At 35.6% G+C, this 144,179-nt stretch overlaps 1 long non-coding RNA gene across 1 annotated transcript; it reads right to left on the bottom strand.

Moving 5' to 3' along the window:
- Positions 1–64,063: 64,063 nt before the first annotated feature.
- On the bottom strand, positions 64,064–118,201 carry LOC144380941 (uncharacterized). The gene is made up of 3 exons (XR_013445295.1): positions 118,129–118,201; positions 108,445–108,552; positions 64,064–64,173 (listed from the first exon to the last, which is right to left on the bottom strand). It is a non-coding gene; the product is annotated as an uncharacterized LOC144380941 (long non-coding RNA).
- Between the last annotated feature and the right edge of the window lie 25,978 nt (positions 118,202–144,179).

The following is a 144,179-nucleotide window of genomic DNA, read 5'->3' as shown; positions in this document are numbered from 1 at the left end:
TTTTGCACAAAAAGGAATTAAACTCTTGGGGCGCCTGGGTGGCTCAGTCATTGAGTGTCTGCCTTGGGCTCAGGTCATGATCTCAGGGTCCTGGGATCAAGCCCCACATCAGGCTCCCTGCTCAGTGGGAAGCCGGCTTCTCCCTCTCCCACTCGCCCTGCTTGTGTTCCCTCTCTTGCTGTGTCTCTCTCTGTCAAATAAATAAATAAAATATTTTTAAAAAAAGAAATTAAACTCATATTTATCAACTATTTTGGTAATACATCCTGAATGAAATGACTCTCTAAGGAACCAATTGTTTCACACCTTGTGCAAATTACCTCTTTTCTGTTTTCTATTATTTTTAATATTTATGAGCAAACTAGTCTCCATATTTAAGGGATTTATAGAGGAAAACATTGTCCTCAATTATTCAGATTTATCTCCATTCTTCAACCTCAAAATAACACACATGATCGTGCCTTGTGGAATAATTTTGAAATTTTATTCAGAGCTTTTAATTATTTTTTTGCAGAATGAGTTCATTTTAACATCATAAATTTCAATTTTTAAATGTCCATAATTTAGACTTTTCTTTGGTCCAAAGTATGAATATTACTATTTTGAGAAAAGAATCAAATATTTGGAAAACACAATTCTATCCAAGTGTGTAATGTGAGATTAGTCAGTCTCAAACATTAAAAATGTAAAATAAAAAGACCCATACAAAGCATTTTATGTTTTTTTAAGTTTTATTTGAATTCCAGTTAACATACAATGTAATAATAGTTTCTGACGTACAATTCAGTGATTCAGCACTTCCATACAACAGCTAGCACTCATCACAAGTGCACCCCTTAATCCCCATCATTTATCTCACCCATCCCTCCCACCCACCTCCCTCTGGTAACAATCAATTTGTTCTCTACACTTAAGAGTTTGTTTCTTGTTTTGCTTCTCTCGCTCTTTTTTCTTTCCCTTTGCTCATTTGTTTTGTTTCTTAAATTCCACATGTGAGTGAAATTATATGGTATTTTAGTCTTTCTCTGACTTATTTCGCTTAGCATGATATTTTCTAGCTCGATCCACGTCATTGCAAATGGCAAGATTTCATTCTTTTTGATGGCTCAATAATATTCCTACACACACACACACACACACACACACACACACACACACACACACACCACTCTTCTTTATCCATTCATTAGTCGATGGACATCTGGGCTCTTTCCATAATTTGGCTATTATAGATAAATCTACTATAAACATAGGAGTGTATGTATGTCTTCCAATTAGTATCTTTGTATTCTTTGGATAGATACCTAGTGGTGCCAATTGCTGGATCATAGGGTAGTTCTATTTTTATCTCTTTGAGGAACCTCCATACTGTTTTCCAGAGTGGCTGCACCAGTTTACATTCCCTCCAAAGTGCAAAAGAGTTCCCCTTTCTCCACATCCACGTCAATACCTGCCGTTTCTTGTGTTGTTGATTTTATCCATTTTGACAGGTGTGAGGTGAGGGCTCATTGCAGTTTTGATTAGCATTCACATGATGACGAGTGATGTTGAGCATCTTTTCATGTGTCTGTTGACCGTCTGTATGTCTTCTTTGGAAAAATGTCTATTCATGTCTTCTGCCCATTTCTTAATTGGATTATTTGGTTTTGGGTATTAAGTTTTTTTAAGTTCTTTATGGATTTTAGATACTAATCCTTTAACAGATATGTCAGTTGCAAATATCATCTCCCATTCCATTTTAGTTTTGTTGATTATTTCCTTCCCTGTGCAGAAGCTTTTTTATTTTGATGAAGTCCTATTCATTTATTTTTGCTTCTTTTTCCACTTACCTCAGAAGACATATCTAGTAAGAAGTTGCTACATCTGATGTCAAGGAGGTTACTGCTTGTGTCCTCCTCTAGGATTTTGATGGTTTCCTGTATCACATTTAGGCCTTTAATTCATTTTGAACTTAACGTTTGTGTATTGTGCAAGAAAATGGTCTGGTTTCATTCTTTAGCATGTTGCTATACAGTTTTCCCAACACCATTTGTTGAAGAAACTGTCTTTTTCCCACTGGATATTCTTTCCTGCTTTATTGATGATTAGTTGACCATATAGTTGTGAGTTCATTTCTGGATTTTTTAATATGTTCTATTGATCTATGTGTCTATTTTTGTGCCAGTACCATACTGTTTTGATGACTACAACTTTGTAATATAACTCAAAGTTCAGAATTGTGATGCCTCCAGCTTTGCTTTTCTTTTTCAGAATTGCTTTGGCTATCTGGGGTCTTTTGTGGTTCCATACAAATTTTAGGATTGTTTGTTCTAGCTCTGTGAAAAATGCTGCTGGTATTTTGATAAGGACTGCATTAAATGTGTAGATTGCTTTGGGCAGCATAGACATTTTAACAATATTTGTTCTTCTGGGGCACCTGGGTGGCTCAGTCATTAAGCGTCTGCCTTCGGCGTGGGTCGTGATCCCAGGGTCCTGGGATCGAGCCCCACATCGGGCTCCCTGCTCCGCGGGAAGCTTGCTTCTCCCTCTCCCACTCCCCCTGCTTGTGTTCCCTCTCTCGCTGTGTCTCTCTCTGTCAAATAAATAAATAAAATCTTAAAAAAAAAAACAAAACAATATTTGTTCTTCCAATCCATAAGCATGGAATGTTTTTTCTATTTCTTGGTGTCATCTTCAATTTCTTTCTTCAGTGTTTTATAATTTTCAGAGTATAGATCTTTTACCTCTTTGTTAACCAGAGCATTTTAAAGAGAGCTTGAAACATATCAGGAAAATCTGAAGAAAAATGAAATTAAGACTTTTATGTTGGTCGTAACTAAGATTAAAATATTTAATTCTTAATGTGAAAAATAATTGTACTTTCTGATGGTAGGATTAAGTGTTTGGGGTGCAATTTAATATTTAAGGAAGTAGAAATAAAAAGATACAAATTTTAACTCAATAGAAACTTTTTCTCATGAATTGTTGAAGTATCAATGTTAAAACAGTGAGTAATTAAGAGCCCTTTGAAGTATCTCTTTGCCCTTAATACATATTGACTTACGGTGGTGAGCTATTAGATAAGATCCATGTGAGGGCCTCAAGAACATTTGAAAAGGGGGGTGGGGAAGAAAACACCAGAAAGGAAAACAATTATTAAAATTACCCAAAGGTTTTCAGTATAAACAAAATATATTATTTTTGACAATTCCTAAGAATGAATATTCTAGTAAATTTTGGTTTGTTTTTACAGTATTGTTGTTGGTCATGATTTTGAGTCTGGAACAATATCATGGGACAATTACAATGTAAATATCATAAATATCTTAATTAATAACAAGTTCCTGACACTGCTACTCTGTTGCTCAATGTATAATCCATGTAGGATTGATTGGAATATTTTTCACAGTTATGTCCAATCAGATGAAATTAATTCAATTCAGATTTCTGGAGATATTTTTAGTTTCCTACCACTTAGATTTAAAAATACAGGGTCTCAACTTTGACGCTTATTTACCCATATTTTTTTTCTTTTTAATTATAGATAGGATCCATTATATGTTTATGAAAAATAATAATGCTTGCTCAAAAATAATCACTATCAAATGGAATAGACTATTAAAATTGCAATTAAAATAACTGTCCAGCTGCATACAGCAGAAAACCTGGAGTACAAATGTTGCAGTCTGAGGACCTTAGTGTTCTATACTTTATATGATTACACATGTTTCAAATCAGGCCTGAGAAATTTCATAATGAAATAAAAAAATTTAATGTCCTTTTCTTTTTCTTTTTTTTTTTAAGTTTTTTTATTTATTTATTTATTCATTTGAGACACAGAGATACAGAGAGAGAGAGGGAGAGAGCATGAGCAGGGAGAGAGGCAGAGGGAGAGGGAGAAGCAGGCTCCCCGCTGAGAAGGAAGCCTGATGCTGGGCTTGATCCCAGGACACTGGGATCATGACCTGAGCCGAAGGCAGATGCTTAACCATCTGAGCCACCCAGGTGCCCCTAATGTCCTTTTCTTATCTCAGTAATTTCAAAAAGAGGAGCAGGATATCCTATTGTACTTTGTTTTTTCTGTGCTCTTAAATGCCTTTAGTTACCTTATGAATATGTACTTTGCACTAAATAGTATTTAAATAATATTTGCTTTTATCAATTTAATGTAAGTGAATCAATGGCACTAAAGATCTTTTAGGAATTTAAAGATTTTTAAAATATTATTTTGACTGTAAAACAAATTGATTTTACATGATCTCCTTAAAGAAACCTAAAATTTTAGGGAATAGAGTGTTCTTTGGTAATTCATTTTTAAAAACCTAATTGTTATTGATTTTAGTGTAATTTAAGTAATAACATTAATTTTTCTCTTTCTACTACAAATGATTTTGAATTAATATTATTTGTCAATTTCTATACATATTTTACATAAATCTCATAACACACACACGCACACACTCAAACATGACAGAAAAACTCATGATCAACTGACTGAAATCATTGCATACAATTTTCACCTTCACCTAAGAATTCTACTTTTCATTTTAGGAACAAAGCAAAGTGAGTGGTCCCTAAGTTTTCTATCTTCCAAATGAACGATCTGAATGCTTTAATTTTTTATTATTTTATTTATTTTTAATTTCAGAGCTTTTGAGCTAACATTTGAGCTCCGATATATATTTTGGTTCCAAGCCTTCGGCTTCCAGCTAAGCCAAATCTATTTTATGCTAACGATCTCCAACAGCTGCACTCTGCATTATCTGAGGCTTCTGGGAGGTCTTCCAAGGGAACTCCAAATAGAGCATATTGCAGCGATCTAGTCTGGAGTGCTGAAAGCAATGTCCCACCTGCAGTGATTGCTGTGTCACAGAAAACGTGGTGGCTACACAGTAGTCTAAATTGAGAGAGAGAGAGAGAGAGAGAGAGAGAGAGTGAAGGAGAGGGAGGGAGAGAGGGAGGGAGAGAGACCTATTCTATTGTTTCATCTTATTCATCTTTCAGCTTCCTTCTGTGTATTCCTTGGCTTACTAACGATGATGCAAAGTGGTTGGCCGTCACCTCAACCAACCCGACTCACCAGGGGTCCCATCCCTTTCCATATTCCAGCTCCTGCCTTTTATTGCTTCCTATGATGTGAGCAGTAGCCCATGGAAAGAACTGGAGTCAACTATACAACATCATTACTACTAATGAGCTTAAAAAGCATAGTCCATGAAAATACACTAGTTCTGTAGGAGAAAAAAGAGTGGCGATTTTACCACCCATCATTCAAATGATGAATGAACAGACCGAGCTATTTCAGTGAGACACATGAACAGTTAGAGATGAAGAGGGCTGTTCAGAGACTGCGTCAATGAAATCACCACTCATGGAAAATGACTGCAGTATCGTCCTTTATCGGCATTAATGGTGCTTAAAATGCATTCGGGAGCGTACACGTATGCTTACACTTGTACGGAGATAGGGAAGCATTCCCTCTCCCTCGATATTTTTTTAACCACCAGATAGTTCAAGTGACTTCTGAAGTTCAGCTTCATAACTTTCCTAATAAAAATTGAGAAAGTTTTGTTACAGTTTGACAAACGATTCTTTCTGCAGAAAACCCTTGGAACCATACCATATTTTTACATAGAGATGTGCCAAAATGCTTGAAAATAATTTAGGCAGCTGACAGACTATTTTGCTAGTTTAAGACATGGCCTTTAGCCATTTGCTTCCCCTTCCTCCATTTGAATACCTGAGCCAGGAAATGACTATTACAATGATACGGAATTCCATCCGAAGGGTTATTTAAATAAACAAAACAAAACGGAGAAGAGAAGAGTCATTGTGACTTATTTATTATATACCCCAAAAGGTGCCTAGAAATATTTTCTAGACAATGTAATACTTCCAAAACTGCATGTCTTTAATGAGAACTTTTCAGATGTGAATTGATTTTCTGTATTTTTTTTTTACCAGTTTTAGAGAACTGAGTTTTTTAGAAGCTGAAAGCCAACAGACCAAAATCTATGTGATTTCTATGAGTAAATGACAGTTTATGAAGGAAATAAAGTGGGCAAAATGTTAATACATGCCTAACTTGGCTTACCAGCATTTTCAAAATCAAAGGATGCTCTTTAAGTCACATGCAGATACTCTTTTAACCAGTTTGACAATTCCCAGTATTCATTTCTGCTTATTCTATACATTGCATTTTGAAGGAAATAACCTTTTTGTAAAAAAATACCATTCTTTCTCATTGCTCTTAAGGCAGCTGTGTCATAAGTCAGTCATTTCTAGGTGCATGGCTTATTTCTGAAGTCTCTATTATGTTCCATTGATCACAGTTTTCATATTTGTACCAAAGTCTCACTCTCAATTTGTGTAGTATCCAGTAATTTGCTCTCATTTTGTTTTTGGAAGGATGGAGATAAGCCATGGCCTTTTGTATAAATATAAAAGCATTCCAATTAAGAAAAAAATGATGCTGGGATTACACTGACCCTATGGATCAATTTGGAGAGTGTTGACATCTTTAAATAGAGGGAAACACAATTGAATTTTTATATTTTGAGTTCTGAGAGCCAGCCTTTGATTTCATTAATTTTCTCTTTGTTTTCTTGTTTTTAATTTCATTGATTTCTGTTTTAGTTTTTTTTTTCTATTTTCTTCTTGCTTGAGGATTAAATTCTATTTTCTTCTCTAACTGCTGAATGTGGAAGCTTAGTTTATTGATTATAGACCTTTTTTTCTTTTCTAATATATGCATTTAATCACATCAATTTTCTGCTAAGCCCTGTTTTTACTGCATCCCCTTACATTTTAAAAAGCTATATTTTTGGTATATTTTTGTAAGTTCCAAATATTTTCAGACTCTGTAGCTATCTTTCTGTAATTACATTCTAATTTGATTCCATATGGTCTGAGAGTGTTATGGGTTAACTTGGGTATCTCCTAGAAAAGATGTGTTAAAGATCTCCTCCCCATTATCTCAAAAAATGAGTTGCATGTAATGTTTTTGTACTTATAGCTACCAGAAGCTTTAAATTTCTGTAGCATCTTTGTTTTGTGTCTTCTCTCTTGATTTTGGTATTTCCCTACATATTCCTCCTCAGTGAGAGTTCATTGTTGGTGAAGTAGACAGAGATCTAATCATGTGGATTTGAAACCTGTGTGAAAAATATTAAAAGGAAGGGGAGGCAAAGATTCATGTGATCAGGTTTACATTTCTAAAAGGTTACTGCTTAACTGTTAAAAAAAAAAAAAAAAAAATTCCTCTAGTGTAGATTTACCCTATACAGGGTTTGCAAATGGCCAGCGTTTGCTAGAACAATGTACTGTTTTTTTTAAAGATTTTATTTATTTATTTGAGAGAGAGAGTGAGAGAGAGCACCAGTGGGGAAGGGGAGGGGTGGAGGGAGAGAGAGAAGCAGACTCCCCACTGCGTAGGCACCCTGACGCTGGGCTCAATCCCAGGAGCCCTGGATCATGACCTGAGCTGAAGGCAGATGCTTAACCAACTGAGCCACCCAGGTGCCCCAGAACAATGTATTTTTTAAAACCAAATCCAACTGACTTGCTGTATCTCAAAATATAAACATACAAGGCAAATTTTGGGGAGAAATATACAAGAAAAACATGTGTTGGAGAATAAAAGAAAATGAAAAAAAAAAAAAAAGAGAGGAAACCTTAACATTTAGCAAAAACCGAAGACCTGTGTTTATATGAGGTTGAAAAGGAGCAATATAAACATTTATGACATGTAACAATTCCCGTGGACCCACAATAAATAGGCAAAAATATGACAGAAATTCAAAATACAAACCCGGTCTTGGATTCAATGCAGTAAAAACCATTATTTCTGAAGCCACCAGAAGACAGAATGTCTGAAGGATCAGGAGATTCAAAGCTCCTGGAGCTTTCGAGTTTGGAAGCAACACTAAGGGTTGTGTGAACTCAGAAATCAAGAGAGATTCTCCCATGGGGAGGAATTAGTCACAAATAGTCACAATAACAAAATCCAAAAGGGCCCTTGTAATCCTGCAAAGGATGAAGAAAATTATGATGAATAGGTGAAAGAATGGTATTGTGGGTGACGCATACCATGAACTTGGCTTAGAGAATCTATCATTACAAATACAGAGCATGTAGTTTGCAAATGTGAGAGGAGAGGTTGTCCTTAGGCAGCTCAGTCTTAATTCAACCTTGGGCATCTAGAAAGGCGACGGTATAAATAGACACCAAGTTTTACTTATGTATAATCAGGAGAGTTTTACTGTTGCTGTTGTTGTTGTTATAACTAGGCTGCAGGATTTTGACTCCCAGCTCTTTCATCTTAGAAGGGTGCCTTGGGAAAGTTAATTTCTTTTTTTTTTTGTTGCTGTTTTGTTTTGTTTTGTTTTTTAAGGGGGGGAGTTAATTTCTTAATGTCTCAGTGCATTCATACATATAATATGGGGTAAAATAATACTGAACTCATAAGGTTATCCTGAAGTTTAATTTAGTTAATATCTATAATATAGCTAGAACAATGTTAAGTGTTCAGCAAATACCACCACTACTATAACACAAAAAGCATAAAGAGGCCGAGATGGGCCAATATTTGCTAGCACGAGTGTTTCCACAATTAGGCACTGTCATTGAGAAAAAGTTCCCCAGCTAGGGACTAGAGCATATCTTCCCCAGGCTTTCACAGCATCTAGAAGGGGTCATGTGAGTACAAATGAAGTATATCTCTTGATACCAAGACAGGTAAAAAATGAGTTCTCCCTCTACATCGTCGTATTTCCTTTTTGCTTATGACCCTGAGGTCCCAAGCTACAAGAAATAAGGAAGGAGTTTCGATCCCCAAATCACTTGTGCAAAAAAGTCACCTGTGAATTAGAAGACACCACATTGGACTATAATCCGATGAGAAATAACCCTCTATTACATTAATTCACTAAAATTTTAGGTAGGTTACAGCAATTAGTTATCCTATTTAGCTGAAAAAAAAGCTCTCTTATTTATTTTATAAAGGACTCTTGCCTAAGGAATTTTAACAGCATAAGTGAAGGGGAAAAAAAAAAAAAAAAAAAACAGATTGACCTGCCTCCTCACAAAGTTAAAACAAAGTGCTACACTCCTGCTCCTTCTATTAATCTATTTCCTTTCCTTGAATAATATTTTTTATAAGCTCTCGTGAAAGTCGAGAAAAGCAATGTGGGTCTGGGTTATAACATGTGTAACATTTCAGGGTTGCTGCTTTATCTTGTGGAATGATATTGATTAAGGGCATTGTTGCCTCGGTTTTAAGCTACTGTGGTGGTTCTGGGATTTGTTCTTTCTAAATGTTATGACTCTAAGGCTTGTCTGTGGAATTGTTTTTTATCCTATCAACAGTCTAATAATTTGGGGAAAAATATGACACATGAGATATTTGAGTTGGAATATTTGAGACTGCAAAGGAATGAATGAAATTCATCAGGTCCAGGGCAGAATTAGAAATGGAGGAATAGACGTTTTTTTCTTTTTCTTTTTTTTTTTCCTTTTTGTAACTTCAATATATCTGCAACCAAGGAGAGTTTTCATTCTTTTTTTGGCTTCGTTTTTCTTTAGGAAAAAGAGAATGTTTTCATTATCAAAATTTTTAATTTCCTCCGGAGACTTTATTTTCCCTCAAGAAATGAAATCTTGAAGAAAAGCAGGGTCCCATATTGCTGGTACTTCAAAATTTGGAGCATTTTCCATTTCTAGAATTGCATTGTTCTCACTAAACTCTTCTCTATTTCTGGCTACAGATATAGGTAGACATCAGAGGTAAGCCAAACTTTATTTGGAAGACAGAATGGAATTGGGAAGGGGAGTTGTTTCATTGTGTATTGCTTTATAATAAATTACTCTAAACATAGCAACTTAAAAATATTTATATATATATATATATATATATATATATATATATATATATATGAATGTATATTATATGTTCATATAATCGTTAAGGGTCAGGAATTCTGGAGCGATTCATTTGGAAGTTGTGGTTTTGGTCTCTCCTCAGACCTGTCTCCAAAGTGGCACGCAGACCATCAGGAAAGGGTGTGAATTCCAGCAGCCAGGGATGATTGGAGGCACTCTCAAAGGCTGGCTGCTATTATCCGCCATCTGACCCCAAATGCTTTATCACCTTCCCACACACAAAGCACACTCACCTATTCACAAAGTGTCCAGAAGTTCCATGTCTCATGACCACAGGAGCTCAGAATCTAGAATCTCATCATCTAAATCAGGTCCGAGTGTGAGGCAAGTTTCCTTTGTAATCTACCTCAAGTATAACTTCTCAAGTATAGCTCCTGTTGATCTGTGGGTAAATAAAAAGCAAAGAAGGTTAATACATAGAAAATAAAGTGAATAGAGAGGTCCCTGGGTGGCTCAGTAGGTTAAGCGTCTACTTAGGCTCAGGTCATGATCTACTTAGGCTCAGGTCATGATCCCAGGGTCCTGGATGGAGACTCGTGTCTGGCTCCCTGCTCAGCGGGGAGTCTGCTTCTCCCTCTCTGCCCCCCACCCCTTTGCTCGTGTTCTCTTACACTTTCTCAAGCTGAGAAAAGCATAAGATAACTGCTATAAATGTTCTTATTCAAAACGGAGGAAAACAAGAGGCACACAGGGACCACTAGTTATTTTAGAGAAATGATCTTCTTTCTCCTAATGCATTTATTTCATCACTATTTACAAAATACACTTTCTGGCTCTAAAACGATAAAAACATATGGAGGATTTTTGCAAAGTATTTAATGTTCTTTGTGTGAAAAATTCTTAAACTCCAGTAACAATGTCTTCTTTATTTAATCATTAATCATTTAACTAGATATTTCTTCTAAAAGTTAGATAATGGGAGTGGTCAATAGAAAAATAAAACAGTATTCTTCTGTTGCTTCTTTTTTTAAAACTTATGTGCATGTAAACAATTTTAACTGTTGTTTTATATTAATATTAGGTTGGGACAAATTTTTATATGAAAAATAATAATCAAAGAGTCTCATTGCTTCTATCAAAGCTGAGTTAACCTCTAAAAAAGTCTAAATTTGCTGAAAATTTAGATTGATTTTACTGTTCCTGGCTGATGGAGACTTATTTAACAATGGCATTGAATGATTAATTGCATATACTGCATGTATTTTTTAAAAACCTGAATTGAGTACAACCCTGGGTATTTTTCTGGTGATTTCTTCTTTGAATCTCATGCCTCTGAAAAGTCTGAAAAAATAAAGTATTCTCCTCTTTCTTTTTTGTAATCTCAAAGATATTTACTTTATATGGAACTTGCCCTTTAAAAATTAATTATATTAACATATATTTTTTCATGTTATGTTCTTGTTCGACGTGTAATTTTTTTGAAAAGTTATCCATACCCAGCACTTTCAAATCACATTATTTTATCCCTTTGAATGTGCACAATGAATTATGAACATAAGAGTATTTGTGCTCGTAAAGGGGAATAAATTAAGTACTCAACTGCATACCAGAGAGGTGCATATTTCCTTTGAATTTAGCTAGACTTGGGCAGGTGGGTAAGAGACTAATGTTTTGCTCTTAGTGTGCCATTTATCAACCGCCACAGTGGCTCAAAGCAATTTTGTTCTCTCTTCATGTCCCGGGGGGCCCAATATAGATTTTCTTTTGCCAGCTGGAATGAGTCTGAAAACTCTCCCTGACGCTTGGTCTTGATCAGCTGCTGTTCTTCATTGACTGAGCAAGTAATCATTTTACTGCCACTAAGATGGAGAGGTGACCTATCCTAAGAGTGACCCTGTAATTCATTTGTTCTTTGTGTTTCACTATGCTGTCCTGTTGAAGGAAAACAGAAGCTGCCTGGGTTAAATAATGAGACATCTGGGTCACTGGCCACAACTTCAAATAAAATCCACAGTTTGTGGGTGGGGATAAAATATGTATGGGGCTTCTCTTCAGTAGAATTCTGTGGAAGACCACACAGACACACAGACACACACACACACACACACACACACACACGCACCCCTTCATCTCAGAATTCGTCTTAGAATTCTTGTGTATACTTTATCTTCACCCCCAAACTGTGGATTTCATTTGAAAGTATGGCCAGTGATCCACACATCTCATTATTTAACCCAGGTCATTTCTGATTTCCTTCAACAACACAGCTTGATGTAAAACAAGGAGCAAATTATTACAGTGTCACTCTTAGGGTAGGTTGCCTCTGCACTTTAGTAGAGTGTGTGTGTGTGTGTGTGTGTGGTCTTCAGAATCCTGCTTAGAAGTCTCATATACATTTAGTGGTTAGCATTAAGGTATAAAATTGTATGTATGTTTATTGTTTTCTTGCTTATTTGTTTTTTATGCCATTTATTACTGCTTCTTAAAAGTAGGAATACATCCACTTAGTTACTTGATTGGCATAAGTTCCTACTGGTAAACTATTACCACTACTTTACATGCTCATATCTTCTACTAGCATTACCAAACACATCTTTAGGACCTGTTTTGTGTACATCAACATGTTAGATAATGGGAATGCAAAGATGAATAAAACCCATGCTTATTTGAAAAAAAATCTGAATTACCCTATAAACAACATCGAAAGCACAGATGTGCTGAGCAATAGGAAGAAATCAAGGCAATTATATGTTTTGGTAATCACACTACATTTTTAAACTAAAATAATTTATTTCAGAATTTAAAAGACCAGTATTTAAAGCTTCACTCCTGTAAAGACATCTCTATTTAATATTTTCTGTATCTCTCAGCTCTCTCTCTTTCTCTCTCTCACTATATACATAATCTCTTTTAGTTATATATCACCACATAGCAAACCAACCCACAACTTGATGGCAAACAACAGGAACCATTTTAACATACACATTCTGAGAGGATTTCAAAAAGGAAATAACAGGGATGACTTGTCTGGGTTCCATGATGTCTGGGACTTCAACTAGTAAAATATAAACATGTAGGGCAGGAAAAGTTGAGGCTGGTAATCCATTTCAATCTTGGCTTCCCCCACTCATATATCAGGCTCCTGGGTTCAGCTCATCTGGGTCTATATAACCCTGGAGCACCTAAAGGTAGCCTGGCTGGGAGCTTTGGGCTGTTATAACAGGACAACATTATTCTGTGAAGGAGCCAATTGAGAAGGATGGTCCTAAGGGGGAGCATTTCGTGAGACTGAGTCAGCAACTGCACGGGCTTTCGTGACCTAGCTTCAGAAGACACACAGCATCACCTACCAGGGTATTTCATTAATGGAGAACTCAGAAGCCTTCACTCTTAGTGGGACGAATATTAAATTATTTGGTATTGGATTTAAAACCACACAATGTCTAAATTTGTCAATCTCTTTGCATATGCAAGTGTTTCACTTTATTTATTTGTTTATTTATTTATATATGTGTGTTTCTAATTTAAGTGATATATTCATAACAGGCTCCAAGGTAGGTAATATATTGCCAGTGAATGAAGCAAAGGAGAAAACTATATTAACCAAACCAACAAAACATTTTTAAAAGCGTGTTGGAAAACTGTAATGATTTAAAACATGTTTAACTTTGAGTGACATCGATGAGTTCTAGACAATTCTATGCTAATATTTTAGCTCATTGAAGTCTTCACTTACAATTTAGAAAAATGAAGTTTACAATTTTGAATATGTCATAAATGGTATAGCGAGATAAATTCTCAATCTCCTTGTCTGGATCTGATAAGGAATTTCCCAACATCTGTCTCTTTTCTGTGGGGATAAGTCACAATAGATTTACTCCATTATCAACTATATTTGGAATCAAATGTTCTTACCTTCCTAGACTGCTGTCCCTTTTCATTGTGAAAAATCACTGTGCCTATTAGAACAGTAAAAATTGATTTGGAGAACATAGAGGCTGAAAATGACAGAGGAAACTGACCACACTGGAGAAAAAATAAGTTTTTATCTGTTTACAGTAATAGCAGGGCAGAGGTAGTGGTTGCCGGCATCAGTTCGGATTCAACAAGATCAGGGCACTGTGGGTCTCTGGGCTTCTTAATTTTCTCTGATTTCAAAATATGCTTACTTCTCTGCAAGTATCTTGCCCTCATGGGAAAGTCAAGGGCAGGATGCAGGAGCCAATGCACTGTGGACCCCTGCTTTATATTCCTTTCTTTTTAGGGGAAGCTACTCTTTCTTAAATCCAGTTCTTCTGTGTTTATATTGAGTAGAAGTGGGTCACTCTATCACGTCAGTGGACAAAATTCAGGCAAGGCAGTGTTTGGCTTTTCTGGCTTCTGCAATGGGAGATACGTAAGGGACAATAGGTTTGGGGTAGAGGAAATGTGAGAGTCTGTATCATACTGTGGTGCAGTAGGCAGGACAATGCACTTCCCCATAATTTTTCCACATCCTGATACCCAAAACCTGTGAATATGTTATTTTATATGGCAAACAAAAACAACAACACACTTTATAGATGTGATTAAGGATTTTCAAGCAGAAGATTGCCTGGATTATCTGGGTAAATCCAGTGTAAAATCCAGTGTAATCATGTGGCTCCTTATAAGTGAAAAAGTCAGGCAAAAAAAGCAATGTCAGAGGGATGTGATATGAAACAGACTTGACCGGCCATGGTTGGTTTTGAAGGTTGAGGAAGGGGCCAGGCACCAAAGAATGCAGATGGTCTATGGCAAATGGAAAAGGCAAGGGAATGGCTTTTCTCCTAGAGCCTCCAGAAGGAATGCAGCACCGTCTACACCTACACTGCCTACACCCGCCTACCCCTCGACCCAGCAAAACTCTTTTTGGACTTCTGACTTTTAGCATGGTAAAATAATCAGTTTGTGTTGTCTTAAGCCACTATATTTGTGATAATTTGTTATAGCAGCAATGGGAAACTAATGCAGTAATTCTATAAGAAAGAGAATAGATTGATCCTCTGTTTCACAAACTTCATTTATTTTATAACACATTTTATGCCTTAATTTATTAAAATCTCTTTTTGAAGATCTTTTCTGTAGAATATATATTTTCATAAAGTTGGCTATGATAAATAGTTATGATCTGGAAATAAAATACTATCAATGCATAAATATTCACTTTGGTTCAAGCTTCAAATTTCTCACAAAAGAATAATTTACCAAAACAGTAGTTCAACCTTTTCTAGAACTGGGATAAATCATGAGTAAATGAATAAGATATATAAATAAGTATATGTAATCTTAAAATTTCTAGTATAATCAGTGGAGCAATGTGGTACCATTTTGGCGTAAAGGTGATGTTATTACTCCAACACCACTTATTACATGTTTTGAATTACTTTTAGTGATGACATGTAGTGGGGATTGCTATGTAGTGATTTACTAATCTGGCATGTTTAGAACTAGCTCAGAAATAGGCAAAGAAATCAGTTCAAATATTAGTTTTATTATGACAAAACTGGATTGCAGGGAATGGCCTACATATGAAGCCAGGATGTTCTTCTTTGTCCTACCTCAATATTAAATTTGTTTACTTAGTCACAGACAGAAAGGTAGAAATCACAGACTTCCTAAGTCACCAAATGGTGGTGAGCAAACCTTAAGCCTCCTCCTTGTGAACAGTCAAATCCCAGAGATGGAACAGGAGAATCTCAGCCAAGGGTGCTTGGTTCCTTCTTCCCAGTGCAGAAATAATTAATGCTTATAAAGAGGTTGGAATCTCAGAAGGTTCCTCGTAAAAACAAGGAATAAGAGAAATGAAGTATATGCTATCAGTGTGCAATATACAGAACAGTGCATGTTACTTTATGTACAACAAACATTTGTAGGGGCACCTACGTGGTTCAGTCAGTTAAGCATCTGCCTTTGGTTCAGGTCATGGGATCAAGTCCCGAGTCCCAAGCCTCGAGCCCTGCTTAGCAAGGAGCATCCTTCTCCCTCTGCCCGTCCCCCCCACCTACCCCACTCATGCTTGCTCTCTCTTTCATACTCTCTCTCTCAAATAAATATATAAAATCTTTTAAAAAATCTGTAAAGCCAAATGAGGGTATTATTAATTTACAACAAATTATCTCTGGAAGTTGTGGATTTTCTTCTTTTGGTGGTTAATAAAAATAGAAATACTTATTATACCCTGGGATTGGTAGAATGATTCGATTGCACTATCAACCTAAAGTTTGAAAATATCATAATCTCTGTAGTTGACTTGGAGTAACAAGGATGATACATTGAAAGATTAGCACTTAGTATCAAATCATATTGTAAAAACTATACTAGATGAAGGCGATTACGGAAAAAAAAAGAAAAGGAAAAAAATATATGTGGGACTAAGAAAGATCTTTACCAGAATAAAGGCCAAAAGCAAATCTAAAGATAAATCACCATTTATTATGGCATTAAATGTTGGTGCTTAACAGGTTAACTGGGAACACTATTTAAAGAAACATATAAGTAGACTCTACCTCTCACTACTTTACATATCAAATGTTTTATTTTGTTGTTCTGCTTATTAGAAGCTGCCAGTACTTCATCTACATCTTTGAATATGTCACAAATATCTGAGGGAAGAAAAGCACTGGTGAGTCTGAATTTCATTTTAAAGACCCCTTTGGGACGTAAATTCTAGGAATGCATTAGACGTCTTTGTCATTGCCAAAATTTGTCAGCCTGTGAATCTGGATATTACCCTTTTCATATACTGCTCGTGTGTACTGTGGTTAAGTTGCCATAATTTTTTTAAAAGCATGCAAAAATCAATATGAAGAAAGAATCAGTGCTCCAGGAGGTAATATTTATTACAGTTTTTCTTTGTTGGTTAGTTTGCAATGTTCTCTACTGTGTCTTTCTTGCCTAGTTGATTGTTAAAAAAACAAAACAAAAAAATACTTAGCATATAATAGATATCGCTGTAGTTCATTAAGACTTAATGAGACTATTGACAGACCTCAGGCTGCACTAAATTTAAAGAAATACACTCATAACTATAGTATGGAAGAAAAACAAAATTAAAATCCTTCAAAATATTTTACCAAATTTAACTCCAAATCAGCCTGCACTAAGGGTCTTAATAGGCATTCAGAATCATTCCAGATTTTTTTCACATGGATCTACAATTTTATGGTAACTGCCAGCTATCATATTTCACTTCATTTTTCTACTTAAAATTCTAAAAGTAATAAAATAATAACAAAACATACTTACGCAGTGTAAAATCCAAAGTTTGATTAGACTGTCTAGGATAATTAAATTTTTCTTTGTAAACATGAACTACAAATCATCCATTAATTTGAACCTGCTTAAGCACCTCAGATATTAAAATAAATAAATATATATCAACTATTATAGGGGTATAGGTGAAGTGATAAAAGAAGAAAAATGGGTGAGTGTGTTTTCTCACTTTACTGCCTCCAAATACTATATGGGAAATTTCACATAAGGTAGATAGGCCACTTGTTTCTATATTGACATTGTATTTTATTTTTATAGAAAGTGGTATTATTTATTTTACTTGAAAAAAGCTGCAAAGGCACACACACACACACATATTTATATAACGTGAACAATTAGAGAATATTATGGTCTGGTGACATCTGGTTTCATCAGTCATTTTGTAAACATGATGCAAAATATGTTGAGATAGAATGAAGCTGTATTATTTATCTGTGTTTTTCCTTGCAGTTAAAAATACACAATAAAAACAGTACTGCTTGATTGCTGATGTCTCTCCTCAATTAGCATAGAAGCAAATTGATTTTTTTTTTTTTTTTTTTTGCTTGAGGGGGCAAAACAACAGAGTTGTTTTCTTCTTCCTGCTGTATTTCTATCAAACACATTTTTACTGTGAACTATGTTTGAATCTTTGGCAAGTTGTTTTCATTCTTGTAAGTCAGAAATAATTTTCAATTGCAGCTCTGTATGCTCCCTTAAGGAAATATATTAGCCACCACATGGTGGTTTAAGCACACAGTTAGCCGTTTTCTCACTCTTTCCATGTTGTACAACCAGGTGGGTGGTCCTTAAATACTCAAGTAGTCATTTCAAGGACACTGAACACACACGAGTTTGGTTCTTTTACTGGGGCTAAAGATGCATTATTTTCAGGCATGTTTGGCATTAGATGAAATGGTTTGAAAACAGTCTGAAAGTTCTAGCTCTTCGAAGAGTCACTCTCCACGAAATGGCAAAGTCTGATAAATAATAACCCGCTTGGAAGAAAGTATGCTGCTAAAATAAACATTCCCATCACCCAAGAGGAGCAGCAGGACAATAATGAAGATTTTCTTTCTTCTTAATTCTGTTGGAAACTGAATAATGGAAAAGGATAAAAAGACATAAATGTACTTTGATATAAAAATGAAGCCTGGCTACCTTGTAATGGCAAGTGGTGCACTTCAATCTGATTATTCTTGCAATAGAACAAAGTTACTGGGGAAATGATTGCATTTTTGTAATAGGCCACATTGCTGATTAATTAGAGTGCAAAAGAGAAGACAGGTTGTATCTATTATGTCCAGATCTTATATTAATGCTTAAATAACTTGTCCACAATTATATGGACAATAATATTGTGTAAAAACCTCTCTCTCCATTTTTAGGTTACTCTGTCCTCAGCCCCCAGGGCCCCCAACCCATGCAGCCCAGCGAAGTGCTAATTCAAGCTATGTGTGGAATCTGCATCTATTCAACAAAAACTAGCTGCCCTTGGAAAAATTCTGCTATTAAGAAAAATAAAAATTGGTCTGTGTGTTCATGTGTACAATTCTTCTCAAAGGTGATTTATTCCTCTTTTACGTATATAATAGCATTTAGTATTTATGCTACATATGAACAAGATATGACAGCAATGAGTCTAATCTTATTTGTTCATCTCACAAAATTATTACATAGTATCCGGTCCAAAAGGAAACTGATTTATTTAGATTAAGGATGTGCAACAGAATTAATTACAAGTTACAATACTAGCACAAGAAAAAGAATAAAGCAACCCATCTCCTCGAAAGTAACTATCGCAATTACAAAATCATTCAGAAAATAGAAAAAAGTTTTAGCTTTTTTTTTTTTTTTTGCTAAGTTTATATTTGTTGTCCATAATGGTGACATTACTTTTGCCTCCAAGAATGTTCCAGTAATTACTTATTTTTTACATATTTACAAGTAGTTTTTATTATTGTGTGATTATTAATTTAACAGAGTTTACATCCGTATATCACTTAATATGTTGGTATTGATACATTGCAAAACAAATTGAGAATATTATAATTTTAATTTTCAACCCGAATTGTATAAATTTAAAACTAAAAACTATGAAATTAGTCAAAGGGCTTCCTTGTTGATTAAATAAATTAGATAATTTTCTGTCATTTGGTATGTTGAGATGCCAGGCTGTAATACAACACAATTTTTAAAAATATTTAAATATTGCCAGAACGTCATGATATAATTAATATACCTTCTGTTTCTCTTTCCTACTATTATTAACCAACAATGTTTTTTTTTTTTTTACTGTCATTTGCCTTAATTTATTTATCTATGAAATGGGAATATTAAATATAACGACTTCATAAGATTGCCAGCCATATTGAATTTGTAATTTATCCTCTATTAATATATTTTTCATATAGTAAGGATTTAATTAATGTTAATATTAGTGTTGGTATCAATATAAATCTGGTTATGCTTATCTAGCACTTGACAAATAAGTCAAGTATCACATAGCCACGGAAGAAGTTTCAGGAGCTCAACGGAGTGTCTTCTCAATTTATAATTGGCCATGCAGGATTTTATATGCTTTACAATCTTATCCTGTGACTATAGCAGGTCAGAAACATGCTCCTTCTGAGCCATCTCTCCAAGTGCATTCCATATACAACCACATGCAGCGTAATTTTTCATACATTTTATCTCTCCCATATTATTTTTATAAAATGTGATTTCTGTGAGAGCTCAAATCTGAGAATGTGCATTAAGATTTCTGTTGTGAGCCCTACACAGAATCCAGGGCTTAGCTACTTTCCGAAACTTCTGACAGTTTTTGCTTTTAATGTTCATTATTTAATACCTGGATAACTTAACTTACAAGGAGTAAACGCAGAAACATAAATGACAGCTCAAAATCACAGAACAAACACACCTTTGTAACTACTGCCCACATCAAAACCTTATTATTGGGATCTCAGAAATGAACCTTTATTTTCCTTCCAAACCTCTACTTCTCTTCCCACCCCAATGACAATGGGGTGCCTGGGTGGCTCAGTCCTTAAGCGTCAGCTCCCGTCATGAGCCCGGGGTCCTGGGATCCAGCCTGGAGTCTGGCTCCTTGCTCAGCAGGGAGTCTGCTTCTCTCTCGGCCTGCGACTCCTCCTGATTGTGCTCTCTTTCTTTCTCTCTTTCTCGGGGAAATAAACAAATCTTAAAAAAAAATAAAAAGGAAACAACTGTGCTGACCTTCAAAAATCCTACATGAGTTCTTCAACTTTTAGAACCATCCATCAGTGAACTCACACATTGCTTAGTGTCTACTTTCTTTCACTTCATTTTATGTGTGTGAAAGTCATTCATGCTGTTCTGAGTAGCAATAGTGAGTCCCTTTTCACTGCTGCATGCAATTTTACTTTATACATCGATCACATTCATTTCATTTGATGGAAATATTGTTATTCCAGTTTTGACAATTATGAATGATTATGGTATGGACATTAATATGTATATCCTTTGTAAAATACACATATATACATGTATATGTCACTTATCTTTTGGGAATATATCTAAGATGAAATTATTTTATCACTGGATATGCATTTGTTGAACTTCAGTAGGCAATTTCAAATATTTTTCTAAAGCAGTTTTGAATTTGCATTTCTAACAACAGTTCATCCTTTTCAAACTGATAGTGGCTTCCTTCTTCTTCTTCTTCTTCTTCTTCTTCTTCTTCTTCTTCTTCTTCTTCTTCTCCTTCTTCTTCTCCTTCTTCTTCTCCTTCTCCTCCTTCTTCTTCCTCTTCTTCCTCTTCCCCTTCCCCACCTTCTCCTTCTAATCCTACTTTGTGGTAGTATTTAGATATTTTATACTTAATTTGCTTTTCTTTTATCCGTTGGTTATGTACCTGTTCACAAATTCATTGGGTATGTGGACATCTTTTGAGAAATACTTATCAAAATATTTTGCTATTTCTTCTATTATTTGTCCAGATTTTTCTTATTGATATGTAGGAGGTCTTTATATAGTCCAGATAAGAACTTTTTATCAGTTTTATTTATTTAAAGTACATTCTCCTCTGTGACAGCAGAAGTTGATTTTACTGGCTAATATTTTGCTGAAGATATGACTTTATATTCAAAGCTACTTTAATACAAAGTATAAGTATGGAAATGATTTGAATCTGGACTTCGGAGCCAGTAAGGTTCATCTAGTTCTACTATACTTTTTCCCAAATGTGTAATCTTTTGGATTCCCTACAGAAAATCAGGGGTACTTACCAAAGTCTCTCCAACCTGACAGATCCAAGAGTACAAACACTGGGGGAGAGTAAGATAGGAGAATAAGGAGAAGCTGATAACACATTTATTATTTAACTAAGAGTAGGCTATCCTTATTGGGGGAGATAGTGTATTCGATGACAAAACAGCCTTCCTGAGATGTGGGGGAAAGGAGGATATGAGGGTGATGGAGTCAGAAATCATTTCGAGTCAAATTTTGAGATCTTTCCAACCTTCAACAATATCAGATGTTTGTATTTCTTTATTACCCTTCACTATCAGCCCATTCTTCAGGGGCATTTATGATAAAGATACACCATAGTGAGGCTGAAAGTGATCCAGAGAGCCAAAGTCATAAGACAGATAAATTTAAAGAACCAGAGGATTGGCTGGAATCAGCTGGGTGAATAGGAAAAAAAAAAAAAAAAAGGAAAAAAAAACACTGCAACCTGGAACAGTACTCATATTGGAAAGGTACCACTGAAAGTCCCAAGAGGACGTCAAAGACTGCCAAAGTGGGAGAGCATAATTCCTCACGTAATGTGTCATCTTTCACTCCAAGGCAGCTGGCCAGCTTTTGGCAGGAGTCACAAGGCTGGCATGCAGTCATGGCCTCTGCCTCAGAATCCTAGTCTTTGCTGATTGATGTGTTGCCATGTCCTTTATGAAGATGATCTAGTCAGCAACAGTAATAATCTGGGTGGTGCAGACTCCAAGAGCAACTTGATTCTCATCAGTTTCATTGGAAAATGACCCTGTTCGTGGGCATCTACATAAGTGACATGGACAGTCCAATCAGAAGCAATGATCTGTTTCCAGTTTGCAGCTCCGAAGAGGGGAAGGTTTAATTGGCCAGTCTGTAGTTTTTCAAATTTCGGAGTAGCAGGTAGTCATGGTGATACACAAGCATGTGTCAAACCGTAACTAGGTTTGCCACATGGAGGGCTGACCTGGGCTAGGAGAACAACTTAAGTTGTGCTGACTGGGCGGCGTACCCAAATCAATTTTTGGTTCTGTATAGTTGGGTTTGAGGTTAAATCGTGGTAACAGTCCCATAGATAACCTAGGGTCTCAGCTAAGCTAAACCACCAGTGAACCAGGCCCGGCCATTTAAGGGAACCTCTGTGAATCAAGGGCTCTACTGAGCCGGTGGTTTTGATCCTTGTAGTGAAGTGGAGGTAAAAATTTCTCCCAAGGGGATAGCTGTTTCTTTTTCATGTAAATGAAATAGGCAGTGAGGGCAGACCTAACTTTTTTTTTTTTTTAATGGGCAGTAGAGTGAATGGCGGCTGTGTCCAATAGGTGGCAGTGTTGCACTGGGAAATGGCTCTCAGTACTCCAACAGCCATTAAGAATTTAAAGAAACCTAATTCCTATCTCTGTTTCTTGGATAAGTTGTGCTCCTCTCTGACCTCTGGGGCGGGAACAGGTAGAAGGTGGTGGTGGGGAGCAAGGGTGATATTTCACGAGCGCCTCTGTAAGTGGCAGTCCCTCAATAGGAGAATCTGCTCTAATACTGATGTCGTGGGAGGTGCAAACACCTATCACATCAACACTAGTGGTATATTCAGCAGGGGACATTAGAACAGCGATATACAATTTGCTCCAGGTTTCCACCCACACAGTTGCTTCAGCTTTTCCTCTCTACTGTGCCCTTCAACTAATTCCTCTCAGTTGAATTCCAGTGTGCCCTTCCTTCATACAACCTGCTTGGATGATGACTTTTTGTACCTGTACCCTACAGAGCTTTATCAATTTCCATCCCTTCTCCTAAAGTCCACTAGCATTCCTGGGTGGGTGTGCATGGCCTTCTGTCTCTTCGAGGAAAGAGGAGAGCTTGTCCACGCCCCAGTCAGCTTTCTCCCGTAAGCAACTGCGATTGGGTTAGGGAGGCGTGGAGGAATTAAAGGATATAAAAATAGATTGGGGCTTCATGAAAATAGGCATGGCACTTTTTTTCCAGTTTTTATTTGCCTGTACACTGCTTACATCTTAACCAAATAACGTTCTAAAGTTTCTGATCCACTCAAAGCTCTGTATTGAATAATAGCTTTCCATATTTATTCCCGTTTGGAGACTCCTTGGGTCAGAAGCCACAGTCATATCGCCTTTTGCTTTGGGCCCTTGAGCTTGCTCACCTAGTTTCATGATAATGTGCTTTTTTCTGTCTCCTCAGAGAAGAGTAAACAAAACCAAAGACACCATCTGGGCAGCACATTTCAACCATACTTCTCAATGCTCAGCTTCCCTACACGAATTTAATGCTTATTGATTAAGAGATATGACAATGGAGCCCCCATCCCCTATATATGCCTTTCCTTTAGGTGACGGTGTTCACTAGAGGATCCCAGAAAGTTGTTCTCTTCCTGAAAGCCATTCTTCTACCAGCATCTCATCTTCATTGACAAATGAAACATCTGAGATCTTACCTATTTTCAAGCTAACAATTTAGCCTAAAACAGCTTCATGGATGCTGTCATGAGAAACAAAACTTTAAGTCAGAGGCAAAGGCATTTATTACTTATGGCACAGCAAGCATCATGAACATTGACATATTTGGCTCGGTTTCCCTTGCCCCCAGAGACCCATGGTAGAGATACAGATAGACCCATATCTGCATTAAATGAGAGAAACCCAGAGTTTAAACCATCTGAATACTTTCTAAAGGGAAGTAAACATGCCTAAGCTTTACTCTAGGGAGAGATGTAAACTTTATGATACTGGACAGTTAAACACACCTGCCCTTTGTTCTGAAGGGAGAGGTTATCTGTCTGCCAAAGCTGATTGCTCCATGAACATTCTTGAAAAGGCAGTTTAGAACAAAGTTCAGACAGTGCCTAGGCTTGTAAGACGTGCAGAAGTATAAGATATTAATAGAGAATTCTCTCCCAAAGACAGATATATAGAAGTAGATAATAAAGGGAAAAAATACTCCTGTCCAACATACTCTTTTTCTGTTATTAAAAAGTGTTAGTTAAGAGTAGTACTACATATCTTAAAATACTATGTCAATTTCTTATCTTTTACGATGCCTATATTGCTGTTTCAATGTTATGGTTGATTCAATCCATATTTTTATAAAGGTAAGAATTTGTTAATTCTAGGCATTCTCATCTATTTTTACTTGTATCAAAAAATATATATGTGGGGGTGTATATATATTTTTTCTAAGATATTTTAAATGTGATTACATATTTATATATATAGACAAAAATGTAAGTACTTGTTGAAACATATAATTCAGAATATGTTTGAGTTACATGCTCATTGTTCTATAGACTTGCATGAAATTTCATTTTATAAAATACAGAAAGTTATTAATGATATAAATAAATACAATTCATTTAAATTGTAAAAACAATAGGGGCGCCTGGGTGGCTCAGTCGTTGGGCATCTGCCTTCGGCTCAGGTCATGATCCCAGGGTCCTGGGATCGAGCCCCGCATAGGGCTCCCTGCTTGGTGGGAGGCCTGCTTCTCCCTCTGCCACTCCCCCTGCTTGTGTTCCCTCTCTCGCTGTGTCTCTCTCTTCAAATAAATAAATAAAATCTTTAAAAAAATAAAAAATAAAAAAAATAAATTGTAAAAACAATAAATGTAGACTTAAAAATATGTTGTATAACTATGTGTTTTCTCTATGAGAAATTTGACATACACAAACGTTAAAATTGTTATGCTAGGTACATGACAAAAATAGCAGTTTTAAGTGTGTGTCGACATCTCCGTTTGGAAAATCATGTTCTGAAACACATAAAAATAGGCTCACTATTAAAGAAGACAATTTGCCAATCATAAATGCAATGTTTGGCATAGATTGAAATATAATATCGGGCTACCATTTGCCTACACTGTACTTCTCCCCTTCAGAAGTTGTATCGCTAGTGTAGCTCAGAGAAGGGTCTTTTGACCACTTTAACCATCTAGCACAGGATATTCTTATTTGCCATTTCAACATTTTAATGTATAAAGAAGGCTTATTCATCAAACTCTTTTTCCCTTAATTGTAAATATGCTGTACAGTTTTTAGGGAAATGAAAAGGCAAGGTTTATAAATGAATGAGTCAGTTTGTGTAATAAAATAACAATTTCACAATAAAGTAAATATTATAGAGATCGTCAACTGAATGAGATAGAGAAGTAACTATGCTCACTCCCCATTAGTGTCACACCTGCTTAGAGATTAAATTGCACTATTTTATGCTACATTAAAAATGGCATTTTTCTAGAGTGATATTTTACATTTCTGATAGGCAGTTGTGAATGCCTTGGTGCACTCAGCAACATTCTGTTTTCTGCAGTGAGCATTTCTATTAGTGACAATTCACCCATCAGTTTATTTCAGAAAAAAGGCAATGTCAGCCGGGACAAATGTATATACATCCTCTTTTTTCTAAACCAGAGCAATAAGAAATTTTAACATTGTTAATAACTTCTAAATTCAGGCAGATGGAACTTCAGTTTAAGGCTTCGTCTGAATGCCATCTCCTACAAACATTAATACTGAATAAAAATTTGTATTTTGAAGAAAGAACACAATTTACTATCTTATAATTTAAATTAGATTTTTTTTTAAAAACTGAGGTTACTGACATCTTCTGTTATGTGTGTGTTTTATTTCTGCTAGAAAGCTTTTGATCCAGTGTGTCTATTATGTGGTAATTTTTCCTTCCCTATATTATTTATAATTGAATATTTATTAGTGTTTGATTTACATTCTTGGAATTATAACTACCCAGTGGTTTAATGACACTATGTTTAAATCAGATTTCTAGTGTAAGTAATTTATTTAAACATCATATTTTTTTATGTAGAAATCACACTTATTGTTATTTTGGGAAAAACAGTCCCTGTGCACTCACTAAAATGCTCTTGGAAAACATGATTGTTACTGATCCACACAGTTCTTAGTTCATGCTGTCTTCCATAGATGTTTTGCTAATAAATATAGGAGTATATACATTTTTATTAGAATTCTAAATTTTGATAGAAACTGCCATTTTAGGGGTGCCTGGGTGGTTCAGTTGTTAAGTATCTGCCTTTGGCTCAGGTAATGATCCAGGGTCCTGGGATCGAGCCCCGCATCGGGCTCCCTGCTCAGTAGGAGGCCTGCTTCTCCCTCTTCCACTCCCCCTGCTTGTGTTTCCTCTCTCGCTGCGTCTTTCTCTGTCAAATAAATAAATAAAGTCTTAAAAAAAAAAAAAGAAAGAAACTGCCATTTTAAAGGACACATCTATTTTAAGTGTTTTCATATAATTTGGAAAAACAAATTAAATTATGGGTTATAATTTTTAGAATGACCTATCTATAGAAAAGGAGGAAGGAAGAGGAATAAAATAAAGAGAACATGGATCCAAATCAGTACAAAGAAGCCCTTTAGAATTCTCAGGAAGACCCTCACTTTTTTTTCCTTAATCAGCATTTTTTCATGAACCCATTAAAATATTTAGAAAATTATTCATTCATTTAGTAAAACCATTCTATTGGTTAGCAGAGATTCAATTTCTGCCCTAGTTGGGGAACATATTTGAAGTATAATTTTCAAGCCTTCCCATTCTTTTTTTAAGTACCAACAGTGTGGTAATTTTTGAAGCAATATGTCCAGGGAGTTAAATTATTTCAATGAGAAAATAATGCTACAAAAGCAAAGTGATTTTATTTAAGAAAATCTGCTACTAACAAAGACAAACAAATTACATTAATATGTACCAAGACATGTAGTACACTGCTACTAGCAAGTTAAATGAAGAAACCAAGTGTCTCAGTAAGACCAATTCCTTTTTGGAATCTTGAATACACACTACTCAGCTTTTCCTTGGCTATTTTAAAAGACATATTTAGGAAGTATGTCTACTGAAATGATCATTTAGCTTTGAAAAATACCAAATCAACTCTTTTATTTGATGAAAAACTCCTGATTTAAAAGACTCAGTCTATTAACTATCTTAATCTTCAATAAGGAATGAAACATGTAACTCTAATAATTTCAAAGTTCTAGGTTCCATTGATGAACTGGTCTCACATACAAAACTGCTTATAGTATAAGCATTCAAGCATCCGACAATCATTTCCTTTCTCTATTGTTGCCCTACCTGCTCACCATAATACTTAAATTTTACTAATTAAAACAAAATAAAACTAAACTAAACAAAGTCTGGCTAGGAAAGTCTTCATAGAATTTGAATACATGTAATTGTGAAGACAGGTCTCAGAAATTCAAGTGAACTCAACTATCCATTGTTATAAGTCATGTCTGGCAGTATTTATGCTAATAAGTGATCATATATTAAACATGAATCGAAGGCTAAGGGACTTATATAAAAATTATAGTATTCTCTAGGACTCTGTAAAGATAAAAATAATCTTGGTTTAAAAATAAAAAAAAAAAAAGATCCAGGATGGCTGGATGTCTAGGTTCTCTTTGCAATTGGTATCAGTTTAGAAATAGGAAATCAAGCAAATATATATTCACCCTCAGTACATGGCAATCTTTAGATGTCAAGACCCTGTTTTAGGGATTATTGGCAGAAGAAATGTTGCATAATACAACAGCAATTTCTGTCCATTCTATTTCTAAAATGTGTTTCTAATTTATTTTTCTAATACACCCACTACAATTAACATGAACCAGGCTCCAATTATCGTTCATTAGACTGATCTTAACAAATTCACTGTTTAGACTCTTGTCTTCTCCCATCCCTTCTGACAGAGCAGTCAGAGGGATTGCTGTAAAATGTGAAAATGACCCTGTCATAGCCTCCAATTAAAATTCTCCACTGAGTTCTAATTAAATATAAAATAATACTGAAAATCTTTACCATTTTGTCCATATGCTGCAAGAATAAAAGTTAACCTAAAGAAATGATCATATAAATGGGTTAATTTTAGGGAGATATAAAATCATTTTTATATCACTCCGTTTAGGTTAAGCCATGATGAAGTAACAATGGAGGCAAAATTCTCAGTGATTTATAGCCACACATTTTAGTTTCTCACTGACATCATGTGTTCATTGTAAGTTGAATCCAGGTCTTTTTTTATGATGAGATCCAACTTTAGATATTCTCATCTATACATGTCATGGTAGTGCATGCGAATGGTATTAAACTCCAATAGAACCTCTTGAATACTAATATATAATAAAATAATATTTCTTAGGTATGCACTTACCTTTAGATTACCCCATTTGGAGTGTTCTAAACTAATTCTCTTTGTTTTACTCAGAAATCCACAAGCTAAAAATCTTTCTAAGTATGATTATTATGCCCCATGAAAGTAAGAGTAGGGACAATCTTATCTCCATGTACATTCAGTGCATAACCTAGTGCTTTATTAGTACTGGGTTCTCTATAAATATTTCTTGAATGAATAATCTTATTTAAGTTAATCTAAATATGACTTTAAGATTTTGGTGTAGGGCAGACCAGATAAGCAGTACATCTTACTATAAGCAAGTTTAATTCACTCATTAATTGTAATACTTTACTTTCTTGCATAGGTTGGGAAAATCTGCTGTGTGTCTCTTTAACATGTGGGAGAGTCAACCAATTACAAAATTTAGTTGGCTATTCCTAATGGTAATGTCTTCAGAAGAGGTCTCCTAATATTTTGTGGACATGTATACTATTAGAAAAAGAAGCACATTTACCTCTAATATATTCATATATTTTTTTCTGTAAGTTATATGCATGGGATAATGATCCAATAAATGATGTAAAATTTAAATTTCACAAAATATAATCTAAAGTGATGAAATAATAAACATATAAATTAGTGTCCTGATAGTTTCTCCCAACTGGAACCACTGTCCTATAGCATCAGGGGATACTGGGGGAAGTTGGGAACCCTATGTCCAAGAACATGAAAAAGAGAGTGAACCTTGTTGGTTGGGGTCACATCGAGAAGCCCAATTTAGAACATTTTATATTATTCTCTTCAAATGCACAATATATTATCTAATGAGAACAAATGAGATCCAGATCTAAGATTAGATTTGTGAAGTATTTTAACAGTATCACTTTTGTCTCCTTCAATCTTCTTCCTTAGTGTATGATGCATGTCATACAGATATTCATTCAAAAAGGTGAAAATGTGGGCGCCTGGGTGGCTCAGTTGGTTAAGCGACTGCCTTCAGCTCAGGTCATGATCCTGGAGTCCCGGGATCGAGTCCCGCATCAGGCTCCCTGCTGAACAGGGAGCCTGCTTCTCCCTCTGACCCTCCCCCCTCTCATGCTCTCTCTATCTCATTCTCTCTCTCAAATAAATAAATAAAATCTTTAAAAAAAAAAAAAAAAAGGTGAAAATGTTAATGTTTCCGTAAGTTTTTCAGTGAGCTACAAAGATGTCCTCTGATGACTGAATGAAATGACACAGAAAAACCCTGAGTCAGTGTTAATATGTGTTCTCATTAGAATGCATGGATCTCTTTTCCACTACAGATTTTGTTTCTGCCTATACACACGGGATATACATTTTTTTTTTTTTTTAATGCACTCTGTAGGGTATTTTCTTGTGGAAAATTTTTGAGAGATCAGATTCTGTTGAATCACTGTGTGGAAAAGTGTTATTTGTTTTGCTCATACTGGACTTTGTCCAGGAACTAATACTTCCCTTATTTTCATACTGAAGACACATAAAATCGTTACATTGGATTTTCACCTACAAAGTGCTGTGATGGCTATATTATCATTTATATAGAAAAGATGATCTTTACAGATGACTACACATTATTTTTACATTTTTTATTCTTCCAACACCCAGGAAAAGTACATGATGTAAACTCAGAGTCTAGAAGAATATCAAGTTGTGTATTCTATAAGATCCTAAATTCCCATTGAAATATAGATATGTAGTGCCTACATAAATATTCAATCATTAGAGGAATGCATTTTGGCAATAAATCTTAGAATTTGTTGAAAATTTCATATCAACAAGTATTTTGAAGAACAAACAGGGAAAGGTGAACTAGGACTGCTCTCAGGGAAGTGATTGTTGGGAAATCAGTGGATTTTGCATCATACAAGCCCTGCTTACTTCATGAAGGGGGATAGGACTGGTGGGGTTTGAAATAAAAAGAGTTAGACAAATAAAGATAAGACTATTGGCAACATGAAGTTGATATTAGCTGATTAATATTAGCTGATAATCCAAGAATATTTTTCCGTTGAATTGAGAAATATTTATCCAAAGCTTACTGTGTCCCAAGCAATTTGGATACAGAATAAATGAAATAGGATACTTTCTTCAAGGGATTTACATTATAATGCTAGGTACAGAAAACTTAACTAGTGATTTTCCGAGAGTGGAATAAGTGCTGTTAGAGATGCATATTCAGAATGCTATGAGAAGACATAAGAGAGACCCCCAATAATTTTGGGAAAAGTGGCGTAAAACAGAATCCTGAAAGCCAAGCCAAAGCTAGCTCAAAACAGAGCTGGGAGGAGCATTTTCAGGCAGTGGGAATAAAGTGTAGAAAGGCTGAGGTTCAGGAGAAATTGGACATAAAGTGTAAATGGGAGAGTGGTGAGCAAACCAGGGCAGATCATAGGCAGCAATATATGGATTCTCATTTCTTTGCAGGCAACTGGCAACCTTTGACAAGATGTGTGTTCCATGAAGATTAATCTTGTAGCTTGTGAAGCATAGAGAATGCAGGACAAGGTCCCTGAAGATAGAAGCCTCAGTTTACTACTGATATGTTTCATCAGATTTCTTTCTTCTCTGAAAATTTTGCAGAATTAGGCTTAAGTAAATTTTTATAAGAATAAAGCAAATATATATATCTCACATATCTATGTAACAAAGAAAAAACAAAATAACATCTAGCTCTTAGTCTTTGTTTTTTTGTCTTCACTATTAATATTTAAATATATTCTAGTTTCAGAGCTGCTATATATTTGGAAGGCTTGAAGTTGTTAATCCACTATTCTTTATGTTTTGTAATCTATTTGAAGAATCGACAACACAGGATTCTGACCTAAATTGTTAATTTCATTTACTGACAAATCTAGATTGTTAAACTCTGCAGGGCCAAGGCTAACATAGCTTTCAGAAAATGTCACCCCAAATCTAATTTTCCTATACATCCGCTGGCAGAGCAGTCCGACGCTTAGAGTAGAACAAAGGACTTCTCAAATAGCTGCTCTAAGAAGAGAAAAATTCAGTGAGGCCTGTTAGTAGTAAAGTTAGCATTGTTTATCTAAGGATATTTGTGTTAATTGTGGGATAATGAAAATTAGTAATAATGCAATAATTTAATTTAATTTAATCATTATTGCAATAATTTAATTTAATTTAATCATTAATCGACCACCAGGATACTAGGTGTGGCAAGAAGAGGATACAGATATAATATAGAATAGTTAATTTTTTTCCAGTCCCAAATTTTATTTGTAACTATCAGTATAAATTTATGAATCTTTTTGTGTAATACTTCTCCTATCACTGCCCATGGAAAGGCTTAGAAAAGTGAAAGAGGACTCTTCTATGAAATACTCAGTGTCAAAGATCACTACTAGTGTGCAAATTGTGGTCTCGAAATGCCACTGTAAATAAATAGGAAACACAATAACAGGGCTCCGCATATAAACAATTTATTCTATGTTTGGGGCAGAATTTGAACAAAGTGAGTCTGGACTATTTTGATTACCAGTTAGCACAGAAATTATAATAGCTATTAGGGACTTACCAAGAAAACTAAGGAGAAAATGAAGCAGTATTCGCTGGAAAAAGATGTAATATCTGAGCATCAAAATTTTTTTTACATGAATTAAACCCCAGGTTTGTAAGGTGAAAGTTCTCATTATATAAGTCTTGTTTTATAGTAAAAGAAGAGGAATGATGTAATTAGTCTAAGATCATTTTGTAATAGAGATAACTAATGAACTAATGGATCTAGCCATTGAGGATCAGCTAATATCACAAGAGGAGGTACAATGAGTGTCATGCGACTTCTGTTAAAAGAAAACAATATCATCTATGAAGTAGTCTGTCAAAAAACCACATATGAATAAGATTGAGTCTCTAGTCAAAGCTATCAATTTATAGATAAAAAGAGTGAACAGAGAAACATGTTAAACTATATTCTGAAATGTAATTTGCAAAATGGATTGAAGGAAATTCTATCTGGTTTTCTCAACAAGCATATTTAGGGAAAATACAAGCAGAGAATGGCAGTCTTGCTGAGTTGAGAATATATGAGTTTTAATGTTGATGTAGCTAAATGTGAGGGCTACAGCATTGGAGAAAAACAAGCTACACAGAGAATGAGACCCAGATATTTGCTGAAGACTGGGCAGGGCTGAAAAATACTTTTTTTATAAAGATTTATTTATTTATTGGGGGCGGGGGCAGAGGGAAAAGGAGAGAATCTCAAGCAGACTCCCTGCTGAGCACAGAGCTCTTTTACACAGGGTTTTAACTCAAGACACTGAGATCATGACCTGAGCTGAAATCAAGGGTCAGATGCTTAACCAACTGTGCCACCCAGGCACCCCTGAAAAATATTGTAACCAGCACAATTCAGATAAGACCCCTGAAGAGTCATATCTTATCATTTGAGCTAAACTAGTTTTAGAGGGAAAAACGTTAGTTTAGACTTACCCTAATAAAATTTAAATACAATCCTTGAAAAAATTAGGCTCATTCACAATTATCTTAATTGCTTGCCAAATCTTTAATAATTTAAAGAAAAAGAAGCAAAATTCAAACTCTCAACAATATAGCATCTGTATTTTCAGCATCCAATAGAACATTACAGGACATGCAAAGAAAACATGTGATCCATAATTGTGAGAAAACTTATGAATAGGAAAGAACAATAGCACAAAGAATAAAAAAGAAAAAGTGAAAGTATTCTTGAAAGTTTCTTACAATGAATATGGAGTGTTAAAATATAATTTGTAGGAAGACTGTGATAAGTTAAAAATACATACCATAAACCCTAAGTTAAAAAGGACCCAGAAGTATATAACATAAACCAATATAAGAGATTCAAATGGTGGAATTAATTTCTAAAAAGGCAAAAAAAGATAAAAGAGAACAAAGATAAACTTGAGTACATTTAAAATAAATATCAAGATGGTAGGCCTATCCCATGTGTATCAATAATTGCATTACATATAAATGACTTTATATTTAAAAGCTAAAAAAAGACAAAAGTTGTCAGAATGTTATCTACAGGAAACTTAATCTACAAAGTAAAAGGATGGAAAGAAATACACAATAAGATATCTAATTATAAGAAAACTTGACTATCTAACTTAATATAAGAAAAAGTAAATATCAGGGCCCTTGGGTGGTGCAGTCGGTGAGCATCCATCTCTTGGTTTTGGCTCGGGTCATGATCTCAGGGTCCTGAGATCAAGCCTGCATCCAGTGCCAGCTAGTCTCCAGCGCTCAGCATGGAGTCGGCTTGGGTTTCTCTATCCCTCTCCCTCTACCCCCCCCAAATAAATAAATAAATATTTTAAAAAAGAGAGAAAGAGAGAGAAAGTAAACATCTGGAGAAGGAATAGTACCAGATATTAGTTAGAAGTTTTTATTATTAAAACAGGATGAACTCAGCAAGAAGATATAAAAATCCTAAAGCTTTGTATACCTATTACTAGAGCTTTAAAATGCACAAAACATAAACTGAACCTGCTGAAAAAGAAATAGACAAAAGTAAAAAATCTATAGTTTTGGTTAGAGATTTCCACAGGCCTCTCCTAGTTATGACTAGAACAAACATAGAGAAGATAAATATGAATATAGAAAATACATGCCACAGTATCATTCAACTTGACCTGACTGACATTCAGAGAATGCTACACCAAATTATAGGAAAGTATACACTGTTTTCAAGTACAGATGTTATCCACATTTATTTGGTTATATTCTGGGTTATAAGGTAAGTCTCAAAATGTTAAAATGAATGAAAGAGTATATGCTTTCTGATGAAAAGGAAATTAAATTAGAAATTAATTAAAATGTTATCTAGAATATAAGCAAATAGTTGGAAATTAAACCAACATAATTATAGACAAGTTATTGATCAAAGGAAAAAATCACAATAGCATTTAGAAAATATTTTAATTAAATAATAATAATAACACAAATAATCAAAATACTTATAATGCAGCTAAAGGAGTGGTAAGGTGAAATTATATAGCATTAAAATGCTAAAAGACTATATGCTCAACATCAATTGTGTAAGCTCTTTCATAAGAAGCTGAATAAAAACAAAGCAAATAAAATCCAGTGTAAGTAAAAGAAAGGAAATAGTAAAGATGAATGATGAAATGTATAAACTAGAGATCAAATAATAGAAAACAATTTTTGAAGAAAAATAAAGTCTTGTTAAAATAATAAAACTGAGGGGCGCCTGGGTGGCTCAGTTGGTTAAGCGACTGCCTTCGGCTCAGGTCATGATCCTGGAGTCCCGGGATCGAGTCCCACATCAGGCTCCCTGCTCAGCAGGGAGTCTGCTTCTCCCTCTGACCCTCCTCCCTCTCATGTTCTCTGTCTCTCATTCTCTCTCTCGCAAATAAATAAAATCTTAAAAAAAAAAAAAATAATAAAACTGATAAACCTATGGGTGGACCAAGCAAAAAAATAATAATAATAATACAAATTGCAAGTATAAGGAATGAACAGTCATAACTATAGGTCTTAAAGACACTGAAAGAAGAAAACCATTATGAGCAAATTTATGTCAACATAATGTACAGATTCCTTGATGTCACAAGTCACCAAAACTGACACAAAAAGAAATAGAAAGTCTGAGTATACCCATATTTATTAGTAATTGGATTTGCATTTAAAACTTTCTTACAAAGAAAGTCTGTGCCCAGATGTCTTCTCTGATGAATTCTATCAAATATTTTAAGAAGCAATAAACATTAATTCTGTACAAATTCTTTCAGAAGAAAAGATTATACAATCCATTCCTGGGATGGCAAACACTACAACAAAAATGAGACAGAAATTTCGTAAAAATACATACATATATATACACATTATTATTTTATTATTATAATAAAATAAAACTGCAATAAAATGAGACATGTTTCATATATACACACATATATATGTGAACATTATTATATGAATGTAACAGTATTAAAATAAAGTGCTAAAAATATATTAATAAATGTATTAAACATGCAAGACATTTATTCAGGAAGACAGCCCGCTAAGAATAAAAGTGAAGGAAAAAGGAGAAAACAGGCAAATTATTAAGGCAGTCTATCATTTATTAAAGAAGAGATGGAAGGGAAATTTGCATAGGAAGAACCTCAGACTACAGTACAGCTTTTACAAAATCTTGGTAAGTTGAGTAGGAATTTCCTGAGCAAGAGTTGTCCATGAAAAGATTTCCACACCAAGTGAGAATATGCCTATGATAGTGCTCATTGATCAGCCTAGAGCAGCCCAGGGTAAGCATGGCCTTTCATTCCACTGAGCTCGCTAAGGCATGTCCTCTTAAAGATTTGAGCAGCATATTTCCATGGCTGCCAAAATAAATAACTGTGGTTTATCCTCAGAAGCTAAAGTTGGTCTAACATTTAAAAATTATATAATGGATTTCATTGTGTTAGCAGAAGAAAGAAGAAAATCCATTTAATTTCCCCAAAATAACCTTTAAAATTTTTAACAAAATCAACCATTCATATTTAAAAAAAAAAAAAAAACACTAATAAATCTAGGGATGGAAGAAAAATTATTTATGCTAGATAAATGGCATCTATCGAAACCTTAGATCTAAAATCGTGCTTAATAGTAAAAAAATAACATTTTTTAAGATTTTATTTATTTACTTGTCGGGGGGGGTGGTGGCACAAGTAGGAAAATGGCAGGCAGAGGGAGAAGCAGTGTCCCTGCCGAGCAAGGAGCCCCACACAGGACTCCATCCCAGGACCCTGGGATGATGACCTGAAAGCCGAAAGCAGATGCTCAACAAACTGAGCCACCCAGCTGTCCCCAAAAATAACATTCTTTATATAAGATCAGGAAGAAGGCAAAGCTTTCTGCCTTCATGACTTTAAATTATTCCACTAAAGTCCTAGAAAGTACAAGAAAGACAGAAGAATGTATATACAATTTAGAAATAAGATACTAAATTTTCTTTGTTAATGAGGACATGAGGTAGGTATAAAATATCATAAAGGATCAAAAAAGATATTAGAATATATCATTTTATTTAATGAGTACATAAGATAATAGATCAATATACCAAATCTATTGTAGTTTGTATAGAATAAACATAAACAAATAGAATACAAAAATCAATGCCATTGACAATACCATCCAGAAATATTAACTATCTAGGGTAAAGTCAACAAAATTTATGCAAATACTGTATAAATAAAACTAAGAAACTTTGCTGGGAGCAATTAAAGATGACCTAAAAACTGTAAATGGAGAGATGTACCATTTTCAAGAATTGCAAGCCTCAATATTGTTACAATGTCAGTTCTTTCCAAATTGATTTACATAGATTCAATGCAATCTCAAGCAAAATCTCAGCAGGATTTTTTATTTCAGAAACTGACACTAATTCTATAATTTAGTATTTAAATATAAATGATATAGAACACCTATTTTTTTAAAAAAAATAAGCAAATTTGGAAGATTTACACTGCCTGATTTTAAGACTTCCTCTTAAACCACACTAAGTAAAGTATTATCCATGTAAGAATAGACATAAAGACCACTGGTGTGAAATACAGAAACTGTAAACATAGGAAAGATAAGAAACATATAAGAAAACATAAGAAAGATCTTCATGAAGAAGAAAATTTAGAAAGAAGAAAATTTAGAAAAAAAAAATGTGACCTTAGGTTAAGCAAAGATTTTCTTGATAAGATGCAAAAGCATTAGACACTCAAAAATGTGATACAATTTATCTAACCTATTACTCATTCTTGTAAGACACCTTTTAAAAATGAAAAGTAAGCCTGAGATGTAGAGAAAATAATTGACATACATTATTAGACAAAGTACTCGGGTACACACTTTATAAGATCTCAACTTCGGGGTGCCTGGGTGGTTCAGTCGTTAAGCGTCTGCCTTCGACTCAGGTCATGATCTCAGGGTCCTGGGATTGAGCCCCGCATCAGGCTCCCTGCTTGGCGGAGAAGCCCTCTCCCTCTACCACTCCCCCTGCTTGTGTTCCCTCTCTTGCTGTGTTTCTGTCAAAAAAATAAATAAAATCTTAAAAAAAAAAAAAAAAAGATCCCTTCAACGTCAAGGTCAACAGTCCAATAAAACATGGGCAAATATTTGAACATGCACTTCCCTAAAGAAGATATATGAATATCTCATAATCACATGAAGAGACTCAACATTAATAGTCATCAGAAAAATGCAAATTAAAGCCACAGTGGAATACCACTCCATGCCATAGAATGGAACAAGACTTGTCAAGTGTTGGTGAGGACGTGAAACAACCTAGTCTCTCATATCTTGCTGGTTGTAGTGTAAAATAGTGTGGAAGTTTCGTATAAACTTTGCCCATATAATGAGGTAATTTCATTTCTAGGTATTTAGCCAAAAGACACTTAAACTAATATACAGAAAATAACTTATACATAAATGTTCATGGTGGTTTTATTTATTAAAAAAATAAAAACCCTCCAAACTGGAAAAATGCAAGTATCTGCCAAGTGAAGGAATAAACATTGAGATGTATAAAAACGAACACTACTTGGTAATGGGAACGAATGAACTGCTAATAAACGTGAAGGCAAAAATGCAATTCAAAAACAGCCTGCTGAATGAAAGAAGCCAGATACAAAAGAACAGCCTCTAAGATTTTATATGAAATTATAGAACAGAAAAAAACTAACTTTTAATTAGAGAAAGCAGAGAAGCTGTTGCCTTAGGCTGAAGAATGAGATGTGAAGGATGTGGATATTGGAAAGAAAACTGTATGGGTTACAGAAATGTTTTATAATAATAAGGAAGATGATAGTTCCAAGGTTATATCTGTTTTTACGCTTCATCAAAGGGTACATCTAAAATTTGTGTATTTTTATGGAAATTATACCTCAATAATGTTAACTATTTTTAATTTTAAAATACAAGGTAATGGAATGATATATATTTTTTTTTTTTGGTGGCACAATCTTGCAAACATAAAATCAGTTTGTTGTGTCATGTTTTGGATATTTGCATATGTTAATGTATTGATTTAAATACGAGTAAAACTTTAAAATACATATATTTTAAAAATCTGTCTCTCAAGTTCATTATGAAGCCCTGACTTCAATGTAAAATTAAGTAGCTAAACCATGTTCTCATCTCATTTCAGTAGTCAATATTCTATTATTGTCACATAGAAAAATAATAGAATTATTTTCAAAGCAATTTGAGGTTACTATGTAAAGACAAAAAGTATTGTAAATACTTATAACAATATTCATGATATACTAACTGGTTAAGAATCTTTTCTTTTAGTTTTCTACTCTACTTCTTAGTTCAGCAACAATGCTTATTCTTCAAATAAAATTATACATACTAAATGACTATATTCTTTATAGATAATATCATCAGGATGAAACAATAAAAATGCCACAAAAGTCCCCAAACTTCTGTAGGTATCATGCTAATTTATTTGAAAAGTAAAGTTTGTTTTGACAAATAATTTATATGCTTTTATTAAAAAAAAAAAAAAAACAGTTGAAACAGGTCGTCTACCAAAAAAGAGATAAAACATCTGCGTTGGCACAGCAAAAGGAACACAAGATTTCATCTCGAGTTCAGTGAAGCTATATGAAAATCTCAATTGAATGTTAAAGAAAATAATGAGAAATGCTTTTAGGCTCAAACAACAGTTAGCAGAAAAACCAACCAAAAACAAACTCCACAATTTTAATGTAGCAGGAATTGGAAAGCCTGACAACAACTAAAAAACTATTTTGCAGTGAGAATAAAAATGTAAAGGTGATTCTGAGGCATCCAATTAAAGTAAAGGCGCAAGAACCATGATTAATGCATTGGAGAAGTCATGACAGCTCTCCTGCTGAATAATTCCAGACTAACAACCCGGAGAGTTTCTTTCCAGATGATGTCTTGATACTAACTTTCTTTGTAAGCTTCCTCTTTTCCTTTCTTTTTCTTCCTCCGTCTGTCTGTCTTTTTCTTTCTTTCTTTCTTTCTTTCTTTCTTTCTTTCTTTCTTTCTTTCTTTCTTTCTTTCTTTTTTCTTTCTTTCTCTTTCTTTTCTTTCTTTCTTTTTCTTTCTATCTTCTTTCTTTCTTTCTTTCTTTCTTTCTTTCTTTCTTTCTTTCTTTCTTTCTTTCTTTCTTTTTCTTCTTTCTTTCTTTCTTCTTTCTTTCTTTCTTCTTTCTTCTTTCTCATGGTTAAAAACACATGAGATCTACCTTATTAACAAATTCTGAGTGCAGTATGAGATTGTTAACTATAAGCACGATGGTGTATAGCAGATCTCTAGAACTTCTTCATCTTGCATAACTAAAATGTATACTCTTTATACAACCACTCCCCATTCCCCCACCCCCCCATAAGCCCTTAGCAACAATCATTCTACTCTTGAGTTTGACTGCTTTAGATAATTCATATACGTGGAATCATGGACTATGTTATTTCCATAATTACAGTATATGTTTATTTAACTTTCTTATTTCACTTAGCAAAATGTCTTCAAATTACATCGATGTTGCAGCATATGACAAGATTTCTTTCTTTTTTATGGCTAAATAATACTTCATTGTGTGTGTATATCACATTTTTTTTATCCAGTCATCCATCAATGTACATTTAGGTTTTTTTATCTTTTAGCTTACCTTGTGTTTTTTATTGCACTTCCCCTGTGATTAGTGACCTAGAGCATCTTTTCATGTTGGTCTTTTTTAATCTTCTTTGGGGCACCTGGGTGGCTCAATAGGTTAAGCGTCTGCCTTCGGCTCAGGTCAAAATCCCAGGGTCCTGGGATCGAGTCCCCCATCAGGCTCCTTACTCATGGGAGCCTGCTTCTCTCTCTGCCTGCTGCTCCCCCCTGCTTGTGTTCTCTCTCTCTCCTTCTCCTGACAAATAAATAAATAAAATCTTTAAAAAAAATTCCAGTAAAAAGTCATCACACACATTACAGTAGCCTGCAATTAATTATCAACAGGAATTTGATAATTTTTAAAACTTTACCTTGTTTTTTGCACTTTTAAACTTTAGATTTTGTAGTAACATATGTTCAATTGCAACTTCTAGACAACTTGTAAGTTAAGCATATTTGAGGAAATGCCTTCCCTGATCAGTAAATTAATACAATATAGCAACTGGAAAGGACTGTACCTTGTAATGATAGCCAATGCCACAAACAGCAAAATATTTAACAGTCAGAACAGATAAGTTTCTTTTTCTGGCCCATACTGTTCAAAAGAGTTTTTTTTGTTTTGTTTTTGTTTGTTTGTTTGTTTTTTATTTATATTTTATTATTAACATATAATGCATTATTTGTTTCAGGGGTACAGGTCTGTGATTCATCAGTCTTACACAATACACAGAGCTTACCATAGCACATACCCTCCCAATGTCCATCACCAAGCCACTCCTGGTTTGTGTCCCACTGGCCTTCTAGTGGTGATTCAGAAATTAAGGATTTTTTCAACCTGGGGCTTTTCCATCTTTAACAGATGACTTGGAAATTCACTATTAAGCTGACAGAAGCAGATATAGTAAAATAATTAATGAGAGAAGGTTTGATGACCAAGATCTGAAAGTTTTGCATGTATATTCTGCTTATTCATAATTGACTATCAGTCAAATGGCTGTATTTCATTTCAAGTATGGAAGATGTATTGCACAATGTGTTATTGAGGAAAATAAAACAGGCTTTGGTGAGCATCTAGCAATTTCTCCCACCGGATTTTTAAGTCCATCTATTCTTTTCTTTCTTTTTGGGGGGGCAGGAGAGAAAGTGAGAATGGGGGGAGGGGCAGAGGGAGAGAGAGGATCTCAAGCAGGCTCCATGCTCAGCACAGAGTCCAACACGGGGCTGGATCCCAGGACCCTGCAATCATGACATTAGCCGAAATCAAGAGTTGGATGCTTAACCGAGTGAGCCACGCAGGTGCCCCTCCATCTATTCTTAAATTAAAAATCATAACTATAAATGAACAAACTTAAATGATTGAAAATAAATTCTAGAATTACAATATCAAAAACAATAGAAGAAAATGCTAAACTACAAAACAGGTATAAAGATTATCTATGATAATAATAATAACAAACAGCAGATTTCTAATCCAGAACAACTAATGTCAAGATCAATAGAATAATATATTCAAAGATAGTAAGGTAAAGAAATGTTTAACAGGAAATCTAAAGATGACTAAACTAACATTCTAAAGTAAAGGCGAGGGATGCCTGGGTGGCTCAGTCGGCTAAGATTCCGATGCTTCGTTTTGGCTCAAGTCATGATCTCAGGGTCTTGAGATCAAGCCCTGTGTCGGGCTCAAAGCTCAGCATGGAGCCTGCTTATCCCGCTCCCTCTGCTCCTACCCCTGCTCGCTCTCGCTCTCTCTCTCTCATAAATAAATAAAAATCTTTTTGAAGTAAATTTAAAAATAAAGGTGAAAGAAAGTTATTTAAGATATATTAACATAAAATATTTTTTAAAAGCTATATTAAAATACAAAAACAAAAACACTTTATGGCTCCAGATCCTATTAGAAAAATATAACTAAACATGTACTTCACCAAAAGGAAAAATGCAAGAAAGAAATGTGAGCAAATAATTTAGTAAAGCTAAATGACATTTAACTGTGGAAATAACTTAATAAGCGATGCATGTATTTTGAGATTATGTTACTGTTATGATTATTCAATTTAAAGAGAAATTACAATAAATAAGTTAATCCAAGCCTAATATGTAAAAGAATTTCCCTTTTATTACTTGATTTTGATACTGCCTCTACTCTCTATTCTCTCTTCCACACACAATTTCTTCCCAGTCAATAAATAATAATTGAGAAAGCTGAGAAATTATAGAAGTATATTCCTTAAGTCATTCATTATGCCATATATTCTATACATACAGTTTGAATATGTTGATTGTGGATTGCATGTGCAAACATATTTGTCATAGTTAAGATTGTAGGTATATTTCTACTCTGGCAATATTACACCAAAGCAGGTGAGAAGTTTGCAAATGAACTTCAACTTACATTTTCCATATGGATAGCTATTCCTCAAATGATTTCTTCAGGCTCTTAAATATATAGTACGTTGGAGGGAAAAAAAAAATAGAAATCTTGACACTTCATGCTGAACGTATGTCAATCATGTATAAAATTCAAGCAAACAAAATCCTTTTTTTGTGATAAAGTAAAATGAAATAATTCTCAGAAATGATTTTGTTAAATGGATGATTCACCTGATGTAGCATTCATCTTTTATCAAAAAAGACCTAAAACTAAATACAATAACTTTGTTTTTTATATCTTAAAATGACAGGTATCTTATGGTCTTTATTAGCCACCACAGACTTGGCTGTTATACATCATTTTGGGAATTTACACTGAAATTATTACAACCCTCACCTGGGGCTCCAAGGCCATATACACATGAAAACAAGGAGAAATCAGGCCATATCTTTAACACTTGGCTGGGAAATCTCCTTAGATAAATATCCTAGTTTATTGTTTACAAGTTCTGCTTTCTGCCCAATAATAGAATCCAATATAACCAAGTTTTCTGCCACATATAGATATATAATAAAGACCTCCTTTCCTCCAATTTCCAACAGCATGTTTTTCATCTTCTTTTGAACTCAGCAGAAGTACCTTTAATTTTTTACCAACATACTCTTCACGGCAATATATATATTCTCTAAGGTAACGGAAGCATTCTTGGGGGCACCTGGGTGGCTAAGTCAGTTAAGCATTTAACTCTTGATTTTGGCTCAGGTCATGATCTCAGGATCCTGAGATTGAGCCCCGCATTGGGCTCTGTGTTCAGCGTGGAGTCTGCTCAAGATTCTCTCTCTCCCTCTCTCTCTGCCCCTTCCACTATTTGTTCTCCCTCTCTCTCCATCTCTCTTTCTCTAAAATAAATAAGTCTTAAAAACAATTCTCTACCAAACTCCTCACAACACATGAGCCCTCACCAATATTGCATTATGCATACTTATTTCTACCAACTGATTCTTCAAGGCAATCTGGGTTCTTTTCTCTCAGTGCCTCAAAGTTCCTCCAGCCTCTACTCATTGCTTAATTCCTAACTCACTGCCATATGTTTAATATCTGCTACCAGAACCTCAGTCTCAGTACCAAAATCTATATCCATTTCTTAGGGCTGTTGTAACAAAATATCACAATCTGGCTGGTTTAAAACAAAAAGAATTTGTTCTCCCATAGTACTGGAGGCTTAAGATCTAAAATCAAAATGTCAGCAGTGCCATGCTCCCTCTGAAGCTTTAGGGAAGAATCTTTGCCTCTCCTGGCTTCTAATGATCCCAGGCATTCCTTGGCCTGTGGCAGCGTAACTTCAATATTTGCCTCCATCTTCAAGTTGTCTACTCTGGTGTCCTTTTGTGTATTTTCCTACTTTCATAAGGATACCAGTCATGGAATTTAGGGCCCATCCTACATCCAGGAAGATTTCATCTCAAGATCCTTAACTAATTACATCTGCAAAGAATCCATTTCCAAGTACAGTAATATTCTGAGGCTGTGGATGGACATGAATTTTCAGGAGGACACTATTCAACATGTTACAAAGTTATAGAAAAGTATTTTAAAGAAACAACCATGAAATTACCTGTTTTAAAATGTCATATTATGTTTAAAATAACATAGTTGATTTTCCATCCTCATTCATGTGGAATTCTCCTGAGCATGACTGGACTTACCCTAAACTATCTTAATTCTGGTCCACATGCAATCTTCTTTTCAGTCTTTTTTCTATGACATTTTCTTTCTTAAAAAATATGTTAACTTCATAACACTAAGTATTAGGATTTGACCCTTCATAGAAAAAGTGCAGAGTCAGAAGTATAGCCAAGAAACACTCTATGTAAGCAAAGCAGGAACTCACCCGCCCAAGTGTTAAACTATGCAACGGAACACAATTTATCCAAAAGTATGTCCCTCATGTTTGTCTGTGCTGTTGCTTCCAGCTGTTGACCTGAAATGAGATGCCTGGAGGTACTTCTTTGGGTTTGAAAACAAAAATATAAATAATTTGTAGCAGCCGTGCATTACCTGTGCACTGCTTGTGATGTGTCCTTCTTTTTTCCTTTAGGTTTGGGAAGTTCAGAAAACAACCCCATCTAATATCCTCAAATCTTGAGTAAAAGGGCAAAACATGTTTCAGATTTCCAATGATAAAAAGAAGCCAAAGGCACCTTAACTTTCTTAGTTGCTTTCAATAAGATGGAACACAAATGAAAAAAAACTGATGGTAATTAAAGTGATTGAATTGTATGCTAGCATGCCTTTTCATGACTATGAGAAATGTTAAAATTTGCAATTAGAATTGCTCTCTATAAGAATATCTTATTATTAAGGGCATTCATGTATTGGATAATTTTCAGCTGTTCTGCTAAGTTTCAATTATATTGACACCCACTTTAATGTGTGATCGATCATAGCCCTAAAACATAAATCTAGATTTTAAAACTTCTCTCTTTCCTAAAATTGCTGAAGTATATGCAAAATTTGCCATCTTTTCATTTGCCAGATTTTTATATTTATTATTAGAAAAAGTTTTTCTATGATAAAAACTACTGAACATCTTATTTCTCATAGACATTTCCAAGTCATTATTCTCTTTAGTATATGTGCTGCCGAAGCGAGCACAGTCATTATTCTCTTTATAGGGTAATTCAGTTTTGTTAATGTTCCACTGGGCAGTAGAAATAATATAGGAAGCTATTATTTTTTCTTTTATATCATATGGGTACTAACCTTCAATTTCCATTCTCATCAAGACTCTTTATTGTCCATTTTAAGCACGTTCTCAAAATGTCCCTAGAAGCCATGCACTTTGAAGCTGTCTAAAATCAAAGCCATATCCTCCATCTCATTGATCTTAGACATATTGTTCTTTTTTTTTTTTTAATGTTTTATTTATTTATTCATGAAAGAGAGAGAGAGAGAGGCAGAGGCAGAGGGAGAAGCAGGCTCCCTGCCTAGCAGGGAGCCCGATGCGGGACTCGATCCCAGGACCCTGGGATCATGACCTGAGCTGAAGGCAGATGCTTAACCATCTGAGCTACCCAGGCGCCCCCAGACATATTGTCCTAGTCTATTCAATTTATTATTATTTATTACAAAATACGGGTTAAACATTGCAACATATTCAAGAAAAATGGAAATGGTAGTTTGATTATCACAGGTGGTCCAATGAAGAAAGATAAATGACTATTATTTTTTTATTTAAAAGAAAAAGAAAAACAACTTCAGATCAATGGTTACCAAAATTAGTTAGCACAAGTATGAAAAAACCAGTCTGTTTGTATACTTTCAAAGTTTCTTGGCACACGATGCTTACTAATTATAGGGGAAAACCATAACTGTAGTTGATAAACCTGTCATACATCAACTTAATTAAGCATACAAAGTTAACATGACCAGCAACGACATCACCTACCTGCTAAATGATGTACCAAAAAAGGCGCTGTGTTACTTCTGTTGTATTCTTATTCAAAAATTCATAACGTAATCAGGAGAAAACATAAGATAAACCCTCATTAAAGAACAGTTTACAAAACACACTTCAAAAGTTTTAACATCATGAAAAGCAAACAAACAATGAGGAACTGTGTTGGAAGATCCTGGATTAGATCCTGAACCAGAAAAAGGAAGTTAGTTGGACAATTAAATTAATTTGAATAATATCAGTAAATTAGTTATTAGTATTATATTAATTTAATTTCTAAGTGTTGATAATTGGTTACATAACCGGTAAAATTTTGAAGAAACTGAATGAAGGATATATGGAAATCCTTTTGTAATCTTTGTGCTCCTTTCTGTACATCTGAATTTATTTCAAAATGTAAAATAATAAGGATTGATGACACAAAAACTAGTGACAGGAATTAGAATATTTGAATACTATCAGAGATACCAGCAAAAACAAATTATAGTACTTTTTTTGTTTTGCTAAACCGTTATTTTAAAATATGATACCAGTTAGTCATCTCCCATAGGAAATTATGGCACCCACAATAAGGTAGTAATAAAGATTAGCCCAGGGGCGCCTAGGTGGCTCAGTTGGTTAAGCGACTGCCTTCGGCTCAGGTCATGATCCTGGAGTCCTGGGATCGAGTCCCGCATCAGGCTTCCTGCTCAGTGGGGAGCCTGCTTCTCCCTCTAACCTTCCTCCTGTCATGTACTCTCTCTCTCTCTCTCTCTCATTCTCGCTCTCTCAAATAAATAAATCTTTAAAAAAAAAAAAAAAAGATTAGCCCAACAATTCAAGATATTTGAATTGTAATTTATAATTCATTTGTAGTTATTAATACATATATTTATACATACATATGTGTATATGCATCTCTCTCCATATATATATATATATATATATATATATATATATATATATATATATATATATATATATGCTTTGGTTCTATTGAATGATTCTGGAACAAGTAAAAGGACATATCTGTTGAAAGCTTTGGAGAAAATCAAGATTCAGTTAGAAAAAGGGAATAAGGGAATAAACGATATGGTGACCAAACCATTGCCACAGGGATGCCAAAAGATCACGGCTATGATTCAAAATAAAAATGAAGAGGATAAACTGGTGTATATGACTCCTCTCAGAGACATAAAAGCAACTTTATCATCAAAATCTTCCCCCCAAAAGACTAACAGAGGTCAGATGAAAATGGCAAGACAGTTTGGTAGTGTGAACAGACATCAAACCGGGGCTGATTCTGAAAGTGATCTGAAAGTTGGAGAACCAGAATCAGCAATGCAGGTAAGCTTACAAAGACCAGTCGTAGCAACAGCACTAGAAAAGGAATAACTGAACTTTGCACAATTTCTAAATAAAGATGTCACATAGGAGGAGAGAGAATGGAAATGCTAAAATACTCCAATACTATGTCCAGATGTTCAGGTCTTTGCTTTAACAAAGGTATCCTCTATGTCTCACGGTCTCTCTATCTCTCTCTCTGTCTCTCTCACTCTCTTTCTCACACACACACATCCACAACCCTTTGCAGTCAAGTAGGTTTATCAGTCTAATAACTGTTTTAAATTACAGATAAAATAAATAAAGGGTGGTAAATTTCAAAGAACCAATTTTATTTCTGGAAGGTATTCACACAAAAAGCAGGAATCAAGTTTTCTCCTGTAAAACAGGGAAATGATTTTTTTTTGTGTAGTTGTGATTGACTCTTCTATTACAGGACCAAGAGATACCCACATTTGTAGGCTGGCTTGCATTTTGCTTAACTTCAAATTAAGAAATCCCACAACAATTTGGCTTTTTATAAATAAATATCTTACAAGAAATTACATTTTTAGTGACTTAGGAAGTCTAAACAAACTCAAAGTCAACCTTAAAATATTGGAAGGTCAGTCTTTCAAACAAGCTAATTTAATTATTTTACTTGAATTACAAAGTGCATAGATTCTTTGAACTACAAAAGCTATTCTGGCCATTTTGCCCTTTTTTTCCTTTCAATTTCTGTTTTATTTTCAAATGTTATTAAATAAATTAACTGGAAATATGCTTGAAAAATTATCTATTCAAGCATATGGGTTTATTTAATAACTGTATGTGCAACTCAAATGTTATCTTTAACTAATTGTAAACTTTCTTTTGATCTGGAGAGATTCACAGCCTACCATCTGACCTAACCAAGGTTTATATATTTTTTTCTCTAAGTTGATGGAGATTTAGCAGTCTAAATTTAAGTTCTATTGCCTGGAGTGAAGTTATAAATCCCTGAACTTAATTTTCTTTTAAAGAAAATATTTCCTCAATAGAGTTGAATTTGTCTATCAAGTCTACTTCTTTTTTTCTTTTTCTTTTTCCTTTGTCCTTGAAATAACTTTTTTTCTCTAAGCGTCTACATAGTTATTGAGTCAAAACAGACCATTGCTATGCAAAACTTTTTGTTGATATAAGTGGAAAAGCAAAAGAAACATGCGATGTTATAATTCATTTTACTATAAGCCGTATAGTCTGTTAGGTATTTTTTAATGAATTGGTTTATACTGTTGTTTTTTTTTAAGATTTTATTTACTTGAGAGAGAGAGAGAGAGCGGGCATGGGAGGGGCAGAGGGAGAGGGAGAAGCAGACTCCCCTCTGAGCAGGGAGCCTGACATAGTGATCCAATCCCAGGACCCTGAGATCCTGACCTGAGCCAAAGGCAGACACTTAACCAACACAATAGATAGCCTAAATGTTAAAACTATAACTTCTTAAAAAGTGCAAAATAATTAAAGTAAAAATATGTGCCTCAGTACTTTTTGCTCCTTAATTTTATGGCCAGGGACATCCACAGATAATAATTTGTTACATAAACCTCTAGATTTTTTCAAATATATATATATATTTCAAATATATATATATATTTCAATTATATATATATAATTTCATCTATAGAAATGTATAACCACACACACACACACACACACACACACACAGGGAGCCTGACATAGTGATCCAATCCCAGGACCCTGAGATCCTGACCTGAGCCAAAGGCAGACCCTTAACCAACACAATAGATAGCCTAAATGTTAAAACTATAACTTCTTAAAAAGTGCAAAATAATTAAAGTAAAAATATGTGCCTCAGTACTTTTTGCTCCTTAATTTTATGGCCAGGGACATCCACAGATAATAATTTGTTACATAAACCTCTAGATTTTTTCAAATATATATATATATTTCAAATATATATATATATTTCAATTATATATATATAATTTCATCTATAGAAATGTATAACCACACACACACACACACACACACACACACATACCTGGAGAATTATAATAGTGTAATCATGCTCTTCAAGTGGTCCTGAAGCTTTTTCTCCACTGAACAGTATAAATGGTTATATTTCAGATCAATTAACGTATATGCACATAATTCTTTAGTATGTTTCTTATGATAATGACGGATTATTCTACATTTTACTCAACCATTATACTTTTAATGTTCATTTTAGTTTTTTCCAAGTGTTTACAACTGTAAACAAAATCTAATGTATTCTAGATGTATTTAAATTTGGAGTAAAATATGTTTGCTAGGTGAAAGAATATCTGCTTCCTTAATATTAACTGATACTGTCAGTTTCTATTCCAAAACATTTGCATACTCTTCCCCCAGTCAGGTGTATAAAAGTGGCTGTTTATCATCAATGTCTTCAAAATATAGAAGTTATCTGACTTTATAATGTTCATTGATCCAATAGAGTGATGTTGTGTGATTTGTCTTCATTTATGCTTCGCTATGGAGAATTTGAGGATCTTTGTTATAAATTTATTTGCCACATGTCTTTCTTCTTTCATAAATTGATTTCTTCATAACCACTCTTTGGACCTTTCTTACTAATTTGTATTAGCTCTTTATATATTCAGGTTCATTAATTTTGTCTTCAAAGTTATTGTCAGTATTTTCTTTCAGACCCTACTATTTTAATTTTGAAAAATGGTTTTCATTTTATAATACTTTATTTAAAAAGCTCTTTTTTTAATGTTTTTTAGTTTCAAGTTTTTATTTAAATTCTAGTTAGTTAACATATAGTGTCATATTAGCTTCAGGAGTAGAATTTAGTGATTCATTACTTACATATAACATCCAGTGCTCATCACAACAAGTGCCCTCCTTAACACCCGTCACTCTTTTAACTCGTCTCTCCACCCACCGCCGCTCCAGCATAAATGTTTTATATTACCAAACTGTCAATTTTATTGCCAACTATCTTAATCAAATCACACAAACGAGAATATTCTTTTGTTTTGGAAAACAACTTTGGAAGGTAGCCTTACTCTTTATTTTAAAATGAAATCTCTTTCTTACAAAAAGCCAATGGAGAAAGATGGGAGGGCACAAAAAGGCCAAAATATGGCCATACGCACAGGAACATTTGGTTAGAGGCAACGAGCTGTACCTTCAAAATTCCTCCACATACACGATCATGTAATATACGCTCATTCTCTTACCTAGCAAACATATTTTAAAATATGTATTCTATACAAATAACCTAAGTTAAATAATTCTGGAATGCATCAAAATTTTATCACTATAAACACCTAGAGAAACCAAAATGGGTATAAATCTTACAGATTTTTTATAAAATAAATATGAAAATTTACAAGTCAAATTGAAAGGCAATCAATGTCCACATCTTCCACCTGAGCAATTTAATAAACCAAGGAAGGCTTATAAGAACCCTTTTCCTAGGCTGGGAATTTTTGTGGGGTGTTATTTCCTGATAATATTTTAACATTAATCATTTTAACACTGTTAGTTTTACTGGTCTGTTTGTTCAGCACCATTTCCTTTATCTCATGTTTTATCTTGGATTCAGGTTTCACAAGTTTTATTTTATTTTGCTGGAGTACATCCTATAATCATTTTTTCAGAGATTTATATTTGGTAAATTTGAATTCTTATTTCTCTCTCTTTTCCAGTCATATTTTTATTCACATATTATAGTTATCCTTATTACATGAGATGTTCAACTCATTACCCTAAAAGTGGTAGGCAGAATGAGCCTCCTTATCTTCAGTTAACCTATAACTAAAGCATAGCAAATGGATTATTAGATATATAACATAAACCTAATGGCTGAGTTGAATAGAAATGAAGTCAGTTTTATTACATCATAGTTAAAAGTGGAAAAGTTTTCTATTAGATCTAAATCCAAAAGTCGATTTTGAAAATATAGTTTCATATGAAACACACACCGTATTCATCATATAGAAGACATCAGTTGGATGGGACACAGCAGAAGTGTCCCAGTATGAGGACTCCTGTCAAAGATAAAGGAAAGCCACTAATGTTTTTAGCACATTGTGCATTGACCCAATATCTATCATTGGAAGAATAATGGGTGAAAGAATTACATAGAGGCAGAGGCATTTTTCTAGGCCAATTGGGAAGTGACAGTGATTTAGTGGAATCTTCTTCTTGACTGTGAAATTTCAAAGAAACTTCACCTTGGGACTTTTCCAGCTCTAAGGAAATAATGTGTATGGAGAGAGTGGTACTGGCTGTCAGTTAACTTCATCCATGCCAACTGAGGCATTTTTCAGATATATACTGGGAGAAGATTCTGTAGGTGGCTGTTTACTGTTCAGTTATAAACATTTCATTACGCATTCTCCAGGGCTGCGCCCACGAAGACTCTCACAAAAGAAATCACACCCGACTTCATCCCTTTCCTTTCTATCTCTCCTCATATGAATTCTCTCCATCTGCTGCTCTCAGGTTGTCACTCTTGTATTTTAGCATAACTTGGCTTTATGTAAAATTATTGGTTCTTACTCTTATTTCTGAGAACATTCTGTCAGTCAGCCTATTTGCTGGTGGGTTTCATTTGTTTGTTTTGTTTTGTTTTAATTTTTGATCCTGGCAATCTTTTCTACTGTGTTTAATTAGCTACCTTTCTTACAACCTGTTACACTTTTATGTTCTTTGGTATCCTTGTCAAAGATATTGCTTATTAAAGACAATAACACAATTGCGGTTTCCTTTAATCTTAGTCTTGTTTGATATTGAAGGGAAAATTACTGCTTCTCTTTGAAGGTGATTGCTTTCTTCCTAATTCACGACTTTATATTTATCATTGAGATAGAGATTGCTTGACTTAGTCTCTGTTTTGTGTTTACAGAAGTAGAGGTATGCTCTTTTGCCATGAGGAACATGATCATGACTGATTGTCCCTTTGGTACAGGTGTATCATGTTTTCCTGTTTGTTTCCAGCCACTCAGAGCCCAGGCTCCTTCTTAATCTCAAGATTCATATTGGTTTCTCAAAAATAGGGCAAATATGATCTAGATTCTGATGTTCTAGCAATGAAAATAGTATCTAAAATAAGGCCAAATAAACTAGATGCTCCATATTTAATGGCCCAGATAAATACTGATAGTTGCCTCAGGGCAACTGTTCTGATCATATATCCACTATTAAACAAGTTGTGCAATTTGGACCTCAGCATTCCTTTTTATCTTTCCTCAGCTGTGTATGATTTATAGAGTGGTTTCCTCCATAGATTGGACTGCATTGTTTTCTATTGCTGTATAACAGATTGCCATACACTTAGCCACTTAAAAACCATCCATTTATTATCTCACAATTTTATTGTTCAGAAGTCTGAGTAGGTCTGACTGGATACTTAGCTTTGGATCTCACAAGGCTAAAATCAGTGTTCTTTCTGGAGGCTCTGGGGAAGAATCCCCTTCCAAACTCATGCAGGCAGTTGGCAGAGTGTAATTCTGTGAGGTTTAGGACTGAACTCCCATGTGCTCTTTGGAATCATTTATGGTCATTCTCAGCTTCAAGAGATCACCTATATTTTTTGAATCATGACCTCTTCATCTTCAAAACCTGTAATGGTACCTTGAATCTTTTGTATGCTTCAAATCTCTTAGACTCTGTCTTCTGCCACCAGAAGAAGAAAGGTCACTGCTTTTAAGGCTTTGAGCTATTGCAATGGACCCACCCAGGATAATCTTTTTATTTTATGGTCAGCTGCATCATATAGCACAATAACACAATTATAGGGGTGACATCTCATCATTCACAGGTTCTGGAGATTAGGATGGGACATCTTTGAGTGGGCAATTTAGAAATTCAATCTACTGTACTAACCTACGATGCTTTCTCACTTCCAAAAATTCTTCCTAATATTGGTTCACCAACAGAAGCTATTCCTCTTTTTTGGCATTGATACTGATACATTTAATTAGAAGTGGATGAGAAGGGCTGGTAATAGTTTGCAGTTAAATAAGAGAAGGGCTTATTGCCAAGATTTAACAAGGGAACTCTAATTTTTAGCCAAGGAGATGCCAGCAAAGCAAAATGTGCTCAACCTGCCACAGGGACACAAAAGTAAATTATTTCTTTGGACATTCAAATGTGAAATATAATTTGGTATCCTTTATATCATATGCTTGGTAATGAAGGGAAAAAGAAAATTATTCTACTGACTAAAGAAGAGACACCAATCACCAAAACTTTAAAATTCATAGAAATCTAATATATTTATTATCAATATTGGAAAATTGAATATTTTTAATCATTAAATAACTTTCTAATGGGGATGATCTTTGTCTATTTTTCTATTGGTCATTGTCATGATGTTTGGTTATAACCGTCCATAACTTCAAGAAAAATTTACAAATAATTAAAACAATGCGCACATGCACACAGAGGACAATGTAGTTTATGTTTCCTATCATTCTGTGATTTCCTCTATTCTTTCTACAAGCTATTTTAAGCAATAATTTTCCGAATATTGCACCTTCTCTGCTATGATTCTGATAGGCTAATTTAGGAATTGCATCTAAAGTTGCATAATTCCACTTTAAGCTCACTGTCTTTATTTTCTTTAAAAAATAAATATAATCAAGCTAAGTGGATGATAGATTTTTAAAAATGCCAAAAGTAAATCTACTTTATTGAAAATTTACTCAAAGCCACATAGATGACAAGTAATTGAAGCCATATTTGATAAGCTATTTGAATTCTTGCCACCTTAGTATAATAAGAATATTATGAAAATTGAGAAAGCCCAGGAAATAGCAATCTTTTTGAAAATATTATCTCTTCAAAATGTGGAAGAAATTGCATTTATAGTTCTAGTGATAGCAAATTATGTGAATACCTCGGTGAACGTGGCAAAAGGGCAAGAAAGATAGTCAATAAAAGTTTGTGAATATAAGTTTGAACGAATAAACAGGATATTATAAAAATTTAAATTCAAGACTTAAGAAAATTGTCTTATACTTTGATGTACACAGGGCTCTTTGTGGATGCTGCTTTAAAATGTGGCAAAAGGAAATTCACTCTTCAGAGATTCTGATTCATATACCCTAGAATGAGAGCTGAGCCACTTGATTATAATATTATATATCTCAAAATACCCTAGAAAAAGAACTTCAAAAACCATTTTTTGTTAAACACCAACCTAAGACATTTAAAGAAAACATCTATATATTTAATACTGCTTAAATGAAAACAAAATTAATATAACATTTCCAAATCCTCACTGGTAAAACTGAAAATCTGCTAATTATCATATTATTGACCCAAATAAGTATAATTTTAATGCTGTTTGTAGTAATATAAATAAGTGTAGGGATTTATTATAAAATTATTTTTATTATGAAAATAAAAGAAATGAACTAGTTAAATTTTAAATTCTTAAAAATAGGAGTTGGAGAAAATGGATGGTGAGATCTTTTTTTTTAAGATTTTATTTATTTATTATTTATTTGTTTATTTATTTATTTATTTATTCATTCTTAGAATGAGAGAGAGGGAGAGCTGGGGGAGGGGCAGAGGTAGAGAGAGAATCTCAAGCAGACTCAGTACTGAGCACACAGCCCAACCGGGGCTTGATCTCCTGACCCTGAAATCATGACTTGAGCTGAAATCAAGAGTCCGACACTTCATCCACTGAGTCATCCAGGTTCCCCTGGATGGTAAGTTTTATACACAAATTATAAAATGCCTATTAAAGAAATAAGTTTAGTTGATAGAGGATAGAGGATATAGAAACCTTGTGGGGGGGAAGAGAGATAGAGACAGAGAGGATGAGGGAGGGAGAGAAAGAGAGAGAGAGAGAATTGCAAAAATTACAAAGCACACAGAGAAAGACATACATTTCTAGAGAACTAGGAGCTACTAACTACTCGGTGGCAAGAATGAAACGAAGATAAAATCCTCAGACATTCACCACAGCTGCAAACATCAGTTGGGGGATTCCTGCTTAATAATGCATTTTAAGACTTCTTATAGTTTTTATTATAAAATTATTGAAAAAGTGGTTGTTGTTGCTAGTAGTGACAGTGACTGTGGGTGTGATGGTATTATATTATCCTTTTGAACAAAGTGTCTGAAGAAAAATACATTAAGCTATATTTCACCCATTTCTCTCATTTCATTAATATATTGAGAATTATACTTTTCTAAACAAGATCCCATCCTCATCGCTGGTCTTTTCCTGCCACATATAATCTATATGTGCATTCTAATATATATATATATATATATATATATTTAGAGAGGGAGAGAGAATGAGTGGGGGGCAGAAGAAGAGGGAGAAAGAGAATCTTTTTTTTTTAAAGATTTTATTTATTTTTTACTTGAAAGAGAGAATGAGAGAGAGAGAGAATGAGTGGGGGGAGGAGCAGAAGGAGAAGCAGGCTCCCCACTGAGCAGGAAGCCCAATGTGGGGACTTGATCCTAGAATCCCAGGATCATGAGCTGAGCCAAAGGCAGATGATTAACTGACTGAGCCACCCAGGCATCCTGGAGGAGAGAGAGAATCATAAGCAAGCTCCATTCCCAGCAAGGAGAATGTAGAACATCAGTTTTAAAGTTTTATGTTCCAAAAATTTTATCCTTTCTTTTAATCAATTAAAAAATAGCAACAAAACTCCAAGTGCATAGATGTACTACAGCATTCCATTAAATCACAAATATTTTTTAAATTTTTTAATAGAGGACGTGTCAATTTTATTATTCTATATTGTTAGTCTTCTTATGAGGATTTTTAGAAAAATTTTTTTTAATTCAGGGAAATTATATCTATATCATAGTACGCTACAATTTTCTCCAGATGTCCCTTTAAGCTATGAAAAGTATAATGAGATAGTTCACTTTAAGAAAGTCTCTATCTCTCTAATTTTGGATATTATATTTATTATTTTATGTGTTTGGATCACCTGTTCAGACCTTCAGTGTTTTATCTGAAATCCAGGAAATCAAATGTAGTTGATATTTCTGTATAGAGTTTTCTGTAAGTTAAGGAAAGGAAAATGATATAGAAGAGTGTGGTTTCTACAGATGTCTATCCAGATGAAAAACATATTGAGTTAGAAGCCCAGGATTCTTCTATTCATTCCTTCAACAAATATTTAATGAGCACTTATTATGAATCATATATTCAACTAAAACTTAAAAATAATGTAATTTATACAAATTTATACATATACTACATACACATGTATACATTTATTCAGAGTTTGTCTTGAATAAGCATATATTAATGGGCAAGGAAGACAATAAAACAGCTGTGATATGTGGTGCATGGTTTAAATAGAGGATAAAATGTTATGCTGCTTGAATATATTGCAATGTAGTATCTAGACAGTGGAATCACGGGTATGATTCCTTAAGAAAATGACAATGAATAATTTGAGTTTGCCTGGTAGGGTAGATTAGATGATTGCCCCAGGTCTTCACTCCCTTCTTATAATAAAATTCTACATCATTTGCCATATGATTTTAAAGTGCCTCAAGGAGAGAATGCAAACCTTAAAGCCATACCACATTGATGAGGGCCTGGCCAGATGATCAGCGTGGCCAATAATAGGATGTTCAGAGACATGGCATGAACTTCTGCTTAAAATGTGCTTTTGTAGTTCTAATTTTGTGCTTCAGTTTTGCTCTTATCTTTCTACCATCTGCCTTGAAAAGAGCATAACTCAGGATGCTGAGAGTCCCAGAATAAGTGACTTGTGGGGCACACCTAAACCAAATTATGTACCCATAAGTGAGAACTATAAATGCTTGTCGTTGTATGCCATTGAGATTTGAATTTGCTGTGAAGCATTATTATCGCAGAAATCTAAAAAATATATGTCAACCATAGCATCAATATTAGAGAAAATTCTGTAATAAACAATATGAGGAAAAAGTTGAACATTGTAAAGGGTAGAGGATGAAAAAAATCCGGATAATAAAGTCTCAAGGCCTATCATGAGATATAATGAATATAATTGTTATTATTTACTGAATGCTTGCCGTTTGCCAAAATAGTTTAAAGTGCTTTAATATATAGCTAAGCATGATCTATTTTGATTAGTGTTTTCATTATGTATCATTTTTCCACACTATTTAACGTATCTTAGATTTATATGGAAGTCGTAATAGTTATAGGCAGCATAAAACTGCTTTCTCTTTAAATCCACTATGACAACCTTTTTCTTTTAGTTGGCAGTTTAATTCATTTATAATTACTCTAATTATTGATATATTTGTGTTTGAATATACTGTTTTATTGTATGCTTTATTATTTTTCCTCTCCTATTTTTTTGGATGTACTATTTTTTTTTTTATTTTTCCATTTTCCTTTTGGATAACTTGTTAGTTATTAACTGTTTTAGTTACTTTGCTTTATTTATCTAAAATGTATAAGATATAACCTTGAATCATTAAAGGTAAAATACAATCAACTTGTTTCCACATTGCAGACAATGCAAATATATTAGAATTCTTAGAACACTTTGTTTCAAATATTTCCCCATACCTTTTGCTTTCTTGTGTGTATGTACTTTAATTAATGTGTACTTTAATTAATTTAATAAATATATGAATATAATATATTCACATATATATATATATACACATAACATATATATATATGAACAATGTGGGGGTTAGGGGCACCAACTCCAGTGCAATCGAAAGAAAATCTGCATATAACTTTTAACTGCCAAAAAACTTTACTGATAGCCTACTGTTGACCAGAAGCCTTACCAATAACCCAAACAGTCAAGTGACATATTTTTTATGTTATATGTATTATATACTGTATTCTTACAATAAAGTAAGCTTGAGAAAAGAAAATACTAAGAAAATCAAAAGGAGGAGAAAATACATTTACAGTACTGTACTGTAATTATTGAAAGAAAATCTGCATACAAGTGGACCCACACAGTTCAAATCTGTGTTTTACTTACATGTGTGTGTATATATATATATATATGTGTGTGTGTGTGTGTGTGTGTGTGTGTATTTAATAGAATATATACATAAATATATATAAAGCTCCATAAAACATGAATATTTCTTGTTAATGTTTTGATCCACCCTCTTATCTGCTCAGCACATCACTCATCATGCCTTCCTCTATCCCCGTGGTTCTGTCTGTCATTGTTTTCCAATGCCAGAACATCTTCCTGCAGCATTTCCTTTAATCAGAGCCTTATACAGCTGACTTCTTCCAGTTTTTCTTTCTGAGATTTTACTTTGTCTTCATTTATGAATGATATTTTCACAGGGTATTGAATTCTAGGTCGGCATTTCAAAGATGTCCCTCCATTGTCTGCTGCTTCTATTGTTTCTTTTGGGGAGTCTTTGAAGGCAATTGCCTTTTTACTGGCTTCTTTTATTTTATTTTCTGGCTGCCTTTATAATTTGTCTTTGTCTTTGTTTCTGGCAGTTTTACTATGATGTTTTGGTTTCTGGTTTGTTTTTGTTTTGTTTTGTTTTGTTTTGTTTCTCCCTTTTGGTTTGCTCTTAGTTATTTTCTTGTTGCATGCCTGATTATTTTTGCCTAAGACCCAGAAATTATGTATGGAACATTGCATGACAATTTAAAACTCTAATTGTGTTTTCCTCCAAAAACATTTGTTGAGAGAATCAAACAGCTGCAGTTACCTGAACGGAGACTGACATGACCTGAGGTTGGCTTCGATTACTCTGAGTCCCAATTTACTTGCTGTTTATCCAATCTAACTTATATCACTTTAGGGTCCCAACTGAAATTTTGGTGTGTAATCCAGGACCCTTCTCTCAAGTTGGCCTTGAATTCCAGTTTATGTTCTTTCATCCATCCTGTGCAACTGTCCAAAACTCTGGTGAGTTGCTCAGTCTGTCCACGTCAGGTGACTTCAGCTTCTCAGATTCCCATCCTCCTTAGAGTGAATCCTTGAATGGCAAAGTAGAGTCAAGAAGGTGCCTCCCCATCTTGGGCTCCCCTTCCCTCCAGAAGAGTTGACCTGTAAGACCTCAGGGAAATGAACTTCAAAATGGGGTGGGTTGAACAGTATATGCTATTTTTCAGTTGTTTCTATGTAGAAGTCTGTCCATGGCTCATTTCCCTTTAGCTTTGGCCATGCAAAACAACAAATTCAAAATGTATAAAATCATAAAATAGAGCTCACATAATGATAGACACATGTTTCTATATTTTGGTGAGATGTGCATTACATAGGATTGTGGAAGAGACATTCTTTTCTGTTATAAAATTAAATACAGAATAAAGTATAGGACTTATGGTGTGCTTTTAACATAAGCTACACTTAAAATTCTGGAATATATAATAGAAATTAAATGAATGGTTGTTGGAATAATGCAATTTGAACTGAAACCATACCAGATCCATACCTGGACAATCTAATTTCACAATCATTTGTTTCCAGACTAGCTCTAACACTGAACAAATTGCTTTGTGACAAATGTATAGGTTAAGTGTATACTTGGCACAAAGTAAAGGCTTAGTAACTTTGTTAATGTAATTAATTCATGTTTGTTGGCTAAATACAGCCTCTCCTATTGCAAGCTCCTTGTGTCTTAGTCTCATGCCTTATTCTCAGTGTAAGGATTTAAGCTTAATTTCCACTTTATAGTTTTGCCTATAGAAAGTGCTTACTTAGTAAGTGTTAATTAAAGGAATTTGAGGATAATTTAAGTGAAAATAATAAGACTTGTGTTTTAGAGTGTGTTGTATTAGGAGGCTTTGGATTTAAGTAACAAAAAATATGGTTTCCTGAAAATAAAATATTAGAATGACAGAGAATAAGAAAACTTTCAAAAATACAAATTTTATTATACCTCCTTTCAGGAAGGACATATAAACTGTGTGAGAAAGGAATTAGTTTCTTTTAGGTACTGGGGTCAGAGTGACTCATCTTCAACTGCCTCTCACGCATGTTCAGCTCGACTCAGGATTCCCAGGAGAGAGGGACAGAATCTGATCAGACCTCGCTGAGTCACGTGGCCTGTCAATAATATCTTATGTATTGCACTGAAACTCAGTAATAGGTTATTGCAGAGGAAGTATATCTGAATATATATAACCATCGTCTTAGTCAATTCTGGCTGTTACAACAAAATGCCATAGATTAGGTGACTTACAAAGATCAGAAAGTTATTTCTCACAATTTTAGAGACTCGAAGTCCAAAATCATGGTGCCAGCTTTGTCACTTTCTGATGAGAACGCTCTCCTGGGTTGCCGACTTCTCACTGTGTCCTCACACAGGGGAAAGGGCGAGGAAGCTTCCTGGGGTCTCTTTTAAAAGGGCACTGATTCCATTCACGAGGGCTCCATTATCATGATGTAATTACCTCCCAAAGGTAAGCATGCTTATTCCATTAGGCATGTTCAGGGACACTATCTCCATAATTTTATTCTGTTTAAATTCAAACTATTTTTCTGTAAGATAATGAGTTTTATTCCAAGATAAGAGTAGCCTTAAGCCATATATGATGAAGTCACATGGAGTGTCTTTTTTAATATATGTGCCATGGAAACCTGTCTGGTAATTAATAGAATTGATAAACAAAATTAGATCTTAATATTCTGGGGAGTATCGAAAACATAGTCAATCAGTTCTAGAGGTGATAGAGTGTCACTGGAATCCTGAAATCATAATTGATCAGATATGTAACCACTGGAATAGTACTTAATTTTCTTAGGCCTTATTTTCCTCATTTATAAAATGCTACCAGTAATAAAACCTACACCAGAGAACTGTACAAAGAATTGAATGCGATAATATTTTTAGGCTGAATGTTTGGTATATAGTAAGGACATATTAAGTTACTATATCTAAGTTAAATATTTAACTCAATATTTAATTTAATTGTCATATCATTCAAATTAATTAATTTTTAATATACTTAAATTAGCATTTATTACTATTATAGTTGACTTCCTAGTACTGATGGTTGATCTGGTCACTGAGTGAGGCCATTGAACTCTTCTCTAATGGGAGTTGTGGCCAACCAAATACACTTTACATTATAAATACCATGTTCACACATTAGCATAGCACTATGTAGATTCAGGCAGAGATGAAATTCTGCAGCATAGGTTCATCAAGCTGAAATGTTTGATTCTCTAATACATGTGCACAGAGCTCACATGTGAGATCACATTTTCTAATTCTCTTACTGGACAATGCTATCACATGCTCGTCATCATGAGACACCAAATAGACATTTGTACTTCATGGGGTTTTTAATGGATGTATAGCCCTAACAAAGCAGTGTGGCCCATATTACTGGTAAAACAGGTAAAAACAAATTAACTATTAAATGTCAAAAGCAGTAGCTTCTGTAAGGCAGTAAAAATGCAAAAAGATACCAGCTTTAGGCACAAGACCTCACAACGAAGGTTCTAAATGGCAGTGACTCATTGAATCAGGTGAAGTGTTTGGTACCTGACAACTTTAAGCCGGTGTTAAACCACAGGAAATTGAAACATTAAACTTTCTGGTAGTTACAAGCCATGATGGCCCTAACAAATCACCACAGGATATTTCAAATGACATATAATAGCTCATAATTCGTATACCTGGAAGTAGAAGGAGCTGAGGTTTTTGTTGTTGCTGCTTGTGTTTTAATGGTCTCCATGTTCTCTCATCCGTTTGCACTTGTACATAGAAATGTATGTAGCTACTGCATACTTACCGCATGAGGAGGGAGATTTTGAGAAATTAATTCATTAGAAGCCAAATTTGTTTTGTAATGCAGGTGATCTCAGGTAAAAAATTATGCTTCAGAAGATTTCTGTTTTTATTCTTTCGGTCAGTCCTTATATAAACTCGGTGTCTTCTGAAATCCACACAATAAAAAACAGATTGCATTTCCTAAAACTAGGGGCACAGATCTATAAATAAATGTCTCAGGAGACAATTTTTGTACAATAGTGAGTCATTTTTAAAAAGAAAAAGATGTTCTATTCATCATCTCCCTCTAACACAGAAATGTTCCTCCATCTGAATACTGCATTATTGTTGTTTTAACATTAATAATAATAATATTATTATCAGCATCATATGTAGTAAAGCTTTTTAACCAATGGAACCTGAAATATTTAATAGAAATTATACAGTTTTGTTTTATGTTAATTACAGAAAAGAATGATTTATGTATATAACTCATAATCTAATGTTATAAAATTTCAGTAACTATGATTAGATTCTTATGCAAATCATGCCTGAAACTAAGACACTTTTCAGCTCAAATTATATGTTACACACTTTAAAACTCATTTAAAGTATTTTTCCGGGTGCCTGAGTGGCTTAGTCGTTAAGCATCTGCCTTCAGCTCAGGTCATGATCCTGGGGTCCTGGGATCGAGCTCCACATCGGGCTCCCCGCTCAGCGGGAAGCCTGCTTCTCCCTCTCCCCCTCCCCCTGCTTGTGTTCCCTCTCTCACTGTGTCTCTCTCTGTCAAATAAATAAATAAAATCTTTAAAACAAATAAATAAATGAAGTATTTTTCATCTTTCGTTCTGTTGTTTCTTTCATACAAGGCCTTGGGAATAAAAACTAAAGAGTTATTTATTTATTTATTTATTTATTTATTTATTTATTTATTTATTTATTGCTATGCTTTACTTAGGAGGCTTAGGGGTTTAGAGCCTGATAATTTTGGGTTTTCTGGCACCCATTCTATTTTTTTTCTGGCACTTAATCTGCTATTTAGCAAGAAAGAAATGTAGAAACAAGCTAGTTTCAGAAAGTGCTTTGGGCAAGTGAAAGGAAATAGCAGGGAATGTTTTTTTTTTTCATGATTGAAATTGGTACAAGAGTTCCCATCCAAACAGTACGTATAGGGTGGTGAGAAAATATGTCTTTAATTTTAAGACTATTATTTGCAACATATTCATTTCTTTTAATGAAGATTTTAAGCTATTTCTACTATTCACACATTTAAAACCAAAAGTGTAGTATATATTTTTGTATGACAGAATGAAAAATATTGCCTCACAGTCTTCAATATGTCTTTGAATATTAATTTTAAGGGGGGATATTTTATTTATTTATTTTTTGTTTATTTTTTTTAAATTTTTTAAAGATTTTATTTATTTATTTGACACAGAGAGACAGAGAGCACAAGCAGGTGGAGCAGCAGGCAGGGGGAGAGGGAGAAGCAGGCTCCAGCAGAAGCAGCCTCCCTGAGGAGCAGGGAGCCTGATGCGGGGCTCCATCTCAGGAGCCTGGGATCATGACCCGAGCCAAAGGCAGTTGTTTAACCAACTGAGCCACCCAGGCACCCCTAATGGGGGATATTTTAAATAAATAAGACAAAAAAGAAAACATTCAGGAGCAATGAATTATAATTTTTGTGGAAGAAAATACATTATTTTTAACTGCACAGAGCAAAGTACCAATACTAAAAACAAATAAAAATTTAGAAAGCAGACTGCCCTTATAAATATTTATCAGCACATTTAATGAAATGTTTGTTTAATAAAAAATAAAATAGTTCATGTCAATGAATGTGACATCTTTCAACTTTGCAAATAATTACCTTTCAAAATATCTTAAAGCCAATCAAGGGACTTTTTGCAAAATTCCATTGTCTATTTTCAGTCACTAACAAATATCTTTTCAACCACTTAAAATATTAGCAATGTTTCTTGGATATAAATACTCACATTAAAATAAATAGAGTGATCAATTTTAGTGAAGGGGCCACATTTGAATAATACAAAATTCAGTGCTCATTTTGGCAGCACATATACTAAAATTGAGTAGTTCAAAATTCAGCTCATGAGTATAAGAACCCTTTTGTCATAGGCAATCCGTGTGAAGCACACCTGGGGCAAGCAGCTCTTTAGCGGCCCTGTTGAGAAAACAGAATTTAATCAGCTCGGGTGGTTGTGTCCACCTGGACATTTTGGAAGACCTGTGGAAGAAGAAGGCTGATCACTGGCGAAGAGTGTGTCGGGCAGAGATTTACTTGCAAAGAAAGGTTGAGAAAGGAAGCAAGATGGTCCCAACGAAATAAAACAAATACAATTTTTATTTAATGTAGCAATCACGAGATTGCCAAAAGTCAGCAGGTTTATAAGAATTGCTTATCATGAAAATAGCTTCTGACATTATTATCATATCTGTAACCATGTTCACCTATTTTTAGACATGAACATTAAAGAAATCAGAGTAAAGTTGGTTTATGAAGTCTAACTTAGATGGAAGGTGCCAAGCTGCATTGATTGAAAGACCTATGTAATTAGGCAGGATGGCCTGTGTTCTCTGGTTTCAGGGTGCACATTTGGGTTGGCTGACTGAGACATAGTACACTTAACTCTCCACAAAGGCAGCAAAGGCAGTTTTCTGTTTTGTTTCTCCTCAGCCTCCTTGGCCTTGGGCTCTCTGGGGCCTTCTTTACAGCACAGGGTCATTAGCTCCTTCTTGAACCACAGTGTTCTTTCAGCTTCTATGACAACATCCCCTTCAATTGGCCTCTTACCTTTCTAGCCACTTCTCTTTTGTCTTTCTTGCTTTTCTGTCTCTCCTTGATCCCTCAGTCTTTTTAGCTTCTGTCTTGTTCTGTTTGTATTTTTGCTTTGCAGTTTATAAATTTTTGTTTGTTTTTATGCCTCAATTCTCATATAATGGGCAAACAGTGCACCAGACATCGGCAATGTTCTTTACATAAATGAAATCATACTTATTTTCTCTTTTGTGTCTGGTTCATTTTGTTCAATATCATATTTGGGATATCTGCCTCTGTTGCTACGTGCAGTAATAGATCGTTTGTTTTGATTAATATATAACATTCCATTCGGAGAAAAATAGTCTGTTTTACTGTTGGGCATTTGAGGAACTTGCAATTTTTTGACTACTCTGAATATTACTGTTATGGCAGTCTAAAATATGGCTTATGGCAAACACATGTTTTTACATGTGGATCTGAATCTCCATGTGGAATTTCTGATTCATATATTCTGCTTTAGTAGATCCAGCCAGAGAGCCTTCCAATGTGGTTACACATATACCCTCCCCCAATGTAAGAGAATTTCAGCTTTTCCACCTCCTCCCCAAACTTGGCATTGGCTTTCTTTTTCATTTTGCCACTCTGATGAGTGGGTGATGGTACAGCGTTGCATTTGCAATTTCCCTTTCCCTCATAACTATGTTAAACCTCTTGTCTTTTGCCCGTGTCCATATTGGGTTTTCCACCTTTTTCTCATTCATTTGTTGAAATTCTTTGTATAGTCTGGATATACTTTGTTAGAAACAAAACAGCGTCATTGTCCCTAAGTTATACCTTACCTCTTACTCTTCCATTGTGTCTTTTGATAAGAGAAGTTGTTAACCTTAATACAGTGCAATTGCAACTGATTCTTTTTCTTTTCAGGTTAGCACTTTATTTTCTGCTTAAGAACACTTCACCTACTCCAGGACCATTGTATTTTCCTCCAAATCATCATTGTTTACTTATCATATCCATGTCTAATTCCATCTGGAATTAATTTTTTGTGTATGGTATGAAGTAGTGGCCAAGATTTTTTTGGGGGGGGGGCAGGGGCATATGGATATCTGATTGATTTTTTGCCTTATTTATTGAAAACACCATCATTCCCTTACAGCACTGCATTGTCACTTTTATCATTAATCAGGACTGACATATGAAGTCCTCTTCCTTAGAGCTGGAGTGTGTTGGTTTAAGGACTCACATTTAATTATGTCACAAAGTACAGTCTGAAGGGTAGATTTAATTGAGAAAACACACAAGTAAGGGACATCACCCACAGAACACATAGCATGATAGTAATTGGAGTGGAATGGAGAGGAAAGATGGATGCTATGTATTTAAACCACAATTCCAATCTGATTTAAGAACTCAGCAGAGATGGGACATGAGCAAGAAGTGCAACAAAAAAATTCAGCAGTGAGTAACTTCAAGATTTGTATAGCAAAAGAGGAAAGTTGATTTTAAAATGCTTAATGAGCATGGTAAGTTTTATGTATATTGTGTATAAGTTTCTGGTGAGTAGCATAACTGGGATTGTCCAGGCACAATTTGAAGACACAATGCCCCAAACTCAGATTAGAGATCATTTGCACAGAGATGATTATTGAAGTTTGAGAGTGGAGGAAATTCTGAAATTAAGGAATAAATACAGTAAAACAAGAATATCAATATAACCATTCTTGTATTTATTCTTTCTTCACAAATAATAATTAATACAATCAAGTTTTACTACCACGAGGATGGTTATATATTACCTATTAATCAAAAATCAATTAGGGATGATTTTATTTTCCATTTCATATTTGCCACGTAAACCATTATGCATAGATCAGTATGCATGATTCTAAAAGGGAAGGAATCTATTTAGAATTCTAGCACATCATTTAAATTTCAAATCTAATTCTATCTATTACAAACTTGCCAGTGAAAAACACCACCACCAATAATGACCAAAAAAGTATTTTGCTGGCTATCATTCTTAGAAGAAATTGAACTGAAAATATTTCCATTCCTTGAGTAACTTATAGCTTATGGGATTGATGTATGCATTATTAGAGCAGGCGGCAGTTCTATTAATGTGATTTAAAGAAATCTAAGGAAGTCTCCCTTGAATAAATTAACTCCCAGTTGGATCTTTTTAAATTTCCAGCATTAGTGGTTTTCCCTGTGGTCCTTTTATAGGAGATGTATACAGAGAGTTAGGCATTACATTTCCTCGGAGAGGTAACACATTATCTAGCTAATGAATTAATAGAGAACAATTGGTTGCATTTACCACCACTATCCATATTTGTACATTAGATAGCTGAATTCTGAAGGGAGTACTAAAGTAGAAAACTGGGAAACATAAGCAACAGGAAAAGACAGGAAAGTCAGAGAATTAAAAGGCAGAATTTTTCATCTGGATTTTGAAGTTGTGGCAAGAAAGGTCATGTAAAGAGAAATGAAACTGTGCATGTTCATGTATGTGGAGACACAAACACATGTGCACACATATAAGTTTGTTTATAATCCTTTCGTTGTATTATGTGTGCTGAAATAAAATTTTACTTTCTCAACATATTATAAAATTTATGATATTTTTATTCACCTAAAACTTTGCCGTTTCTTTTTTTTTTTTTAAGATTTTATTTATTTGTCAGAGAGAGAGAGTGAGCACAAGCAGGGGGAGCGACAGAGAGAGAAGCAGGCTCCCCACTGAGCAAGGAGGCTGATGTGGGACTCATGCCAGGACCCTGGAATCATGACCGGAGCTTAAGCGACTGAGCCACCCAGGCGTCCCAAAACCTTGCAGTTTCAATGTATGTATAAGTTAGATACAATTTGCATGTATTTGAAAGTTGTACACTAAATTGTAATCTAAAACATAAATTCCAGGGCATCTGGGTCGCTCAGTCGATTAAGCGTCTGCCTTCAACTCAGGTCCTGATCCTAGGGTCCCGGGATCGAGCGCGGCATGAGGCTCCCTGCCCGTTGGGGAGCTTGCTTCTCCCTCTTCCAGCTGCTCTTCCTGCTTGTACTCTCTTTCTCTCTCTGTCAAATAAATAAATAAAATCTTTTAAAAATAAGTAAATTAATTAATTAATTAATTAATTAATTTTGGTGCTGCTACTTCACCAGCAAGCAATTACATAAATTTCCCTTATACAATTTCTCTTGATTAACTCTATTGTTTTGTTATCTGTTTTTTTCTTTAAATTTAGTGAAGCTTTTCAGCTCTGGTCAAATGTACCTCTTCATAAAAATTCCATACTTCATTTTAAAATAATACTCTCGGGGCGCCTGGGTGGCTCAGTCCATAAACGTCTGCCTTCGGCTCAGGTCGTGATCCCAGAGTCCTGGGATCGAGCCCTGCATAGGGCTCCCTGCTCCCCAGGAAACCTGCTTCTCCCTCTCCCACTCTCCAAACTTGTGTTCCCTCTCTCTCTGTGTTTCTCTCTGTCAAATAAATAAATAAAATCTTAAAAAAAAAAAAATAATAATAATACTCTCTATTCAAAAAAAATGGATAGCAATTAATCATTTAAAGGATTGACACTTCTACTTAAAGGAATATAATGCAAACTTTAAATTTTTTTAAAGATTTTATTTACTTATTTGGCACAGAAAGGGAGAGAGAGAGAGAGAGCAAGAACAAGCAGTGGGAGTGGCAGAAGTAGACTCCCCACTGAGCAGGGAGTTTGACAAGGGACTGGATTCCAGGACCCTGGGATCATGACCTGAGCTGAATGTAGACACTTAAACTACTGAGCCACCCAGGTGCCCGGACAAGCTTTAAAAGTTTACATCTAATATAAAATACCTCATTTTATTTAATGTAAAAGAGATTTTCTCTTCTTTGTAGGTTCCTAGTCAGTTATGCTGAGAAAAGAAAAAAAAAAAAACGAAAACATTTGTCAATACCATATTTTCCTATTGTTCCAATGGCCATTTATTATAACATCTTTTTTTCCTTATTTCTTCTTTCTCTGCTAGAACTTAGATTTTGAAGGACCAGGTTTTGGGTTTGGTTTACTACCCTTCTTTATCTATACTTTCTTCCTATAAGGTCCCATAAACCAAATGGTCTTAAAAGATCTCTGCTGATCACAACCCCCCAGATGTATATGCCTGCTTTTGAATCCCCTCTGATCTATAAATATCTATCACTGCCTATTTGAAATATCTCCTTAGATGCTAAAATTGAAGAGTCCTTAGAGCTCTCTACATTTTTCCACACTTCCACCTTCCACTCTCCTCCCAATCTTCCCCATTAAAGTAATCCGCACTATCATCCTCCAAGGTGCCAGTGCCCCCCTCCCTCCGCCAAATTTCCCTTTTAATGCCCCTAATCCCTTTTTCCTACAATCCCATTAGGCACAGCTCCTGTTGAAAACCTCTCACACGTCAATGTCTCATCATTCCCTCTGCTTTTTCTTTTATCCAAGCCTTCATTGTATCCAATGTACATGATTGTGGTATCTTACTCCCTGTTGCATTTGTTTCACCCTTTTTTATATAGAGGCATGATGCCAGTAAAAAAAAAAAAAAAAAAAAAATGAGATAAATATCAGACAGCAAAGATAATAATATTTGCGGGTAGAAGAATTAATTTTATGCCATGGTGAAATATTTGGATATATTCCTGCCTGTGTTAAATGAGAAGCAAATAATAAATCTTAAACTAAGAAGAACTAGTAGCTTTGGGGTAACATGTGGAAAGTAGAATTTTAGCACCTTTGGAAATTTCAGTTTATATTACAAGGTACAATAAGAAAGGGGGACTCTGAGAAAGAAAAAAAAAGGGAAGAAAGAAGAAAGAAAAAGAAAGAAAGAAGGAAAAGAAAGAAAAAGAGAAAAAGAAGAAAGAAAGGAAGGAAGGGAGAGAGAAAGGAAGGAAGGAAGAAGGAAAGAAGGAAGAGAGAGAGAAAGAAAGAAAGAAAAAGAAAGAAACAAAGAAACAAAGAAAAACAAAGAAACAAAAAAAGAAAGAAAAAAGGGAAGTAGGGAGGACCAGTTTGGAAATAAATATGATGTGAAAGAAGTAGAGTGGTCTAGATATTCAGGATTGGAAAAAAAAAAAAAAAAGACCAATTCTTACCCTCAATCAGTAAAAAATTAAACTGAGAACATCTTTGAGACTTGTGACTAAGTCTTATGACAGGATCCAAAAATCATACCCATTGATAAAACTTCTGAGTGGATTGATTGTTTTCAGTAAATTTTTCTCTCTTTTTCTCTCTCTTTAATATAGCTGATTAAATATAGCCAACTATATCCTTGTGTCAGGTCTAATACAAAAGAAATAATCTGAAAAAAAATGGATATTTGGGACTATGGAACAGACTCTATCAATATTCTACCCATATACCTCTTGCCATTTTACACCCTGGCTCATCTTTCAATTGCCAGCACCTCATTGGAGGCCCTGGAACCCGCCCAAATCCTTGTATGAGTCAGGCCAGATGTGGGAGAATTAACATTTTCTGAGAGCAGCCTACATGCAACAACATATAGTGACTTGTGCACCAATATTCCAACTTCCTTATTTCTCAGGATGAATGACTCTAAAGAGCATGTTGGACACCATTTCTCAGGTTTCTTCAATGGGATTAAGCTCCAATTGTAATTTTCCCCATTAGATAAACTTGTACTTGCTTCTTTCCTTACATATCTCACTTATTGCCCTGTTGGTATTTCCTGGGAACACCACCCTAATAAACTACTTCAATCTTTTCATCAAGGTCTGCTTCTGGGAAATTCCAGACTATGGCAATTGGTATAGGAAATAATCTAAGAGATCTGAATGTCATGATAAAATTATGGAATTTAATCTCTTAGCAGCCAAATAACAACAAAGGACACATTGCTGGTAGTGAGTGAGGTGGCAAATTCTATAGCATTACAATTACTAAATCTCTCCCATGCGGTGGATGTAAGACTAACTTGTGACAAATTGGGTTATGATCCACCCAGGTGGGTATGTACTGGCTTGTGCAACATGTCCAGCAATTTGAGGAAAATGGGAGTAATATGAATAATATGAACCTATTGATTTTTTTTCAAAGATTTTATTTATTTATTTATTTATTTGAGAAAGAGAGTTAGTGCAAGCAGGGGGAGGAGCAGAAGGAAAGGGGCAAGCAGACTCTGTGCTGAGCCCAGAGCCAGATGCGGGCTGGATCCCCCAACCTGAGATCATGACCTAAGCCAAAATCAAGAGTCAGATGCTTAACCGACTGAGCCACCAGGCGCCCTGAACCTATTGATTTTTAATCAAATTCTGGACAATATTGAGACTCTGATATTGGTAGCCTCCTCCACAAAATTTTTATGTTTGTCCTTGATTCTACTAGGAAGTTTAGGATAAAAGCCAGGAAGTAAGGCGACAGTAGACCCAATTCATCCAATCAGCAAGAGATATAATCTGGGATTTGGATTTTAGTCTTCATGTGAGTTTGTCTATTTCTAATTTACCTAGTTTGTAGACTTTGAATCTGCAGGGTTCACCCAGGCATATTACTCTTGGGGAATCGTAAACTTTAACTTTTGATTCCCTAGCCCTGTGTGCCTCCTGAAAGCTCTGTTCAACATCTCAACCACTCAGGTCATTTTGTAAATCAGTAAAGTTGTCCGGAAGAAACAGTAGTTGAATTTATCTTTTACTTTCCATCTTTTGGGACTCTTGCTCCCAGAAGTCATCATTATCTTGGAAGCTCCCTGATGAGTTCGAAGAGCTATTCTGTATATTATATATAATATGTAATTATAAATTATAAATATGCTATAAATATAAGATTTTTCATATTTATACCTTTTTTGTAAATATAATATTTATTTGATGGATATGAATACCTTCATCTATTCCCTTTTTTGCAAGATCAAGCAATTAATACCTAATATTAATCAAATTTCTTTCTTAGCTAGGACATTTCAGGTATTTTAAAAACAAAATGATGAGTTTTATTTTGACTAATACATACACATTTTTTAAAACTTTATTGAACTGTAAAAGTAATGAATGGATATAATATTTACCAAATAGAATATATGGCCTTTTCCTTAAAAGTGTCCTACCTGGTGTTAATACCCATCAAGCTACTGTAACAAAGGTAAATCTAAAAAACAAGGGATGTCTGGAATTACGGGCCTGCAGTTATAGTGCTAAGGTTTATACTTCCGTGCCACTTTGGTTTTGAGCGCATCTCTCCCCCATTCAGCTGAAATATTTTCCTTGTAAGAAGAAAACTACTTTAATGAGCTTATATTTCTTAGATATTACCCCAAACTACACTAATAATTTTTTTTTTTTTTTTTTTTGAAAATGTAGGTTTCCATTTTTTGGCATGGCTCACAACACAATTAAAAAAGTGACTCGGGCTTCGTAAATGACAGACCATCCCAAATTATCTAATTCTATAATTGGCTATGGTGAATTTTCCTTTCTTTACAAAAGTAAAGAAAAAGAAGTAGGACAATTCTGAGATTGTTCTGATGCTTTGTCCTGTCATATGGACAAAATCCCAATTCTTAGGAATTTGTAAGCCTCACAATTGCCTTTCAGAGTTGGCTTTCCTTCAAGAAGCAAATTCTTATATATTCTTAAAAGAGTTTGAGACTAGATATTTTAGGTGAATTGGTTAGGGATCATTAAAAATTAAGTCATAAATAACCAAAATATTTCTGTGCTATTCCCTATTGTGTGAATGCAACCATATTAATCATCTCTTAAATTAGAACATTAAAAAAAATTTTATCTTTTAGCTACTTACATTCATTATTTTATTTTGCCTTGAAGACCTAGTATGAAAAAATCGAGATAGTATCTGCTGAGAAATAAGATTTTTGGGGCACCTGGTTGGCTCAGTCTGTTGAGTGTCCAACTCTTGGTTTCAGTTCAGGTCATGATCTCGGGGTCCTGAGATGGAGCCCTGCATCAGGCTCTGTGTTCAGTACAGAATCTGCTTGATATTCTCTCTCTTCCTCTCCCTATGCCCCTCCCCCCACTCTCTCTCTCAAATCAATGAATAAATCTTTAAAAAAAGAAATAAGATTTTCATAAATTGCTTTTTTTACTATTACTGATTGATAGTTGGAATAAGTATTAGAATTTTAAAATTTTAGGGGCGCCTGGGTGGCTCAGTCGTTAAGCGTCTGCCTTCGGCTCAGGTCACGATCCCAGAGTCCTGGGATCGAGTCCCACATCGGGCTCCCTGCTCCGCGGGAAGCTTGCTTCTCCCTCTGCCGCTCCCTGCCACTCTGCCTGCTTGTGATTCCTCTCTCTCTCTCTCTGTCAAATAAATAAATAAAATCTTTAAAAAAAAAAAAGAATTTTAAAATTTTAATTTGAAATCTTATTATAAATTATTCAAATGGGTTTGATGAAAATACAATTATCTTGTATCTAGTCATACAATCCTTTTCCTTATTGAAATTTCAGAGGTCAATATTAAAGGGAAGTTATGAGGAACACATTTAAATTTCATTGTCTCTATATACTTATAAGATTTATAAAAGATACATATATTTTACTGTTACTTTCTGTTTACACTAATGAAGAGAAACATTAGTGGGAATCCTATGTACTGAGGGGTATAAGCTTTACTGATTCTCAGCTGACATTCTGAGATATAGGAACAGGAAAATTCTCTTAAATAGCTGGATCTTGATAGAAGTACAAAAAATAAATTATATAATGATAACTTTCATTTCTAAAAGCATCCCTTTCATATTTCTAATCTGTGCTATTTGAAGAAGCACCACCTGGTCCTTTACAAAGATTTGTCGTAATTAACTACTAGTTGGAGTACAAATTTTCTAATTTCCTGAGGAGCAATTTGAGAATCTCTATTATTATTAAAAAGTATTCAAATTCAATGTTTAGATATTTAATTTATAGACATAATCAGAAATACTCATAAAACTTTTTGTGTAGCAACATTGTAGGGTTAATAGATAACATCTTGAAAATAAAACAAGGTATAACAAAGATTGATATATCCACAGGATATATATGAGTTTCCTGGGGCTGCTGTAGCAAATTATCACAAACCGTATGGCTTAACATAGCAGAAATTTACTCTCTCACATTTCTGGAGCTCAGAATTCCGAAATCAAGACATTGGCACAAATTGCTCCTCCTCATGGCTCTGAGGGAGAACCTATTCCGGGCCCCCCTCCTAGCTTCTGGGGGAAGCCGCAATCCTTAGCATTCCTTGATTTGTCCATGAGGGACTTCCCCAATCTCAGCTGCAGGCTTCATAATGCCTCCTCTTTCGTGTGTCTCCTTATCTTCTTCTTTCTCCTAGGACATGTGTCTCTGGATTTAGAGCCCACCCAGTAAATCCATGATCATCGCCTCTCAAGATCCTTAACTAAATTATGTCTACAAAGACTCCTTTTCCAACTAATGCCACATTCATAGGACATATATTGGGGGTGGGGGGTGCTATTATTCAATCTTTACAGATACAATACAATACAGCTTTCAAATTTTTTGAGTAATATTAACAATATGGGAACATGTGTACTGTAGAATATTCCACTAAAAATGGACATACCTCGTGGAGTTATTTTGGATACCAGTGTGTGCGTATAATACATTATGCAGTTCCTTATATATAAATTATTGGAAAGCAATACAAAGGAATGGTAGTAATGATAGGTGATCTCAGGGCAGTGGGGATTATAGTTGTATTTTTTTTCCTTTGTATTTTCCTTTGTTTTCCAACGTCCACAGATGACCGTGACTTACTTTTGTAACGATACATTATAAATTAGTGAACAGCTATATATTTTCAGCCTCATTCACTATACTTATTTTATTAATTTTCTTAATTTTAAAAATAAAGCAAACATTTATATGACATAATATGTTTAATTGTAGTCACAATAAACAGAAATTTTCATGTGTCTTGGGACCACTTTGAGATATATTAGTCCCTACAACTTTTTTCAGTTTTCAGGACTCAATATGTAACATTATCCTCCTGTTTGAACTCAATAAAGAAAGAAAGAAACATAAGAGGGAACAAAGGTTGATGAAAATGTAATTTATAATAATGATAAAACTAACTGGATAGAAGGGGCTTAGAAACCCTGTCAAACAGATGTGCTAACAATTTCTCTGTTAAAGTCAACTGTATCACATCTTACAGGTCTCTCCAAGGCAAAGCCTGATCCAGCAAGTTTACATCTTAGAAGAAGAGTAGAACACACCCTGTTAGAAAGTTGACAAGCAACAAAGAGAGAAGCTGGAAACCACCTGCTAGAGAATGCAGTTTTGCTCTAAGCCAGCCTCCCTTACCAGAAAAGTCATCTCTTGCTCTGGGGAGGTCAATGGTGGCGTATGGAAAAGCCGAAGTACAACTCCCACACTTGCCTTTCTTTCTCTTTCCTTTTATTTCCTTTCCATGGAAATATAAAATGTGAGCCGTAAGCATTCTCCCTGCTGTAGGATTGGCAACTCCTGCCCCTGAGGTGAATGTGAGGATCCAGTAAGAGGTTAGTTTGTCTTCCCACCATTCATTACCAACCTCATAAAATTGATGACCGAAATCCACCAAATACACATTTCTGAAATATGCATTGCCTTTCAATAATTTTATGTTTTCTTCATATTCTTCTCTCATTACTCCCATTTGATATTGTCCTTTCCTTTTTGTTACAGCTTTGTCCATTTACTCCACATTATACAAGCCAACTTAATTATTTCCTTTTATTTCCAGATAATTCTCTTTCCATCTTTGTAGTAACATGCAACCAATTAGTATTTGAATTCTAAGTGATGATGGGCGTTTATCCTGATTGGCCAGTACCCACTCGTTGTTAAATGCTTTAAATATCTCTCCTACTTATTTCATTACACATTGTGATATTTTAATAGTTAATTAACTTAATTAGAAGTACCTTAAGCCTGGGCTTTGACTTATATCTATGATGTATCTATGTGTGTGTGGTGTATGTTTATGCTTATTACTGCGCGTAATACGCACATGTTATATAATATAAAATACTTCATAAAATACAAAGTGATACATAATTCTAAGGCATTTAAACTCACCTGAAATTGAGCATTATTATTTTAAAGAAAACAAACTCCAAATGATACATAGGAGTTTAAAACATTCTCAGACCTGGGCTTAAGGGAAAAAAAAAAAAAAATATATATATATATATATATATATATATATATATATATATATAATTTCTTATGTGCTTTCCATAACTAGTTTTCAAATTTATGATAAAATATATTTAGGCTAATGACCTCCAATGGAAGAACCAGAAAACAGATTACTAATCTCTCTCTCTCTCATCCCTCTAGTTTACTTCTAACAAATACCAGGAAATCCATTACAATAGGTAAGCTGATAGAGTTCACTCCTTTTTGTTTGTCCATCTCAACTCACATATGCAAAGGTTTTTGCTGAGTATGTTTAACGGTCTCTGAACTTATTTCCCTTCATATTATGGATTCAAGATCTATTATGCTCCTCATCTCTTTTCCTAGGCCTGTCTCTACTATGTTCTAAGTGAGACAAAAACATCCTCTTCTAAACATCATACATTGTTACCACTTTTACAACTCATGTCATTTAGCAAGAAGATTTATACAGAAAATCCATCTTGCTTTCAGAAATCCTGAGCAAGAAAAGTAGCTAGCAATGGGTACCAGAAGTGATGAATGGAGGCATAGGTAGTGACTGGGGGTCCTTTTACAGACAAGATTTGATATAAGCCAGTTATTTTAATTTAAATAGACATGTCACAAAGCATTCCCCAAGATGTGACCCACTGGCTCCCCACATCATAATTACCTGGAATGATTGTTAAACATGCAGATTCCTGGGCCTCACTGCAAAACTGAATTTGGGGGATTGGATCCTGAGGATCTGTATTTTTCAGACCGCCCTGGTTAATGTTTGTACTTAATTAAGTCTTAAAACCACCATTTGGTGGACACTTTAGCCACATCTTTCTCAAGGTTTCTCAAGGTTTTGTCTATCAGGCTGTCTTGAAATCAACTCTACATTGTTTGTGAACTGGATGAATTCTACATTCTGTTGATGACTCCTGCCTTCCATTTAATTTTAGTATAACTTGTTTCTGACAGTGATGAAACTGTTAAAGTCTAAAAATGATTAATAGGACGTTTTCAAAAAGTAGGGGCTTAAAATTCTTGACTCAGAGCTCATTCTGTAATCCATTAGCTCTGTCTGGAACTTGACACTTGCTGAGCTTCCTGAAGGGATTTCCATCCCTGGGTCTATCAGCACTTTGTTATAAATGTGCTGTGCTTAGGAAGGAGATTTCTGAGAAAGCTTTCAACATTATTATGCTAATGTAAATCTTGGCCTACACACAGGGATTCTATCATTCTGTCCTTAGCTGTCTTCTTTAGACTTTTCAAATAATAACATTTACAATTGTTAGAATAAATGGCACTCTGTGATTCAGGAGTCCTGTGCCCATCTTTCAACATGGTTACAAGTGTTATTTGGCAACCTAATTTGTCTTTTTTTTTTTTTTAAAGATTTTATTTATTTATTTGAGACAGAATGAGAGAGAGAGAGAGAGAAACAGCATGAGAGGGGGGGGAGGGTCAGAGGGAGAAGCAGACTCCCTGCCGAGCAGGGAGCCCGATGCGGGACTCGATCCCGGGACTCCAGGATCATGACCTGAGCCGAAGGCAGTCGCTTAACCAACTGAGCCACCCAGGCGCCCACCTAATTTGTCTTTAATCCAGTTTTAACATTGTCCATCATAATGAATCTCAACACAGACATAGTTTTAGCTCTGTAGCTCCAGTATAGCCGAGTTTCTATAAGGTATAGAACAGTTTCTATTAAGCACAGCTGTGTAAAAAACAATATGGCAACCCAAGAAACTGCCCATGCAATAGTCCTCCCTTATCCATGACTTCAGTTATCTATGGTCAACCCCCATCCATAAGCAGAGGTTCCTCCTTCTGACTTACTGTCAAAAGGTCAGTAGTAGCCTAATGCTATGTCACAATGGCTCGGTCATTCCCCTCACCTCATCTGATCACATGGGAATTTTATCACCTGACATACAAGAAGAGTGAGCACAGTACAATAAGATATTTTGAGAGAGAGACCACACTCACATAATTTTTATTGTAGTATATTGTTATAATTGTTCTATTTTATCATTGGTTATTGTTGTTAATGTCTTACTGTGCCTAATTTAGAAATTAAACTTTATCATAAGTATGTAAGTATAGGAGAAAACATAGTATATATAGGGTTTAGGCATCCATGGTTTTAGGCATCTGGGGGTCTTGGAAAGTATCAAGAGGTGAGTACTGTACAACTATAATAAAAAATTTAAGGGTTGCATTCATTTTAAAATTATTCACATTCATGTTTGCAAGTAAAAATAATAATCTAAAGTATGTGCAATTTTTTAAATGAATGGCTTAATGTCCTACAGATCCATGTAGGGTTATGAAGTAAAAATAAGCATACTAAAATAGACACTTCAATTAAACCAACAACATTGTGCTAAAATGGTTAAAGCCTTAAAATTAAATTACACTGGAGATTTATTACTATATTAAAACAACAGAAAAAGTCATTGCTAAATACTATGTCCTCTTTCTCAGTGTTTATCTGTTCAGGAACAGATTGCATGATGAAATTATAAGTTTCTTATCTTTTTTAAAGTTGCCATTTATCTTTCCCAGCAGTTCTTATTTTAATACTGTTTTTCTTTGTGAGACCATTGTGGCCAATCATGTTTACCAGCATTTGGACTGTGCTTCACACAAAAGTCCTGGAAGGAAATAGCTGTAATGCATTATTGGTCCTTGTGTTGCAATGGTGACTGCTCTTGAATAAAACCTCATTCGGGGTGCAAATGTTCATCACTCTAAAGATGTTTTCATTTTATTGGAATTCCAGCCATAACACTAGAAACAATAAAGTGTATCTTTTGGGTTCTTAATCTACAAAGTATGAACCACTTCATGGAAATGATATCTTCATTTTATTCTTTATGAGCAATAAATTTTAACTCATTAAGTTTTTATTTTCTTTTATTTTTTTAAGATATATATTTTTTTTATTATTTGAGAGAGAGAGAGAGCGAGCATGGGGGGGGGAGGGTCAGAGGGAGAAGCAGACTCCCCACTGAGCAGGGAGCCCGATGTGGGACTCGATCCCGGGACTCCAGGATCATGACCTGAGCCGGAGGCTGTTGTTGAGCCAACTGAGCCACTCAGGTCCCCATTCATTAAGTTTTTAAAAGAATACATTGTCCCCATGTTTCTCCCCTTTATCTGATGAATAAAATATCAACTTTCAAGATAAGTTGACTATATCATACGTACAAATTTGATCAACATCTAGATTTAATTTAAGTGATACACTGTTTACTTTTTTCCTTAAAACAGATTTTCAAATTCTCTTGTATTTTCAGCTATGATGACAGTGAATTCTTAAACTGAAAGTATGCTAAAAAATGAAATAATTGTTTTTCATTAAAAAGCTCTTATTGTCTAATAGAGACAGCTGTATTATATATCTGCCTCATACATTACTAATTTGGAATTTTTGTATAAAAAGATCATATACATAATCATAATATAAATAATACTGAAAAGAATATTTACAAGTGGAGGAAACTCAAGCTGTCTTCAGGAATTATTGGTGTTATATAAAACCCATTTAGTATTATAACAATAAAAAATATGTTAAGTGTAAAATATCTGACCTCATTTCCGTAACTGTTATGCAATAGAGCATAGAGATAAAATAGATGAAATCGATATACATATGATAAGAAGCATTTTGGTGTAAAAAGTAAGATTTCTGGATTAATAAAAGTTTTTTTATTTGTATCACATTATATGCTTAGTTTGACAGTATATATATATATATATATATATATATATATACATGCATATACATATATACATACATATACATACATATATATGCATTTCAATCTCTCCACGACAATTTCCAGGCAACAGTTCATCAGTTTTCGTGCTGGGTTACAGATGACCTTCAATAATTCATTGGATATCTGTGTTGCTCTCCCTAAAAGTACTTGAAGCATGCTTAGTTTTCGCAACTGCAGTTACTAATGGTATTTTGCTTTTTTGAATCCCAAGCTTTTTAATGACTTCTGGGTACCCTGTGTTACCACAAATGACAGAAAAATAAGTGATTTACAGTGTATGGAAATAATTATACTTACTTTATTTAAAATGATTCGGGTTTAGAAAGATGCTATAGAATAAGTTTGCTGTAGCAGTGAAATAAAAGATGCGACTAATATAAGGTTACTATTACATGGAATCCATGATCAATGAAGAAGCTACCCAAAGAAATAGTGGTAGTGCTACTCCAGGATTTGGGGTGAAAACTTCAGGTAATACCCTCCAAGACTTTCAGGAGAGCTGATACAGTCACAAGATCTTTCTCAAGCTAAACCTTCACATCCCAAGTTGACCGTGACACTAGATGGTCAGGCGACATCAAGATGCATCAAGATGAGGACAAGTTACTTAAAAGGAATGAACCCAGTAAACCCAATTGTAACCTCAGCACAGGGCCTCAAAGGTCTTCTCTGCCCACAGTGGTTGCGGCTGAGAAGGAGGCAGCGTATGACCCACATGAGAGCTTTTCCAAAGAAAGATGGGAGCAGTGAGTGTGGCACAGAAAGCAGAAAAAAAGGCTCGCCCACGGCAACTGTTGGCCTGCCCATGAAATGGCAACCTGAAAGCCTTCCAGATCTTAAGTTTATTGGTAACTGTTTATGGATGCCTCCAAATCATAAATATGAAAAATATACTAAATCAGATTTTCCCTACATCAAAAAGAATTTCAGTATTGTCTTTTTAAAAAACAGCTAATCATATTGCAGTATAGAAGCATATCAAATCAACACATTGGACTCTAAACTTATACTGTGTTATAGGTCAGTTATATCTCAATAAAGCAGGAAAAAAAGCAGCTATGACATCAGCTCCACATTTTAATATTTACCTTTGCCATTTCTTGTTTGCTTATAAATAAAGTGAAATATGTTTTTATTATCTAAAACACTGCAGAGGGGCGCCTGGGTGGCTCAGTCGTTAAGCGTCTGCCGTCAGCTCAGGTCATGATCCCAGGGTCCTGGGATCGAGCCCCGCATCGGGCTCCCTGCTCGGCGGGAAGCCTGCTTCTCCCTCTCCCACTCCCCCTGCTTGTGCTCTCTCTCTCGCTGTGTCTCTCTCTGTCAAATAAATAAATAAAATCTTTAAAAAAATAAAAAAATAAAAAAATAAAACACTGCAGATTTAACAGTTTACAAAACCTGACTCTTAGTTTTACCATCTGGCAATTACTATGCCCCAACACACCTCAATATGGATTCAACCTCAAACCTGTACAAAACCCAGGCCTACCAGAATCTCTTGAATTCTTGAAAACTTTTTCATCTACAGATAAAAACTATTCTAGGGATCTTGTCCAGTCTCTGAAAGTTGGGATATGTTGTTGTATTACAAAGATTTTCTCTCTGATGTGTCTAATTTTTTCAAATGTGTGTATTTATTAAGCAGTCTTAATATGGGTTGTTGTTCTGTTACTGTGAAAAAAAAGTCTGAATAAGGAGCAGGTAATTTTATTGTAGTTCAAGGCAAAAAACAGCAACAACAACAACAGCAACAACAAAACACACACACACACACACACACACACACACACACACACACACACAAACAATGTATGCAATTTTAGCCCTAAATTTTAATAATATTTCCATAGTTATAACTGTCAGCACAATGTTTTTCAACCCCTGTCATAGATTTTGTGCAAATGCAGGAAGGCTTATTTAGAATGGCACAGAGAACCTCCAGTTCCCTGTAGATTCATTAGAGGTGAATCTCAGCATGTAACATACCTTCTAGTGGTCCAAGCATCAGAAAATACTATTTAATTATACTACAGCCTCTCCTGAACCCTGGTATCACTATGATGCTGATGACTCTTCTCACTATTCTTACTGCTCTTCGGTTAGATCAGTTGGCTTCTGGGAAAAAATGTGGGGACCTTTGAATCCTCTTACCTTCCCAAGAATAGGATTATCTATATTTCAATAATTAAAGACTTTTGGGGAGAAGGCAGATAAACCCAACTTTTAATCAATTCTTCTTATACAAATAATAGTGTTTATCAATAACCAAGGGCATAAAGAATGAAAAATACAATCAAAGACAGGTTCTTCATAAAAGTAGTTCACCTTTTGACTGGGCTGAAAGACAAATGAGCTTGTATAAATATTTTAAAACATGAAGTAATAATTGACAAAAGTAAAAACATGGGATCAAAAATAATCCCCCCCTAAGGTTTCAGGAAATATATGCAGGTTGGATTAGTACTGGAAGAAACTGAGTCTTGAGGAAATATTACTTCCTTTGGATATTGTGAAAAGGAAAATAAAAAGAATTATGATCTGTTTTATTACAACCATAGAAATAAAAAGAACTTAAATCTTATAATGATCCAATAAGACCATTTTACACATGTTAAGATTTAAAACTTTTTTTTTTATAATTGAAAGCTCACAGAAGTACCTCTAAAATAACAAGGATTACAAACAGTAGGATCACGCTATTGGCTGCCAATTACCGTGTAATAGTGGAGGCTCGTCTTGATGTGACACAGCATGAGTTTTTTTCCAGTGGATAATAAAGCTGATTTTTTTTGCTGTTTTTTATTGGTGGTTATATACAGTATTAACTCAGGATCTGTGTTGTGGAACTGAAAGATACTTTGTTTTCAACCTCAATTTCTCTACAAGCTATTTCCATTCCCATTTTGTTTCCAAGATACTTAAATTCATAAACTAAAAATCTAAATTGCTTTCCTCTAATTACTGTTCCTCTTTTTTTGTAAGTCAAGGTAATATTGATAATAATTGAAACCGTTTCTTCACCTGGATATAATTACATTTGTTTTTATGAGCCTTTAAAAAAACTTAGTTGCTGGAATTAGCTAATTATAAAATGATAGGAAAAACAAGTATTACACAATTATTTGGAATATATTTGAGGAAACTCAAGTAACATTCTCAATTACATTACAATATAATGATCCCGATACTGTTTTTTGTTCAGGAAAATAAAATTTCATGTTGGACATAAATCAGTAGTAAACTTTTAGATTAACAATCTAAAATGAGAATTTAATGATTTGGACTAATGTTATTTCTATCATAATAAGGAAAAACAGGTTAGTTTTGAAATAATAAGAAACAATGAGGAGATTTTTTGTGTCATCTATGTCAGTAGTCTCAAATTTTAGCATTGCATCAGAATCACCTGGAGGGCTTGTTTATTTATTTATTTTTTTAATTTTATTTTGGAGGGCTGTTTAAAAAACAATTGTTAGGCCTCAAAATGGCTGATTCAGTGTATCTAGGGTGGTGCATTTCCAAAATGTTTCCTGGTGATGCAGATACCACCCACACTGGGAGAATGACTGGTAGATGAATTACTTAAAAGACTATTTGCAAACAGTAAACAAAACAACAATGATAAAAGTTTTAAAATGCTGTTCCTTGTTTTATATTTTCACCTATCCAATGGCAATTCTAAACAATGTCAATGTCAGATTAACTCTTCCCGTGGCGTTTTCATAGTTCCCAATAGGCAACACTTCTCCCCCAGTCCCCATCCCACCTTTTTGAAAGAGAGAGAGAAAGAAGAGGAAAGGAGTGGAGAGGACAGGACATGAAGAGAGACTGGCAAAGACAAAGATAAATAGCAGGAACTTAGGCTTGTCTTGTGTACACCCTACTGTTTCCAACACTTTCCTGTTTCCTGGAAAAAAAAAAAAAAAAAAAAATATATATATATATATATCAAACATGGTAGCTTTTATTACACCATACATATGGGTTAGGGCAAAATCCCAAATGTAGAATATACTGTCTTTACACCCCAGTGTGTACCTCAGGGCATTGTGACTCCTTTTATATGGTGGAAGTGTGAGATACAATGATTCTTTACATTGGTGCGTATGGCCCAGACCATTGGCTTTCTAAACATTTCACTGATATGACAGCCACAAAACTTAGTAGGGTTTTGTAGCATATTTGTCCAATAAAGGCCCTCAAGCACTTGTCATTTCCTCCTCATCCCAACTTATTGCAAAAGGTCATTAATATAGTGGATCATTTTGCTCTCCTTTGGGATGTCCAGACAGAACAATTATCTTTAGACAAACTAGGAGAGTTAGCACAGCTCTGGTGTGAGAGTGAATATATACACCATTTTTCTACCTGCATAAATTTGAGCTTTTTTTGATCCTTTTTGATAGAGATGAAAAAGAATATAATGAGTAAATGTTCACACACCACGTATCTGAGGTTAGGATAATATTCTGTAGTGAAGATACCACATCTTTAGCAATTAGGGATCCTTATTAGTGGAATCTTTGGTAGTATCCTGTCATTCTCTTGTATCTGTCTGGCTTTTGAAGAGGCATGTCTGATAAATTCAGTCAAGTTTATGTTAAGGAGCGTCACCTTTGCATCCTTTTTAAATTCTTCAGGGTAGCACTATTATCACTTATTTATGTATAATAAAACATTATTTTTACTTTACAATCTTGGTAGGGCATTTCAGACTGCCACTTTGATCTTGCTCACTCTTACCCACAGTTTAAGAAACCAGTATGCAGGTTGTGCTATCTGCTAAGCTTGTCCTTTAGATACTGAGGGAAAAATCTCAACAGGTGGGTCTATGGACCTAGTGAACCAAGGATGAGGTAGAACAAGGCAGACTGTATTTATTATTCAGTTTCCATATATATCCCTTTCTAACAAAGGGCCTTGAGGGTGCTCCATTTTCCCTACCATCAATATCAATTAAAACTGTATAACAGTCCACCGATGTATCAGGTATTTTCCTTTCCCGATGGACTCCTGCCTGACAAAATGGCCTTAGTTCCCATTGCGGAAGAGCCAAGGGAATCATTACTATATACATTGGCCATCAAGTTTCAGGACCATTCTTTGAAGGAACTGGATTATTCTTTAGACAAAGGATTATGGGCCTAAAAAATGTCTCCAATCTATAAACTGAGCTACAGAATGTGACTTTTTTTTTAGTTTTTTTTAATTATGTTAATCACCATACATTACATCATTAGTTTTTGATGTAGAGTTCCCTGATTCATTGTTTGTGCATAACATGCTGTGCTCCATGCAGAACGTGCCCTCCTCAATACCCATCACCAGGCTGACCCATCCCCCCACCCCCTACCCTCTAGAACCTTCAGTTTGTTTTTCAGAGTCCATCGTCCCTCATGGTTCATCTCCCCCTCCAATTTCCCCCCTTCATTCTTCCCCTCCTGCTATCTTCTTCTTTCTTTCTTTCTTTTTTTTTTTTTTTACCATATAATGTATTATTTGTTTCAGAGGTACAGGTCTGTGATTTAACAGTCTTACACAATTCACAGCGCTCACCATAGCACATACCCTTCTCAATGTCTATCACCCAGCCACCCCATCCCTCCCACCCCCCACCACTCCAGCAACCCTGTTCGTTTCCTGAGATTAAGAATTCCTCATATCAGTGAGGTCATAGGATGCATGTCTTTCTCTGATTGACTTATTTCACTCAGCATAATACCCTCCAGTTCCATCCACATCGTTGCAAATGGCAAGATTTCATTCCTTTTGATGGCTGCATAATATTCCATTGTGTGTGTGTGTGTGTGTGTGTGTGTGTGTGTGTGTGTGTGTGTATACACACACACACCACATCTTCTTTATCCATTCATCTGTCGATGGACATCTTGGCTCTTTCTTCCTAGAAACATCGCCAAAGGCAAGAAATGGGCAGAATGTGACTTTTTATTAGTATGGCTCAGTGCAAACTCTCAATCACTAACAGCTTTGGGTTGTATAGATTGACCAGTTAGTTTCTTTGCTGGCTTCCTATCTATCTTTCCTCTAGGGATGCTGTTTTTTGATTAACTACCTCTACTGGTTCTTGAAGGGTCAGGTGCCCTTGTCTGTCACTCCAATCTTGCCACTAGTAATGATTGTGCCCTCCTTGATTCTGTCAGTTAAGAATTACCACTTGGCTTCTGTAATTGTATCTTCCTTATTGCTATCAGTAAGCCAAGTTTTGAAATGGCATCTCCTACTTTGTCTCTTAAGGAATTGCAGGATCTAACCAACATGTGCTGCTAGGATCCAGGGGAGCAAATGGAGGTCTGATCAAGGACAAGTGCAACATAAAGTTGATCAAAGGAGATGCAGATATAGGTAGATATAGATATATAAATATAAAATTTATAGAATTTACCACCCAGGCAAAGGATCCAGTTGCAGATTGATCACTAAACTTCTCAGAGATACTGGGGACTCTCTCACCAGGGCATTCCTTATTAATCTGGCCACTAGAATATCTCTTGGACCCCCCTTGAGGATATAGTCATCTGTGGGCAGTTTTTCATAGCATAATCATTCTGCTATGTCCTATCTCTGAACATTTTGATCTATACTTCCAATTTTTGCAGTGGAATATCTCCTACATCTACTTCATTTAGTATGGGCCATTACCAGCCTGAGTTTTGAGGACATTTTGGCAGCACATTTGTACTGTGTCTAGGGTCCTCTCCTCGTGGTGTATTTTGTTAATTATGTATCTATATATCTATATCTGTATTTCCTTAAGGGCCCCTTGTGCCCTTAATGGACTCAGTACTTCACCAGACAGGTTATGTTTTAGCTTAATCCAATTATGGAACATATGATGAGGAAGGCAGATGGAGACAGACCAGCAGATCTTGAGGAGACTGTTTTAACTCTTAGGACAGAGAAATTTGTATTTTCTTCCAGAAAGGAGAGACTGCTGTGCACTAAGAGGCAGGAATGAACCATTTCTTGAGATTCAGAAGATTCAAGCTATTGTGGGGATTCAAGAATACTGAATGCATTATCACACATGCCTCCATTTCTTATCACAGAGTCCCATTTTCTCCCTTTCAAGGCTGGACCTTAGTATAACATGTATATTTAGGTTGAGAATTTAAACTTCCCTAAAACTCAGCTCTTTCTATGATTAAGTTGTGAGCCTAGTCCTGAACTTTGTTTGCTCTCTAGCTGGTGGAGATGAAAGTCTCCCAAGAAGTTGCCAAATTTATCATTGGCAATTACATAAAGACTTGAAGTAATGATTAATCTTCCTCAGCCTTTTTTTGTCTTTCTCCTCTTTAGCCGTCCATTTCCATTGTCCTTATAATTACTATCTCTGCTATATTTCTCAAATGACTGATAGAATACAACTGCTAGTGCATGTCCTTCCAATGGCATACCACCGTTTTGTGACACTGGTGAAAATTTTAACAAATACACTGCTAACGCATGCCAGGAACAAGCACTGTCCATGTCTGGCCCACCAGTGATGTCCTTATTACCAACCTGCAAATAGTGATCCAGTTCCAACATCCTATCTTGGTGTCTGTTTTCTCAGCCCACTTCTGGAACCATCACTGACTATCAGTTTCTGTAGGAAGAATACTCAGATGAAAATGAGCAGGCAATATATTTCTTAGCCAGTGCTCTAAAGATCAACGTGTATGGGAAAGAAAGAAGGCATGATTGGACAGAGGGAGAAACTGGATTTCAATGCAGTATAAATAAATATTTCAGCCGACCCTGCAGGGATATTGAAAATGGATGGTCCTTCAAGGATGTGTTGTGTGAGACAAAGAGACTAGATCTTGTACTTCCATAAGGATCAGTCACTGGATACAGAAATGAAGGGGCATTTGAGGAACATAAATTTCTTTAGCAAAGGGCAATTCAAAAAGAGGGCTGAAAGCCTGGACATGTCATCTGGCTTCACTCCCAGAAGTTGGGAGAAAAATCCTCCCATGCTGAAGGAGAATTTGAATGATGCATTATAGTGTCCACTTTCTTTTTTTTTTAAGATTTATTTATTTAGTCACCATACTGTATGGTGACTAACATAGCATAATAGAAAAAACAAAAATATTGATTATTAATGAAAAAACAAAAAGCAGAACAAAACAAAACAAACCCCTATCATTTATGAAAGAATGTTGGGTAGAAAACTAGCTTCGTAAGATATATACAAGTGTTTCTTGAGGGGGAAAGAATTGGGTAATTTTCTTGTCAAACAAAAAAAAAAAATTGTTTTGGATAAAACAAAATGAAACTGATTGCTTAGATAGTTTCTGATGTGTTTACTCTGAATATTCCAAATGGTTATGTTGTACACACCTTTCACAACATTATTTAATAAAGAAACCGATTATATCTATAAAAAATATTTTATTTATTTATTTGAAATAGAGTGAGTACGAGTCAGAGGCAGAGGCAGAGGGAGAGGGAGAAGCAGTCTCCCCACTGAGCAGAGAGCCTGATGCAGGGCTCAATCCAAGGACCCTGAGTTCATGACCTGAGCCTAAGGCAGATGCTTAACCGACTGAGCCACTCAGGCGTCCCTGGTGTACAATTATTTTTGCACACTGTGGTATTTCTCTTCTCAGGCTATGGAGAAAATAATTAGGGTCCCAAAAATCTCTGCTTCAAATGTACAGGATATTTTCTATGATTCTTGCTATAGCTCCAATGCTCCAATTAGATAGTTGATTTAGTTTCTCAAGGTTGCTATAAATAAGTCTTTGAAGCTATCCAAAGGAGTTTTCTCTAATTTTACACTGCCTTGCTCCATTCCAAATCTCAAGTAGACAAAATCATGGTGCCCACTTTGTCTTCCTTTACTTATTTAATAATTGGAATTTTATTCTTTTATCTACTTACAGAAAATATTTCCACCTGAGCAACAGATTGATTCTCTTCTCAGGAAACTTATCCTGTGAGTTAGCAATGTTTATATCGGATACTTCAGAGTTTTCCATTTCTGCATAACAAATTATTACAAATTTCAGAGCTTGTAAAAAAAACAAATTGAAAAAGAAAAACCCATAAATGTGATACTTCTCAATATCCATCTTTTAGGAATCCAAGTGGTGGTTATCTGGGTTGAGATATGACCTGAGTCTTGGGGTGTTCTTCCAAACTCATGAGATTGTTGGCAGAATTCAGTTTCCGTGATTGCATGACTGAAGTCCCTATTTTCTTCCTAGCTGTTCTCAGCTCCTAAAGACTGCAGTGAATTCTTTGCCACGTGTCCTTCTCCACAGAACCATCAATCTGATCGTTTACCTTTTCAAGACTGGCAGTAATGCAATTCTCTCTAGTCTACAGCAAAGTAGTCTTAGATAACATACTGTAATGATAGAAGTGAATACCCTATCATTGTTTTATAACTAATTATGGGAATGACTACCCCATCATATTTGCAGACTTCATTCACACTGAAAAGCAGGTGATTACACAGAAAAGGTACATCACAGCACCAAAATTTAAGGGGTCATCTTAGAATTCTACCTAGAATATTGTATTAAATTTGTCATTATTTTTCTTAACCATCTTTTTTTGTGTGTGATTTTTCTTATATCCATCTTTCCTTTACATAGTTTTACCTAAGACTACCATTCACATCCATATTGTTAAATCTAATTGCAGTTACAAATAATTGTAATTAGATACAGTTACAAACAATTGTAAACCATCATCTTCCTTGACCTCTTCTCAAGATGTAACCTCTTAATCATTCCCGAAACACAACACTCCTCTAATTCATTAAAAAAGATACATATCATTATACATTCTGAGGCTAATAGGGGTCAATGGTAGGACAATACCTAATAATTCTTTGCTCTTCCCAAGCAATGGGTTATGAGTATTTCTCAGTAGTAGGCAAAAAAGTCTTAATCTAACCATTCATTTGATATTTTCACACTACTAATTATTTTGGAAATACATGAAACTGATCCTTGTTCTTCCACATATGTTAGAGTTATGCCAAATTCTATAGCTTTAGTAGCTGTCCTGGGGTAGATATACATCCCTAAAATTGGGTCTTCCAGGACCTTGATGAACAAGGCCGGAGCTGGTGATAATAAATATACTATTAAAGTATAACACAAAAAGTTAAACATACTTTTAAAAAAGCTTAGCTTCAGAAACATAGAATCATAAGTGGAAGAAATATATTTAAAGAGATTAAATAGAAAAATAGATATGAAAGATCAGTATATCTTTTGTATAAAACATTTGCTTACCAGTGCTCTCTGAACAGATTCATAACTCTTGCAAATTTGCCTGTTGAGCATTAGAAAAAAATCTCAAGGTATTTCTGTACCAAATTTTTATTAAGGTATATCAGAAACAGATTTAAAATATTTATATTTCGGGGCTCCTGGGTGGCTCAGTTATTAAGCGTCTGCCTTTGGCTCAGGTCATGATCCCAGGGTCCTGGGATCAAGCTTCACATAGGGCTCACTGCTCCGTGGGAGGCCTGCTTCTCCCTCTCCCACTCCCCCTGCTTGTATTCCTGCTCTCGCTATCTCTCTCTGTCAAATAAATAAATATAATAAAATAAAAATAAAAATATTTATATTTCTGATTACCATAAAATGAATAAATGTAAGCATATTTTATTTACAAATATTACAAGTATTTGATTTCATATTTGTAATAGTTTGAGGCATGCAAAAGACTTACTAAAACTCTGAATCTCTGCAGCAAAAAATTCTATTAGTATAGAATTAATAATATTTCCTTGTTGGGTTCTGATTTCTATTACTCTCTTCTTCTATAACTCATTAGGTAACTCTGCATTCTATCCATTAAAATATTTGTATGTATACACTGCATAAATTACAATCACTGGACATAGTACAAGTAATATATATGGTATATGTCCTCATTCAGGCTGACCAGGGGAAATATCAGCTGAATTACCAAGTGTGCTAATTATAGCATTATCCCATTAAGCATATATAATTATGAAACCAGGCTAACCAGTAGTAGTCCTTAGAGACAGTCCTTCATGTACAATACTGACATGCATTTTACAATTTAATTGCTTGTATGCAAATGATAAACCATATTTGCTTTTATAAGTACATGCATGCAGACAAATTTTAACATAACATAGAAGCTGTATGAATTTATATCCAGAATATTTTATTGTAATCATTTATAGTTTTATTTATGCAAAATCTGAGTGTATCTATTTGTTTATAAACGTGGATTAATAATTACAAATCAAATGGAAAAATGTTTATCAAGTATGATTCAATATCAGAAAAGGTAAAAATATAATTTATTATACCTTATTATTCTATAGCCATTTAATTTTTTTGGACACAATAAAAACATATTTCTATTTCATTCTTGGTTAAATTTATGTTCCTCAGTGATGTGTCTAACCTCTGGAGTTATTACAGAGCATCAGAAATACAGGGGAGGGGTTGAGGTGACATCTAAGACTTTAGTCAGAGGTTCTAGTGCTTCAGGATTTCTTTTCCTTTAGTGCCCATGGTTCTTGGTCATACTGCTTGTAAGAATGAAGATGTGGACCAGACGAAGAGTGGTGGGCAGCAAAGCATAGTTTACTGAGTGATAGTACAAAGCTCCCCAAGAGGGAGGAACCCAAGAGTGTTGCCATTGGAGGTTCTAAATCTCTGAGATTATTAGGGGGCTGTTATAATCTGATTAACATTCCATGCACCTGTCACCTAGTCAAGTTTTTGTCCACAAATTCATCTACCTCTCAGGTAGTTTATTCTGTGGGAAAGGTAGAGGGTCCTTTAGAGGTGGTGTAGAATAACAGGATGGGGTCTTTTTCCTTTTAAGGGTAGTTTCCTCTTAGGACAGGGCCCCTTGCCCCTTCCTGCCTTTCTTCTGGACTATCCTCCATTACTACTCTGTCATTATTGAGATGTCCCTTCCTCCTTCCAAGGCCACTATTTTCTCCTAAATATCGAGCCTTTCATGTGGACACAACATTCTCAGAAATTTGGGAGGTTAAACATTTTGTTTATGGTTTTCTTTTTGATCTTTAAAACATTTAAGATGATTTTTTGAGATGTAAAACTTCTCTGTAAAGAAATACATGATGTTATGGGGCGCCTGGGTGGCTCAGTCGTTAAGCGTCTGCCTTCGGCTCAGGACATGATCCCAGGGTCCTGGGATCGAGCTCCGCATCGGGCTCCCTGCTCAGCCAGGAGCCTGCTTCTCCCTCTTCCACTCCCCCTGCTTGTGTTCCCTCTCTAGCTGTCTCTCTCTCTGTGTCAAATAAATAAATCTTTTTTAAAAAAAAGAAATACATGATGTTAGGAACTGTATAAAATAAAAAGTGTAAACTTCAATGCTAATAAACATTAACAGTTGGAGCCTACATTTTCAGATCTTTTGTCTGTGAATTAATAAATCAAATTATGGGTATTCTATATAGACACTCTTATCACTTTTGTTCAATAATTCTATCTCTATTTTTCTTCAAATGTTTTTTCGATTTGAATCCATTGCTAAAATAATTGCATAACAATATTCAAATAAATTTGTAAAGTAAAATATCCTGTATCCTCTTCATTGCCACTATAACATAATTTTTTTGACCAAAAAATTTTATTTTACTGGGCTTCATGTATATAATTTTTCTGGTAAAACACAAAATAAAAGCATTAAAAATGATCTATTATAAACATGCATAAATAATGATGATTTTTTTATTCCATTAAATAATACAGTGATTTTAATATTATTTCTTTCAAAATCTCTTCCCAAAGGTGACTAATAACAGTAAAAAGTATATATTTCTTTATATACTCAAAAAGCATTTATGCTATTCATTTAGTTATTTTAATTATCATATAGTATTTTTATTAGAGGAATGTATATTCAGAATACAAAAAAAAAATCAAAAAATTACTTCTTGGCTTAAAATTATAAGCATCCACTACTCACTTTTATCTCTTTCTTATTCTAATTCATTCTCTCCACAATCACTTTTAAATCACTGACTTCCTTTTCCTGCTGTTTGCTTCTATCCTTCTAAACTTACTACCTCTTCTTGCTTTTCATCACACGTTTACATATTCTATGTTGATATTAATATGGAATGAGTTTTAAGATGTCTTAAATTCTCTATTGCCTACACGCATATATTATTCCATTTTTCTAAATCTCCCAATAAAATTATACCACCTTTTTGATATCAGTGTTCACTTTTTATATTATCTTGTCTGAGTAAATATTCAAATCTAAGACAGAGTATGATTACATTGCCCCTATTGATTTTTATTTTCTTCAATAAAGTTTGTAATTGCTTCATTTCTTTCATCTGCTAATTTTATGTACTTACTATGAATCCATTTCAAAACATGGATAGAGATGAAAAATCTCATTACTTTCAAAGACAATAATGCTTTAAGGCTTTCCTTCTTCCTTCCCTCCTTATTTTCTTCCCCCTTCTTTTTTTTTATTCCCCCTTGAGGCTGTACCTCCTGGTGTCTGCTTTTTCATCCTACACTGCTTTCTTCCTGAGCATTTTCATTGTCCATCACTCTGACAGTTCTTCTCCTTCAGTCATTTGCTGGATCACTTGTTTGCAAAGATTCCTTACCTTCCTCTTTTCTTGGTTTACTCCCTCAGTTAGATCAAACACCTTCGCTAGCAGCTTCCTGAGGACACTCACACTGGAGTTAATTAATACTTTCCCATGACTGACGGCTTTACTTCCTAAGTAATTCTGGGTTGTAAAGAATATTCTCTCAGAATTGTAAAGGCTTCTTTTCTTTGACATTCTATGTTTCAGTTGTGCTTTTGATGTAGTTTTGGAATGTTGGTGAGGTCTGGAGCCTACGGCCAAGAAAGAATTCTTGAGACATCTTTGGTGCAAAAAGGTGATTTTATTAAAGCTTGGGGACAGGACCCTGGGCAGAAAGAGCTGCTGCACTGGGGTTGTTAGGAATGGCTGATTAGATACTTGGGAGTTGGGGGAGGTCAGGAAAAAGAAAGGTGTCCAAAAGGACTTTGATATTCTAAAGAAGACTCTCAGGATCCTGGAGGCCTTGTTATATTTTCAAGCTAAGGTTTTTTTTCCCTCTAGCAAAGCATTAACATTAAGACAGTTGGGATCTTTCTGGAGGATTGTTATACTCTTCCTATCACAAGTGCTTGTCAATAGGCTGCAGGACACAAAAAAATTTAACTTTGTTTACATTCCCTTCTTTTTTTTTTTTTTTTTTTTTTTTTAAAGATTTTTATTTATTTATTTGAGACAGAGAGAATGAGAGAGAGAGAGCACATGAGAGGGGAGAGGGTCAGAGGGAGAAGCAGGCTCCTTGCCGAGCAGGGAGCCCGATGTGGGACTCGATCCAGGGACTCCAGGATCATGACCCGAGCCGAAGGCAGTCGCTTAACCAACTGAGCCACCCAGGCGCCCCTTTACATTCCCTTCTGCCTGTGTTTCCCACATCAGTCATGGAGGGGAGGGTGATGGTAGGGCTCCAAGAAATTAAGTTATGGGCCTCTGGAAGTTAGGCTATTGATAAGAATGCTTTTTCCTTGTAAATCACTAAGACATTGGTAAACTGATGGAGACTTTTGTCTTGAAGGACTGTGATCTCTTACTAGTTAACCATTTGTTTTTCCCTTCCCTTAGTTTTAGGGCAACTGGGAGTGCCTGAGGAATGTCACACAAATCCACAGGGGGGAAGGAGGAGGTTTCAGGGTGTCAGTTTGTGCTTTGTCCTCAGCTTGCCTTCTGCTCCCTCATCACTTTTAAGAAGTCTGAAGCCAATCAAATTTCCCTGCCTTGATAATTTCAAATTTCACAATGATGTGCCTTGATGGGAGGTTATAAATTGATTTTTTTTCCTTTTAGTGGGCTGTTTATTTCTGAATTCTCATTTTATTTCACTATGGAATAGCTTGTATTCTTTAAGACACTTTTCTTATTTAATATATTTTATTTTTATTTCCTCTTTCTTTTGTTGTATTCTGCAACTCATCCTCATGAGGAAACTTACAGTGAGTTAACATTGTAAGTTTACTCTTACATTTTTAAAAAAAATCTTTATTTTTTTCCAGTTCATTGAGAAATTCCTCAATTTATATCTTATATTGTGCATGTCTCCTTTCTTACTTTTAATTTTCAGAGAGATACTCATTGTTATCTGAATATTCTTTATTTTACTGCCCAATGTGTTTTTGTATTTTTCCATGACTCTAAGGAGATTTCTATTTTGGAATTTTTTTTTTCCCTCAAAGTATATGTGTTTTTTTCTCTAAATTATTTATTTCCCTTTTATTTGCTTTGATATATGTCTTTCATTAGAGGCTTTCCTCCAATGTTTTGGGAATTTTCCTTGTTATGTCAGTAAGGATAACTACGTTATACTGAAATAAGAAATGTCTCCACAATCTTAGCAATAAGGTAAAGTTTAATTTATATCTCTTACTATCTGTTCATCAGAGTTGGCTTTGGGGATCCGCTCTATATCATCATTATGTTCTCTTGATGACCCTGGCTTATGGAGTGGCAGTTATGGATCATAGCCGACGACTATGGCAGAAATAAGTCCTTGATGTTTCTGTCCCCCCCCCCAAAAAAAAAAAACCCACTCTACTCACAGTCTATTGACCAAAGCAGTCCCGGGCCATGCTTAAATTCAATCAGTGGGAAAATACAATCTTGCCACGTAACAAGCAGAGAAAAAACAAAATCGTTTATGAAAGCATTAAACATTGTGCAATTTTGCCTTCATAGTTAATAATGAGACACTAAAATGCTAATTGGGCACTTTGAAAGCCCAGTGGGATTTATTTTTTTTAATAGAGGGGCCCAAATATCATTTTCTGGAGTTCTTTCCCACTGGCAAATAAGCTTTTATGGAAAGAAACCCTCCATACTCTTGCATTAGGAAATGTAGTTAGGATAGATCTATTTGTAGAAATCCTGGGAACTAGGCTAGGGGAAATTGCAGAGCTTTCATTTCTATGTGTAGATCCTGTTTTCATGAGGGCACCACACCATCACTTTCAGTGCATCTGTTGCAGGTGAGTCTCAACTCCAGACAGAATTTTGAATGAGTTGAGTCTATGACCAATAGAATCTATAACTTCATCTTCTGCTTGGCACTTTGTTGTTGAGGCAAGAAAGAGCACCTGTGCTTCTAAATTCCTCCTTTAAAAACCTTCCAGCAATCTGATTTTTTCAGCCTCTAGATTATCCAATAAGTACCCTTCCTATGGAACCCATTAGCATTTCTGTTTTCAGCATTTTTCTTGTTCTTCTTATTTACATATGATTACACGTTTTGATGGTTAATTTCTGTGTTAGTTCGCTCAGGCTGCCGAAACAAAGTACCATGGACCAGGTGGCGTAAGTAACAGAAATGTATTTCTCACAGTCTGGCAGCTGGGAAGTCTAAAGTCAAAGAGCTGGCTGACTTAGTTTCTATTGTAGATAGCTGCCTTCTTGCTGTGTCCTCACAGGAGAGAGAAAGTTCTTTGGTGTCTCTTCCTATGAGGATACTAATCCTATCATTAGATCCCCACCCTCATGATCTCATCTAACTTAATTAACTCCCCAAAGCCCCACCTCAAAATGTGGTCACTTTGGGGATTAAGACTTCAACTTATCAATTTTAAGGGACACAAACAGTCCATATCATGTCAACTTGATTAGGCCACAGGGTGCCCAGGTATCTGATAAAACACTCTCTGTGAGGGTGTTTCTACATGAAATTAACATTAGAATTAGTAGACTGAGTAAAGAAAATTGTCCTCCATAAGGTGGGTATCCCTCATCCAATCAGTTGAAGGCCTGAATAGAATATAAAAGATGACTCTCTAATAAGAAGAAACTTCCCCTCAGTGGCATTCCTATACACCAACAACAAGACAGAAGAAAGAGAAATTAAGGAGTCGATCCCATTTACAATTGCACCCAAAACCATAAGATACCCAGGAATAAATATAACCAAAGAGGCAAAGGATCTGTACTCAGAAAACTATAAAATACTCATGAAAGAAATTGAGGAAGACACAAAGAAATGGAAAAATGTTCCATGCTCATGGATTGGAAGAACAAATATTGTGAAGATGTCAATGCTACCTAGAGCAATCTACACATTCAATGCAATCCCAACCAAAATACCATCCACTTTTTTCAAAGAAATGGAACAAATAATCCTAAAATTTGTATGAAACCAGAAAAGACCCCGAATAGCCAGAGGAATGTTGAAAAAGAAAAGCAAAGATGGCGGCATCACAATTCCAGACTTCCAGCTCTACTACAAAGCTGTCATCATCAAGACAGTATGGTACTGGCACAAAAACAGACACATAGATCAATGGAACAGAATAGAGAGCCCAGAAATGGACCCTCAACTCTATGGTCAACTAATCTTTGACAAAGCAGGAAAGAATGTCCAATGGAAAAAAGACAGTCTCTTCAACAAATGGTGTTGGGAAAACTGGATAGCCACATGCAGAAGAATGAAACTGGACCATTTCCTTATACCACACACAAAAATAGACTCCAAATGGTTGAAAGACCTAAATGTGAGACAGGAGTCCATCAAAATCCTAAAGGAGAACACAAGCAGCAATCTCTTCGACCTCAGCCGCAGCAACTTCTTCCTAGAAACATCGCCAAAGGCAATGGAAGCAAGGGCAAAAATGAACTATTGGGACTTCATCAAGATAAAAAGCTTTTGCACAGCAAAAGAAACAGTCAACAAAACCAAAAGACAACCAACAGAGTGGGAGAAGATATTTGCAAATGACATATCAGATAAAGGGCTAGTATCCAAAATCTATAAAGAACTCATCAAACTCAACACCCAAAGAACAAAGAGTCCAATCAAGAAATGGGCAGAAGACATGAACAGACATTTTTCCAAAGAAGACATCCAACTGGCCAACAGACACATGAAAAAGTGCTCTAACATCCCTCGGCATCAGGGAAATCCAAATCAAAACCTCAATGAGATATCACCTCACACCAGTCAGAATGGCTAAAGTTAACAAGTCAGGAAATGACAGATGTTGGCGGGGATGCGGAGAAAGGGGAACCCTCCTACACTGTTGGTGGGAATGCAAGCTGGTGCAGCCACTCTGGAAAACAGTATGGAGGTTCCTCAAAAAGTGGAAAATAGAGCTACCATATGATCCAGCAATTGCACTACTGGGTATTTACCCCAAAGATACAAAAGTAGGGATCAGAAAAGGTACATGCACCCCAATGTCTATAGCAGCAATGTCCACAATAGCCAAACTGTGGAAAGAGCCAAGATGTCCATCGACAGATGAATGGATAAAGAAGAAGTGGTATATATATACAATGGAATATTATGCAGCCATCAAAAGGAATGAGATCTTGCCATTTGCAATGACGTGGATGGAACTGGAGGGTATTATGCTGAGTGAAATAAGTCAATCAGAGAAAGACATGTATCATATGACCTCACTGATACGAGGAATTCTTAATCTCAGGAAACAAACTGAGGGTTGCTGGAGTGGGGGGTGGGGTGGGAGGGATGGTGTGACTGGGTGATAGAGACTGGGGAGGGTATGTGTTCTGGTAAGTGCTGTGAATTGTGCAAGTCTGTTAAATCTCAGATCTGTACCTATGAAACAAATAATGCAATATATGTTAAGAAAAAAAAAAAGAAGAGGATAGCAGGACGGGAAAAATGAAGGGGGGGAAATCGGAGGGGTAGACAAACCATGAGAGATGATGGACTCTGAAAAACAAACTGAGGGTTCTGGGGGGAGGGGGAGGATGGGTTAGCCTGGTGATGGGTATTAAAGAGGGCACATTCTGCATGGAGCACTGGGTGTTATGCACAAGCAATGAATCATGGAACACTACATCTGAAACTAATGATGTAATGTATGGGGATTAACATAACAATAAAAAAATTTAAAAAAAAGAAGAAACACCCCCTGTCTGACTGCATGACCTGGACATTGATCTTTTCTGGTCTTGGGACTTGAACTGAAGCATCAGCTCTTCTTAGGTCTGGAGCCTGCAGGCTTTCAGACCAGCGCTTAAATCACTAGCTCTCCTGGGTCTCCAGCTTGCAGACTGCAGATCCTGGGACTTCTCAGCCTCTATAACTGCCTAAGCCAATTCCTTATAATAAATCTCTTTCTATAGTCTATTCATTCTGTTGCTTTAGAGATCTCTAAGTAATATACAGATAAAATTATATAATTCTTACCTTGGCTTATCCACTTAGATTTGGGGAGAAATCCAACATTTGGAAGTGTTTATTTTGGACTATACATAGGATATAGAATAAAATGACATTATGTCAGTTTGTGGGAGGATGATTAAATGACCTTGTGACAGCAGGAATGCCAAATGAAGCCATTTAATGCTCTCATTAAAACATTAATATAATTTTATTGCTTTGAATGATCTAATACTGCATCTTAAAATATATATTCCCTATGGGCATGTACTACTGATAGGCTTAAAAATGCTGAATATACAGTTATGCAAAATGTTAAAATTTGCTGAGAGTAGTTTAGATGGTAAGTCTGGAATTCTCCAGTAAGGATGGGGCATTAATTAGTGAGATATGTACTGTTGGAGTAATTTTAAAATCCTGATTTCAATAGTAAATGTAACACAATTCCATGAACCATTCAAACATGGAATCAAGATAATCATGGCACACATAAATCTAGATAACATAGAGAGTTTAGAGAGTGATTGGGCTTGAAGAATACCAACTAAATAGCATGAAAGATATACGATGCATTTAAGTCAATTTGTCAATCAGCCGCTTCACATGGAGTATGTAATTTTTAGAAATCATTTTTTAAACTTTGAAATTTTTTATAAATATATAGGTTTAATCAAAATATTGTATTTGGCATTGTCTGCCATATTTCCAAGCAAGAATAACATTTCAAATATATAGGCAGTATGTAATTCAGTATGAATTTTCCTCATACGTTGAAAGCTTGATGAGCATGCAGGTTATATAGCAGCTTTCCGGAAGCTGCAAATCACCTTTTTATACCGTTTTGTGATGCTGGGCCTGGGACTCTCCATATCGCATTTCTCCTGTCATTTGACTCAACTGAAGGTTCTTCCAATAGGAAGCAATGCTAGGAACAGAAGGCTCTTTGCTCCCTATTCCTTTCAGCATTACCCAAGCTACCTTTTTTTAGGAAGACAATGGCAGCTGCTTCCGGTAGTTGTCCATTCCAGTTTCCTCTTTGTCCTGCCAACTCACAGGACCCGTCTAATTTGCCTGTATTCAAAGACGCTAGAACAGGCTGACCTGGGCTGAGGGGAAGCCTCACGAAAGGTCTGAATCCCAGCTACCCCGGCCTTTTAATAATCACCAACTTCTCTTTGCCCCGCTGCAGACCTAGGAACCCTGGCTGCTTCCCGCAGTTATTAAATCTGTGGTAACGCTCCGTTCCCTTTTTTTGCCTTTTTATTCCTCCCATGCATGATTAAATACTTCTTTATAGAAAATCCTCTCTGTCTAAATAACTGGAATTATTTCTGTTTTCAAGGAGGTTAATATGGATTTAAGCAGTCAGGTGAGGCTTAAAAAAGACATGAAAAATTCGGTGCCCTTTGAAAGGTGATTAAGATTTGGGTGTTAGAGAAGCGAAGAGGGTGACATGGGCTGAGAAACAATGAGAAAAACAGATTAATTAGAACAAAAGATATATATATTAGAAACTAAATTGTACGGGCAAGCCAATTGAAAAGTTTGTTGATAACTCCTTTTATGGGATGTATATGGCTTTACAATGAAACAAATAAACTAAGTGACATTGTATTACACAGATATAGAAGGCCTTGAAAGCTAGTGAGATGCCTTTTAAATGCTATAATATGGGACGCCTGGGTGGCTCAGTTGGTTAAGTGACTGCCTTCGGCTCAGGTCATGATCCTGGAGTCCCGGGATCGAGTCCCGCATCAGGCTCCTTGCTTGGCAGGGAGTCTGTTTCTCCCTCTGACCCTCCCCCATCTCATGCTCTCTCCATCTCATTCTCTCTCTCAAATAAATAAATAGAATCTTTAAAAAAAAAAAAAATAAAATAATAAAAAAATAAATAAATAAATAAATGCTATAATATATTGCTATTACAAGTTGATAGGCCAACAGCAAGATTTGTATAAATAGGGGGAAAAAAAAACACCTTTATTTCAGAATTTCTTCATAGCTATGGCTGTGGTTAGTTTAAGAAAGTATGAGTATAGGATATGTGACACTGAAAGAAAAGATATTGGAGATATATTATCTATTGAGATTATAAGAAACACAACTATCAAAAGTGACTTTATTGCTTTAGCCTGATATTGGAAATGCAGTACTCCTCACGAAATGAGATATTAGGGTGGAAAGTGATTCCAGGAAGACAGGAGATGGGAGGAATGAGGAGGTTAGGATTTGAATTTTGATTGTGTTGTGTTAGCAGGCTCTTTAAAAGGAATGTCATAGAAGTGGGTAGAAATATATTCCTCTTTTATTATAGGAGAGAGAAACAGATGTGTAAGGATCCTAAAATGGAAGGTGTTTGTACAACGCTAGGCCAGTAATATGGACAGCACTTTGAAATGAACCACCTTCTAGGGAAATCTGAGAATACGAATATTTTCCCTTAAGCTGGAAGTTCAGAAACATCAAAGATTTATTACTGTGAAGAAAGTATAAAACAATACAGCAAAACAATGCTTTTGTGTGATACCGTTTATACATACATGTAACTATCTCCTTTTTATTGAGGTATCTCAACTTACATGAGTATATATAGGTTTTACATTTCTGAGGTTACTAATTTTAACTGTTTCTCATTTTTCGTTTTTTTGTCACTCATTATCTTGGCAGGTTCCATAGCATCCTGGCCACTTGCCTTTATGAAATGCAGTCTGCACAGACTTGATTTGTGGACAAGGTACCTAAAGGGCAGAGAGGAGTTTGGTCTGAGCTACAGTGAGCGCCCCTCACACTCCAAGACCTTGGCACACTGGCGGGTGTGTCTTTCTCAAGGGAATTTTCTCCTCCTCCCCACCATGTTTATTGGATCGAACACTTCCAGTGTTTTGGAAGCAGAAGGGTAGGATAATGGAGACAGAGATTTTCTTTTTCTTTTTCTTTTTTTTTAATTTTTTTATTGTTATGTTAATCCCCATACATTACATCATTAGTTTTAGATATAGTGTTCCATGATTCATTGTTTGTGCATAACACCCAGTGCTCCATGCAGAACGTGCCCTCCTCAATACCCATCACCAGGCTAACCCATCCTCCCACCCCCCTCCCCTCTAGAACCCTCAGTTTGTTTTTCAGAGTCCATTGTCTCTCATGGTTCTTCTGGAGACAGAGATTTTCTTATATAAGTAGTCATGACAGGGGAGAGGAGTCTCTGGCCTCATTAGAATTTATTCTGTCCACTGCTGGCAACTCAGGCTGTTGAGGGGGGCTTTATGTATCTTTGCCTGGGGTTACTTGAGCAGCCTAACCCTCTTGACTCCTCCTCCAGTTCCTTAGCTCCTTCATATGTGGACATCGGAAAAGCTGAGGCCTCCTTTGTGCTCTCAAGGGACTGCAGAGAATGGCTGAGAGGTTTGGGCATGTTGGGGGTTTAGTCACACGTTTCCTCTCAGGTCCTTATGCACCGTGATGACATGTCTCTCCTTCTTCAACCTGCAGACAAGGAATTAGGCACTAGTCTCTTTAATGTGTGTCCACAACTCCAGCGATCCCATGTGAAGCTGCCGCTGGAAGTCTCATACTATTACTGTTTTTCCTTGCTCAGTCGCCTTGCTGAGGAGGGCCTGGAGGTTCTGGAACCCCAGCGGGCTTGGACCAGGGAGCAACGTGCCAGACTCTGCTTCACACAAGGACGGCTGCCCACGCCTGCCAATGATGCTTCTAAACAGTCTGTCCTTATTGTTTAATGTGCAATTGTATACACTGAATCCCTTAGATCATATGTCTAACTAGTTACAAGTTTTAAATTAAGAAAAATGGCTGTAAAATATATTATGTTCTCTTCTCCTACTGTGATAAATATGCCTTCATAAAGATAAAATAAAACATCATGTGTAAAGCAACAAACTATACCACATGTTCCCTCAGCCTTTTTTCCAATCACTGGGAAAAACCTTTGGGATAAACACTCATTGTCTTTCACTCTAGGGGGGTCTCTTTCCATTTCTTCCTGAGGCCTGACTGTTTTCCTACTTACCATCCTTCTTTCCCCCACCCCCACCCTCAGGGACATCCAAAAAAGGCCCAAAGACAGCACTCTCGAAGTTTCTCCTCACCTCAAGTCACAAGCCAGGCAACATCTGACTACCAGGCACTGCACAGGAATTCTCCCCTCCTACTTTTGGGTTTGATAGGAATCTAGGACCATAAGGCCAAATTTGAACTTGGAATTTTCCTGCTCCTAGGAGTTGGAACATGGCAGGGAGGAGAGAGCCCCATCTGTACCAGGCAGCGGCCATCTTCCTGTCTTACACCCAGGCTACTTCCAGCACTTAGAGGGCTCTCATGAGTCTAAGAAAACAGCTGTGTGTGCATAAGCCCTCCCAAATAGACAAGCTTCGGACATCCAACATACTTTGGGTTGTGCACCTGGCTCTGTGATGTGCCCTGGGGAAATCTGATCCTGGCAAGTATACTGTTCATACTGTCATACAGGTTTTGGGACTTTGTGTTGAAAATTACATGGTTCCGGCTTCTTCAGATATGGTCAAGAAGGGGTCAGGTGGGTGTTCGAAAAATATCATTAAAAACAAAATCTCTTCCCAACCCAGAAAATATCTCACAAAGGTAGAAGAGAAAGGAAACAGTTTAAATACTGAATAAACATGAACCTGAATGTGATGTGCATCCCAAACAATCCACTAAAAGATAGCAAAGACAAGTTCTCAAGGTCAACCATAACTAGTCCTCAAGTAAGAGAACTTGAAAACACCACTTGTCATTTACAGTTCATCCTAAACTCACTTGGTAGTTGTGACCATCTGTGTTAGCTAATTGGCTTTTGCTGAAGGAGAAACAAACTTCTTAACAAGGGGTAGTTTTGCAACTTGGAGCAAGGTGACCACAGAATTCGGGCTCCCACCCTCCCACAGAAACCAGGAGATAGGGGTGCTATATTTCTTGATGACTGTATTTCAAACAGAGGGTCCCAGGTTCTTGAGAAAGACATCCCTGGATCCTAAAGCTGGGAAGAGGCTTATTTAGCTTTTAAAAAGATTTACACATATTTCAAAGAGGCAGACTAGAACTTAGAAGTTTTCTAAAGTAAATGCTCCAAGAAAAGTGATGGGTATCTCCTCCCTTGTTTTTAACAAGGAGAATTTCTTTTTCCTTTTTCAGTTTGTATTTATTTACCTTCCCATGGGCCTCAAGTCTTCGATGGAAACATTCCTTAGGCACAGACTCCAGGATCAGTGTGTGTCTGTATGTCTGTGTCTGTCTGTACGTAGCTCTTTTGGGCACTGGGGAACGGTGGGCAAGTTACCACAGAGGAGGGCCAGAGTAATCTCTCTAAAAATTGCATGGCTTTCTGGGCAGGCAACACACCTATAGTTTGGAAACAGTCCTGTCTTTGGGACTTCCTCCTTCACTTGCTCAACCTCCATCCCTTCTGGGGAGTGGACAGAGTTGTCTGAGTGTGTGGTACCTAGACCCTTTATTCTCATTTTGATTTGGCTGTGCTCCACAATGCAAGAAGGAAAGTTTCACCCCAAGTTCAATCACATATCCATAGAAGATAAACTGGAGGATTATCTTCATCTAGACATTAACCATGTCCATTTCTGAATGGTTGGTTTTTATGTGATCAGTTTCCATTTTAGCTATTTTTATGTCTTAAGAATTGACCAATATCTTTTGTCTTTTAAGTAAGTAAAGATGGAAAAGGCCTAGAATGGCAAAATTTTTTATTGAATTAAGGACAGTTGGGAGTTGTGACTGATAAATTAACGTGTGTGTGTGTGTGTGTGTGTGTGTGTGTGTGTGTGTGTATTTACTTATTTAAGCAAATGACAACCTATGGTTGTGATAAGCAGTCCTTGATGAACTGGACTAAAGAGGATTACAGTAAACACAGAGAAGAAAACCAGAACAATTCAGTATATGATAGCTTAGACTTTTAAGTCAGTGGAAGAGAGGGTCTGGGGGGGACAGATGAAAGGGTGAGAGACGGAATTTGTTTGGTAAGGGGATAGGGAGAAGTTTCTGGGAATAGATGTAGTTACCCAAGACATAGTTTACTGGTGTTTCTTATTTGACAGTTACCCTTCATTGCTCAAGAAATACCTTTGAAATGGACAAATCTGCCCTTGCCCTTTTCTCAGCCCCAGGTACTTTAAAGATAATCTGGTCCTCCTTAGTATACTTGATTTCAGAAATGTTCCTTTAGGATTTGTTTTAACATTAATCTTCTTAGAATTCATTTGTGAAGAGTCAGGCTTTATTTTTCCTGCTGCTATTTCTTTTAAACTGGTCTCTTCTTTAGGGGAAGAGCTTAAAATTCATGGCATTGATTTGTGCTATGGAAAAAAATATGTGTAAAAATGGAAGTCACAGGTATAACAGTAAATTTTACAAGTTGTTACTATTTCTAAAATAATGAAGTATTTAACATGTATTTTATTACTAACATACCAGTTAGAAAAATATTTGTTTTAATATATTTCATGTATATGTGTATACATTTCAAAAACTTCATTTTTAGTGTATTTCAGACTATTTTATTTTATAGCAAATCAAATATTTTATTTCACATTCTGAAATGAATATCTTTAATTAAGTTGTGTTGGCCAGAACATCTCCAGGATTCATGATAAAAAAATATTTTGAGAAAAAAAAAATTTAAGAATTTTTTTTACATATGTAAGTTAAATGAATAATTATTCTTCATTTATATAATGCCTCCCTCCTTACCAACCATGCCACTTTGGGTACAAGGGCCCTTTGAGCCAGCATCAAATCGGTTAAGGAGAGATGCTAACATCTATAGGATGAATCCTACTTCTCCTCTAGACCTGGTTATCAATTTTTCAATGATGTTCTTTCAAATTCCTGACCAAATGGTCAACTTTTTAGCTATTGGTAATAGATCAGTATAGAGCAATACATCAGGCCATCTCTCCTGATTAAGTTGAGACTTTGTCGTGTCATCAGAAGTTTTGAATACTGGGGACTCTTCCCTTCAGCACGCTCTTTCTGGGTCACCCCTTGGTTAGGGTGAAGAACAGGAGTAGTCTATTTCCAGGTCCTGCTTGTTTACCATGCAGGGACATGCAGGAAGACATGCAGAGGGACAGGACCATGATTCTTGGTCTCCTCACTTAACAAGTCATAGGAAACTCCCCCACGAGGTCCTAGATGGGAGACAGGGGAGAGGTGAAGTAGTAGGAAAGAATACAACGGGCAAGCTGGCTACTCCCTCAAGCAAATGCACTTTTAGCTTCTAGCCTGCTCATGTTGGTCCTGGCCAGCTGGATTTTATTCTTTCTTAGAACAGGCCCATTTCCATTGTGAGTGTTGCTGTAGGGTGTGTTTTTCTGCCCTGTAGCCTGGCCTTCCTAAACCTCACCCGAATACCTATAGTACTAGGTTGAATCCCTTCCCGTGGTCAGACTGGAAATCTAACAGCCTCAGGCATGCTTCACCTCTGTTTTCACTGTTCAGCTCTCAAGGTCATGGGTGATCTCTGCTGGGCAACATAAGACTGCTGATCCTGCCCCCCAGCCAGGCAGCTGAGATGAATCTTCATGCAGACCTCTGGAATAACCTCTTTTCTCCCTCTCAGCTTCCTGGGCAATTCCATCTTTCAGTTACTCTGCCCTGAAAATTATACCTTCTTTAGTAGCCAGTAACTGGGATCTCTGCCTCCTCAACTGAACGAGACTGGAGCATTGCCTGGACTCCTCCAAATATCAGCTTATCATAGAGCTTTCCCTGTGCTGCACGTTGTTGAAAGCCTGTGACCAAGAGGGCCTCAAAATCCCCCTCAGCTGACTGAACTTTAGGTAGGAGTCTTCCTGACTCCAGGCTCCTGTCCTTTGCTATGGAAATACTTTTTAAAAGTCTCTTGCTAGTTTTATAGCCCAGGAATGTCTTTCTCAAGGAGCTAGGAACCATCTCTTTGAAATGTTATCAGCAAAGAAGATAGATCCTCTATTTTGCTGTCTCAGTAGGAGGGTAGGATCCTAACTTCTGTAAGGAAAGTGGGGCACCTGGCTCCAAGTTGTAAAACTACCTCCTCTCAGAAGATAGAAAAAGTTTATCTTTCCTTTGGGTAAAGCCAATTAGCGAGCACAGATGGCCTAAATCTCCCCACCTGCCCTTAGCTCTTAAAAACCCTATGGCCTTTTGTTAGTGGAGTTGAGCTCAGATTCTTTTCTAATATTTCTCTCTTATTGCAGTAGCTTTGATTAATAAAGTCTTCCTTGCTTGCTTTTGTCCAGTGTAATCTTTGCTTTGACATTTAAAAAAAGGTGTCCCATATTATTTCTCATGTTTATATTGTTTTCTGTGGGAGGGGTTATTCTATCATGCTTGAAGTGAAAATCTAGAAACTCAGAGGAGTTTTGCTCTACAGGAGGACATAAAATTTTGATTGATAGCTAAAGGATGTAGGTTCCAGGAAGGTGCTTTTATTTTAAGCTGGATATATAGATATTACCATATCTTTGAATGGTTATGGAAGTGATACATAAAAGAAAAAGATGATCAGTCAAGAGAAAGATAATCGCAGGCTCAAAGGCTTTGAGTAAAATGAAGGGTTGAGTTGCATATAAAATTAGAAGTCTGGGCTTTTGAGACCAGAACTTAAGTTCACACATAAGCACAGCATATCGGTACAGGTGCACATTATGTCGGTAGATTCAGTGGTAGAAGGTTGATGAGGTTCCCTACATGTATCTATTTATTTCCTCAGTAAATAGAAAGAAAAGTCTCTCTCTTTCTGGGAGTAAGGATGAAGGTGTTGGTATTGGACAGATGAAGAGATCGCAGACACGAGCTGCATTGAGAGTTGGGCTTAATCGGGTTTAGATTTTGACTAGGTGAGAATAAAAAAAAAAAAAAAAAAAACAAACCACAAAGACAAATGGTAAAGATATGCTCAGGGAAGAGACAAGGAGGTCAGATGATGTCAGAAAATAAAAAAGGTAGAAGTGCTACAATCCAATTGTGTGTAAATCGATAGAGGAATAAGGGATACATCATTTAGAGAGATAAGGAGAGAGAAATAATAATCTGCTGGTGGAGAAGAGCAAGTAGTATAACTAGTCTACCTAGAGACCCAGATTATGTATGGCACAGGAGGAAATATGAGAAAAAGTATCCAAACCAATTAAGAGTATAGGATCCTGAGCATACTGCCTGGGTTTGTAGGATGTTACATGAACACGAACTTGCTGTGCCTCAGATTTCTCATATGTAAATTGGAGATAATAGTAATACTTGTCTCATAAGGTTTTTGTGAAGGATGAGTTACCTAATACATATAAAGCACTTAGAATACTGCCTGGTGTTTACTATGCATTTGTTAATATTTGAGAAAGCCAGACAGAACGTGATGAACTGATCATCTGCACAAGAGATAAAGGGACACCCGGAGAGAAGTTTCATGTTATAGATGATCATTCTAAATGGTAAGTAATGGGATCCAGAAAGTATCTTGAAAGATTTATAGAGAAGAAACTGGGGAGGAACTAAGTCTTACCCAGGGGAATATAGGAGTATGAATTTGGCTGATGGTGAATGACTGGAGAAACTGGAACATGGAAGATGGTCTGATTAGAACTCTGTGTCAGGGGTTGGCAAACTTTTTCTGTAAAGGAACAGATAATAAATATTTTAGGGTCACATGGTCTTAGTTCACAACTTCTCAATTCTCCCATTTAGTGTGAAAGTGTCCGTAGAAGATATGCAAACGAATTTCTGTGGCTGTGTTTCAATAAATCTTTATTTATAAATGCAGGCAATGGGTCAGATTTGGCCTGTGGGCCATAAATTGCTGTATTAGTTTGTAACAAAGTGGCACAATGTAGGGGACTTAAACAACGGAACTCTATTCTCTCACAGTTGTGGAGACTAGAATTCTGAGATCAAGGTGTTGGTAGGTTTGGTTTCTTCTGAGGGCTCTGAGGGAAGAAGCTTGTCTGTTCAGGCCTCTCCTCTTGGCTTAGAGATGCAGTCTTCTCCTTGTGTCTCTTTACATAGCATTCTCCCTGAGTGCATTTCTGTCCCAAAATCTCCCCTTCATATAAAAATGCCAGTCATATCAGACAGGGTCTATACCAATGGCCTCATTTTAACTTGATTAGTAAATAATCAATAAATTTGTAAAACCCATTCTCCAAATAAATTCACATTCCGAAGTACTTTGGGATTAGCATTTCTACATATGAATTTAGGGGGGCACAATTCAGTCCATGATAGCTGCTGACTCTTGCTCAAAGATACAGATACTCAGTTCTAACAATCACAACAATCACCTTCTCCTTATTATTGGTTTCTTAGGCCATGCAGGGAATAGTGATGTTATTTCTTTATAAAGTCATTTTTTTTTTTTAAGACTTGAGATGGGAATAGAAAAGGGATCTCTGTCAGCGGTAACACTGGCATCCTGTTAGCTCAGCGTTGATGCTGCTGCTTCACCTACATGTAAATGAAGCTCGGCCCTATGCTTTCATTCTGACAAATGCTGTTAGGACACCATGCCTCAACTCCAAGAAGAGGCTCGATGCAGAAATCAGAGTCACTGGCTGCCCAGGTCAAGAGGTTTAGGGCTACAACAGGGCCTCAAGGACCACATACTCCATCACTTTGATAACTGCTGTCTGAAGAAGACCTACAGACTGCCTGCCACCAGCTGCCACCCTGAAAGTACTCTGCCCTTCTGAAGACAGCCACTTGCCTACCAGTACCATCCCCGCGGTGTGACGTAAGTGCAGCGTGATGTAAATGCGGTGCCCTGTGTGTTCCCCCTTCCGCTTCTCCACGTGAACATTAAAAATGAGTGTAAAGAGAATGATGACAGGACGGCCTGTGTGTGTGTGTGTGTGTGTGTGTGTGTGTGTGTGTGTGTGTGTAGCACAATGCATATTGGCTGTTTCTGGTTGCGGGTGAACATGTGATGTTGACAAGGGTGAGGTCACTTAGGGAAGGTGGGGAAGCCACAGGGAGGGAAAGACCAAAGTCAAGATTAAAAGAGCTAAATTTGACTGAAGTGAAAGTATCTATATTTTTGTCACATTTATGCATGCGTTTAAAATTATGCAATTTTGTGGATATATATATGCATATACATATATACACATATACATATATATACGTATATGCATATATTTAAAAAGCTTTAAAAGGTGGTGAGGGGAATGTGGAGGTCTGGAAATGAAAGGAGCAGTTTTGCCTACTTCACAGTTTGCATCAGTCTATGTTAAGCATGCGGTTGCTTCGGAGAGTTCCAGGAAGCTTGTAAGAAGCAAAAATAGTTTTTCCACTTAACATTTTACTTGTAGTCAAATTTCTTCACAGTGTATTATAAATGATTTAGAGAAGTTATGATAATTTTCTTATGTAAGCGAAACACTGCTGTATCCTGGTGCCCCCAGTTGGAATTATTAGGATATGAAAGCAAATGCTGGCAAGTTTACAACAATCGTGGATAATAAGACCCAGCAGTTTATTTAGCTCTAACTATGTGCCAGTGCTTTTGAAGTCATTTTAATGTGTATTTACTCCTCTAATCCTCTCCCGGAACCTATGAGGCAAATACTGTTTTTAACCACATTTTCAGGACACAAGAAAATTACATTGGTTTTCTAGGCTGTGCAACAAACTACCACAAACTTAACAGCTTGAAATAACACAAATTTATAATGGCTCAGTCCCCGAAGGTCAGCATCTGAGCACGGCTTGACTGGATCCATTGCTCAGAGACTCACATGGTTAAAATCATGGCGTCACCATGCTGTGGTTCTCATCTGGAGCTAAGATCCTCTCTGAAGCTCACTCAGGTGTGAACAGAATTCTGTTCCTTATGGTTGTAGGGCCAATGGCCCAGCTCCTAGAGGCTAACCCTCTCCAGAGGCCGTTTGCAACATGGCCGTTTGCTTCTCCTCTTCCAGGCAAAAGGAAAATATCTGTTGCTGCGCTGAATCATTCTGATACTTCTTTATTCTGACCTCAAGGTTACCTTTAAAATGGTTCAGCAGATTACATTAGGTCCACCCAGGATGACCCTTTTTAATTAACTTAAAGACAACTGATTAATGACTTAATAATGGAAATAAAGTTCCATTATATTCACAAGTCTCTCCTGCACTCAAGGGGAGAGGATCAAACAGGATGAACATACCAAGGCAGAAATCTTAGATCCATGCCTACCACAAAACCTAAGGCAAACAAGGGAGGTATAACTTGCCTCACAGAACAAGGTGAGTAAGTTATTGGAACTCAGACAATCTGTATTTATTTATTTTTTTTAATTTTATTTATTTTCACAGAGGGAGAGAGCAGAAACAGGGAGAGGGGCAGAGGGAGAGAGAGAATCCCAAGTAGACTCCACCCTGAGCCTGGAGCCCAATACGGGGCTTGATCTCACTATCCTGAGATTATGACCAGAGCCGAAATCAGAAGGGACGCTTAACCCTGAGCCACCCAGGTGCCCCTCGAGCAATCTATATTTAAATTCCACTTTGATAACCACTGTGTTGTATCAAGTAATGAAAAGGAAGAATTTTGGGGCACCTGGGTTGCTCAGTCGGTCAAGCGTCTGCACTGGGCTCAGGTCATGATCTCAGGGTCCTGGGATGGAGTCCCACTGGGAGCTCCCTGCTCCACAGGGAGTCCTCTTCTCCCTCTCCCTCTGCCCCTCCGCCCTGCTTGTGCTTGCTTTCTCTCTTGCAAACAAATAAATAAAATCTTAAAAAAAAAAAAAAGAAAAAGAAGAAGAAGAAGAAAAGGAACAGTTTCAGCTCATGAATTTTAGCCATTACATCTAATGTCAAGAGCTGTGAACGACATGAGATCCTATCCTACTGGTAAGGTAACTAGTTAGATTTCACAGTTTTGTAAGAGCTGGAAGACATAGGACTCCTGAGTCAAAGACAAAGAACAATCTGTTACTCATAGAAATAACAGTAGCCGGACTATCGGCATTTGTGCTGGTTTCCTGAGCCTCAGTTCCTACAAGGTGACACAAAGAGGACCACATGATATCTGCACATGCATTAGATAATGTGTTATAAGAGGAGAAACTCTCATTTAGGGAACCAGGTCTCTTGTACTGGACAGAAGCCTGCCTGATGTTTGCCTAAAAGGGAGACAATGTCTTTATTATACTAGACAGTAAGCAAACCTGCCCTTTTCTCTATAGGGAGATATTACCTCTATTTTGCAAGGCAGTTCACTATACAGCCATCCTTGAAAAGATAGTCCTTAACACAAGCTGTCACGTTTTGTTTTGCAAGGTGCTCAGAAACATGAGAAGTCTGTGGAGAATTGTTACCCAACACTATACACCTGTTGTATCTACACTATCTTGGTTTCTAGTGATTTTTCCCACAATTACCTTGGTCTCTGATTAATCTTACTGATAGATGCTGGGGCAAAACCCATTCAATTTATTCCCTAAATTCTTTAGCAAATTTACTACCAGTAATATGGCAAAGAGCAGGATGCAGCCAATCTGGAGTATGGGTCTCAAATATGTCCCGCAAGACTGTAAATCTAACCAACTAAACAAATTTCACAAATCATAAGGGTCTGTCTTAACAAAGCAGGTGCCTTCCTCAAGTTTTTCTGTTGATCTCCCCACTTCCCTGTTAATCAAGGAAAAGCAGGATGAGCTCGTGATTGTGCAGACTCCAACTTGCTTTGCAAGAACAAAGTCTAAAAAATTTCTATCACCCATTATAACACTGGTCAGTGAGTTGAGGGTGACCTGAACACCCTCTAAGACTGAAGTGTTGTCTTTGAACACTTGGGCTAAAGTCAAGAACAAATTCCATACAGTATTTTCTAATTGAATAACTCCCCATAATGGAAAATTGCCATAGCATGCACATAAATAATGAGCTGTTGTCCTCTGAAAGCTTCTCTGAGTAAGTAAAGTTAGTTTGATTTTGGATAAATGTATGTACATATTTTTGAATGCTTCATGATCTACTGGTGGTGTTTAACTAAACACTTGTAGGTACTTTATGATTACTGTTAAGGAGCAAGTCACTGTCTCTTCAGAAGGGAGGCAAGTTAATGCCTGCCTACTACACAAGCAGTGGAGTCCCAGGGATGTACACAGTGACCTCGTAAAAAAGAAAAAAAAAAGAATTATTTAAAGGTCTTAAAAGTGACTCACACAGTCACTTTTTTAAAAAGAAGTCCACCTTAATCCAAGACATCTGTTGCCCTAGTTTCATAATAATATCTCTTAAATTTTTGCTTTGTTTCAATTTAAGTGCTAGGAGATTCTTCCAAAGCTGTAGGGCTGACACTACGAATTTAGATAGAATTCTTTGGGCCAGTTGGTCATTCTCTAGTGGCTCACTGGGGCATGAAGAGCTTGAATACAAATCAATTCCTACTCTATGGTTTCCTACAAGATTTTTCTGTCTCAAGGAAATCTCTCCTGGAGAGCCAAATATCCCTTAAAGCAGTGAAAGTCCACTGGAAAAAAAAAAAAGGAGGACATTTTACTGTCATATTTGAAAGGATCTAAGTGGCGTGATAGACTGCAGGAGGGGCTGAGCTCTAAAACAACAACAAGAGCTATCTATTCCTCCTTAACAAGTATTACAGGCCCCATCTCCTCATCTTTCTATTAAAGCAGCCAGTTATAATGAGTTTGTGACATATGTCCACAAAAGTCACACATTTCCCTTCTTTTAATACGCAGCATGGGTTCAGGTCCCTGAGGCTGAACAGTGAATTGGCCAGATTCTCCCATCTGAAGGAGCATTAGCAATAACCGAGGCCCAACAGCTGACTTTGAAACTGTAAGTTCAGCTTGGTTATGGCCTGCAAGAACCTACACAGTTCTTCCTCACTAACGGGCAAGATTGAAGAACCATTCATTGTACAATATTGACTATAAAATTTAGCTGACATATTTACTACATATTCCCATGGACTTCCCCCAAATCCTGATAACTGGCTCCCAGATCCTCATCTCCCCTCATCCTCATCCTCATCCCATGTTTCTACTGATTATTCTGTTAAAATTGTCAAGAACTGTGGAGGATCAGATACTTCATCTCCTTGAACTCTGAAAAGTTTCCCTGTTACATTTTCATGGATTCTGGCAGAAAGCATGAAACGTCCAAGTCAGAGACAAAGGACAGTTTATTACATATACAACTAGCAGTAACATTTGTGCCAATTCCCCCAGAGTTCTAAAGCAATGGGTTGCATTACCAGGGAGGAGGGACCCCAAATATAAAAATCCAAATTTTTTATAATGGTTCATGAACCTACCTGACCTCTGTTGTAGAGGGGTTGGTTACATTTACTATACTAGACAGTAAACAAACCTGTTTTTTGCTCTAGAAGGGGATATTATCTCTATCTTTCAAAGCTTTTAACTACATAAAATCCCTGAAAAACAGTCCAGAACAAAATCAGACTATATCTTTGCTCACAAAACAAGCAGAAAGAGGGGGCTCATGGAGATTTGTCTCCAATATTTTTTTACCTCTTTAAAATCACATCCTTCTTTCACACTGAAATGTACTAACTATCCTTAAGAGAACATAAGTTTACACATACAATATATTTTGTCATCACAAAAGTGTCACATTTACTCTTCTTTAGGCAGACACTGATTTATATATTTTTACATATATTAGCTCATTTAATCTTTGCTACATCCCTATGAGGTAAGCATTATTATTTTAAGAACTGTAGTATCCCACATGATTGCAAGTTTATTCTTATGAACAGAAGCAGTTGAAATAATTTTAATATAGAGAGTAAAAATATGTATAAAGGCACTGATGATTTAAAATATGTTGTAATAAATTGATGAGTAAAAAAGAATATAATGAAAAAAGGAATATGATAAAATTTTGTGATATGAACACAAGTGTAACCAATGGGTTTTCTGCACCCATTTTTTGGGAATTTTATTTCTCCTTAATTAGAGTTCAAGGGGAGTGATTATGTGAGGAATGAGCAAGTTGCTGTATGAGTATTGTTTATTTTAGCCCCTATTAAGGATAAAATAATAAGTGGTAGCAAATATTTAGTGTAGTTCAAATAAATTCATGGGGATTCTATAATAGATTGAGTATTGCATTTGATGTTAGGAATATACAGATGAATAAAACACAGTTTCTGGGGCACCTGGCTGGCTCAGTCAGTAGAGCATGCATCTCTTGATCTCAGGGTCATGAGTTCAAGGCCCACTTTGTACTTAAAATTTTTTTTGAAATGCACAGTTTCTGAACTAGAGGGGCACGTAGTTCACTTGGGAAAGCCACAAGTATCAAAAGATGACTATTAATATAATAAGTACAGAAGCATAGCAAAAGAAATAGATTGGCATGCCAGGTGGTTCATCCTGGAGAGTGGAATCTATCCGAAAATTTGTACTGTAACTATAACTATACTATGAAACAAGTGGGTTCTGTGGTCTGATATTGTATATGGAGGCATATACAATACCTTTGTGAAAACAGTGTATTGTATAGGCATTCGTCCTGGCCTTTCTGTATATTGTATCTTTTTAATGTGGAAACAAATTTGAAAATGAGGGGACGATTTATTTACATTTGTGCTTAATGTCGAAATAAATTTTCTGATTTTTCAAAATCTTTTCATGAACGGTGAACACGGAAGTGCACGGTATGTATGGAGTATTGCAGACTGCTGTGTGGAGTTACACATGATATATGACTGACAGGTGAGGAAACAGTGGGCATGAAATATCATTCAAAGGAACTCAGATTTTATTCTGCAGATTAGCATTTGTCAAAGATTGGTCCAAAAACCACCTAGGTTCCCCTCTGCCTATGGAATCAAAACCCTTGGGGGCGTGAACTAAAAATCTGCTCCTGTAGTTAAATCCCCAGTGTAAATCCCCAATTTCACAAACAGAATGGCAATTTCTGCTCAAGGTAAGCTGACGTCATTGACAATGATTAGCGCTTTTTTTTTTTAAGTTTTTTTTCAAAGTTCTTACTTTAATTCCATTTAGTTAATATAACAGTGTTACATTAGTTTCAAACGTACAATATAGTAATTTCTGGTAGATGACTTTAGTTGCTGCAAGATTAACAATTTGAGAAGGACAAGTTGAAAAGCAGGTAGATAAATTGGGAGGCCATTTATTCATTTATACAAAAATAAATAAATAACCCTGCTAAATGATGTGTATACACAGTACGAAAAAAGCAGGTAGAGTTCTTTGAACTCTAAATTATTCCAGAAAATCAAAACGTAACAGCTAAATCCAAGTGTATTTTTCTAAAAAATAAGTTCAGGGCACTATGATGGGCAAATACACACTAACCTAACAGAGACTGGTGAACCAGGGAAAGCTTGAAGGGAATGATATTTGTACTTAGACCCAAATAAGTAGAAATCACGTGGGTGAAACCTGAAAGCATAATAGAGCAGAGATTTCAAGATACAGGAAACATCAGCACCGCAAGCCCTAAGGCAAAAAGAACATGGTCTTTTGTAGTAATTCAGTATTTAATTTTTTTTTTTTTTTTTTTTTTTGCTGGAGGACTTTTTTATTAGTATACAATTAGTATAATTATAGAAATCCTCTTAAGAATTTAAGAATTCTTGTCATTTTATGTGGTACATTATAAATGATAGGGAAAATTTTTTTAATTAAAGTTTGTATTGTGAATGTGTTTTAATAAAATAATTTACATCAATATAAATATAGTGTACTGATACATATTTTAGATAGGCAACTTCGAGCCATTTAACAACAGGAAAGCATATTGTTTACTTTAAATAATTAAGAAAATATGAGAATAATATGGTAACGAACAATACTTTGTGCAGAGATTATTGGGGGAGGTGTAGGACTAGCTATATAATAAAATGTAGACTGAAATGTAATTATCCCTTATGGTGTCTAACATAGATAAAATGCTTTCATAAGCTGTTGTTTTTGCTTCTTGCATTTTTATTCTTTTTTGGCTAAAATAAATGAGGGTTTCATCTTAATGTTTATATTTGGTTTCTAAATAATGAGATAGTGGAGAAGATGTTAGATTGCTATTTACAAGCACAGATAGCAAATTAACACCTCATGGATGCATGTATTTTATTTCCAAGAAATATATAAAAATAAATAAATATAATCACTGGTTTTTTTTTCTCTTATTAACACTGGCAATGGTTTTATTTTTTATTTATTTTTTTAAAGATTTTATTTATTTATTTGAGAGAGAGAATGAGACAGAGAGAGAGAGCATGAGAGGGGGGAGGGTCAGAAGGAGAAACAGACTCCCTGCTGAGCAGGGAGCCCAATGCAGGACTCGATTCCGGGACTCCAGGATCATGACCTGAGCCGAAGGCAGTTGCTTAACCAACTGAGCCACCCAGGCGCCCCTGGCAATGGTTTTAAAAGTTAGGACATTTTGATGTGATGTACCTGATTTTAATAAAATGAATGCAACATACAGATATGACAGTCATCCTATTGTTTGATTCCAGAATTATTATTAGCTTATTATAATTCAAAATGATCATTGTGCCATACGTTGGAACTCTTAGCAAAGCCATATGAGATTTTGCTGAGTTCAAGAGCTGGTTGCCTCGCACTTCCAGGAACTGGTGCTGAAAAGGCCATTTACTAAAGGAGCTGAATGCCAGCAAAACTTCAAGGCAGGAACCTGCCCAAGAAAGTACCCTGGAAGTTAAATACCTATTTTTCCTTTGCTGTTCTACTGGTACCCTCTGACCAAGTTCAAAATTGTGCCAGCCAACAAAGTACAAATATTTGAAGGGCCCAGCTCTGTTTTCAGAGGAGGAAATAAAGGGTACATTTGGAACTGAGATAATAATTTGACAAATGGCAACTGCACAGGATAATTTGTTGTAGAAATCAAGCCCCACAACTTAGCATTGAAGAAAATATAAAGTTTGAGAAGGGAGCATTGTTAAGCTATAGGAGTTGGAATGAGGAAGAAAACCTGGCAAAAGAAACGGAACGGAGACATCTAAGATATGGAAGCAGAACGAGGAGAAATTGGTGATTTGAAAGTCAAAGGTATTTTGAAGTGAGAGAGTGGTCAGCCTGAAATGATTCTGAGAAATCCAGTAAAATGGAGAATGTAAAAAAATATACCCATTTCAATCAGAAGACACCATGCTAATGGGCATAATGAAAGGAAGCTAAATTTTACAGAAAATGCATGGGGTTTGCAGTAAGGGAACTTACATTCAAATTCCCATCCTGCCATTTATCAATGGCGTGTCTTCGAGAGGGTTTAAAAACATCTTTCTGAACCTCAGTTTTACCTGGAAAATAGAAATGTTAAAATAGATATCTCAAAGATTGTCATTAAGGATCAAATAGTCTTAAATTCATGTTAAACGAATTTAAATTTCTATTTTGTTGCGATTTGTATTGTTTGTGATGGTACTGAAGACTAAAAGCAAGAGTTAGAGCACATGGAGGCTATAAATGTAGAAGCATATTTCAGGAAGTTTGACATTTATAGGAAGGAAAAAAAATCTATTTAAGTTAAGTGGGGCAGGTTGGAGGTTGGGGGTTCCAGTAGCTCTAAGTTACTGAGCAAGGCAAGTATTTAAAGCAATAGGAAACTTCTTTGCATAAATCACCAAGACCAAGAAGTACTGCATGCCATTTACATTTGTTAATCAGCAGATACTCAGAGTTTAACCCGCCATAGATAATACAACATGCAAAACAGTTAACATACCCCTACCTAAATCCACTACTCTGAGCTTAATCATGCTATTTAATTGCCAAGCTTAATTTGAAAATAATTGTTCACAGCAATTAAGTAAATGCCCCAATTTCATTAACAGACTTTCTAATTAGAACCTACAACATAAAAGTACTAATGTTGCTTCATTAGCTTTGATTTACTGTTTCTAATACTACCTTTTTTATTATTCTCTTCTTCAAATCTGAAACTGTGTTTTAGGGTTAATTATGTTTGGTTCTTGCAAATATCAAGGGATAATTATCCCAGGATTAAAGTATAGAAATATATTAAAATTTCATTTTAACTTTTCACATTAAACACATATTGGGATCAACATTTTAAAACCTCCTTATTGTAGAATAGTTTAAAGCAATTTGTGAGAATTGCATTTGGCTTGAATTGTAAGCAAACAGGTTTTTCAAAATTGAATATGCTCCTTCACATATGGTATCTGATTGTAAAAGAGAACAGTTAAAAAAAAAGTTGGATTGCTACATAGCCCACTATTTCAACTTTCTTAAATTGGCAATTGAAGGAACTGAAAGGTGCTTAGGTTAATAATAATATTTTAATCTAAGATAGTGCTATTTAAAATCCTCGAATATATTCACAATTGTCTTCTAATGAAAAACCTAAGGGGTTGGTTAATTCTTCTCTTCTGGTTTCTGTCTTTGCCAAATGAAAAGAACTTGGCTATGTTTTCAAACCATACCTATTAACAGCATGATTACATCAAAGCATGAAAAATATACTGATTCCTAAACTTGGCACTAAGATGCTAAGGGAAGCATTTAAAGCAATAGGAAACTTCAATTATCAATAGACTCTGATAATAGGGAAATCTCGGAACATTATTAGTAGGATTGTAGTTGTAGAGTGAGGGAAGCAGAGCCCAGAGATTCTAGTCCAACTCCATTGCATATGGGTGTGTGTGTGTGTGTGTGTGTGTGTGTGTGAGTGAGTGTATTTTATATATCCCCCACTACATGATGGTCTACAATATGTGGGACACTATGCTAAGTTACTAAGTCCTGAGATGCTGCAACAAATTATCCAACAGTTGCCACACTGTTGTGTAGATTGACATGAAATAAGTAACTACAATAACATATTCTGATGCTTTTTTAGTTTCTTCAGACTGTGTTTGTTGTCTTTAGTATGCATTGTAATTTTATGTTGTTGAAAGGCAGACATGATATTCTGGGTAAAAGGAACTATGGCAAATAGGTTTTTAGTAACATAGTGGTAAAGTATAGGGGGAGAGGAAGCATCCTGAAGGTCTATGACCAGATATCAGTCTTTTGGGGAGCCCTGACCCTAGACTGTGAACTTCACCAATGCTTCTCAGTTGGGTCTTTCTCCTTAGTAGGGAAAGACAGGATGACTGGAGGGGGCTAGAGTTGGGTATTTCCCCTTCCTCAGTTAGTTTAATTCTGGTAAAACCTCAGCGGGTTAGGCTCTGATAAAATAGTTTCTCCTGAGGGAAGACCTTTTTAAGAAGAACAGAATCCTTTGGAGTATTTCTTTTTTTTTTTTTTTTTTTTTTAAGATTTTATTTATTTATTTGACAGAGAGAGACACAGCGAGAGAGGGAACACAAGCAGGGGGAGTGGGAGAGGGAGAAGCAGGCTTCCCGCGGAGCAGGGAGCCCGATGCGGGGCTCGATCCCAGGACCCTGGGACCATGACCTGAGCCGAAGGCAGACACTTAACGACTGAGCCACCCAGGCACCCACCTTTGGAGTATTTCAAAATGGTTCCTTTTCCCCTCCCACTGCCAGAAGCATGAGGAGATTTTTCTCCGGGAGTCACATCGAGGACTTTGTAGAGCTCCAGGAGATAAAACTAACAAATTATGGCATCCTTCAATGACTGAGGTAAATTTAGATTTTCTATATCTGTCTATTTGTCTCTCCAGTTTTGGGGGCAACAAACTACCCTATGGCCTCACTTGTCTGCTGGACCTAAGAAGAATTATCAATATTGTTCAGTTTGTCGAGTTTTCACTTGCTGTTGGGATGGAGTGATGATTTTTAAGCTCTTTACAGGCCAGATTGGAAATTAGAGGTCCATCTACTAAATTTTAAAGCTCGGCATAAACTCTAAGAAAGGGCAAGGAGGATGTCAAGGAGGGATTATAATTTGTGTTACATGTTAAGAATGGCTTGTAATGACTCAAAAGAGTCAATCATGCTGACCAAAGTCAGTCCAAAGGCCATCAGATAGCATCCATATTTATTTAAGTGGCAACAGTGGTTGCCCAGAAACTGCCAGTACAGGTTTAAAACATTAAACATTGTGAGGCACTGTCTCCTGAAGAGAACTCATGGAAGTCCAAGCCTGAAATATCATCTGAGAAAGGAATACCCTTCAGAGAGGGGCACTGGGAGGGGGGGAGCACTCCCTCTCTGCCCCATTCCTTGCTTTTCGTTCCCTTCAGGCTGCCAGAGCAGTTGCAGATAAAAGGGTAAAATCCAGGCTAGGTATTTAGCTCTGGTCCAGAAAAAGACAGAAAAACAAATAATTTACTAAATCTGAGTTCCATTTTTAATTTTACAGTAAAGGATATGTAAAATTAAGTAAGTTCCATGTCTCTTAATGTGTAGGTACTATGTTTGTCATGTGAAATAAAATGTGTGCTTCATAGGGTTAACTTTATTAAATATAATTTTTGAGGAATTATATTAGAAATTAGTTGGATGCCACTTAATCAACATCTCAGTATATTCTTTCTCTTTTTCTTTTTTTAACCACTCTCTGTTTCCTCTCTTTCCTTTTGCTGTCTTAATGGCATTAAACAGACTCTTTCATTTTATATACTCAATGATTTCTGCATAGTAGACATTTCATAAATGTTTGAGAATAAAATTTAAAAGTGGTCTCACTAAAAATTTTTAATGCAATCATTAGAAGTTGATTTCACTATGTGTAACTTCTTTATCTATTAATTTCAAAAGCAGGCTTCCTGATAATCAAATATTCTGAAACTATTTTTTAACAAAAACTTCCTGAGATATGCTCCTGTGTTCTACCATGTCCAAGCTGAAATGATTACTACTTAATATATGGCCCTAATAATGCTTCAATTACAATTATATCCATACCCCTAGAACAGAATTCAAACTAAAGTTATTTTCACAATGATAAATATATAGTAACTACTTATCAGATTAAGAATAATTAATTTTGCTTGTGAAATTGTATTATGGAAATACATAGTAAATTCTGGAGACTTAGGAAGAATTTCAATTTAAAGGCATCAGTTATTTGACTATGGAATGATTATGAAAAAGACAATGACTACAGAAAAAAAAAATACATACAATGTTAGCTACAATACGAACTCCTGTTAGATAAATATGTGAAGTAAATCCACCTGGTAGAAAAATTTTAAAAATAACCTTTTCTGAAGAATACCTGATAAACAAGTTATTCAGCACAATTACAAAATAATGTAATTTGGTTCTGAACATGGCTCTAATGGGTTTTCCTTATATGGAGTTGAAATTCATCACATATATTTGGTTTCTTGGGCATTGAGGGACATAGAATTAGTTATGTGTTGTAGTTTTTTATTCCTAGGTGATATAAGGAGTAAAATGAGACTCTTCTAATAATAGAAGTTTCAGTTAAAGAAAAGAAAATCCCACAAATGTATGTCATAAGTCTGCAAAGTTTTTCTATAAATGGCCAGTTAGTGAAGATTTTAGGCTCGGTGGGCTAAATCATTTCTGTCACAACTATTCACCTCTGCCACTGTAAGCCAAAATGATCAAAGACAATATATAAATAAATGGGCATACTTTGTTCTAATAAAATATTATTCACAAAATGAGGTGGCAGATATACCTAATTCTCGATTTGCCAAACTTTGTATCTATATCAATCTATATCCTTTCTGGGGGAAAGACTAAATATTGAAAATCCCACTGAAGAAAGAATATTGGTTACTTTGTTCCATTAGCCTTGAATCACATTATCATTATTCCATCTTTTAAAGTTCTTTTGATTATTCTTTTCTGAGAATAAAATTGGCATTGTCTTCTTATGGAATTTCAATTACACTTATATATACCACAGTAAATTTATATCCAGAATGTGGTAATACATTTTGTAAGGGTAAGACCAACTAAAACATAATAGAAGATGACAATAAGAAAATATCTGGACAACTTTTCATGAAAAAAATTGTTGAAAATACTGTGACTTATTAACTTAAAAAAAGAATCAAAATATATAATCTCAACTTCCTTTGAAGTGTTTAGGGACATAAGATAAAGAAGCAATGTAGTTTAGTTCTTCATCAATAAAAAAACTAGCCTGACTGGTCTGTGGTCCATTCACCGCTAGATGTGTCCCTCACACTTTCCTGGCCCAGCTCTCTATCATGAGGTAGGAGACCCTCAGAGCTGTACTTTCCAAACTCTCACAGCAGCTGGTCATTGTTGGGTTTAGACTGGGAAGGCAAGACTACTTGGTGCATGCTTCTGCCATGACTTATCTCTTCCTTTTGTCCTCTAGTTCAACAGTAGTTGCTTCTGATCTTTGTGTTACCTCATTGCCCTCTGTTCATCTCGGATCTTGCATGACCAGTGTAAAAATCCCTTGCATTTAATCCCCACTGTTTCAAATATTTTCTCTATTCTGCTTTCCTCGGAAGCCTCTGATTTATATTCACTAAAAAAGTGGTAAAAACTCTAGTTAGGCATAACTAGTTGCATCTTTATATCTACTTGCATATACTGCAACTCACTATAGGGAAAAGCTATCTTTTCATTAGAGCCAGGGAACTATTTAAATTAGGTTATCTTGCAATTGTGCTAAATAACTTAATTATCTGAAATTCTTTTAAGAAGTGTATTTATTTTTCTACCTGGTAGGTTTAGTTACTGTTGACCTTTATTACAAGCATAGATTTTTATATAAACTGTTATTAACTATTGTAAAAGTACCTTAAGAATAAAGAAATTTAAAGTTTATAAAATTATCCCTATATTTTTTACCATTTCTAGTTTAATTAAAAAAAATCAATTTATTAGAACATGGAATAATGCTTTAGTAACCAGAATGTAGTTTTGTTATAATACACTCTTAATTCAAGATCCCACTTTGCCTTAGGTAGCTACCTGTGTTAAAGAAAAAGTATTATGATCAATTACTTCATAAAATATATGCATGAGAATATCACACAATTAACTTCTAGTGTTGTATTTCAGGAACAGTTAACCCGATTTGATGTTATGAGGCAGAGTAAGCTCTGTCAAAGCCAAGCTGTCCTAGTTGCATAGCTTAATCAATTTCTCTGTGCAATTGTTTATATCCTACATAATATAGATAACTAATGGGTTTATTATGTGAACTAAATGAGATAATACATGTAAATCACTTGGCACAAAATTTAGCACTCAATAGATCTTGGTTTACTTCCTCTAAAACAGATTCCCTTGGTGATGGTAATTCCTAACTGGAAATAGTAAAAGTCTAAGTGCTGCATTTTTTATCCAACTAGAACTAACACCAAGTTGGTGTTTGTTTTACTCAAAGCAAAGTTATCAGGCAAATCCCATAAATCATTTCCGGATCAGAATGTACTATCATGAAATGTGAAAATAGTTACTTTTTGTTTTTTTATTTCAATCATATAAGGTTTGTCTTATGAGTGCAAAGAAAGCCTATAATCTCTGAAAATATTCTCAAAATATTTTTCTGTGATTTTATTCTAATTTTTAGCCCTTACAAGGTTATTTTAAATCAGGCAGATTAAACCTATGTATAAAATATGTTTTAACAAGGAAAACTCCTCTGGACTTATTTTATTAAACTTTAAAATGAGTGCTTTGGGTTGCATAACAACCTGCTGATGAAGACATTTTCTATCTAATATTTAATAAGTTTATTAAATGAAAGTTCTCTAATGCCTACTCTCACTTCAGTTCTGCTGTACATAATCAACTCTAGTAATTGTATTCCAAATTAGATATTTTAAAATGAATGGCCATGGCAGATGTTTTCAATAGTCACATGGCCTATATTAAAATCTTATTTTTATGCATACCCCTGAAGCTAGCAATGAGTCTAAATACAAATACATTTAATCAATAGGCATTTGTTAACAAGGGGAAAGTGACACAATTAGAACTAGCTTCTAATTCTCTATCTCCTCCAAAATATTCCTGAAATATTTTTAAAAGAAGCAAAAATAAAAAAGATATTTTCATCAACACTGAAACTAGGTAACAATGACCACCACATACTATGATATACTTATACAACATTTTGTAGAATTCACTTTTGAAATGAAGGATACACACAGCCAATCCATGACATCCATTCACAAGAAAATGGGTCATGTTGTAAGAATTAATCATCAGCCATCTGAAAAAATTTATATTTCAAATATTCCTCCAAATGTGACTAAAAACAATTGTGAATTAAGAAAGCAGCCTCCCAGTTTTAAAACAGTAGAGACAGAGAGAAGACACGCAGAAATGTCAAACCATTTCTGACCTGGCCTACTCATCGGAGGAATAGGTCACTCTAAATTAGAGTTATAGTCCTGAAGATCAATTGAGGAACACAATCAAGACTGTAAACTAATTAGATTTTGCAGAAGCAAGCTAATTTACCATTTAAATCTCATATTTCTAGAGTCTTTCTCACCTTGGTAATTGTCCCCACCATTTTCCCAATTGCTCAAATGAGAAAACATGTTGTTAACTTTCATTCTTGCCATTAGTTCATTCTATAGAACTCAGTTCTGATCAAATCCTATTGCTTTCACTTCCAAAATATGCCCCGTGGCCATTGACATTGCTCCATCTCCCCTTGTTCCTGCATAATCATTTCCACAGCAGTCAGGGGAAAAGCCTTCAATCTGGTTTTGCTGTTTAAATATTTAGTTTCTCTAACTAATTACTCACACAACAGCCTATGCCAATTTAATATAAATAAATAAATAAATAAATAAATAAATAAATAAAGTCATGCCTCTGCTTAAAACCTTTCAAAGTAGATTCAGAGGGAATACTTCTAACTCAAATCCCAAAATTACCCTGATATTGAAACCAGACAAAAACATTACAAGAAAGCTACAAAAATTTCTGATGAAGATAGATGCAAAAATGCTCAACAAAATTTTAGCAAGTTGAATCCAGCAATGTTAAAAATAATTATATACCATAACCCAGGTATGTGAGGCTGGCTCAATTTTTGAAAATTAAGTAATGTAATCCATCACATCGACAGGATAAAGAAAAACAGCCACATGATCATATCAATAGATGGAAAACTCCAAAAAGCCAAAAGCTACAAAAACAAACAAACAACCAAATACAAAATAAAATGACTCAAGGAAATTGTTAGACGTGATTGACATATCTCTTACCTTGATTGTGGTGAAGGTTTTTCACAAGTATATCTATATGTCCAAACTCATCTATACATTATAAGCATTAAGTGTGTAGGGTTTTATTTTTTTTTTTTACATCAATTATACCTCAATAAAGTTTTTTCTTTTTCTTTAAAGGCACTCCATGTGACTGTCTCTTTACTTATTATTGCCCTCATCCCAGCTTAACTAAGAATCTTTTATACACTCTCTAACACAAATAAAGGACTCACTGTAAGACCAAAAAAAAAAAAAAAAAAAAAGCATTTGGCAAAATTTAATACTCATGATAGGTGAGTGAACCAGGGATAGAAGGCAGCTTCCTCAACTAAAGAACTTTTACAAAGCATGTTTTCAGAATATTCTTATATAATTCCCTCCTCCTTACCTCTACACTGTTATTTTTTCTAAATTCTGGCACAGTGACTGCTGTGTTATAAAATTTCATAAATATTTGAGGGAGGAGCAAGATGATGGAGGAGTAGGAGACCTAAATTTCACCTGGTCCCAGGAATTCAGCTAGATAGTAATCAAACCATGCTAAACACCTACAAACTCAACAGGAGATCCAAGAAGAGAATAGCAGCAATTCTACGAACAGAAAAGGAACACTTTCTGGAAGATGGGACCTGCGGAGAAGTGAATCTGAGGCAGCATCCATCAGCCACCTACTGGCAAGTGATAGAGCAGCAGAACACAAAATCGGAACTTTTAAAATTCTGTTCTGCTGAGGGACATCACTCCACTGGTTAAGCAGGGGTGGAGCCCTCACTGGGACAGTGTGGTCTCAGGACCCTCTGTCACAAAAGACCAGGGGTGCCTGAGTGTGGCAGAGCTCCCAGGTATCAGAGCGGTGAAGCTGGCTGCAAAGACAGAGCCGAGGAGTGGGCTCTCAGCTTGGGGTTGCCATAAAATGTGATCTATGGCACAGTTGGGTCACTAAGAACAGTGGCCAAACAAGTGGCAGATCCGGGGAGACTCCCCTTCCTCCCCCAGGAAGAGCAGCTCAGGAGCCCACTGCAGGAATCTGCTGGGTTTGGAGACTCCAAACAGGGTCGTGTGTCAGAGATAAAAATGCTTGGTCACAGGCCAGGTGAGCACGGAATGTGGTGAAAAACCAGGGAGACAGGAGCGATTGAGTGCTTTTCTCTGAGGGCTCACCCTGAGGAGTGGGGTCCTGAGCTCTCAGCTCCTCCAGGCCGGAGACGGGGAGGCCACCAATTTCACTCTCATCCTCCAAAGCTGTAAAGAAAGTTTTCAGGGAACAAAAGCTACCAAGAGCAAACCTGTGCAGATTACTTAGCCTGGCCCTTGGCAAGGGTGGTGCAATTCCACCTAGGGCAAAGACATTTCAGAATCACTGCAACAGGCCCCTCCCCCAGAAGATCAGCAAGAACATCTAGCCAAGACCAAGTTTACCAATCAGTGAGAACTGCAAAAACCCCAGTGCTAGGGGAATGCCGCACATAGAATTCATGGCTTTTTTCCCATGATTCTTTAGTCTTTCAAAGTTAATTTTTAAAATTTTCTTTACTTTTTTCTTTTTATTTTTTTTAGTTGAATTTTTCTTCTTTCCTTTTTCAACCAACATCTTATCAATTCCTTTTTTAAAACTTTTTCAATTTTCATTTTACAATCATAGTCTATACCTTCATTGTATTAACCTTATTTTTTGTATATATATGTTTTTCTTTCTTTAAAGTTTTGGGATACAGTTTCTTTTAACAGACCAAAATATACCCTAAATCTAGTGTATGACATTGTCCTAGTCTCCCGCCTGGTCACATTCTCTTTTTTTTTATTTTTTATTTTTTCATTCTTTCTTCAAACAACTTCTTATCAATTCTTTTTTTAAAATATTTTTTAATATTCATCTTTACATTCATGGTCCATCCCTTCATCATATTTACCCTTATTTGTGCATATATATGTGTTCCATTCTTTAAAATTTTAGGAGGTAATTTCTTCTAACAGACCAAAATAAGCCCAAAATCTAGAGTGTGGCTCTGTTCCATTCACCAGCCTGATCATATTTTTTCTTTCTTTCTTTTCCCCCTGGTTTCAGTTCTCTTCTGACTTGCTTAGTGTATATTTTTCTGTGGTCATTGTTACACTTTTAGCATTTTTTCTCTCATTCATCTATCCTTCTCTCGACAAAATGAGAAGACAGAAAAACTCACCTCAAAAAAAAGAACAAGAGGCAGTACCGACTGCCAGGGACTGAATCAATACAGACATTAGTAAGATGTTGGGCCTAGAGTTCAGAATGATGATTATAAAGATGCTAGCTGGGCTTGAAAAAAGCATAGAAGCTACTAGAGAATCCCTTTCTGGAGAAATGAAAGAACTAAAATCTAACCTAGTCAAAATCAAAAAGGCTATTTTAATGAGGTGCAATTAAAAATGGAGGCTCTCGCAGTTAGGATAAATGAGGTAGAAGAGAGAATTAGTGATATAGAAGACCAAATGATGGAGAATAAAGAAGCTGAGAAAAGAGAGATAAACAACTGCTGGATGACGAGGGGGAATTCGAGAGATAGTGATACCATAAGATGAAACAATATTAGAATAATCCCAGAAGAAGAAGAAAGAGAGAGAGGATAAGGCGGTATATTGGAGCAAATTATAGCAGAGAACTTCCCTAATTTGGGGAAGGAAACAGGCATCAAAATCCAGGAGGCACAGAGTACCCCCCTCAAAATCAATAAAAATAAGTCAACACCCCGACATCAAATAGTAACTCACAAGTCTCAGAGACAAATAGAAAATCCTGAAAGCAGCTGAGGACAAGAGGTCTGTAAACTACAACGGTATAAACATTAGATTGGCAGCAGACCTATCCACAGATATCTGGCAGGCCAGAAGGACTGGAATGATATATTCAGAGCACTAAATGAGAAAAATATGAAGCAAAGAATATTGTATTCAGCTAGGCTGTCATTGAAAATAGAAGGAGCGATAAAAAACTTCCAAGACAAAAAAAAACTAAAAGAATCTGTGAACACCAAACCAGCCCTACAAGAAATATTGAAAGAGGCTCTCTAAGCAAAGAAAGAGCCTAAAAGTAACAAAGACCAGAAAGGAACAGAAATAATATAGAGTAACAGTCACCTTGCAGGCAATGAAATGGCACTAAATTCATATCTTTCAATAGTTACCATGAATGTAAATGAGCTAAATGCGCCAATCAAAAGGGTATCAGATTGGATAAAAAAAAACAAGCCCATCAATATGCTGTCTGCAAGAGACTCATTTTAGACCCAAAGACACCTCCAGATTTAAAGTGAGGGAGTGGAAATCCATTTACCATGGTAATGGACATCAAAAGAAAGTTGGGGTGGCAATCCTTACATCAGACAAATTAGATTTTAAACCAAAGACTATAATAAGAGATGAGGGAGGACACTACATCAGACTTAAACGGTCTATCCGAAAGAATATGTAACAATTTTAAATATTTACATCCCTAACATGGGAGCAGCCAATTATATAAGCCAATTAATAACAAAAGCAAAGAAACACATTGAAAATATAAAGATGTAATAGTAAGGGACTTTAACACCCCCCTCACTGAAATGGACAGATCATCTAATCAAAAGATCAACAAGGAAATAAGGCTTTAAATGACACAGTGGACCAGATGGACTTCACTGATATATTCAGAACATTCCATCCCAAAGCAACAGAATACACATTCTTCTCTAGTGCCCATGGATCATCCTCCAGAATAGATCACATCCTGGGTCACAAATCAGATTTCAACCAGTACCAAAAGATTGGGATCATTGCCTGCATATTTTCAAACCACAATGATTTGAACTAGAACTCAATCACAAGAGGAAAGTTGGAAAGATCTCAAATACATGGAGGCTAAAGAGCATCCTACTAACAAATGAATGGATCAACCAGAAAATTAAAGAAGAATTTAAAAAATTCATGGAAATAAATGAAAATGAAAATACAACTGTTCAAAATCTTTGGGATGCAGCAAAGGCGGTCCTAAGAGGAGAGTACATAGCAACACAAGCCTTTCTCAAGAAAAAAGAAAGTTCTCAAATACACAACCTAACCCTACACCTAAAGGAGCTGGAGAAAAATAGCAAATAAAGACTAAACCCAGCAGGAGAAGAGAAATAATAAAGATCAGAGCAGAAATCGAAATAGAAACCAAAAGAACAGTAGAACAGATCAACAAATCTAGAAGCTGGTTCTTTGAAAGAATTAATAAGATTGATAAACCCCTGCCCAGACTTATCATAAAGAAAAGAGAAATGACCCAAATAAATAAAATTATGAATGCAAGAGGAGAGATCACAACCAACACCAAAGAAATACAAACAATTATAAGAACATATTATGAGCAACTCTATGCCAGCAAACTAGACAATCTGGAAGAAATGGATGCATTCCTAGAGATGTATCAACTACCAAAACTGAACCAGGAAGAAATAGAAAACCTGAACAGACCTATAACCACTAAGGAAATTGAAGCAGTCATCAAAAATCTCCCAACAAACAAGAGCCCAGGGCCAGATGGCTTCCCTGGGGAAGTCTACCAAACATTCAAAGAAGAATTAATACCTATTCTTCTGAAACGGTTTCAAAAAATAGAAATGGAAGGAAAACTTCCAAACTCATTTTACGAGGCCAGCATTACCCTGATCCCAAAACCAGACAAAGACCCCATCAAAAAGGAGAATTACAGACCAATAACCCTGATGAGCATGGATGCAAAAATTCTCACCAAAATACTAGCCAATAGGATCCAACAGTACCTTAAAAGGATTATTCACCATGACCAATTGGCATTTATTCCAGGCCTGCAAGGTTGGTTCAACATCCACAAATCAATGTGATATAATACATTAATAAAAGGAATAACAAGAACCATATGATCTTCTCAATCGATGCAGAAAAAGCATCTGACAAAGTACAGCATCCTTTCTTGATCAAAACTCTTCACAGTGTAGGGATAGAGGGTACATACCTCAATATCATAAAAGCCATCTATGAAAAACCCACAGCAAATATCATTCTCAATGGGGAAATACTGAGAGCTTTTTCCCTAAGGTCGGGAACACAGCAGGGATGTCCACTATCACCACTGCTATTCAACATAGTACTAGAAGTCCTAGCCTCAGCAATCAGACAACAAAAAGAAATAAAAGGCATCCAAATCGGCAAAGAAGAAGCCAAACTCTCACTCTTTGCAGATGATGTGATACTTTATGTGGAAAACTCAAAAGATTCCATCCCAAAACTACTAGAACTCATACAGGAATTCAGTAAAGTGGCAGGATATAAAATCAATGCACAGAAGTCAGTGGCATTCCTATACACCAAGATGGAAGAAAGAGAAATTAAGGAGTTGATCCCATTTACAATTGCACCCAAAACCATAAGATACCCAGGAATAAATATAACCAAAGTGGCAAAGAATCTGTACTCAGGAAACTATAGAATACTCATGAAAGAAATTGAGGAAGACACAAAGAAATGGAAAAAACGTTTCATGCTCTTGGATTGGAAGAACAAATATTGTGAAAATGTCTATGCTACCTAGAGCAACCTACACATTTAATGCAATCCCTATCAAAATACCATCCACTTTTTTCAAAGAAATGGAACAAATAATCCTAAAATTTGTATGGAACCAGAAAAGACCCCGAATACCTGGAGGAATGTTGAACAAGAAAAGCAAAGCTAGTGGCATCACAATTCCAGACTTCAAGCTCTATTACAAAGCTGTAATCATCAAGACAGTATGGTACTGGCACAAAAATAGGCACATAGATCAATGGAACAGAATGGAGAATCCAGAAGTGGACCCTCAATTCTACAGTCAACTAATCTTTGACAAAGCAGGAAAGAATGTCCAATGGAAAAGAGACAGTCTCTTCAACAAATGGTGTTGGGAAAATTGGACAGCCACATGCAGAAGAATGAAACTGGACCATTTTGTTATACCACACACAAAAAGTAGACTCAAACGGATGAAAGACCTCAATGTGAGACAGGAATCCATCAAAATCCTTGAGGAGAACACAGGGAGCATCCTCTTTGGCCTCAGCTGCAGCAACTTCTTCCTAGAAACATCGCCAAAGGCAAAGGGAAGCAAGGGCAAAAATGAACTATTGGGACTTCATCACGATTAAAAGCTTTTGCACAGCAAAGGAAACAGTCAACAAAACCGAAAGACAAGAAATGGGCAGAAGACATGAACCATTTCTGAAAAGAAGACATCCAAATGGCCAACAGACACATGAAAAAGTGCTCAACATCACTAGGCATCAGGGAAATACAAATGAAAATTCATACAAATGATACCACCTCACACCAGTCAGAATGGCTAATATTAACAAGTCAGGAAAGGACAGATGTTGGTGGGAATGCAGAGAAAGGGGATCCCTCCTACACTGTTGGTGGGAATGCAACTGGTGCAGCCACTTGGAAAACAGTATGGAGGTTCCTCAAAAAGCTGAAAATAGAGTTACCCTATGATTCAGCAATTGCACTGCTGGGTATTTACCCCAAAGATACAAATGTAGTGATCCAAAAGGACACATGTACCCCAGTGTTCATAGCAGCAATGGAAAGAGCCTAGATGTCCATCGACAGATGAATGGATAAAGAAAATGTGGTATATATAAACAAAGGAATATTATGCAGCCATCAAAAAAAATGAAATCTTGCCATTTGCAACAACATGGAAGGAGAGGGTATTATGCTAAGCGAAATAAGTCAATCAGAGAAAGACAAGTATCATATGATCTCACTGATATTAAGAATTTGAGAAACAAGACAGAGGATCCCAGGGGAAGGGAGGAAAAAATGAAACAAGACGAAACCAGAGAGGGAGACAAACCATAAAAGACTCTTAATCTCAGGAAACAAACTGAGGTTTGCTGGAGCAGAGCGGGGTGGGAGGGATGGGGTGGCTGGGTGATGGACATTGGGGAGGAAATGTGCTATGGTGAATGCTGTGAATTGGGTAAAACTGATGAATCACAGACCTGTACCTCTGAAACAATACATTATATGTTAATAAAAAAAATCATCAATATTTGTTGAATTAATAATGAATAAAAGACTGAATATTTACAGAACTGTTTTTGAAATTGGTTGTGACAATTTTACAGCCAGCCATGTTATTATAATGTGATGAAATCCAGAATATTTTCTAAAATACTGAAGAGGTTGCATGTATAACAACATTTAAAACAAAGTCTACTTCATTCTGAGTTCTGTTGGTTAACTGAGCAATTTGATCATGATAAGAATTCACAATAGGAACCTTTTATTTAAATTGGTTTGAAGATGAGCATGGGAATCATTTAAATACAAAAATAACTATATTAATAATAGCTATTAAATATGGCTACAAAATAAATGCTACATTATGAATTGATGAATAGATAAGGCAATGTAAAATAATAATTATAATTATGTTATTTTATTATTTTTATTTTACTTTTCAGCTATGAACAAAAATTCAAGATCATGCCAACAAAAATGTGTCTTATGGGCAGGTGTTGGAAGTGTAAGTATCCAAAATATTTTATTTCATAAGGAGACATTAACACTGTTTTATTTTTAAATGTTTGGCATTAATAAATTGAGGACTAGGTTTACATTAAAGTATAAAAACAAGTACTGGTGAAAGTATGACAAAGTTATGCTTTTTAAATCACTAAGTGTGTGCAGAGTGTACGATAGTATTAAAAAACATGGTAAATTCCATCATCAGTAGAAAGTAAAGTTGTATAAATAAAACACTTAAAATAAAAATTATAAGTCAAGAAGACAGCTATGATGCTATTGGCACTATTTCTATGATTTCAATTAAATTTATCAGCAGCAGGAATCACTTTATAATGAAGTTAGTATTCTGAAATCATAAACAGATTTTACAGAGAAAAGGAAAGTTGTAATTAAAACCAATGAGAAAAAAAACAGTCTTTCTTCTTCAAATATGGGCAATTTTGTTTATGAGTGAAATTTATGTCCTTAATTTGGGAGGATATATGGGTTCAATATTAAGTATAGCATGTATTTGGAAATGATTTTTAGAGGGAAATACATAATAAACTATTTTTTATATGTGTATTTAACAGAAATATGAATGATTAATATAATGAAAACATACACACACTGGAGAAAGTATGTTAATACAGTATAGACCATTCTACCTGTAATGCATATTAAATAGACGTAAAGTGCATCAAGTTGGTAGTTTTCAATTAAACCCGCACCAGTCAGGAAGTTACCGTGAGCAGTGAAGAGGCTGCAGCGGTATTAGATTCTTGCTACCTCACAGCTGAGGTGAGCCTGGACAGAGCTGGGTTTCAACCGACCGGAGCATAAGCTAGTGAGATCCCCTTTGAATGTTGATCCCCTGCCATACAGCAGTCCCGTGGTGAAGGGAGGGTGACCTGTGGTCTAGTTAGCTCTGAGTCAAGGCCAAATTTGGGAAAGGAATTTGCAAGGAGTATTTAGACCCCGCACAGAAGAATGATTGGAAGGATTTGGGCTATGAATACAAAGGCCAGAGCAGAACATTATTGCTTATTGCAGAGTTGCTGCTTAGCTTACTAACAAGGTCCTAACCAGGAAAATTGAACTGAATGCTGGTGAATCTCTTTTCCCTACTTGTTGCCACTGCAAGCATCACCACTCAGAAGAGAGTCTTCAGTGGGGATAGCAGTCCTTCTCTTGGGATATTTATAAGATGCCGTTGGAATTTAGACTTCCCACAGACTTGACTATTAGCCTTGCCACTCCCGCTAACTAGACCTCTTGAGTTTGTCTCAAGAAAACAAAATGGAGGGTTAATATGAACCACAAAGGTTGTGTTGTAATTTCAAGATCTATCAGATATTGGTTTTATTCACTGATTTGTTATGAGTGGCAAGTGAAATAAAAACCTGATGTACTCATGAAGTGGGAGAAGGTATAGATCTGAATGTCAGACAGATGAGGAAGAAAAAACAAACACCAAACTGGGCTGAACTCAGAGATTATTGGAGTGCATGAATGAGGGCAAGAGATTGGAGGGGATTTTGTGTTTGTTTGTTTGTTTGTTTGTTTGTTTGTTTTTAAAGACTTTATTTATTTATTTGACAGAGAGAGACACAGCGAGAGAGGGAACACAAGCAGGGGGTGGGAGAGGGAGAAGCAGGCTTCCCGCCAACAAGGGAGCCTGATGTGGGGCTCGATCCCAGGAGCTGGGATCATGTTCCAAGCCGAAGGCAGATGCCCAACGACTGAGCCACCCAGGTGCCCCTAGGAAATGGAATTTATCTCCTTCTATTTCTCTGGGCTTTTAACTGGAAGTAACCAATGTGCATTAATTTTAGAGTTTAAAACCCAAAGTAAAAGAGAAGAACGATAGTTCTCACAAACAATAAAATTGAAATAAAATTGTAGCTCATTAATCTTGAAAAATTGGGTACGCTTTATCTTTTTTTTGCCAGCTATTTGATCTAAAATTGATAGAGTATACATTCAATTAATAATAAAACCGTGGTTTAAAAAATAATATATAAATTGTGTTGGTTTGTGCCTAAGCAGCAATATATAACTAGAGATTTTATAATAACTTTTAGTTTGCTAACTGAGAGTACACATTTGCCCTAATAGCATGTGAATCTATTATCTGTCTTTTCTATATTCAGTTTATGCACAGATTTTCAAGAAAGGTATGTAAAAATTAATGGACTGTTTATGATCATCAATATTCTCCAGGGCAATATCTGCAAATCTACAAATTATTGAGTATGTTCCTAACATTCCATTTATACTGCTGTCTAGGGATGTCTCACAGAAATGATTTATCTTTATCCTCTGCACCAAGTATCAAGCTATTGTATGCCACCGCACTTAATGTTTATTTAATTCTTTGTTCATCATCTCTAAACATTAGGGAGTTTATTTATTTTAGCTGAAAAGACTTGCCTCCTCACTGTACATATCTTCTGATAGATTTGAGCACCCCATATGTAAATATTATGCAAAATTTAAAAATTGGAAAAATCTCAAGGACTTCTTTGACGAAATAGAAATCAAATTTATCCATGCATAGTGTTTTTATTTATTTTTTTTTTATTTTTTTTTATTTTATTTTATTTTTTTTTCATGCATAGTGTTTTTAAACTTCAAGGTGCACACTACCATAGCTATATGCCTGGGGTTTTTCTGTTCTGCCATGTAAGATGTTTTGTGAAGTTTTTTTGTTTTTTTGGGTTTTTTTTGGTTTTTTTTTTTTTTTTTTTTTTTTTTTAGGTAAACAGAAATGTCAAAACGTGAAAAGTTAGAATTAAGCCTAAACTTTGGAGAAGTATCAAGGTTGTCTCTCTCAAAGAGATACTATTCTTTTTCATTTTTTAATACGTCCAACCAAGGTATACTTTCATTTGTACTCATTTTCAGAAAATTTCTCTTTTACTTTCCCCCTTACTCTGTTCAGTGGCTGGATCTATTCATAAGTCATTGTAAAAGCTTGTTCGACATGGAGGAAATATGTTGGCTTTCTATGTTATAAGGATAGAAGGAATATCTCTGAAAATTGGGAGTGGTACCTGCATGTGCCTGATTAAAATTATACTTATTTGCTTTCTTGCTTTAGGCCAGACATTATGCCAAACATTCCATATATTACAGGATTGAATTTTATCAATAGCCTGATGAAGTAGTTCAATTATCATTCTCATTTTATCAATAAAGAAACTGAAGTGTATAAGGTTAAATAATTGTGACAAAGTTTATGATGGGGCGTAAATTCCCAATGTAATACTTGTAGCAGCCGTGATCAGAAACAGGGGAATTGTGGCTGGGAACACTGGAGTTGTAGTTGAGGTGTGCTTTAGGTTGGGCCCCTCGTGCAGTCATTTTCTACAGTGAGTAGATAGGAGATTTTATCTCACTTATGCATGAATCTCATACTGGCCCTGGTCTGAGTTTGTGATATCAATTTTGTTAGGTTCATTCATTAAAATATGGAGGCTAAATCTAATATATTGCTAATTCCATGGTTTTCTTGTTCAATTCTTCTTCACAGCTAAAAATGGGAGGACTCATAATCAAATCAAAGCTGAGGATATAGCAGAGACTATAAAATCAATCAGATAAATATATTTATGAAGTATAGATACATTTTAAAAAATAATCCTATTGCTAGTCTACTCATCATAATGTCTAATTCCAAACATTTTGGCATTGTCACAACTGCATAAAAAACTCAGTAAAGGGCGCCTGGGTGGCTCAGTTGGTTGGGCGACTGCCTTCGGCTCAGGTCATGATCCTGGAGTCCCTGGATCGAGTCCCGCATCGGACTCCCTGCTCAGCGGGGAGTCTGCTTCTCCCTCTGACCCTCCCCCCTCTCATGTACTCGCTCTCTCTCATTCTCTCTCTCTCAAATAAATAAATAAAATCTTTAAAAAAAAAAAAAACTCAGTAAAAATAGCTTAATGAATATATGGCCTTCTTTATACTAGTAAGCAGTATTGATAGGGATTTTGATTTCAATTTAAACATTCAAAGAGCCTATTGTTATTATGCTGTAATTAGTTTAACAGTCATTTCAGGTAACTTCCTGTGTTCATAATATATTATTAGTTTTGTTTAAAAATACTTTTGACTTTTTGAAAGTATTTTCATTTACTCCACCTGCTTTTATCTACCTGGTCAGGGCTCAAACCAGATGATAATAATTGGTACTACTCAGTTGTATTAAAACATCTAGCTTTAGGGGCGCCTGGGTGGCTCAGTTGGTTGGGCGACTGCCTTCGGCTCAGGACATGATCCTGGAGTCCCGGGATCGAGTCCCGCATCAGGCTCCCTGCTCAGCAGGGAGTCTGCTTCTCCCTCTGACCCTCCTCCCTCTCATGCTCTCTGTCTCTCATTGTCTCTCTCACAAATAAATAAAATCTTAAAAAAAAAAAAAAAAATTAAAAAAAAAAAAAAAAAACATCTAGCTTTAAATCAAATTACCCATTGACACTGCTTTTGTGAGTTTCAATATTTGAATGCTTGGAGTGAGTCTCTGTTACGATGCCTTTGTCATCTAAACTCTATGAGTTAGGTATTGTTATGAGGTGACAACATTGAGGTAAAGAACACAGAACTTAGAGCATTGCTGGTAAGCAGTAGATCTAGTATCTGAATCCAGAGAGCCGAAGTAGAGCCACGGGAAAAATTTATGAACAAAAATGATGAAAACAAAAACAATTAAGGCAACAAGATACTCTCTTTATGAGGCTTTTGCACCTCCTCCAGCTTGATCTAAGCTGAATTCCATGGAAAGTTCTTTATTTAGGTGAGAGTTCGGCCTGGGTGGCCTATAATAAAACAAGGCTGGACAAACTGCCTTTGGCCATTTCCCTTAAGTATAAATTAGAATATCCCTCCCCTTTTTCTTACCTGCTGATAGTGAGGGCAGGTAGGTGTGGCAAATGTCCCTATGGAAAAAGGCAAGGCAGAAAGGAAACGTACCAGCATCTTTGATTTGTATTCTTTCCTCTTTCAGTTCATCTTCTGTGAGAATGGCCTAGTGAGAAGAATGAGCAGGGGTGGGAGAAGATAAAAAATAAAAAAGAAAGAAAGAGAGAAAATTATTTTTCTGAACTTGAAATTAAACTTTAAATTCTACTGGAAAGAGGCAAGAAGAGAGGGATAGCTTGGTAATTCAGGCAAGAGAGATGTTTAATGGAAAGGATACTGAGGAGGAGAGAAGACAGAACTGAGAAAAAAAAGTAGAGACCAGAATTGAGACAGCACTCACATTGTCACAAGGGAATGCAAGGAATGGTTAGGACTGAAGCCAGAAAGTCAGAAGTTGAAAGGATGCTTTTTTTTTTAAGATTTTATTTATTTATTTATTTATTTATTTGAGAGAGAGAGAGCGAGAGTGAGAGAGAGTATGAGCAGGGGGGAGGGGCAGAGGGAGAGGGTAAGCAGACTAGCCGCTGAGCAGGGAGCCAGACTCAGGGTCTTGATCCCAGTGTCCCGGGGTTGAGTCCCACATTGGGCGCCTTGCTCCGTAGGGAGCCTGCTTCTCCCTCTGCCTGCCACTCCCCCTGCTTGTGCTCTCTCTCTCTTTCTCTCTCTGACAAATAAATAAATAAAATCTTTAAAAAAAAAAAGGCAAGAGTGAGTCTACTAGCAAGATGGAGGTTATAGTCTTCTTGAGTCCTCTCTTTCTTTAAGGTCCCTTACTTGTCCAAAGTAGATGAAAGCAATTGGATTTCCATGCTATTTTATAGCTCTTTGATTTGCATGTCTCCCCCGGGCTTGTAGGACATCGGAGTCCGTGCCTTTCTATCTTTATGTTTGCAGCACAGTGATGACCACAGCGTAATTACTAAAAACAACTATTTAATCTATTCAGGAATTAAATCTATAGGTGTATAGTCAGTTTTTGATGAATGACAAGTATTTTTCTCTCACGTAAAATAAATTCCCTTCAAGCACACAGAAAAAGTAGTTTCAGTCTGTGCAGATGGTAGATGTATATGACATGAGACACCGAATTGAAGAGAACAATCACGGCTCTCGTTACAAAGAATGGCTTTCAAGTTCCAGCTGAGAAACCTTGAAGTGTAATTTCAAGGGCATCTAAACAAATGTGCTGTGGTAGAGAGGATAATGTCAATAGATACCATCATTCAGGAATCCACTACTGTTTAGTGTCTACACGGAACTTGTACACAGTTAGGCTCTTGGTATTAATGAGAACTGCATTGGCACGCAAAACATGCTTATTGCACTCTTAAAAAGTATCTTGTGAAATATTGCTACTGAATAGATATTAAGGACAAGGAGTCAAAATGGAAAACCACATTATGAGAATATACAGAGATAAAAGAATGTGACTTTTTCCCCTCTCTACTGTATTTCTGAGAAAGTGTCAACAGTTATAAACTGTCTTATAATGGAATTGTTAAGTTGGATTACTTTATATAACTTGCCATTGAAATCCTTCGGAGGAATTACCAGTTCCTGTAGGAAAATAAGAGTAGCGATCACAGTGTATTGGATTTAACAATCAGTATTTATAACATAAAACTTTAGAGTTCAAGCTGAATGTCACAATTAGAGTTTAAAATTATTCATATCTGAATAAGGTATGAGTTTTGTACCGTACAAAGATAATTATCTAGTTGGTTCAAAGACAGTTTTGAATTCTTACATAATTAAATAAGAAAGCCTGTAGTTTCCTGAACTATCTTAAATAGTTTCCATGTTCTCATAACATTTTCCCTGACGCCCATGTAAAAAATTTGACTTGGCCCTGAGTTAAACCTGAATTACCAGGACGTATCAACTGGCACCTTTTCCAAGTAATGCTGTAGGTGCCATATTTTCTGACTCACACCTTGTGTGTCCCCTTTTGAAAACACACATGACAGTATGCTTGAAACTTTGCTTGTGGTTCCTCTCTACTGTTGCTCCTCAGAGTAGCTTCATATCCTTGAAGCCTTATAATTACCCTTCCATGCTTATGTTCTTTGAAGCAGTTTCTTCAGAAACTGCCTTCCTGTTGCATTTCAGACAAAAAAGAGAGCTTTTAATTCTTCCTAAAGTCATTTCTTTGTTTGAAAAAAAAATTATTTATTTTATTTAAGATTAAAATACAAAATTCAAGGTTTTTTTGCCATCTTAAAAATAATTCCTAGAAGAAAAGGGCTTGGGACACCTGGGTGGCTCAGTCGATTAAATGTCTGACTCTTGGTTTCTGCTCAGGTCATAATCTCAAGGGCCTGGGATGGAGACCAGAGTCTGGCTCTGCACTCAGCACGGAGTCTGCTTGTCCCTCTCCCTCTGCTCCTAAGCCCCCTCACTCTCTCTCTCTCAAATAAATAAATAAATCTTTTTTTAAAAAAAGAAGAAAAGGGCTATCTGCCTTCTTTTTGGAGGTTAATTTTTAAATACAAATTAGTGAAAAGCAAAAAAAAAAAGATATTCTGTTATTAATCTGTTTATGAATGAATTTTATACCACTCAATTAGAAAATGTGAATTATTTTCAAATGTGTTTTCAAAGCCTAAATTCTCCAGTGACATTTCCACAAATGGCACATTTTCCAGTGTTCTTCAGCATTGTGCTTTAATTTATTTTCAATCATGTGCTAAAGAAGTGAAATAAATTTTCTCATTTTCCACCTGGTTTCATGTAATGAATAATACAGCCATCATTATTACAGTGAAATATAATAATGCAGTCTATAGTTTCTCTAGAAAAATTGTGTCAGTCAACCAAACACAAGGAATGTGAGCTGCTTCTTCACTAAACGAATCAGAGTTGCAGATGAATTTCAACAATCCCTTAGGAATTAAATAAACTTTACAGATATTGACAGCATTCTAAATATTATTGCTTATTTCTCAGCTGTACAATCCAGGTAGATATCATTTTGATGAAATAATTAAACATGTAGATTTTAGCATTTTAAAAGGAATACTTTTTAAAGGAAGGAAGAATTGGTATGTTGTTTTGTTGAAGGGAGAAAGAAGAGTAGCAATAAAATTTGTTTTCATTAATGAGCTAAATAGAAACTCAAAAATTCAAATGATATGTAAAATCTGTACTTAATTCAATTTTGATAAAGAAATGTAGAGTTAAATAGTAGAATTTATTTAAAGTATATTTTGGGGGGAGAATAATTTTATACCAGACTTAAGTCTAAGAAATATAGGATTAATTTTTAGTAACTCAATCATTAAACAGAAATTGCTATTAAATATAGTAAAACAGCTTATTTCTTACTATATTATTTGGTGTAGTAGTTATCACATTTTACCCATTTCCAACCTGGGTTGCCCCTCTCTCTCTCTTTCTCTCTCTCTCTCTCTCACACACACACACACACACACACACACACACACACACACACACACACATACTAATCTAAGAAGTGGTCTTTATATCTTTTTAATAGATTCTTGCGGTGTTTTCTTTAGCGGCTATTTTAGCTTAGGTGCTACGGACTTTACAGAAACTTTAGAGTATTTATTTTACATAGTTTGCAGGTTTATGATGTGATTTTATTAATTGTACTGGCTTCCCAAAATATGTGCTATTTTTTATCCTAATGTATTTTGCCTTTCCTTAGAGTATTTACAATGACTAAAACAAAGTATTTCATGTTCTTAAGTTTATTTCATTGCTAATTGATCAATTTCGAGAAGCATTGCAAAATAAAAAACAACATAAAACATTCAGACACTTAACTTTTTGTTTTGTATAACTATTGTTATCATCTAAGTTAAATTAAAAGTTTAACAATTAAAAAAAATAAAGAACATTCTTAGAAAATGTAAACTATTTCATGGTATTTAAAAATAAAGAGGTTTAAATAAAGCTGAGAATGTAATAAATGTTTTAGTTCTTGTTTCAGTGCATTAATTTTCAATTCAAGAGTTTGTAAGATATTTTGTGATTAACATTTTCATGATGTGTGTTATTTTTCAGTTGTCTGGTTTCAATTTCCACCTGAAATATGATATTGTTCAACAATGTCATTTTAAAGAAGATTAAGTATTCTAGTGTGTGACAAAGCAAACTCAATTTTTAAATTATGAACATTGAAATAACGAAAACAAAATAAAATGGAAACTCTATTTGTCAGGGACTATCTACCTAGTATGTAAATCATTCACAACACACGTCTCCCTTTCCCACTACTCATTTTTTTGCACTCACTTGAGTATTTTATTACATTTAGACATTTCTTAATTTCTCTGTTTAGAGGCTTACTGAAGAGGCACAGCACAACTATTAAATACCACAAGAAATTCGAGCTAAATTTTATTTATATACCTAGTTGATTCACTTGTCCAAGACACAGAAGGAAAAAAAAAAAAAAAAAAAAAAGCCTGATGTGTCAGGTGGCAAGATTATCAAGATTTATTTAGGTCTCTTTAGTGCTTTATTTGAATCTATTTTGTGGCCCTAAACTTAAGTCACATGTAGCTTCCCTGAGAATCTTCCAAAGAAAGAATCATTTTGTTATTTTTGGTGGTGGTTAATAGCTGTTTTATGACCAACAAAATAAAAGCAATGCCTTTATTAGTGATGGAGTAATGATACATAAGCCTTTGTCTGGGATATTTCCTTTTATGCCTCATACCCCAGGACATGTGTAAGTAGTGCTACCTTCACTCACTCTCAAAAGTGTTCTGTCCTGAGTGATCAATTTTTTGCACCCCTTATCGTACTATTAAGCCAAGTCTCACATTTTCATTTCTTTTTTTTTTTTTTTTTTTTTTTTTAAAGATTTTATTTATTTATTTGAGAGAGAAAGCACAAGAGGGGGAGAGCGGGAGAGGGAGAAGCAGACTCCCCACTGAGCAGGGAGCCCGACGCGGGACTCGATCTTGGGACTCCAGGATCATGACCTGAGCCGAAGGCAGTCGTTTAACCAACTGAGCCACCCAGGCACCCCTCACATTTTCATTTCTAAGATGTCTCTCACAGGAACTCTTCTGTTCATAACAAAAGGTCTTCAAAGTGACTGCTGTAATGCTAAATTATCTTTGGTGAAATTGTAACCTTTAGAAAGATACGCCCACCACTTAGAATTATAGTGTAAATACCAAGTGGTAGGTGTCTGGCGCACAGGGAGCTCAGGGTTAGATTTATACAGATACATCGTTAGAACTCCCCCAGTCAGGAACAGTGGAGCTTTTCCAGCATCATGTCTCTGGAATCTAATCAAGAGACGAGCCGACACCAATAAAAATCTCAACAAAACTCTTAACTCATGAAAGACACTGAGCAAGCAGTTCTCAGGGACACACAGGCAAGACTGATGAAAGTGTGTCCAGGTGATGTATGATTAGACCTTCTTAACTAATTCAAAGGACAGACTTCTTGGCCCTTTGCTTATCTTCATATAGACTCATAGACTTAGAACACAAAGTAACAAGAAAATATGGGAATAAGACATGTTTTCACCAAAGATTAAATTTTCAAAACTTGATCAAATGACCACTGGATAATTGGAAGCAATCTTATTTCCTAGGGGACAAAATTCAATTAGCATTTGGAATCTTGATGAAAATAATGCAGAATTCAGAACCAATGTGCGCCTATCCCACCATCATCATTAGAGAGTTCCACGAGGTGGAAGTCAACCTGAGTTTGTGGTTTCAAA

The sequence above is a fragment of the Halichoerus grypus genome, chromosome 2 (genome assembly GCF_964656455.1).
Source record: "Halichoerus grypus chromosome 2, mHalGry1.hap1.1, whole genome shotgun sequence".
Classification (NCBI taxonomy): Eukaryota; Metazoa; Chordata; class Mammalia; order Carnivora; family Phocidae; genus Halichoerus; species Halichoerus grypus.
This window is presented reverse-complemented; position numbering and strand designations above follow the sequence as displayed.